The 119,396-nt window shown below is 39.7% G+C and overlaps 1 protein-coding gene across 2 annotated transcripts; it reads left to right on the forward strand.

The window, feature by feature from the left end:
- The first annotated feature begins 11,978 nt into the window (after positions 1 to 11,978).
- Positions 11,979 to 114,543, forward strand: LOC127651443 (ras GTPase-activating protein 3-like). 2 transcript variants are annotated; one of them, XM_052137266.1, is made up of 24 exons: positions 11,979 to 12,124; positions 44,881 to 44,998; positions 45,820 to 45,923; positions 55,320 to 55,414; positions 60,789 to 60,865; positions 64,834 to 64,914; positions 67,867 to 67,939; positions 69,867 to 69,940; positions 72,467 to 72,571; positions 77,406 to 77,562; positions 77,639 to 77,787; positions 78,033 to 78,147; positions 78,254 to 78,328; positions 79,348 to 79,471; positions 83,848 to 83,954; positions 84,080 to 84,157; positions 84,237 to 84,314; positions 85,655 to 85,728; positions 87,771 to 87,889; positions 89,671 to 89,753; positions 93,947 to 94,155; positions 94,522 to 94,625; positions 96,574 to 96,757; positions 110,244 to 114,543. In XM_052137266.1, the coding sequence occupies exons 1-24, from the start codon at positions 12,070 to 12,072 to the stop codon at positions 110,317 to 110,319; spliced, it is 2,514 nt and encodes an 837-aa protein (XP_051993226.1). In that variant the 5' UTR covers positions 11,979 to 12,069; the 3' UTR covers positions 110,320 to 114,543. The 2 variants fall into 2 exon arrangements, with proteins under 2 accessions (XP_051993226.1, XP_051993227.1); XM_052137267.1 differs by having other exon boundaries at positions 87,771 to 87,877.
- Positions 114,544 to 119,396: the final 4,853 nt, after the last annotated feature.

Below are 119,396 nucleotides of genomic sequence, written 5' to 3' on the forward strand. Positions count from 1 at the left end.
TGATAGTTTTGGTCGGAACAACGCCCTCTACGCACTTCCTGATGAAACACGCTACGCTGTCAGCGTAAACCTCGATGTCGCCATCAGAGGCGGACCGAACATCTCCCAGTCCGCGTGATCAAAACAGTCTTGTAGCGCAGAGTCTGATTGGTCCGACCAGCACTGGATCGTTCTGAGGGTGGGTGCTTCCTGTTTCAGTTTCTGCCTGTAAGCGGGCAGAAGCAGAACGGAAGAATGGTCCGATTTGCCAAATGGGGGCGGGGAGGGATTTGTAGCCTTCCGGAAGGGAGAGTAACAATGATCCAAAACCCGTCCCTCGTGGTGTTGAACTTTATGTGTTGGTGGTATTTTGGGGCGTATTGCTTTGAAGTTGGCTTTGTTAAAGTCCCCGGCAACAATGAACGCAGCCTCAGGGTGCGCGGTTTCCTGCTCACTTATACACCCATACAGTTCCCTGAGTGCCCGGTCTGTGTCGGCTTATGGGGGATGTACACAGCTGTGATGATAACCGCTGTGAATTCCCTCGGCAGCCAGAATGGTCGACACAGAAGCATGAGATATTCCAGATCAGGAGAGCAAAAGACTTGATGAAATGTACGCTCCTCTGATCACACCATGATTTGTTGATCATAAAACATACACCACCACCTCTGCTTTTACCAGAGAGGTCTTTCGCTCTGTCCGCCGGGTGCACGGAAAAGCCCGTGATTTCGATGGCCGAAGTCTGGAATCTCCGTGAGACAGCCAGGTTTCTGTAAGGCACATAACGCAGCAGTCCCTCGCCTCTCGTTGGAAAGAGATCCGCGCCTCAGCTCGCGAGAGTTTGTTGTCCAGAGACTGAACATTTGCCAGTAGTATACTGGGTAGCGGGGTCGATTTGCACGACGCCTTACTCTGATGAGAACGCCGCTCGCTTTTCCTCTTTTCCTTCTGGCGCTTCACGGCCGAAAGCAGCACAGACAAAGGCTCCACCGGGCGTGTTTGTAAACAGCGGGTCGGCATTAAGGAATTTGAAGTCCGGTTTTCGATGTGTGATTGTAGAACTAATGTCCAAAAGCGTTTGTCTGTCGTAAACAATAAGGCAGACAACATCCAAGACAAAAAAACAAAGAACTGTAAACAAAACAAACAATAAACCGCAGTGTTGTAACGGAGCTCGCAACGCAGCAGCCATACTCGGCGCCATCTTGAGTCCAAAAATGTCATTAGCATCAGTGTACACCACAAATGGGAAGTCAAAATTAGGATGTCCTAAAATTGGTGGCTTCACCAAATGCTCCTTAAGGGTGTCAAAAGCAGTTTGACATTCAAAAGTCCATTTAAACCTTGCTCCTTTTCGTTTCAGGGCAGTGAGAGGCTCCGCTGTTCGTGAGAAATCAGGTACAAACTTGTGATACCAGCCTGCCATTCCCCAGACAAACTTCACTGAAAGGATTAATCGGACACTGAAAACTATGATGGCTTCCTATGTAGGAATCCAACACAACCATTGGGACCAGCATCTTCATCAATTCCGTTTTGCTCTTAATTCAGCAGTACAAGAGTCTACTGGTGTCACACCTGCTGAGCTTAATCTCAGTAGACCACTCAGAGGTCCCTTAGACCTTTTGTTACAACCACAAACCGTTCTTCCTGACTCACCAGCATATAGTACCCTTGCTCAGCTCAACGACTTGAAAGAATTGTCACAAAAAATTTGGCCAAAGCTCGCCTGAGACAACAAAGGAATTATGATAAGAAGAGACGCAATCTTGAATTAAAAAACAATGATCGGGTTTGGCTACGTTCTCACCCCCTTTCTAGAGCAGAAAAGAAGTTCTCAGCCAAGCTTGCACCAAGGTGGCAAGGTCCTTATAGGATTATACGTCGGATGGGTCCTTTAAATTACCAGGTTGTAATGGAAGAAACAGGAGAGGATTTGCATACTATACATGTATGTCAACTAAAACCATGTTATCCCACAGCAAAAGACCTGGAGGAGATTCAGTGCGTAAAATTTATGGATCTTTTCCAAGAAGATACCGATGAAGAGGAATTCCTTGGATTTTCTGACCTCAACAATAAGCCTGTCACCTAATTGTTTTGCTTTTGACAAGGGAAAGGGAGTGTGACGGACATGATGCACTGAGTCACATGATGCACTGAGTCACATGATGTGTGGAGCACATGGTTTAAGAGAGTGGGAAGATGGCAGTTTAGAAATGCCATGTGGAAAGATGTGGGAAGTTAATCCCTGCATATCTCTTTTTTAAAAAAACCTGTGAGGTGAAAAGGAACCTTTCATTGATTTGCCTTGGGATTTATGGATCTTTTGGAAGTTGATGGATGTTCAGAGAGACTACTTATGGTCCAAACAACCATGGAGGACAGATCATTTCTCTAACTGACTGACTGACTGGACAAAACCAAACAAGTATTGTTTTTTTTTACTATTCTTATGTTGGGTTTGCCAGTGGAGACTTTTGACCATGAGACTGTGTAAATGTTGTTTAAAGTGCTGAGAAAACTCTTTTTGGACTGCACAGTGGACTGGTTGCTCAGTGCTGGTCTGAATGGCCTTAAAGGTCTAAGTGTATGTGCAAGCAACTATGCTGGGTTGAGAACTCAGTCATGAACTGTTCATATGAACTTGTGAAACTGGTGGTTTGCACCCTAAATGAGTTGAAAAGAAAGGAACTGAATTTGAATTAATTTAATTTTTGAATGAACTGATTTGTTTTGTTGAAAGATTTGGTCATGTTAAATGAGCCCCAGAATTGGGAAATGAGTATTTAATTTCTGGGACTTTTTGGGTTTCTGGTTTTGTTGTTTTTTGTGTTGGCATTTGTGAATCATTAATGCTTTCCCCTCACTGAATATTATCTTGCTCAAAAAACTAATAACAATTTATATGAATTGAGCCTATTGCTGTTTGTGTGTTAATTCTTCATCCACATATTAAGGGTTCCTACTTTTTTATGTTTGAATCCTTTGTATGGTTGACTGACTCAACGAAATGTAGTAGGTTTAAACACCTGCTTGGCACCCCAATCAATTAGGTCAATCTGTTACATAAAGTGGCACCCAAACAGGGACTCCAATTTGTATGATATAAATTGTATCACCTATAGTGAATGTGGTTAGTTACAGAATGTTCATGAGCTTTATTTTTATATCAACATCAAGCATAAGCTTTTTGTTTTATGCAAATTATATTATATATTTTGTCTCAGACCCTACTAGCTCTATGCCTTGCCTCCAAATAATTATTAATTCCTTTTTCAAAGTTCTCAGGATACAAAGTCAATTGGTCTAAAGCCGAAGCTTTGGCTCTGACAGCATACTGTCCAGTATCGGCCTTCCGGTGGCCCAAACAGGGTATTAAGTATTTGTGGATTTTATTCCCAGCAAATTTGTCTGATTTAGTGTTAATTGTGACCCTTTAATAAAAAAATAATAAGGATTTCAAGCGATGTGGACAGGTGCGCTTCATTACATTTATCGATGATTGGGAAGGTTAATGTTAATTAATGTTATTAAAATGAACTGTATTCCAAAATTTAACTACCTGCTACAGTCTCTCCCTGTAAATGTCTCCCTCTCTTATTTCAAGCAATACGATAGCATAGTGAAGTCCTTCATTTGGAATGGTAAGTGTCCCAGATAATTTTTCAATAAATAACAATGGCCGATTGACAAAGGTGGGCTGGGCCTACCCAAGATTTTGTTTTATTACTATGTGTTCAGTCTCAGACATTTGGCTCATTGGTCGCTTCCACCTGAGAGAGCCCCTCCCTGGTTTGGTATTGAAGTTCTTGCCCCTTTTAAGCCTCTCTATTAAACAAGTTAAGTTATTTCACCCCGTTATTTCGCATTGGCACTCGGTATGGACAAAAGTGTCCAGGGTGTTGAACTCTGACATTTATTTAAATGTAGCCTTGAGCATAGAGCAGAACCCAAAATTATGAATTAATAAGTCCCCTTTCGGCTGGAAAGAGTGGATTGTGAGGGAGGTTAATGCGCTCGGTGACTTGTATGCGAATTAGGTGTTTAGATCTTTTGAGATCCCCAGATCTCAGTTGTATAGGTATTTACAGCTGCACCACATAATCTGTACTCTTTTTGGGAGTAGCATACCCCCCCCCGCAGATACTCTGGGAGTGGTGTTTACTGCTTTTGGAAAAGGTCAGGAGGCATCAGTGTATTACTCCCTGCTAATTGCTAGTCTGGGGGACAGAGCTTTAATTTCTCTGAAGAGATTATGGGAGAAATATTTCAACATATTGGAGACTTTTGATATTGGAGAAGGGAGTGTGGGCTAGGATTCTTAAAAAGCATTAAGTTTGCATCTAGAGATGCAAGGGTGTGTCTTATGCAATTCAAGATTTTACATATATTTTATTGGACCCCCCTCTAGATTGTATAGGCTTGGTCTTAAAGACGCACCCACTTGCTGGCGATACCTGTCGGAGGATGGAGACATAGCCCATGTTTTTTGGTGGTGTATTGAGATCCAGATATTCTGGTTGAAGTTTCTGAATTTTGTGTGTGACATGGTAAGCAATCAGGTTTCTTTTTGCACCAGACTTTGTGTCTTGGGTGATGGGGGGGAATAATCACATAGAGAATTGGGTTCTGACCTGTGTGATGATCACCAGGCAGATTATTTTGAGGGGTTGGAGGTCAGCTGGTGTGCCCCATTGGAGTGGTGCATGAAGATGGGCAGGGTGGTGGCTGTTGAAGAGGTGTCACTGGAAAGACGGGGTAATTTAGATTTGTTTGTCGGGAAATGGGGCTCTCTGGGAGGGGCATGAAGAGAGTAGTGTAGTTAAGGTTGAGTATGATTATTATATATACATTTTTGTTTGTGTGTTTGTTTGCTTTTTTTTTCTGTGTATCTACTCATGTGTAACCATGGGGATGTTTGTTTGGGGGTGGGGATTGGGAGGGGGAGGGATGGTTGTGGGGTTTAAATGTTGTTATATATATCATACATACATACATACATATATATATGTGTGTGTGTGTGTTTTTGCTTTTATTTTATTATTGTAAGTTTTAATAAATACATTTAATTAAGAGAAAAAACTAAATACAATAAATTTGTATTAAATAAAAATTTCTATAGGTGGCATTTCAAATGCTGATTATCAATTTCACCTATTGTTTCTGGAACTGTGTGTATGATAACACACATATTATTCATACTGAAAAATTAAATTCACTACAGTTTCATGAAAAAAAAAAAGGGTTAAACCGCCAGTTTGACTTTTTCAGCCGTAAAGAGTCAGAGTTGATAAACCAGAAACTAACAATATCCATTCAAACCACAGTGGGAGATTTGAGATTTTAAAGAGATCTCAATTGTAATTTTTCATTCCTATATGAAAAAAGGAAATTTGTAGGCATCCAAATCATGCAAAATATTGTGCAATTTAAGGTTAACCTAACCCAATCACAACAACACTCATTTTACCAAAACACTAACAGTGGAAGAGGAGAATAAAATAAATTTTTATAATGTAATATCTTATAGTCTGTATTAATGCTGGTATATGAATCTGGGATAGCAGCGATTATAGAAACACATTAAAGGAGCACAATGGAGGCTTTATGAATATGGATTTTACTGCTGTGTTTTCTGCATTCATGTAGATGTGTTGTATTGAGGGCATGATACATATTCCTTATTACAGAAAGCTTTATTTCTAATGTTAGTCTCCATGTGGGACATGCTGTCTCAATTTATTCTCTTTTTTTCTCATACTCATAGGGTGTTTTGTAGTGAGGCATTGCCACCCCTGCTCCCATGACATGCTCCCTCTATAATTTTGTGCATTTGTGTGTGTGCATGGTGTACACTGCTATTTTTAGGGGCACATCTCTATTGTTACTTTGAATTCTGAGTCAAATTTAAAGCACTGCTTTGTGGTGTTCGACTGATATGGTTCTTCAATAGTTTAAAATATTACAAATATCCAGAGTGCATGACAGATGGCCAATATGAGACATATTGCAGTTACATAACAGCAAATGTGATGTACACATACAGTATGCGCTAAAATATATATTTTTTATAATAATTACATTTTAATTACAAATTTTATGCAACATTTACTTTAAATTCACAAAAATATTCGAAAACAATCTGTGTGTTTAATATTTTAAAAAGGCTATTGGTAGAGTTTGGACCCAACGCAAGAGAGAGGCGATGCTTTTGTTAATAATATAACCATATGATATGATATGATTATCGACCAATACTGATTTTTCAAATTGTACAAATATGTCTGTTTTAATGCTATATGGGCATGTTACTAGTATTGGTTTATAGGTTTGGTGACACAAAACATTAAGCATTTAAAAGGACTTTAGATACTGCGACAAAGCTTTGAAGTTTTTTTATACTGGACAAAAAAATTAAATCTGTGATGTTTGCCTGCTTTTGCAGGTCAGTCAGTATGTTGAACTTTGGTGTGCAGCAGAAAATGAAACTTGCATGAGCTTGTGTTTCTGCTTGACAGTGTTCAGATGTGAACAGAGCACAAAGTCTAGTTTGAGCGCAGCTTATCGCTACAGGTGAGCATCTCTCCATTAATGACCTCGAAGACAGAACATCTGCCCTCTCCTGACTTTATACACACCATAAATTAAACAAACACAGCTACACACACACCCTGCAACAAGGACAAGACACAACATGAAAAACTAAATGAGTGCGTATTCCTTTATTATGTTGTGAGTGGGGTAACATCTCACAGCAAGAACTGGCAAATCTGTTGCAGTCCATGATGAGGAGATGCACTGTAGTACATAATGCACCAGATACTGACTGTTACTTTAGAATTTTCGTGAGACGAAAGTGTCATAGAATCGATATGAATTAATGTTGTTGCTTCATTAATTGTGCTTTTCATGTCGCATTTGCTTTTAGGACACTATCAGTTAGGTTTAGGTGTTGGGTTAGGGTAAGGTTGTCCATTTTATTAAACTCTCATTTGCTTTTAGATCACTATTGGTTAGATTTAGGTTAACGTTTTAGTTTAGGGAGGTGCGTTTTACCCATTAAAACCTCCATCTAACATTCACCTTAAAAACATTGTCTGATTATGAGACCATTTCACTCGCTTTTTGCGCCCTGTGCTGGACATTTCACTGAGAAACTGCAGCAAAATGTGTAATGAAGCATGTAATTTCATTATGCAAAAATGTTGCCATGGTCATGTAATGTTCATGAGATCAGGCTGGGAAATGTACTCACCCTCACATGTTAGCCTCGACCACCATTCACTTTAAATGCATCCTTTTTTCAAAAGGAAGGTGAATGGTAAAATAGGCTAACAATTTTGCTGAACTTCTCCTTTTGTGTTCAAAGAAGAAAGAAAGTTATACAGGTGAGGGTGAGCCTTTTTTTTTTCTGTACGGACTATAGATTATATCCCCTAACCCTAAACCTAACCCTCACAAAAACGTTCTGCGTTTTTACATTTTCCAAAAAACATCGTTTAGTGTGTTTTTTTTTAAGTGATTTGAATTATGGGGACAGTAAAATGTCCTCATAAACCACATTTATAGAATAATACCCTTGTAATTAATAGATTTAACCTAAAAATTTGGTGGTTAACCACAGGGCGTAGTCACTGCTTTTTTGACTAAAATAAAAACATCATATAGACTGTTACATTGCCCCTGTTACACACTGGCCCTCCGAGTGCCTATAAACTTCCAGTGGACATCCCCTTTCAGATCCTGTACTGCAAATTTGCATGTGGCTACTGCTTGTGACAAAGTATTGTTTGTTTCAACATACTTTGTATATGCGTCATCCTATGATCATAGTCATACTTCAGACATGTATTAAATGAACCATTGCAGGCGTCACCCATGAGTCAGGTATTTTTTGAATGGCCTTACAGTCACTATCGCATGTTGACGTGCAGGACAGAGCAGTGTAATTGGCTTTGGAGCTATTTTAAAAGAGTCAGACACTAACACCTGCAGTCATGGCTAATGTAAGCACTGTGGCAGCAACAGACTGACAATCCTGCCTGTCCTGGTAGGATGAAGTATGTGGGGCGAATTAGGGAATCAGTTCAATGAGCTTAAGTTGAACAGTTAACCCGGTAAAGCCCACATGATAGAGCTACAACAGTTATAGTCCAGATAAGATCAGCTTTAGAGTCATTTAAAACATCACCCTGTGGCTTTAGTTTCCTTAGTACGAGGCTCAGGATATAGTGAAGGACAAAACTGCAGTTTGAAACCTTAAAAGGATGATTTTCCTTTCTTTACAACGCAGAAGAAATATCCCAGATGAAGTTTGGACTACATTTTTATTTCAATGTATTTAAAATACCTCTCAATTTATATCTAATTCACCTTTTAAAATTATATTACTCTTTCAAAACCCATATAGAAATCTGATAAAAGGCAATATATGTAAAACAGATATATGAAATATACGTTCATATATAGTTTTTGCTCATATAAAAAGTTGCATACTGAACACGTATTTCAAAATACAAAAAAAATGGCAGTTTTTTCACATGAACTTAGCAAAATATTAAATGTCCCTTTTTCAGGACACTGTATTTTAAAGATTATTTTGTAAAAATACAAATAATTTTACAGATCTTTGTTGTAAAGGGTTTAAACAATGTTTTCCATGCTTGTTCAATGAACCATAAACAATTAATGAACATGCACCTGTGGAACGGTCAGTAAGACACTAACCATTTACAGGCGGTAGACAAATAAGGTCACAGTAATAAAAAATGTAGGACACTAAAGAGATCTTTCTACTGAATCTGAAAAACACCAAAAGAAAGATGCCCAGTGTCCCTGTTCAGCTGCGTGCCTTAGGCATGCTGCATGGAGGCATGAGGACTGCAGATGTGGCCAGGGCAGTAAATTGCAAAGTCCATTCTGTGAGATGCCTGAGACAGCGCTACAGGGAGACAGGAAGGACAGCTGATCATCCTCGCAGTGGCAGACCATGTGCAACAACACCTGCACAGGATTGGTACATCCGAATATCACACCAGCGTGACAGGTACAGGATGGCAACAACAGCATGAGTTACACCAGGAATTCACAATCCCTCCATCAGTGCTCAGACTGTCCGCAATATGCTGAGAGAGGCTGGACTGAGGGCTTGTCGGCCTGTTGTAAGCCAGATCCATACCAGACATCACCGGCAACAATGTCACCTATGGGCACAAACCCACCTTCGCTGGAACAGACTGGACTGGCAAAAAGTGCTCTTCACTGACGATTCGTGGTTTTGTCTCCCCAGGGGTGATAGTTGGACTCGCATTTATCTTCGAAGGAATGAGCGCTACACCCAGGCCTGTACTCTGTAGCGGGATCGAATTGGAGGTGGAGTGTCTGTAATGGTCTGCGGCGGTGTGTCACAGCATCATCGGACTGAGCTTGTTGTCATTGCAGGCAATCTCAATGCTGTGCGTTACAGGGAAGACATCCTCCTCCCTCTTGTGGCACCCTTCCCGCAGGCTCATCCTGACATGACCCTCCAGCATAAATGTGTGTTCTGCCATGGCCAGCGAAGAGCCCGTATCTCAATACTATTGAGCACGTCTGGGACCTGTTGGATCGTAAGATGATGGCTAGGGCCATTCCCCACAGAAATGTCCGGGAACTTCCAAATGCCTTGGTGGAAGAGTGGGGTAACATCTCACAGCAAGAACTGGCAAATCTGGTGCAGTCCATGAGGAGGAGATGCACTGCAGTACTTAATGCAGCTGGTGGCCACACCAGATCCTGATGATTACTTTAGAATTTTTACATTATTCAATTTCTGTTAGTCACATGTCTTTGAATCTTGTTCAGTTTATGTGTTAGTTGTGGGCAGTGGTGGCTCAGTAGTTGAGGCTCAGGGTTACTGACCAGAACGTCGGGGGTTCAAGCCCCAGCACCACCAAGATGCCACTGTTGGGCCCTTGAGCAAGGCCCTTAACTCCAGGTTGCTCTGGGGGGATTGTCCCTGAAATAAGTGCACTGTAAGTCACTTTGGATAAAAGTGTCTGCCAAATGCATAAATGTAGTTGTTTAATCTTTTTATGTTCATACAAGTATTTACACATGTTAAGTTTGCTGAGTTATATATATATATATATATATATATATATATATACACACACTCACCTAAAGGATTATTAGGAACACCATACTAATACTGTGTTTGACCCCCTTTCGTCTTCAGAACTGCCTTAATTCTACGTGGCATTGATTCAACAAGGTGCTGAAAGCATTCTTTAGAAATGTTGGCCCATATTGATAGGATAGCATCTTGCAGTTGATGGAGATTTGTGGGATGCACATCCAGGGCACGAAGTTCCGCTCCACCACATCCCAAAGATGCTCTATTGGGTTGAGATCTGGTGACTGTGGGGGCCATTTTAGTACAGTGAACTCATTGTCATGTTCAAGAAACCAATTTGAAATTATTCGAGCTTTGTGACATGGTGCATTATCCTGCTGGAAGTAGCCATCAGAGGATGGGTACATGGTGGCCATAAAGGGATGGACATGGTCAGAAACAATGCTCAGGTAGGCCGTGGCATTTAAACGATGCCCAATTGGCACTAAGGGGCCTAAAGTGTGCCAAGAAAACATCCCCACACCATTACACCACCACCACCAGCCTGCACAATGGTAACAAGGCATGATGGATCCATGTTCTCATTCTGTTTATGCCAAATTCTGACTCTACCATCTGAATGTCTCAACAGAAATCGAGACTCATCAGACCAGGCAACATTTTTCCAGTCTTCAACTGTCCAATTTTGGTGAGCTCTTGCAAATTGTAGCCTCTTTTTCCTATTTGTAGTGGAGATGAGTGGTACCCGGTGGGGTCTTCTGCTGTTGTAGCCCATCCGCCTCAAGGTTGTGCGTGTTGTGGCTTCACAAATGCTTTGCTGCATACCTCGGTAGTAATGAGTGGTTATTTCAGGCAAAGTTGCTCTTCTATCAGCTTGAATCAGTCGGCCCATTCTCCTCTGACCTCTAGCATCAACAAGGCATTTTCAGCCCACAGGACTGCCGCATACTGGATGTTTTTCCTTTTCACACCATTCTTTGTAAACCCTAGAAATGGTTGTGCGTGAAAATCCCAGTAACTGAGCAGATTGTGAAATACTCAGACCGGCCCATCTGGCACCAACAACCATGCCACGCTCAAAATTGCTTAAATCACCTTTCTTTCCCATTCTGACATTCAATTTGGAGTTCAGGAGATTGTCTTGACCAGGACCACACCCCTAAATGCATTGACGCAACTGCCATGTGATTGGTTGATTAGATAATTGCATTAATAAGAAATTGAACAGGTGTTCCTAATAATCCTTTAGGTGAGTGTGTGTGTGTATATATATATATATATATATGATACATATACAATCAAAAACTATTTAGCCAATTTTATTTAAAGATTTATGCATTTCAATTTCATAACCAAATTAGAATATTTAGGGTTTTATATTTATTTAAATTTTGTAATGAAACTACATGCATTTTCCCAATACTAGTGGAATATGTAAATTTATGCACAAATAATATAAACTCAAATTTTATGCATATATTCATATATGGACATCAGCGTCAGAAATTGACTTTTACATAAATGGAGTTGATTTTCTTCTTTAATGAGGGCAGTCATCCCAGATAAGATTATAGTTTACTAACTAGATAAGGACAGCAAAAATTTTGCAATGCAAAAAACGCTTGTTTGTTCGACGCACGCAAAAATAATAAGGAAAAAAAATAAATAAAAAAAATAACAGAGTGGACAGTTTTGCAATCTCGTTGGCGTCGCGTCTCTCTAGATGTAGATGTGGGTGTATGGCAACAGACCCCGCCCGTTTTATAAAGCAACATGGCTGCTATCCAATCAGCAGATGAGAAATTCTTCTAGACCCCTCCCTCTTAAGAAACGTTCGCGTTTGAGCTGTGCGTTCGCGGCGCTCTGGTCAGTCCGGTGAGTCACCGTCCACGCAGGAATAGAGCGAGGGAGAGACCGCGTACAGTGGCGGATAGTAAACGAGACAACGGGAAAGACCGTGGACTGCGAGCATGGCGGTCGAAGAGGAAGGTCTTCGGGTTTTCCAGAGTGTCAAAATAAAAATCGGTGAGTTCTGCATCGCGAGGAAAGCGAGTGTTTTTGCAGGAGAACACTTTCCATATTCTGACTGGAACGGCTATTGTGATAATATGCGCGCTCTATAGAGAAATACGAGACTGAATGTGCTATTACGGCGTATTATTCTTATTTAGCTGTTTGTCTAGAGGCACAGTTTATTACAGAAAAAAAAAATTTATCCGATATATTCGTACGATTGGCGCCGCAGCTGTGCTGCATTATTTGGAAGTCATGGCTGAAATAGCTGTAAATCCAGCTGCATGAAAACACTTTATCTTCTGCATTCCTATACAAATTCATAGTCAGACTCAATGTGCTCATATAGGCAGAGATTAGTGATAGTGTTGGACAGATGTGCATTGACTGCACAATCCAGCTGTGGATGTTTAGAAAAAGCAGACAAATGTTTAAGCTCTAGACTCATAAATGACGTTGTTGTTGTTTTTCGGGTGTTCTGCATCTGAAATCATTTAAACAGGCTTTGCAACAAATGAAACACGCTGCTAACATCATTCTGCCCGACTGAAGAAGAGTGCATGTGCTTTTCTTTTTGGACAGACCTTCATAGGTATAGAACAGTTTGTCTATTTTCATTCTGACTGTTGGCATGTGGTTTGTCAGTGGGTGTAATTGCTACTGGATTGCCTGAAGTAAACGTGAAATAACAGTGAGACATAGCGAGAGAACATGCTGTCTGTTTGTCTATTTCTATTTCAGTTTGAGTGTGCTTTATTGACATGACTTAATCTGTATATTTGTTTTGCATAATGCTACTTTGGTGGTTTCTTGATACAGTGATGATATAAGAAGGTAATACCACTGTACTTATATGTACTGAACGATTAATATATTTATATGCTATGGCATTTAAATGGTACTCCAAGATCTTAAAATATGCCAATTCTATGATATTTATGTGTTTACCTTGCGGGACATGTCTATAAAATATAGGTCGACCGATTGTGGATTTTGCCAATACCTTTATCTGAAGTGGTGGAAAAGGCCGATAACTGATTAATTGGCCAATAGTTTTTAAAATCGAAATTTTTTTTTTTGTCTTTCTTTACTATGATAGGCACAGACCAAGAGGCTACAAAAGTCCAAAATTATAAAATCCCAGATACAGCTTATTGTGCAACCAAATTTCCAATAATAACCAGAAAAAAAAATTCTGATTTGAAGCATATTGCAGAAGATAGAACAAGCAAGAAATAGTACACTTAATTATTTTGAAATGGCAGAGACTTGGCTCAGTTACAATGCCCTATATTTGAGTATTTATACATATATACAGTATATTCATATAATCCTCCAGCGCCGGCCACAGAGGAATATGGAATAATAAAAAAAAAAGCAATTGCAACTATCGTCATCATTTTTTGCCAATAATCGATAGTTCCAAAAGACAACAATCGGCACAGATTAATCTGTAAAACAGTTACCATGGATAATTTCTGGAACAAAAACATGGTAATACCATTATCATTTTTGGTATACCTTTGTTTCTATCTGTGTTTGATATTGTTGTCTTCTTTTCTTAATGTGAGGTATACACAGGTATCTGCATACATTTATAAAATCATTCAGTGTGTGGGTGTGTTGTGTGTCAGTTGTCATTCAGGTCTTATTTTTGCTCAGTTTAAAGCAGCATGCAAGCACACACATCTCTGAAGGTCTAATCTCTGTATGCCACAGTAAACGTGCTTCAGCAGTGGGAGCGCGCATTGACATGGCATGTGTTTCTCTTTGAGCGTGAAGCTCTTCATTTCCAAATGTACCAGAGTACAGTTGGGTACATTTTATATTAAATGATGCAAACAGTTTGTATTGAAATCTCTCAAGACTGACATCAGCACATCGGTTTAACTTAATGTGTTAGAATTCACTGACTCTTACAATAATTTACCATGGTATTACAAAGTACCATACAGCCACCTCTGTCATCACAATTAGAAATGCAACAAAACTGTTGTGGTATAGTGCAGACATTGAAATGGTAATTCACAGAATACCACCTGGCACTATTATGTCCTAAAGTCCTGATTTTGAGTTTTGTTGCCTAACATCATCAGATAACGTAACGTCTCTCTGCGGCTATTTTGAATTTTTAGCCCTGATTGCTTCACTATTATTTCACAGAGTTTCAGATGTTTTGGAGAAGTAGTTACTGTATTTCCACGAGTAAACAGCGAGAGGAAACAAATGTGATTTTTGAGTAAACTCTTGTTTGTGGTCTTGTTTAAGGGTGCTTCAGCAAAGAGCTTTGGTGGCTTGTGTTGCCTGTAAAGACTGACTAAAGCACGAGCCAATAGCATTGGTGTGTGGGCTGTGAAGGAAGCATATCATTGGTTTAACCTATTGAACGAATACACCCCATTTACTCATTAAATTAACAAAGTAGCGAGGACCAGCATCTTATTATGACCGATTGAAGGAGAGGAGCCATGTCGCTCGTTTAGTTCGGTAATCTCATTTAACAAGGAGAGAAAGGGGTCTGGATTAATTAAGAGTATATATGTGATTAATGACATTACAATGACATCAGGATGTAAATAAAACCTGTAATTATTTTTAGGCTATATTGTCTTTTTTATAACTTGATGGTCATGCACAGCAGTTCACAAAATAATATTCTTTGTTGCCATTTGTGGGGAAAACACTTATGATATTTAAACACTGCTAAAGTCTCTAAGTAGACACTCTGATTTTAATGCTGTATAATTAGACTTGTTTTGGTCGTGTACGTCTCTGTACTTTATCAATAAATATGTTGATTTGTTGCCACCTATGATGTAAAAGTGTGATTTTAAAAAATGGTTACCAAACGAATAAGTGAACAAATCTGAAGTAATATTTATTTGTATACTTTATATTTATGTAAATTATTATTAAATTATAAACTCAGCAAAAAAAAAAAGTCCCTTTTTCAGGACACTGTATTTTAAAGATAATTTTGTAAAAATCCAAATAACTTTACAAATCTTTATTGTAAATGGTTTAAACAATATTTTCCATGCTTGTTCAATGAACCACAAACAATGACAGAACATGCACCTGTTGAACGGTCGTTAAGACACTAACAGCTTACAGACGGTAGGCAATTAAGGTCACAGTTATAAAAACTTAGGACACTAAAGAGACCTTTCTACTTACTCTAAAAAAGATTCCCTGGGTCCCTGTTCATCTGCATGAACATGCCTTAGGCATGCTGCATGGAGGCATGAGGACTGCAGATGTGGCCAGGGCAATAAATTACAAAATGCATACTGTGAGACACCTAAGACAGCGTTACAGGGAGGTATACAGAATCATTAAAGAATGGAAAGCTTCCCCCAACTATGACACAAGCCCAGATCAGTTTGATTCTTAAAAAGGACAAAGATCCAAGTCAGTGTAAAAGTTACCATCCAATTTCCCTGATTCATCTAGATGTAAAAATCTTGGCTAACTGATTAAGTAAAGTTATGACATCTCTTATACATATAGACCAGGTGGGGTTTATTCGGGGCCGCAGCTCTTCTGATAACATTAGTTGTTTCATCAATGTCATGTGGTCAGTGGCAAATGATCAATCTCCGATCGCTGCCATCTCACTCGATGCCGAAATGGCATTTGATATGGTAGAATGGGATTATCTTTTTAACATTTTGGAAATGTATGGGTTTGGGAGTACATTTATTGGTTGGCAGTGTTGCCCTCTTTTCCCATTAATGGGAAGTCTTGCCTTGGAACTGCAAGCAGCAGTAAGAAAGCCGCGATAAGAAAGAAGGATGATTTTCCAGGGGTGACGGTGGGAGGCGTGGTGCATGAGCTTCTGCTTTACAGATCTTTTTTAATTATTTGTCTCTGACCCTACTAGATCTATGCCTTGCCTCCACAGAATTATTCATTCCTTTTCCAAGTTCTCAGGATACAAAGTTAATTGGTCTAAAGCCGAAGCTTCTTATTTCTTATTTCAAGCAATATTATAGCATAGTGAAGTCCTTCATTTGGAATGGTAAACATCCCAGATTATATTTTAATAAATTACAATGGCCGATTGACAAAGGTGGGCTAGGCCTACCCAAGATTATGTTTTATTACTATGCGTTCAGTCTCAGATATTTGGCTCAATGGTCACTTCCACCTGAGAGAGCCCCTCCCTGGTTTGGTATTGAACAGGAAATTCTTGTCCCTATTACGCCATTGCAAAGCATTTCTATCAAACTAATCGGGCAAGTTACACCCCGTTATTTCACCTTTACACTCGATATGGACAAAAGTGTCCAGAATGTTTAAATTGGACATTTATTTAAACGTTGCCTCAAGGCAGAACCCAAGATTGAGTATTGGTATGTCCCCTTTCTTCTGGTCAGAGTGGATTGTGAGGGGAGTTACTACACTCGGTGACCTATATGAGAGTGCAGTGTTGAGATCGTTTGAATATTTGGTTCAAATTTTGGGATTCATAGATCTCAGTTTTAAAGTTGTAAGTATTTACAACTGCGCCACCTGCTTTGTACTGTTTTTGGGAGTAGCATACACCCACCTAAATGGCAGATACTCTGGGAGAGGTGATTACTGCTTTTGGAAAAGTTCAGGAGGCATCAGTGTATTACTCCCTGTTAATTCAGCATCTGGGGACAGAGCTTTAACTTCTCTCAAGAGATTATGGGAGAAAGATTTCAACTTGTTATTGGAGGAGGGAATGTGTGCTAGGATTCTTAAAAATGTTAAGTCTGCATCAAGAGATGCAAGGGTGTGTCTTATGCAATTAAAAATTGCATTAGATTTTATTGGACCCCCTCTAGACTGTATAGGCTTGGTCTTAAAGACACAGAGGATGGAGACATGGCCCATGTATTTTGGTGGTGTGTTGAGATCCAGAAATGTTGGTTGAATGTTCAGAATTTTGTATCTGAGGTTGTAGGCACTTGCGTTTCGTTATATGTTTTTCTTTTATTTATTATTGTAAGAATTAACACAAAATATTAATAACAAACATTTTTCTGAGTGATTTTCTCTTTTGAAAGAATTCTCTTGAATCACGAGTTAATGGCATACAGAAAACATCAACTTGCGTTATTTCACTCCAATAAAGATTGACCAAGCTAAATGTGACAATTATTGTAATAATGGGGTTTTCTGGTATTTGATAGAACTTTAATCTATAGAAGTTGTGAAATTATTGATTTTCTATAATAAACAAAATTTTCTTGATTTTTTTTATAAATGGAAAATAAATAGAAAAAAAAACCTGTTGATTTGATTTTGATTCTTTGAATGTTTAATATAGAAAATGACAATATTTTGAATGTACAGTATATTAGCTGGCTATCTTGAATGATGTAAAAATCAACATTATGCCACAATTGCTGTTAGTTGAGTTGAACTTGTATTTAACTAGAAACACTGCATGTAATGCAATGAACTAATTTGATAATATTGTAGAATACTACTGTTTGAAGTGTTTATCACGAATGCATACTGTTTCAAATTGGCTACTATTTTTTTAAGAAATTGTTGGCAGAACACCGTTTACTGCATGCAAAATGTTAGTTTTCTAATTCCTAAAAATAACCAAATTTTTCCTGACATGTTAACCAATAACGATGATACAAGAACAGTAGTCATGTCTTTGCATTATTTTTATTTCAACATCTTTGTTGAATACCATCTCTTGTGGTATTATGGGTGTTTGTGGATTGTTATTGAACAATGGTGTCACGATTAGTAGACCAATCTAGGGTCGATGTATCTACCTTTCCTCAAGGAATTGGAGGCTCCCTGCTCATTTGGCTACATATATGGAGTTATGCCACAGACTTCCTGACAAAGCACGTGCCTAGAGGAAATGCTGACGGGCTTTCAGAGGTCAGCTTCTGGTGGAGAGAGCAAAGAGGAAACAGGAAACTTTGGCTGAATGATCTACAAAGCTTGTTTTTTTTTCATATTCCTGGGAAGCAGTGTGCTAATGCAAACCAGACGTACATTGATTTTGTCACAGGCAGAAGCCAAATTTTGTGTTACTATTTCCTTGTTTCATTTAGCTTTAAAATCAACATGAAATCAAAATGAACTATCGACTTTCTCAACACACATTCATAGTTTTTATTGGTCTTTATTGTGAACAGTTTAATGTAAATGTAAGACAGGTTATGTCAGTTGAAGCAAATAGTGATTGTGATTAATTTGAGAACAAAGCCTTAACATTGGGATATGTGGAGATGCTCTGGAAGGCAAACTTCTGGAATGAAACAGCACTTTTCACCATCCAATCCATTCTAGGTGGATAGAATCAAGTCACATCCTTCATTATTTTCTTAATGAATATCCTGTTTCACTGCGTAAATAGATAACAGAAGTAAAATGGCTTGTGAATTCTGTTTTATGTTGACTTTAAGGTTTCTATCTTTAGGCCTGTCAGAGCGTCTGTTGTTTGTGCATTTTGGTGTTGGACTGCAGTCTGTGGTCACATGTCTACCAGCGAGGGTCTGTGAGGTAGAGACATGTAGAGGTGTGGTGCAGTGGTTTGTCAGGACTTGATTTGCACCAATGTCGGATTAAGAAACAGTCGCAGGGGTGGGTTTGAGGGAGGTCAGAGGTCATTATACAAGGGGTTCAGAGTTCTGTGGGTATATTGGGGCTTCTGATAGCACGCTGCTAGAGTATCCAAACTTCAACTGAGGGCGTGACCTCTTATGACACACCACTCTCACACTCTAATGACGAGGAAGTGTTGTCACAGACATTTTTTATCCCCAAGAGGACTAGTCATGACTCAGTTCCCTGTGAAGCGATTGAGCTTGTTTTCCAGGAATACTGTTGAATCTTACAGTGGTTTTGAAGTATTTAGAGAAAATCCAGGTATAGTTAGTAAACCTTTATTTAAATAAATGAGTGAGGCAATTTCCTTCTTTTGTGTTGCTCTTATCTGCCAAACTTGAACCAAACGTTCAGAATGTTTTCTTTTCAAATTAATTGTACATTCCCTACTAGTTATGGCTGGGAGAAAGTGTTTTTCATGGGTCAAAAATGGTCTTCGGTGGTGACTGACATATATGGTCATCCATATGATCAAAGTTGGTTTATTACATAGTTGCATTTAATTAATATATAACATAATTTTTTTTTTGTAATTTATTTTTTTAATTAAATCTTAAAATAACAAAGAAAAGAAAAACATACATACATACATACATACATACATACATACATACATACATATACTACATATATATATACTACACTACTCTCTCCACGTCCCATCCGAGAGCCCTCTAAAATCTCCAAATACCTGCCCCATTTCTGGACAAACAAATCCAAGTCATCCCATCTTCCCAATGACACCTCCCCATAAGCTGCCACCCTCCCTATCTTCGTGCACCACTCCGGATATGGGGGCACACCAGCTGACCTCCAACCCCTCAAAATAACCTGCCAGGCAATAATCACACAGGTCAGAACCCAGTTCTCTATATGACTATCCCCAACATCGATGACCGCCCCCATCGGCCAGAACACAGTCTGGTGCAAAACGAAACCAGAGTGCCTACCACCTCACACACAATATTCTGAACCTTCAACCAGAATTTCTGGATCTCGACACACCACAAAAAATCATGGGCCATGTCTCCATCCTACGATTGGCATCACTGGATGGAGGGTCTGTATAGGCTTTGTCTTAAACACAATCTAGAGAGGTTTCAATAAAATCTATGCACAATTTTTAAATTGCATAAGACGCACCACACTTAATATTTTTAAGAATCCTAGCCCACACTCCCTACTCCAATACCAAGTTTTAATCTTTCTCCCATACTCTCTTGAGAGAAGTTAAAGCCAACAGGAGGCATAAGCACAAGGAATGAACAGATTCATCCACAACTGTCCCGAAGCAGTGCCATTCCACAAATCAAACTCCTACCGATAGGCGGAACCAGCACAAAAAGAAACAAAACAGGTGTCCCTGTTCCTCATATGGTCAGGAGTCAAATTCACTTGGAGGCCACATAAAAAAATACACCATGACTTACTCAGTCCATCAAATTAATAAAAGACATCCTTTGTGTGGGCATGTAGATATTTTGCATCCATCCCCAGCATCCACTCAATCTGGCCTGGAACCCCAGTGCAAAATCCTCCGTCAATGCAAAAGTATCTTGAAGGAGAAGTGTTATTCCACAAAACAAACTCCAGCCGCTAGGCGGAACCAAGACAAACAGAAACAAAAATGATGCCCAGCTTCCTCAGACAATCAAGTGTATGTTCAGCGAGTCAATCCACTCACATAAGAAATATTTACTCAATATTTATGAAGGACAGTGCATGTTTGGGACATGTAAATACTTTGCGGCCATGCTTCATTTCCATTCTCAGTTTGGCCGGAAACATCAGTGCAAAAGCGATCTTCCATTAATGCAAGAGTTTCTTACACTCCTTGAATTGATCGCGTTTCTCTCTTGTCAAAATCCGGAAACAAAAAAATATTGTGATTCTTCCAAGAAAGCTTTCCTTTGCACCTCGCTTCACGAGACCTTTATCGGAGGATCTCAGAAATTTGGCCAGAATTGATAGAGGCCTATCTCCCTCAGCAGATCTGTGAGCCGGGACTCTGTGAGCTTGCTCGATTTCCAGCTTATGGCCTGTTATGTCGAGCAGACTCGGGAAGAGCTCGTCTAGGAATGCCTCGTCTGCCTTCTTCATGCTTAGGAATTCCAACAATCCGTACATTAGTTCTGCGGTTCCTATTTTCGAGATCAAAGATTCAATCTATTTCTCAACATCTGCCACTCTTGTAACCAACTCCATTTTGCAACCAAGTAAATAATTTAAAAACGATCAAAGTGCACAGAGCTCATCGCTCACACGTCTGCTCCTCGCATGGCTTCACGTTATTTTTCACCATCTAAATCTATTTTCATCATTGCTTGAACAGATTACTTAATAAAGCGATACTAAACACATATGCTGAATGTAAACAATTGAAAAGACAAGGCTGTCCGTGGCCTTTGCATGACAACAGTACCGTTAGAGTTGGTAAGTTTGATTCATTTTTGTAGCTCAATTTAAACCATTCAATTCAATGATTTATTTGCATACCACATGGCATTTTTCAAATAGTAGAATTAGTTTATTATCTATTGTTATGGTAGCAGATGGAAATGAAAATTATTAAATACTATTCTTCCTTGTGCTCATTTAGTGAAGAAATGTGTGGAAAACAGTATTTTAACCAGATCTTTACATTGTTTTAATTTGTGCATTAAAAAGTTTGAAATGTAATTGTCAACAATAGCGGTTTAGATGTACTGATCACTTCTTTCATTTTAAATAATCAGCCTTCTAAAGCTATTTGAGGCCAAATAAATACATTCTGATATTAGAGGTCAACTGATAGTGGATTTTGCAGATACTGATGACTAAGGTGGTGGAAAATGCAGATAACTAATTAATCGGACCATAGTTTTTTTTTTTTTTAATCGGTTTATAGAATGACAAAAATGTTCTTAGGCTTTTCTTATAATGAAGGCTCAGAGACTAAGGCTCCAAAGTGAATAACATCCTAAATGCAATTTATTTGGAACCAGAATCCCAATAATAACCAGGAAAATTAAGATTTGGTGTATCACCAGAAAAGGTTAATTGATGAGGAATAAAAAAACAGGGTCAGGGTCTGTTTTTGCTATTAAACAATAATTCCAAAAAACACTATCAGCCTGATTAATATGTAAAAACAATATATCGGTCTACCACTAATAAATATATTTTGAAAATCATCAGAAGGCTGAAGCTTCTGACTTTTGACTCTTCTTGGAATATCAGTGTAGTTTATGGAGTGTGTTGATGGTGGATACTTGCTCATGACGCTGTTTTGAAAATTGTCAGAAGGCTGAAGCTTCTGGCTTTTGACACTTCTTGGAATATCAGTGTTGTTTATGGAGTGTGTTGATGGTGGATACTTGCTCAGTAAGTTCACCTGATATCTTCACATGGTTTGTGTGGTTTCTCTTCCTGTTGCACATTCATTCAGGTGAAGAAAGTGGAGTGCTTACTGTAAATAGGGGTAAATATGGCCCAAGTTCATTAAGCTTTAGAGGTGCCAACATGCATCAGTCTGACAATGAGATTTCAATACATTGATTACTTTAATAATCAGTTAATAATTATGATAAAACCTGAAACCTGTCAGCCATTGGTCAACAAAAAGGTAGTTCCTCCACAAACGTACCCCATTGGTTGAGTAAGAAGTTGAATCAAACAGATCAGTGTTGTGAAAGTGCCACAGTGTTTACACACTTCATGAAGTCAAACTTCCAATGGATTACTTATAGTACAGGTCGACCGATATAGGATTTTGCAGATACCAATAACTAAGTTGGGAAGACAAGCCGGTAACCTTATTTAATGCAGCATTTTGTGATTCACAGAGCTATTGCACGTCTTCAAGTGGCTGATCACTTCTCTTCTAGTGAGGGGTCTTTAATGTGAAACTAGGGCATACTAGTGAATTGCAATGTCTTATAATGTGATATTTTAGTTTGTATTTTGCGCTGTTACGCTCGTTTAAATTCTCAAAGAAACTCGCCACTTACACACACCGATCACTTGATGATTATCTAATAAAAATGACAAAAATACGTGTTACTGTGAGGATAAAAAACTAATTAAAATCAGATGAGTTTCTGATTTGTTTATACGTTTCTCTTGACTGCATTTCCCAAATCTCTCACTACCTTTATATATACAACTTAGCTGGCTAAAGCATAAAAGTGACTGGATATAAACTAATACAAATAGATGGCAATACATTTTATTTAAACATTTGGGTAGGACTTGCATGTTTTTTGTCACTCTCATACTGTATAGTGCACCATTCCGAGCCAATCCAGCACCAGACACAATGGGGGGAAATTTTCGTGTGGATTTTGCCGATAACCGATAGTTCCAGAAATCATTATCGTGCGGATTAATCTGCAAAACCGATATATCGTCGACCACTAACTTATAGTGATCTGATTACTGCGCTATTACCCAAAGAAATTACACATTTTAACTGGTAGCTCTGGGCATCATCAGCACAGAGTCTATATCAATAATGTTGTCATTTTTCCACTGTAACTGTACTTAATCATGTGGTATCTTGCAGAATGAAGGCGTAAAGAGTGAAATGACTTGGTTCAGTACAATCATTTCTGTAGAGTTGATCTAAATAGGGGCATCACCATTATGTTCACACTCTGAAATCTGTGGTCTGATAAAGTAATCTAGTCTTCACTTGTCTCTCCCTGACCTGTCTTTATGTCTCTAAAGGCTTTGCTGAGGTAAGACATCTGTAGATGTCTATCTAGCACCAGCATGTGAAATTTTCTGAATGGAGAGCGAATACGGTTCAAACTCTTTCTCTCTGTATCAGTATCCATTTCATCTGTTCAGACGCTCACCATGTCTCGACTCCAGAATTCATCATCATTGTCTTTGGTTTCACTCTCCTGCAAAGGAAATGCCATTTGAAACTCTAGACCCACTTCCTGTTTTGATCTGCCGGTTTGTTGACAGTAGTTCAGCGTGGCACGCAATCTCACTCGAGTGACTGTAAAGGAGTCTTTTATCTTTGACGCATAACAGTTTGACTGTCAGTGAAGGTGACAGACGTAGATCTAGTGCTGTCAACATCTGAGGATATTGGAAACTTCACATATTATGATCAGACACATTAGACCTGAAAGCCTGTTATAGTGTCCAGGCAGGTTTTTTGGTCATTCAGAGTCAAGAATAAGTAATACATTAGTAGATTGTTAGATTGTGTATTCGCAAAGTTGTGTTTTGTTTGCAAATCCCTTTGGTGGTGGTGTTAGTGACGCTTCAGCTTTAAAGTTGCTGAGCTTGAACATGACAATGTACCAAAACATAAAAGCATATATGGAGTGGCCAGGTGATCAGAATGCAGCCCTTGGACATCTTTTCTCCTGCTATTTACCCTGCCTAGGGCTGTTACAGAGACAGGAGTGATATTTCATGCCACATTTGAGTGATATCTGACAGGTAATAGATAGGGTGGTATCGGTGTATCCCTTTCTCTTCCAATCCGATATCTGAAATCTCATTATCGGCCGATCACAATCACGATCTGATACAAAAGTTTTTTGTTTTTTTTCAGAATTAGCTTAAAATATCTATACTTCAATCTCTGATACTCTTTTATATGTAAAGAAACACAAACCTTTAACTACACATTATTTCAATATAAATGTATAGCCCATTAAGAAAAACTTTTACTAGTCTACTGGATAATGTAGCAAAATTTACAGTAATTCCAGTCTTCAGTAGAAAAGCAGCAGTTTTCTTTGCAAAACCTTTTCATCTTGTATCTGGACTTTATTCAGATCTCTTTTTTTTGGATATCAGATATACAAAAGATATCAATACATTTTTCATTCACAGTTATTTTTCAAAATTACATTTTGTGATTTGTAAACAAATAATAAATTATTATTTTTGACTTAGTATTAAACTACAAAAATAATATATTTCAGTTATGCATCTTTAATTTTAAAACCCTCTGGCTTTTATTTTGACAGTCGGATCACTCCAGGAATTGCTGTAGGTGTCTGTATTTAGGCTAGTGCTTTAATTAGCTTCTTATTCAAATTCTGGTAAAATGCTCCTGCGGAGCCATTCTAAATGTATATTAGAGAATTATTGACATCCGAGATGTTGTTCGTGAGTATAGTCACAAGCTCTGAGGACTGAATATAACCATGAGTGCCTCACCAGCCTGCACGTGCTATGCATGTGTCTCAACAGAGCAGTGCCATTCACGAATGCACTGTGTATGGCTATTATATTTTTACTTATTAAAACACAGCAGGTTTAATGTTAAAGAGCTTGTTCCACTGGCCCAGTTGGGCCAATGCTCCAGATTTTTACTTGCCCTGCCAAAATTTTCACTGGCAACAAAAAGTAAAAACAGCCGTTTTTACCATCATTGCTTTTTTTAAAAAAAAAGTGTCCGAAGCGAACATATATATATTAGGGCTGTCGATTTAACGCGACAATTCAGTGAGATTAATTTTTATTAAAAATAACATGTAACGTGATTCCTGAGAAATGCAAGCTTGTAGTACCACCGGTTTACTCCAGAGGGCAGTAAGTGAAACTTCAGCTATATACAGTGAACAAAACAACCAGACAGCACAAAACAGACATTAGTTACATTCAAAACATTTGATGGAGTGCAAATTCAAACTAAGGGATCTCAAGATGTGTTAGAAGTATTAAACTATATTTAACTTGACACAGTGACCTAAAAATTTATGTTTATGACGCTTTAGCATCTGTCTGAAGCTTGTTGAAATTGACTGGTCCTTAAACAAGCCCTCATAATAAATCTGGAACTGATTGACCAATTCACTTGTGAAATGGATTGCTGTGAACTGTATGCCAATGATTGGCTTATGTTCAATAATATGGTAGTAAACAATACATTGTATTCTAAAGCAGTTTTTTGTATCGTCTTATCAACGATTAACTCTTCTGCCACAAGAATGTAATGCATTTTAATTATCAGAATATATAATTTTTAAAGATAACTATGTATAATTATATATTGAATTATTGTTATATGAGGAGCTTTCTCAGCAAATATTTGTATATGCGATTAATTAATCGGACACACACACACACACACACACACACACACACACACACACACACACACACACACACACACACTTTTTTTATTGATAAAAATATAAAATAAAAAGATAAACAACACTGTTACTCTGTTTATAACATTTGAATTGTAAATATTTATTTATCAGTATAATGACTCCCCTGCTCTTGAGCCAGCACTAAAGAAAACATGTCCACCCCATATCTTACAAAATTTTTCAGCTTCTGCAGGGAAAGATGTGTTTCTCGAAGAAACACTATCATATTTCTTATGCTTAAGAAAATAAATAACCTTACTATTTATGTGGTGCCCCAACCCATTCACATTCCATGTGGAGAGAAACGATACACTTGTAACGGTGGCGGCCCCTGTACTAAATTAAAATTACTTTGAAATGCCAAAATTTGGGTGCCAGACAGGTTTAGGCCTGTCAAAATGAATACGTTGCCCCAGATAGCTCTAAAAGCCACCAATTACATGCAATAAAAAAAAGTGTATCAAAGCAGAAGTGTATTTAAATAAAGAAATCAGTAAACAAAGGCAAGGGATCAAAGACTCAAACAAAATACCAGAAATAATTAAATACATAAATCCCAACAGAACAAATATAACAATAATTCAAGTGTGGGTGTTTGTGTGTGTGTAGGTGAGAGAGTTAAGGCAGTGAGTGTTTGTGAAAGGTGTACGCTGGGTCATGAAGCATTTGTAATGTACCTGAACGACAACTGTGGGCAATACTGCAGGACGCACAGTGAGAGTCCGACAAACAGGAATAAAGTTAGGTCAGAAGAATCAAGGACACACATGGCGCTTCCACTTTAGACCTTAAATGTTTACCGTCACACCTTGACCATGGAGCTCTTCGGCGCTTGAAGATCAAATGAACTCATGCCACTCCACTTTAACTCAAGAAGTGCATACAACGGTTGATGAAAAATCCAAGCCTCACTCTCTAGTGATGAGCACTTGTCAAATTAGTCAATTTGTTGTCTCCTCTCTTCTCCAATCACGTTCCTTATCCACATCAAAGTATAATGCAGCAAACTTTCTTTCTCCTTTCACAGCTTGGCACACCAAAACTTCAGCTCACGCCATTCTCAAATCTCTCTTGTTTCTTTTTTTGACCTCTGGTTTCTTTCTTTTTTTTTTTTTTTTTTCCACAACCATGTTCCTGGTTACCTTTATAGATTGCCTTTATTGATGACACCTGGTACTCTAATGAGCAGCCATTTTAGTTGGTGGTGGTGGTGGATTCTTAAAGGGACAGTGTGTAGTTCTGCTCTGCCACACACTCATATTAACATTTGACATATTGAATAATAAAAAATATATATTTTTGTGTCAAAAGCAAGATTATACAGACCACATTCCCCATTAGTGCAACAATCAAACCCTGAACAAAACAAACAGAAAAAAGGAAAACATGCGCATTAATCCCGCACACGACAGCGCCAACCGGTGTCAATCCCTCTAAACACAAAAGGTCCATGTACGCCTACGGGAGCCCTGTGACATCTTTGCTGTTGGATTGCTTCTGCACAAATTTTGTGAGGCAAAATATAACAGAAAATACTTTGTAAAACAACCCCAGCCAACAGGCAGAATAAACACAAAGAACATGTAGCCTTTTATGTCCCTTAAAAATATTCAACAAAAACAAACTCCAGCCAACAGGAGGCATAAGCACAAAGAACGAACAGATTCATCCACAACTGTCCCGAAGCAGAGTTATTCCACAAAACAAGATACAACCACTAGGTGGAACCAGCAGAAAAAGAAACAAAACAGGCATCCCGGTTCCTCGGATGTTCAAGAGCCAAACTCACTTGGAGGCCGTGCAAAAAAATAAATACAAATAAATACACCATGACTTACTCAGCCTGTCAACTTGATAAAAAACCTCCTTTATGTGAGTGTGTAGATGGCGGTCATCCATAGTGCCCATTCTCAATCTGGCCGTGAACTTCAGTGTAAGAGCGATCTTCCGTGAATGCAAAGGTTTCTTGAAGGAAGTGTCATTCCACAAAACAAACTCCAGCCGCTAGGCGAAGCCAACGCAAAAAGAAACCAAAAATGCCCAGCTTCCTCAGACAATCGAGTCACTGAACAGCGAGTCAGTCCACTAATATAAGAAACATAAAATTACTTACTCCAATGTATTTATGAAGGAGAGTGCCAGTTTGGGACATGTAAATACTTTGCTGCCGTCCTTGGTGTTTATTCTCAGTTTGGCCGGAAACATCAGTGCAAAAGCGATCTTCCGTTATTGTAAGAGTTTCTTTCCTTGAACTGATCGCATTTCTCTCTTGTCGAATTTGCAAAGTCCGGGAACAAGAAAATGTTGTGATTTTTCCAAGAAAGCTTTCCTTTGCTTCTCGCCTGGCGCAACACGAGCTCTTTATCCGATAATCTCAGAAATTTGGCCAGAATTGATCGGGGCCTGTCTCCCTCAGCAGATCTTTGAGCCGGGTCTCTGTGAGCTTGCTCGATTTCCAGTTTATGGTCTGTTATGTCGAGCAGACTCGAGAAGAGCTCATCAAGGAATTTCACCATATCTCTGCCTTCTTCATGCTCAGGAATTCCAACAATTTGTATGTTATTCCTTCAGCTCATATTTTCGAAATATTCCAGTTTTTCCAAAAATGTGTTCCAAGTATGTTTTGGACGCATGTGGATTAGCGGATAATTCCCTTTCTGCTGACTCCAGATAATCGATCCATTTCTCAACATCTGCCACTCTTGTGACCAACTTAGAGAATTTTGTTTTAATCGCCGTAATCAATTGACATATTACAGCGAGATCCTCCAAGTCAGCAACAACCTTTGTCAGCATCACCGGGATATTGGACAGTTGGCGCTGAATTTCTTTGTCCGATGTGCCTTCCAAATCAAGTCCCCGGTCCGCAGTGCTGCCAGAGGCCTCAGCTTGAACATGTAAGTGTCTTTTAATGTCTCCAGAGTCTGAGGATTTTGACTTCTTTGCCATGTTTACCTCAAAGAGCAAATATGTAACTGGGTGTATCGAATCTCACTGAATTATAACATGAAAATAATTAAAAAACTAGCAAATTGCCTAGAACTGTCGCTCACACGTCTGCTACTTGCATGGCATCACGTGTCCTCCCAACCGAAAAGTCATTTTTGATCAAATCTAGACACGCCCCCATTTCCAGCAGCCATCACTCCAACACCTTATCCTTGAGTAATCATGCTAAATTGATGATTTGGTACTAGAAAATCACGTGCCATTATATCACAGTTGAAAGCTATTTGGTTCATTAAATGAAGCTTAACATTGTCTTTGTGTTTGTTTTTGAGTTGCCACAGTATTCAATAGACTGACATGTCTTAAGAACAATATTAGGTCAAAAATGGCAAAAAAGAAACAGCTTTCTCTAGAAACTCATCAGTCAATAATTTTTTTTGAGGAATGAAAACAATGCTTGAAATTGCCAAAAGACTGAAGATTTCATACAAAGGTGTACACTACAGTCTTCAAAGACAAAGGGCAACTGGCTCTAACAAGGACAGAAAGAGATGTGGAAGGTCAGATGTACAACTAAACAAGAGGATAAGTACATCAGAGTCTCTAGTTTGAGAAATAGATGCCTCACATGTCCTCAGCTGACAGCTTCATTGACGTCTACCTGTTCAACACCAGTTTCATGAACAACAGTTAAGAGAAGACTCAGGGAAGAATTGCAAAGAAAAAGCCCCATTTGAAGCAGAAAAACAAAGAAACACAGACATTGGACAACAGATAATTGGAAAACAGTGCTATGGATCTTAACCCCATTGAGCTTTTGTGGGATCAGCTAGACTGTATGGTGTGTGAGAAGTGTCCGACAAGACAGCCACACCTATGGAAAGTGTTACAGGAAGCGTGTGGCGAAATGTCACATGAGTATCTAGACAAACTGACATCTAGAATGCAAAGGATCTGCAAAGCTGTCATTAATGCATGTGGAGGATTTTTTTATGAGAACTCTTCTAAAGTAGTTTAAGAAGTTCTGAAAATGTTTTTTTGTACTATTTATTGTAATAGTAATTTTTCACGTTATTAATGTCTTGACTAAATATTATGATCAAATGAATGCCACTTTGGTGAATAAAAGTACCAATTTCCTTCCGAAACAGCAAAATCTGTACATTTATAACTTTTGGCCACCAGTGTGTATATATATATATATATATATATATATATATATATATATATATATATATATATATATATACAGTGAGGAAAATAAGTATTTGAACACCCTGCTATTTTGCAAGTTCTCCCACTTAGAAATCATGGAGGGTCTGAAATTGTCATCGTAGGTGCATGTCCACTGTGAGAGACATAATCTAAAAAAAAAATCCAGAAATCACAATGTATGATTTCTAACTATTTTTGTATGATACAGCTGCAAATAAGTATTTGAACACCTGAGAAAATCAATGTTAATATTTGGTACAGTAGCCTTTGTTTGCAATTACAGAGGTCAAGCGTTTCCTGTAGTTTTTCACCAGGTTTGCACACACTGCAGGAGGGATTTTGGCCCACTCCTCCACACAGATCTTCTCTAGATCAGTCAGGTTTCTGGGCTGTCGCTGAGAAACACGGAGTTTGAGCTCCCTCCAAAGATTCTCTATTGGGTTTAGGTCTGGAGACTGGCTAGGCCACGCCAGAACCTTGATATGCTTCTTACAGAGCCACTCCTTGGTTATCCTGGCTGTGTGCTTGGGTCATTGTCATGTTGGAAGACCCAGCCTCGACCCATCTTCAATGCTCTAACTGAGGGAAGGAGGTTGTTCCCCAAAATCTCGCAATACATGGCCCGGTCATCCTCTCCTTAATACAGTGCAGTCAGCCTGTCCCATGTGCAGAAAAACACCCCCAAAGCATGATCCTACCACCCCCATGCTTCACAGTAGGGATGGTGTTCTTGGGATGGTACTCATCATTCTTCTTCCTCCAAACACGGTTAGTGGAATTATGACCAAAAAGTTCTATTTTGGTCTCATCTGACCACATGACTTTCTCCCATGACTCCTCTGGATCATCCAAATGGTTATTGGCAAACTTAAGATGGGCCTTGACATGTGCTGGTTTAAGCAGGGGAACCTTCCGTGCCATGCATGATTTCAAACCATGGCGTCTTAGTGTATTACCAACAGTAACCTTGGAAGCGGTGGTCCCAGCTCTTTTCAGGTCATTGACCAGCTCCTCCCATGTAGTTCTGGGCTGATTTCTCACCTTTCTTAGGATCATTGAGACCCCACGAGGTGAGATCTTGCATGGAGCCCCAGTCCGAGGGAGATTGACAGTGATGTTTAGCTTCTTCCATTTTCTAATGATTGCTCCAACAGTGGACCTTTTTTCACCAAGCTGCTTGGCAATTTCCCGTAGCCCTTTCCAGCCTTGTGGAGGTGTACAATTTTGTCTCTAGTGTCTTTGGACAGCTCTTTGGTCTTGGCCATGTTAGTAGTTGGATTCTTACTGATTGTATGTGGTGGACAGGTGTCTTTATGCAGCTAACGACCTCAAACAGGTGCATCTAATTTAGGATAATAAATGGAGTGGAGGTGGACATTTTAAAGGCAGACTAACAGGTCATTGAGGGTCAGAATTCTAGCTGATAGACAGGTGTTCAAATACTTATTTGCAGCTGTATCATACAAATAAATAGTTAAAAAATCATATATTGTGATTTCTGGATTTTTTTTTAGATTATGTCTCTCACAGTGGACATGCACCTCACGATGACAATTTCAGACCCCTCCATGATTTCCAAGTGGGAGAACTTGCAAAATAGCAGGGTGTTCAAATACTTATTTTCCTCACTGTATATATATATATATATATATATATATATATATATATATATATATATATATATATATATATATATATATATATATACATACACAGGTGAAACTTCGAAACATTAGAATATCGTGCAAAAGTTCATTAATTTCAGTAATTCAACTTAAAAGGTGAAACTAATATATTATATAGACTCATTACAAGCAAAGTAAGATATTTCAAGCCTTTATTTGATATAATTTTGATGATTATGGCTTACAGCTTATGAAAACCCCAAATTCAGAATCTCAGAAAATGAGATGTCGGCCCTCTGAATAGTATAATCATGCATATGTACTCAGTACTTGGTTTGGGCCCCTTTTGCATTAATTACTGCCTAAATGCGGTGTGGCATGGATGCTATCAGCCTGTGGCACTGCTGAGGTGTTATGGAAGACCAAGATGCTTCAATAGCGGCCTTCAGCTCTTCTGCATTGTTTGGTCTCATGTCTCTCATCTTTCTCTTGGCAATGCCCCATAGATTCTCTATGGGGTTCAGGTCAGGCGAGTTTGCTGGCCAATCAAGCACAGTAATACCATGGTCATTGAACCAGGTTTTGGTACTTTTGGCAGTGTGGGCTGGTGCCAAGTCCTGCTGGAAAATGAAGTCAGCATCTTCATAAAGCTTGTCTGCTGAAGGAAGCATGAAGTGCTCTAAAATGTCCCGGTAGATGGCTGCGTTGACTCTGGACTTAATAAAGCACAGTGGACCCAACACCAGCCAATGACATGGCTCCCCAAACCAACACAGACTGTGGAAACTTCACACTGGACTTCAAGCATCTTGGATTGTGTGCCTCTCCATTCTTCCTCCAGACTCTGGGACCTTGGTTTCCAAATGAGATGCAAAATTTGCTCTCATCAGAAAAGAGGACTTTGGACCACTGAGCAACAGACCAGTTCTTTTTTTCTTTAGCCCAGGTAAGACGTTTGACATTTTAAGCCCATGTCCAGGACCCGTCTGTGTGTGGTGGCTCTTGATGCAGTAACTCCAGCCTCAGTCCACTCCTTGTGAAGCTCCCCACACATTTGAATGGCCTTTTCCTGACAATCCTCTCCAGGCTACAGTCATCCCTGCTGCTTGTGCACCTTTTTATTCCACACTTTTCCCTTCCACTTAACTTTCTATTAATGTGCTTTGATACAGCACTTTGAGAACATCCAACTTCTTTTGCAATTACCTTTTGAGGCTTTCCCTCCTTGTGGAGGGTGTCAATGATGGTTTTCTGCACAACTGTCAGGTCAGCAGTCTTCCCCATGATTGTGAATTCAACTGAACCAGACTGAGAGACAATTTAAAGGCTCAGGAACCCTTTGCAGGTGTTTTGGATTAATTAGCTGATTAGAGTGTGACACTTTGAGCCTACAATACTGAACCTTTTCACAATATTCTAATTTTCTGAGATTCTGAATTTGGGGTTTTCATAAGCTGTAAGCCATAATCATAAAAATTATATCAAATAAAGGCTTGACATATCTTACTTTGCTTGTAATGAGTCTATATAATATATTAGTTTCACCTTTTAAGTTGAATTACTGAAATTAATGAGCTTTTGCACGATATTCTAATTTTTCGAATTTCACCTGTATAATGTTTTCAAGACATTAATTATTCCCAAGAAAAATGGAATCACATTTATTATTTACAAGATATGATTTATGCATTATGTAATCTAATATAAGCACTTTTCAGATACAGTGCTGTGAAAAAGTATTTACCCCCATCCTGATTTCTTCAGTGTTTCTGTCTATATCTTAATAAATACTTTCACAAATTCTAACATGTTAGATTATGTTAAATCTAACATAAAACAAAGGCAATGTGAGTAAACACAAAATACAGTTTTTAAATGATAATGTTATTTATTGAAGCAAAAAATTATCCAATTTACCCCCTTAGTTACTTAATACCCAAACCTATGAAACTACATTCATAATGAGGTTCATCTGGACTAGACACACCCAGGCCTGGTTACTGCCAGTCTTGTTCAATCAAATCAACACCTAAATATAACTTTTTCAGCAGCATGAACTTGGCTAAAAGGTCTCACCCAGTAGCACACTATGCCAAGGTCGAAAGAAATTCCAGAAATGATGAGGAAAAAGGTGATTGAAATACATCAGTCTGGGAAGGGTTACAATGCTATTTCAAAGTCTCTGGGACTCCAAAAAACCACAGTGAGAGCCATTATCTCCAAATGGAGAAAACTTGTCACAGTAGTGAACCTTCCCAGAAGTGGCCGATCTTCCAAAATTCCTCTAAGGACACAACGATGACTTGTCCAGGAAGTAACAAAAAAGCCAAGGACAACATACAAGGAACTGCAGGCCTCTTTCACATCAATAAAGGTCACTGTTCATGACTCCACTATCAGAAAGACACTGGCCAAGAATGAGATCCATGGAAGAGTGGAAAGTTGAAAACCACTACTAACCCAGAAAATCATTAAGGCTCATCTGAAAACACATCTTGATGAATCAAACACAGAATTCCACAAAAAGAACATAATACTTATGGTCAAGCATGGTGGTGGTAGTGTGATGTGTAGGCATGCTTTGCTGCTTCAGGGTAAGTGCGACTTGCAATAATCGAGGGAAACATGAATTCTGCTCTCTATCAGAAAATCCTAAAGGAGAATATCTAGTCACCAGTCTGTGAGATTTTATATATATAATTTGAAAACTGTATTTCGTGTTTAATTAGGTTGCGTTTGGTTTATGTTATATCTTGTTTGAAGATCCAAAACAATTTAGGATGAAAATTCCCAAAAATAGAAGAAATCAGGAAGGGAGTAAATACATTTTCACAGAACTGTATAAATTAATAAATACATCATATTAACCTCAGCTGTCCTGCCATTTACATGTGTGTTCAGTAGTGGAGATGATGGGTTTTTGATCACCCGTTAAGTCATGCTGTCAACTTTTGGGCCACGTGTAATGTTTTCACAAGCAGGATCAATGATTTAGCCTCTGATTGGCTGAATGTAATAAACATATCAATCCCTGAGAGATTAAACTTGCAGCTAAATTGGTTGTGACATGTAGGCTAATATACAGAAGGTGTTAGGCCTAATATGTGAATTAAGAATGTGGATATTAACATGAACTTAGACAACCCAAACAAGACCAACGGTGGCTGATACTCAAAGCACAAAAAAAAAAATACCTGTACAGTCCAGGAAAGAAACATGTAACAGGTGTGTTATGAGGATGATATGAAGTAGACTGATTTAAATGTCATCTTCGAGCTGAAAAAATCTTCTAATAATACAAGCCATCATGATTTTGTTTAGTTTCATATCAAATGCCATTATCATGCTGAATTAATGTTTACACTTTGAAACATAACCTAATTAAATTTATACTTACATTTTGGAGACTGATCATCTCATGGTTTCCAGCACGTGTATAACCGGAGTTCAACAAAGTTTGTTATGTTTCATTTAGCTCTTCATCTCTAAAGGTGAAATAATGAGAGAAAATGACGTTTTCTTTTTACTGTGGGAACAATGCTTGCGCTCTGTCCTTTTATGAGTATGCGTGCCGTGCACGTTAAACAGCGTCTAAGCAGTACAGACAGAGAGAGAGTATGAGAGAGATGCATGGGGAGAGATGGATAAAGTCCAACTGTTGATTTCTTGTGTTCCAGTATGGAATACTAATTTTCACCAACATGTTAAAAAAAAAAACACTGCGAATACGGAAGGTGCAGGGAATGGGGATAGTTAAAATGTTGTGTACAATCCTGCTCCGAAATTCATGAAGTTTTTTTTGGAATGCCCAATTCCTAAAACGCCCTTAGTCCTCGTGGTGGAGTAGTGACTCGCCTCAATCCAGGTGGTGGAGAATGAATCTCAGATGCCTCCACGCGTGAGACGTCAATTCACGCATCTTATCACATGGCTTGTTGAGCGCGTTACCGCGGAGCATAGTGCGTGTGGAGGCTTTGCGCTATTCTCCGTGGCATCCACAACTCACCACATGCTCCACCAAGAGCGAGAACCACATTATCGCGACCACGAGGAGATTACCCCATGTGACTCTACCCTCCCTAGCAACCGGGTCAACTTGGTTGCTTAGGAGACCTGGCTGGTGTCACTAAGCACGAATTTTTGACACATTGTTAATTGCTGCTGCTAAGAAATGGAAAGAGCGAGGACAGTTTTAGGAGAGTCCTTTTGCGATGTCTGTCACATGTCTTCCAACTGCCTTTAAATAAAATGCACTAATTTAATGGTGCATTTTTGGTTATTTTATGTAAGTTTTGGAGCTTGACAGTAACAAACAAGACAAACACACAGAATCGGATTTGGATTGGGCTCGTCAGACCGATATGATCTGTCTAAAATTATCAGTATCGGAGCCGATACCGATCCAGAGATCGGATCTGTACATCCCTAGTAATAGATCCGTTTTGTGCATGTCTTTTCACAAAAAATCAGGTAAAGCACACGTAAGTACACATTTTTGCAGTGCAGCTTTATCTCACTAAAACAAATTCTCTGTAATTGTTAGAGCTGGATATCAACAATTACCTCACGATAAGATCCACACCACAACAAATATTATGATTCAATACATGGTTCAATAACAGGTGCAATTATTTGATCGATTGTTCATGCCTCACAACCAAACAGTCAAAGTTTGAATATGCTGAGGTCGGAATGAGATTTGAAAGCTGTAAAGCGGAAGATTTTCAGTGAATAATGACTTCTAATATGACTTAAAAAATTTGCAATATAGGGCATAAGTTGTGTTGACTAGTGACTCATTTTATGGTGATTTTTGTTTAATTTTTGGAGCTTTACAGCCTCAGTACCCATTCACTTTCATTGTATGGGAAAGAGCATCATGAACATTCTGCTAAACATCTCCTTTTGTGTTCCACTGAAGAAAGAAAGTCATACGATTTTAAATCAACATGAGGGTGTTTGGATGTTGACCAAATTTTCAACTATTAATCTTTGTTTACAACCAAGCAGGAGTTTTGTCTGTTTTTGACTCAAAGTTGCATAAGAGTGTAAGATCTGAAGCCACACAATCACACGTGAGTCGCTGGTACTGAGATGAGATGGGTGTGTGTAATTGTAAAGCCACAGAGGGCTGTTTCCTCGAGCGCTTCTGTCCTCTTCAACAGAGCAGAACAAAGTTCCTCCTGGTGGAATTAATGTCAGTGTTAGTTTGTCATACTTTAGACACTATTGAAAGGGATCAGAGCACTTAACATTTCAGTTGATCTTCACAGTTGTGTATCTGTCAAACGTGTTGTCATCTTGCCATTGTGTTTAAGGGCCTCAGTGTCCAACTAACACTCATGTTTAGTGCCGTTTCAACTACATCTTGGATACAGTCCGAATCCCTTTCCTACGATTTCCTGTCGTAGCTCTCTCTCACTTTAATGAGGGCCATGCTCGCACACTCTCTGTCCATGGGTCAAACCAGCGCTCAACTCTGTCTGTGCTGTGTGTGAATCTTAAAAAATATCTAAGCTCAGTAGGTCCTTAAATGGCAAGTGAATGGAAATTTCTCTGTGAAAGAATATCAATATTTAATTACCTTTTAACTATAATCCAATGTGAGGGTAAGCTTCACGAGAGGGTGCAGTTCAAGCGGTCTCTGGTGTGACTTGTTTGCATTGCTCATGTTCTCCAGTCGTTTGAGACATCCAGGATAAGCACACAAACATACCATTGTGACTAAAGAAACAGATAATAACAGATCTAAACAAGTCAACCAAGCTAATGTACAGCGTTCCTCCTCGTCACTGGTGAACTGCGCTGCTCTTCCGGCTGTGTCGCACGTGCGTCAGTTCTCGAGTGTTTCAAATACCAATGCAATTACGTCACACATGTATACCGCTCCTGACCAGAAGCATCATTTAGAGTTAAAAAAAAAGTACATAAATATTTATCTTGTTCACACCAATGTGTTCTGGTGAAGACAAAATAAATACACACCTGTGATATCATGAGAGTGAGAAAATAATTAGATAATTTTCATTTTTGGGTGAACTATGCCTTTAAGAGAACATGTCTAAATGCATGCAGAGCTGTGTGTCCATGCATTAAAATGAGTTGTTTACGTTCATTACTTGAGGAAAGTTTACATAACCTTCTCTGTTACTTTAAAATATATGGAATCCAGTATCCAAGTATGCTTACACATACAAGGAATTTGTCTTGGTGACAGAAGTTTCCATTGCACAAACAATACAACAACAAGACAGAGATAATAAAAAAAATAGAATATAAAGTGAATTATGCTCGCTGTCTCGATGAAATTGTGTGTTGATTAGCTTTTATCTTTCTTCCTCTTTCATTCTGTCTCTCTCATCCTCATGGTTAGGGGGAAACAGATGTCGGGGACGAAGGGCCACACTTCCTGTTGTGCTGTTTTCCTGTTGCATGAAGACTTGTGTCTGGCTTCAGTAGTGCACTCCAAGTGTTTAGTGTTTGTGGGTTTTGTCAATGCCAATGAAAACAAGATTAGTAAATTTTCTGATGTAAATGTCAGTAGCGTTTCCTAAGCAAAAGTCACTTCCTCATTAGTCTCAGCCTTAGACGGTATGCCCACAGTCTGTGCTCTAAACATCTGATGCCTATAGCACACGAAATTGGAAATGCTTTCTCAGTCCAGTCAGACCAAATCTGATTGGTGGACTTCTACAGTATTTCCGAGAGCCTAGTTGGCGCTGGTCACAGAATTTGCCCAAGTTTGCCAAGTTAGTGACATCAACTCACTATTAAGACAAATATTCAGTGTTTGGCTTGAGGCTTATAGCAGAAAGAAAAGTGGATATCCATGAGCAGAGCTGCATATTCTGCTTTGTTTACTTAGTTATTTATGTGAAATACTCTGTGATGAGGATTTTTGTACTGTACTTACACTCTCTAAACATTTTCTGCTATTTTCCCTATGTGTTTTCTGGGCAATCGCTCACAGAGACTCGTGCGCCATTATATAAAATATTTATTTTCCCGTGCCAGTCTTTTGTTATGGTACGATATGAAGCAAAAACAGTATCAGAGCCACCAAAAAAAAAAACCTCGGAAGATTCTTCAAAAGTGCAACACCATCCTCTGCCACACCATCACAGAGAGAATGGATTAAAACAGATTTGTCTGCCTACATGCAGTCTGTTGGCGCTGAGAGTGAATCAGATCCCCTGCAATGGTGGAAGGACCACAAGGAAATGTTCCCAAACCTAAAAAATCTGGCGAAAACATATCTGTGTGTGCCCGCCACCCCCATGTAATGATAAACCTGACTGTGATTGTTCACTTTACACAGTGTTCTAACCAGATGTGCCACGACGTGATAAAATGTATCTTTTCCATATTAATAAAATGTATGTCTTAACCAGCCGCGACACACAACGAACGACAGCGACAGGGCTTTCTATTTTTAAAATGGTTACTATTTCTGTGACTTTACGCCAGGCAGTGCAGTCAATAAATTATTCTTATTGTATTATATTAAAGCTGGCATCTCACTAGCCGGTTCACAACAACTTGATTTTGGCCGAGGGTGTCACAAACCTACCGAATGTTGTGCTTGAGGTCTCGCTCTCTTCAGCTGGAGCTTTGTCACACACACACCGGTTCACAATGGCAGTGGGGAGACATACCGGCTGACTTTCTCTCTGCGCTTCCCTGTCACGTGGAGATCGGAGAAATAACAACAGGAGTACCACTTGAACATAAACAATTGTACAGACTGATTAAGGATGTGATTCATAACGTAACTTTGCCCAGTGTATGCATGTGATTGTTTATTTCTCCCTGCTGCGGAGGGCAGAACAGCTCAAAGGTTCGCTGTGCCACCTACCATACTGGAGTTAAATTGCTTGTTGATTAGTGCCACCTATTCATTTTGAATTGTCCTACATTACAGCAATATTCTTCTGAAAATCTTTTTTTGTTTGTGATCTGCAGAAAAAAATGTAAGTCATACACATTGTAAAGGGATTCAATGGAAAGGAGGAGGCGAGAACCGGCTTTTGAATATAAATAATAGTTTAATGATAAACTTAAAAGAAGACACAAACACACACACAAGACGGACACGTCTGTAAACTATCTCTCTCTCCCGGGCGATCCTCTGCAGTCGACCTTTATACCTCAGAGGCTTGATTAGCCTAATACAGGACCGGGTGTGTAGGATCACGACCCGGCCCCGCCCTCCACCCTGCCACACACATCTTGGATCGAATGAAGGTGAGAAAATTATGAGAGAATTAAAATGTTTAAATGAATTATCCCTTTAATGGCACATTCAAGTTACATCAGAATGATCATATATATGGGATGTTTAAATGAACACCACAGTCCATAAATATTGGAACATTGAAGAGGGAGTTGAGTCATATTAGTGACCAGACCAGGAACTTGTGGGTGTGGGCACTTTTTATTTGGGCATATAATCTACCACCTAGCAACCACTCAGAACACCCTGTCAACTGCATAGCAATGTGCTGAAACACAGTTAAAACAACTTAACAACAGCATGGCAACAACCTGAAAACCACCTAGAATACCCTGTCAACTGCAGAGCAATGTGCTAAAAACACAGAAAACAACTTAGCAACAGAATTTACTTAGACAAAGACCATTCACATCTTCATAAAATATAAAAATAAATATTGTTGGACATTTTCACGAGTGCTGGCAATTATTCATACACATCATACCTTGTTTAAATGTAAAATGTAAACGCATGTGATTGATTTTGATATGAACGTGAGACTGATCGCTCATAACCTCATTATTTAACAGCTTTCGTAATGTTTAAGCCTAAACTTTTAATCAAATTAATTTGCCAAATAAAGTAAAATCCAATGAAATGTAGAGTGTGCAAGAGTAGAGAAAGGCAGCAGGGGGAAAAAAAAAGAATTAAATGAAAACATCACCAAGATCTCCCAAACCGCTGCCTTTTAAACCAATAGATACAGATGAACAAATCAAATCAATAAACTTGTATTGGAATCAAACTGTAACTCCAGACGATGCATGAGTAAATTCTCTCTCTCTTGTGCAGCTGTCAGCAGCGTGTTTAGCACTTGTTGAGTTCAGAGTCAGTGCGCTCAGTGAGGTAGTGCTTTGTCGGATGGTTACCAAACTTAAGATGTTACATATGTACAGGGTTGGGAGGGTTAATTTTTAAATGTATTCCACTATAGATTACAGAAAATGCCAAAGAGTTCTTGTTGTTTTATTAATAACATCTGATAGTCTATAGGCCTACTTCCAAATCCATACATTGGGATCTTCATTGGAATTTTTGCTGAACAAAATTTGTTTTGAGTCGTCCGTTGTGCAGAGTCAGTGGTGGGTGCTCACTCCATAAATGCGCACAAATGGACACTCGCTTCTCACATTCCGCAGCAGTTCTGTGTCCTGCTCATTCCCTAAATAATGTGAGCGTTGTGGATGCAAAAAGGGGGAAATCACAACCAAGTTAAATTTAACAAAAGTATTTATTCAAACTAGGCAATTGCACACATAAGCTTTTAAAAGCTGTTAAATGAAAATGAACAATTACATGATGTAGGCCTACATACTGTAGCCTAGTTCTACAGAGCTCAAGCTCAACCAAGACAGGTTGTCTAGATGTTTAGTGCCAAAAACACAAGCCTATCAACTATATTCCCACTGGTACTAAATACCCTTTCCGATGGGGAACTGGTGGTGGGAACACAGATATTTTTTCGGCAGATTTTTTAGGTTTGGGAACATTTCCTCGTGGTCCTTCCACCATTGTAGGGGATCTGATTCACTCTCAGCGCCAACAGACTGCAAGTAGGCAGACAACTCTGTTTTAATCCATTCTCTCTGTGATGGTGTGGCAGAGGATGGTGTTGCACTTTTGAAGAATCTTCCGAGGCTCTGATACTGTTGGTGCTTTATGAGGCCTGGTCAGACAGCATTGTCTCTGTCTCTGTTATGGCTTTGCACTTGATTTCCTCCACATTTTCTTCTGCAGTGTATGTTATTTTGAACCTGGGATCCACTAATGATGCCATGTCCAGCAGGTCGTGGGTGGCAGGGTCAGCAAATTTCTTCCTCAGGTAATCCAGGATGGAGACTTTGATAGACTGGGTCAGTGCAGTGTCATCCTCCTGAATTGCCAAGATGCTGGAGTGGAAGAGATGAAGCACAGGCTTGACATAGGACACTGTGACGTAGTCCGCACCTGATAGAGCATCTGTGAATTCCATGAGGGGTTTAAGAGCCTTGTGCATTTACTCAAGGTCTTCTAGGTCTTGCCAAGTCAGAACGAGATGCCTTGTTTTTTTGTCTGAGGCCAAGACTTGAGAAATGGCTTGCTCCTGCTCCAGCACCCATGCAATCATCTTCTGTTGGGATCCCCACCTGGTAGGAGACTCGCTGACCAGCTGGTGTGCAGGGATATTTAGCTCTTTCTGCACTGTGGCCAGGTCTCTCCTCCTCTTCCAACTGAACGAGAAGCTGCTCTCAACCTTCTTGCAAACAGCAACAGCACGCTCAACACGGGAGTCTTTCATGCTTCTCTCTGACAATAAAAAAACCTTTAAAATGTTATGATAATTGTACAGAGAGCCAATAGAAATAAAGAATGCCATACAAAATAAATGTATGCTCATACATTTGATGCTGGCCAACCTTTCTCTGACTGAAATATATAACTCTGGTAGAGCTTTCTCTGCGAAATATTTGCGACCAGGCAATTCATATTTTGGATCAAGTGTCTTAATGAGTTTTTGGAATCCTGACTTTTCTACTACACTAACTGGGGCCTTGTCTTTGGTGATGTAGTTTGTTACTGCGGCAGTGATTTCTTTCCATTTTGGACTTTTTTTGTCATATGGTATTGATTTGGAAAACGAAGTAGCCAGAGACATTTGCTTCTGGGCTGGTTGCTTTGGCGTTTTATTTGGTGTGGGTGGAGATGTGGACATGCAGAGTTTCAAGCATTCTTCGTTTTGTAGTGGGTGGCATTTCAAATGGTGAAACAAATTTGTGGTACTGCTACCTTTTGTGGCAATGGTTTTGCTGCATATTTTGCAGATCCGTTGTTTGTTCAACATCTTCTTTGTGATATCCAAAACACTGCCAGATGAATCCAGTGCTATTTCTTTTCGTAACCAATTCGTCCACCTCCATTTTCTATTACCGTTCCCAAAATCGGCACTTGTTTCGTCGCTTTGCTTTTTTGGCTCTTTCCCTGTTCTCTCCAGATACAAAAAAACACGTCTCACGACTCTCACCTATATACGTCATACACACTTGTCCAGGAGAGTGGTCTGGAAGAGTGAGCACGTGTGTGTGTGTGTTACGTGTGTATGGGAGTTTTTTTTTTTGTGTGTCTGTGAGAGGGAGAGAAGATGAACGCAAGAAGTCTCATGCCAGCGGCTTAAAAAATTACTTGACAGTTTGTACTCGATGTTTGCAAAATAACAATTTACTACATCATGAGCAGAACAATCCGCGTATAAATCGAGCATATTCGATATATTGCCCACCCCTAATTGATGCATATTAGGAGCGACAACCAATAGGAGTGAAGACTGTGCAAGTGGAGCTAACGTCATCTGTCTCCTTTGAGATAATCATCATAAAGATAAAGAGTCGAGTGCAAGCAAGACAGAGGAGAAGTTAACGTTTCTGTGAGCGATTTCAGTGTTCTATATGATTAGTCTGTAACCAAATACATGGATATAATAAAACATTATGCGTGGAAAAGAAATTGTCGCCAATCTCAGTGAATTTGATTTGTACCTTGATCGTTTGTTCATCTTATTAATGTTATGATGCATTGAGCACTGCTGCAGTTCATATAAAAACACTCTCCCCTGCAGTTACTCCTAATGGCAGGCTAACGCCTTGCATGGCAGCTCTGCCGCCATTGGTGTATGAGTGTGAGTGTGAATGTGTGTTTGAATGGGTGAATGGGACACAGTGTAAGGTCAAAAAAGGCGCTATAAAAGTGCAGACCATTTACTATTTACCATTTTTAGGGACAAGAAAACGGATAAATCCTTGATAAATTAGAATGAAATCGTAGTTTTACTAGCAAAAAATCTATGATCTTGTTTTCAAAAGACATGGCCAGTCGCGCAGTCCACCAATAACGTTAGAGCGACAGTAGTAGAAACGCTCACTAGCGACTTCACAGTACAGAGACTAGCAACATTAAACTATAAATTCGCTGTATGTGTGTATGAGGTTTTATGCATATGTCTGTCTGAAAAGCCTCCTCACCTGCTAGAAACCAAAAGTGCGGAAGGTTTTAGATTTATTAAGTTAATCCGGTCTGAGAGAACACACAATATATTGTAACCAAATGCTACAATGTGGTTAATAATAATATTAACAAAAATTATAAATGCACCCCATTTGAGCTGTGTAAGGGGGGAATTCCCCCTCATTTTCAGAAATGATTTTCAGGCCCTGTATGAACATTATTAGAGCTGTTGTGTATACAGAATGTATTCAGTAATGTCTGTACAAGTTTGTGATAAGGTTGTTTGGCAGTTAGAGTCTGTAGGGTGTGTAACAGGACACCAGTTCATTCTGTGGAAACACACACACCACAAACACACCCTTCACTTCCTCCCTGAGTGTTGCATTCTTCCTCCTGCAGTCCTACAGTGTGTGTGTGTGTGTGTGTGTGTGTGTGTGTGTGTGTGTGTGTGTGTGTGTGTGTGCAGATTGGCAGCATTCCTGTACTCTGTAGTTCTGTTACACGTGTTTAGTGTGTATATTGGGTTGCAGATCCCACACAGATTTTTGTGTTGAACGCACCCTGCCCCTGCAGTGCTACACTGCGGCTTGAGAACATTACACTCTTTTGTTCTGTAGTGAGACTCATAGCGTGTGTGTGGTACACTTTACTGTACCCAGAGAAGCACAATCAGTGCATATCTTTTTGCTTCTGTGTGCGTGTTTAAGCATTTAAAGGATGATTCCTGCTATTTATAGAATCTCTGGCATGTTAGAAAATAATTAACATAGAAAATAACTATAAGGATTATAAATCACACTTACAGTCATGAATTTACAGTGGACTAAAACACAGACATTTGCGGCTCGTATTTAATAAAAGAGCTTTTATTATTATTTAAGTAAAAATGTTTGCAATTTGAGCAGTAACATGTTTAAATACTCCTTTTTGAGGTGAGGATACTTTTCTAGATGGATGAACTTCTAGTGGGCGTTCTGATGTAATTCCTCATTGTCTCTCTGTCTGTCTCTACAGGTGAAGCTAAGAACATCCCTCCGTATCCAGGTCCTAATAAAATGCGAGATTGTTACTGTACAGTGAATTTGGACCAGGAGGAAGTGTTCAGAACCAAAACCATAGAGAAATCTTTATGGTGAGACACACACACACACACACACACACACACACACACACACACACACACACACACATATGTTGTGTTTCCATGTTTTATGGGGACTTTCCATAGACATAATGACTTTTATACTGTACAAACTTTATATTCTATCCCCTAAACCTAACCCTACCCCTAAACCTAACCCTCACAGAAAACTTTCTGCATTTTTACCTTTTCAAAAAACATAATTTAGTATGATTTATAAGCTGTTTTCCTCATGGGGACCGACAAAATGTCCCCACAAGGTCAAACATTTCGGGTTTTACTATCCTTATGGGGACATTTGGTCCCCACAAAGTGATAAATACACGTTCACACACACACACACACACACACACACACACACACACACACACACACACACACACACACACACACACACACACACACACACACACACACTCACTCATGTTGTGTTTCCATGTTTTATGGGGACTTTCCATAGACATAATGGTTTTTATACTGTACAAACTTTATATTCTATCCCCTAAACCTAACCGTACCCCTAAACCTAAAATCACAGAAAACTTTCTGCATTTTTACATTTTCAAAAAACATAATTTAGTGTGATTTATAAGCTGTTTTCCTCATGGGGACCGACAAATGTCCCCACAAGGTCAAAAATTTCGGGTTTGACTATCCTTATGGGGACATTTGGTCCCCACAAAGTGATAAATACACGCACACACACACACACACATTAACTCAACTTCACAATCACATAACTTTTGATTGTGCTGTTTCTCTGCAACATCCGTTGTATTTGATGGTGAAAGTTAATTTCTGTTTCTCTGCAGTCCGTTCTATGGTGAAGATTTTTATTGTGAAATCCCACGCAGTTTCCGCCATCTGTCCTTCTACATCTTTGACAGAGATGTTTTCAGGAGGGACTCCAGCATCGGTGAGTGACTCGCATTCAGATGTCAAAGAAAACTAATTTTTTTTACATTATCTTTATGAGATGTTACGTATTTCTTATATGCTGTAAAATATCTGCGATTTTGGCAAAATGGAAGCTGATTGGCTCTGCCTTTGTGTGTGTGTGTGTGGGGGTAGTTGGGGGTTGTAAAGGGATCAATGGAAAGGAGGAGGTGAGAAGAGGCTTGACAATATAAATAATAGTTTTAATGATAAACTTAAAAGACAAACACACACATATGATGGACATGTCTGTAAACGATCTCTCTCTCCCGCACGATCCTCTGCAGTTGACCTTTATCCCTCACGGAGGCTTGATTAGCCTAATACGGGACCGGGTGTTTATGATCACGACCCGGCCCTGCCCTCCGCCCTGCCACATTCCTCCCTCGCTGGGGGCTCCTCGTGGGGAACAGAAGGGGTCTCCCCCGCCCCTGGCAGCGGTTCTCCCGCCCCAGGCGGCCGGCAGCGAGCCCCTCCCCACTCGCGGTCGGTGGTCTCAAACCCTGCTGCGTTTCAGCAGCCGGTAGGCGACTCCTGCGCCACCTGCAGGGGCCCTGACCGCTCCAGGCGGTCGGCTAGGAGCCCCTTCTCCCCTCGCGGTCGGCGGCCATCGTCCTCTTCCAGGCGGCTAGGCTCCTCGTCCCCTGGCAGACGGCCACGGCTGCTCCGTTGGGGTGGACGGTAGTGGCGAGAACTCTACTACAACGTGTCCCTCCTCCTTTCCATTGATCCCTTTACACTGATGCCAAAATCCGGGAAGGAGGAGGCGAGAACCGGCTTGACAATATAAGTAATAGTTTTAATGATAAACTTAAAAGACAAACACACACATATGACGGACATGTCCGTAAACGATCTCTCTCTCCTGCACGATCCTCTGCAGTCGACCTTTATCCCTCACGGAGGCTTGATTAGCGTAATACGGGACGGGGTATGTAGGATCACGACCTGCCCCCGCCCTGCAACAGGGGTGCTGTTTGCTGTTTCCCGTTTTGTGGTTCTGCATAACGGCGGCTAATTCTTGCTTATCGTAGCACATTTCGCGGCCGGGCCGCTAGGTTCTACAGATGGCCAGTCCGCCCCTTATTGGCTCCAAAGTGCGTTGGCCCACTGGGAAAATGCCCCGGTATACCAGATTAACAGTCCAGCCCTGGATCTTAGTGTATTTAAAGAAATATTCCGGGTTCAGTACAAGTTAAGGTCAATCGACATCATATTTGGCAAAAAGATGTTTACCACAAAAGTGAATTATGACTTACACCTCCTTTTCTTTAAAAAAAAGGACAAACCTGGGTTAAATTGAGGCACTTACAATTGAAGTGAATGGGGCCAATATTTTAACTTTCTTTTTCAAAAGTATAGCCACAAGACATAAACAATATGCATGTAAACATGTATTTACTGTAATAAAATCACTTTATTACCTTTCCTGTGTAAATTTATATCCAATTTTACAACTTTGTTGCCATGACAATGTAATGTCAACAAACCCTTAAATCCTAAAATTACAGTAAAAATTAAAATATAAACAACTTTATACCACTCAAATAATACATGAGGTTTAACAGACAATTTAATGTTAGTGCTTTTATAAAATTTTAAGCTTCACATTTCTGCGTTTAAACCCTCCAAAATTTGGCCCCATTTATTTCCATTGTAAGTGCCTCTCTGTAACCTCGATTTTTTTATTTATTTATTTTTTTTAAGAAAAGGAGGGATGAGTCAAAATACATATATAATGTTGTTCTCGCTCTCAATGGGGCGCATGGTGAGTCCACGATAAGCTTTTGAGGAATTTTCTATATTTACTACGTGTCGCTAAAACACAAGCAGTTCGGCTTTCTCAGGCTGCGTTTCCACTGGGGCGGACGAAATCCGCTCAAAGGCGCTCACAGTGCTAGGAGAGAGCTTGCTCCGCACCGCTGCCAATCCTACTATCCACCTTGCGAGCATGACGATCGGCTTTCATGGGAATGAACTGAAAACGCTCCCAGCTTCGCTCACAACGCACCAGGTAACGTAGGGTCAGACTGGATGAACTTGCTAATGCTAGCTGCCTTGATAACAATTAGGTTACGTCAGACACCGGATTGATTCCATCCACACCGCAAGACTTCATGACAACGGTTGCACTCTCTCATCATCTCTAGTGAAGATTGTGACAGATCAACAGTGATGTGGACAACAGCTCTGATCTTTCTGCGCTGTAATCTTGAATATTGTTCTCTTGCACTAAATATGCATAATTTCTGCCCTGTCCCGCTCCGCACGCCTTGCCTCTTTTCCCTTTATGTGTGTAGACATGAAGCGCTGCACAAGTTAACATGGTTTCAAAGCACCTTTTAGACCATAAAGTTTTTCCCTTCTAAATGTATCTTTATTAATCAGCATGTTACGAGCCTTTAATAATATACAAATCGCATAAACAAATCGATTTCTGTTCTAATTTTGTGAAAATTAATTAGATGTCTGGAATGGATAAGGAAAGACTAAAATTACTAGTTGGAAGTCTCTCACTTTAATGAAAATATACAAATGTTTTTTTTACATTTAAAAAAAAAAAAAGTTTTCTAAATTTTCTCTCGGGACACCCCTGAACCCACTTTCAGCATCATTCCACAGTCACAAGGGCTTCAATGCCCCATACTTGGGTATCTGAATCTAAAGAAATATAAAAAATATTACATTTTGATTAGGGCTGCACGATTTGGGAAAAAAGTCATATTGCGATTATTGAGGGTAATATTGCGATATGCGATTGCAGTATAATAAACAAATGTTCCCCTTCTGTCGCTCTCTCCACGTTGTGTCAGAGAAGCGACACTAGGGGTCTCTCTTGAGCGCCGATATTCACCTCTGAACTATGAAAAAAGGCCAATGAGAGTTGGCAACCAGTATTTGCATGTCCCGCCCCCGGACATACGGGTATTTAAGCGGCGCAAATACGGGAGTTCATTCAGAAAATTTCTTCGGAGCCGATGGTCGTGTTTGCAGACTGGTGTGTTTTACACACCGAGTTCCTGCTATCCTCTGCTGCATGCTGTTGGATTGTACGGCGCACAACAGCGGCTTTCTCCTGTTTGCACGGCTGTGCACTTCCTGCCCCTGAGCGCATTGACAGTTGCAGATAAGAAAGATTTCTCACGAGTTCTTTCATTCATAAAAGAGTGCTTTTATTTAAGAGTAATTTCCTCCTAAAAGAGCAAAAAACACAGCGGCGTTGAACGTCCTTTTAAGGACGCGTCTTTATAAAGATGCCTTTCCGCCCCTGTGTTGTTCCTGGATGCGGTAGAGTACTCTCCGCTTCCGATGGCCACAGGCGTTGTCTTGTGTCTGGGCAGTGATCACACTGAGGCTGCTTTTGTGGATGGTTCATGTTCTCATTGCGAGAACATGACCATGACAACGTTGCGGTCGCGGCTTGCTTACAACTGTAAGCAAGCCACTCCAGCCGCCCCCCGCGTCGCTCCTTCTTCCCACGGGATTGAGGACGATGCGGCTGGCGATGGAGGCGATTCGGGGATGGCAGCGGGTGCAGCTCGCCGGTACACCCCTCGGACCACCAGCGCCCGGCACGCTCGTTGACTCCGTCCCCGCCGAGGTGGCGGCGACTCGCCTCACAGCCAGTCTGCCTACCCTCTTGCGATGGAAGCAGATGAGTTCGCCGCGACATCGGAGGGCGTGGGCTCTGATGCTGAGGGCTCTTCTGGGCTGCCGCCTTCGGGCTTGCACGCCCAGGAGGAGGCCGACACACAGATGTCCGATATGCTTTCCCGGGCAGCCAACAGCGTGGGCCTGGATTGGAACCCTCCATCCTCCCCACAGCCATCACGGCTGGACGATTGGTTCTTGGGCGTGGGGCGCCGCTCACAGCCTCGCCCCACCCCGGTTCCTTTCTTCCCGGAGGTTCATGATGAGCTGACGTCTTCGTGGAGAGCACCCCTCTCCACTCGTCGCACCGCCACCTGCTCATCCGCCCTCGCCACCCTCGACGGCGGAGCGCACCACGGGTACACAGAGATCCCCCAGGTGGATAGAGCTGTTGCACTCCACTTATGTCCCGGAAGCACTACCACCTGGCGGGGCCGCCCTGTACTCCCTTCCCGGTCCTGTAGAGCAACATCCTCGCTCACTGCGAAGGCCTACAGCGCTACTGGACGTGCCACTTCCGCCCTGCATGCCATGGCTCTCCTGCAGGTCCACCAAGCCAAGGCACTTCGCAACATGCACGGGGGTGGCCCTGATCCCGACATGCTGCAGGAACTGCGCTCAGCGACCGACCTCGCCCTGAGAGCGACGAAGGTCACAGCGCAGGCACTCGGGCAGGCGATGGCCACTCTGGTGGTCCAGGAACGTCAGCAATGGCTGGACTTGGTTGAGATGCGTGAAGCTGACAAGACTCGCTTCCTCAACGCCCCTGTCTCCCAGTTCGGCCTCTTCGGCGACACCGTTGAGGACTTTGCCCAGCAGTTCTCCCTGGTGAAGAAGCAGACGGAGGCCATTTCGCACATCATGCCGTGCCGCAAGCTTGCCGCCATGGCCCAGGCCCCACCTGCTCGCCGAGGGCGTCCTCCCGCTGCCAGAAGACCTTCTGCTCCGCCCCAACCTGGGCCCAGCTCTCAGCCCCGGCGCCGAGCAAACCTCAGGAAGCGTACGCCCCTGCCTCACGGACCCCTTCGAGGACCCGGAAGGCTCCCAAGCGTCCCTGAGACAGCGGACCCAGAGGACGAGAAGTTAGCTCCGGAGGTGGTAAGACCGCTCCGTCCCCCGGTGGAGGGCCGGGAGGAGAATTTTTTTTTTTTCATTTGCCGCACCCCCTGACGGGGGCTGCGGTACCCAAATTCTCAATAAAAGAGCTATTTCCTTTACCTCTGGGTCACATGGCCCGCAAATGCCGCTCTCACGGCACTTTGCTTTCAGGCCTCAACAGTCTCGGCGCCCAGGATGCGGTGCTTCCGCCCTCAGCCCCACGACTGTTGCTCGGCCGGCTGGTTCAGACGAGTCCAGAGGACGCCAGCATCAGACCTCCTCCTCAGTCACGAACCCGCCCCCTGCCGGGTGCGTGGAACAAGGTAAGTGCTTTGAGTTTATTCTCAGCACCAGAGCCTCGGGACGCCACAGCGCCTCCCGACGCCGCGTTACCTGTTCCGCACCGCTGCGAAGCCCCGCCGGGTACGTCCAAAATACTCGTCCCCTTGGTGCCCCTAGCACGGAGCTTAGAGGCATGGCTTTCACTGCCCAGCTCGTCACGGTGGCTGTACCGCTACGAGGAGCGGGCATACGCATACTCAATTACCTCGACGATTGGCTCATTTTGGCCTCCTCGTAGGAATTACTATGCGCACACAGAGACCAGGTGCTCGAGCACCTCGGCCGTTTAGGGTTTCAGGTCAACTGGGAAAAGAGCAAGCTCACCCCGGTCCAGAGCATCTCTTTTCTCGGTTTGGAGTTAGACTCAGTCTCAATGACAGCACGTCTCTCCAACGAGCATGCTCAGTCAGTGCTGGAATGCCTCGCTTCTTTCGAACCAGGCACCGTGGTCCCTTTGAAACGTTTCCAACGGCTCCTGGGGCATATGGCATCCTCCGCGGCGGCCGCGCCACTGGGGTTGATGCATATGAGACCACTTCAGCATTGGCTCCAGACTCGAGTCCCGAGACGAGCATGGCACCACGGCACGCACGGCGTGGAAGTTACCCCCGCCTGCCGCCAAACCTTCAAACCCTGGACAGACCTCTGCTTTCTACGGGCAGGAGTACCCTTGCAGCAGGTGTCCCGTCGCGTTCTGGTTACAACCGACACCTCCAAATTGAGTTGGGGCGCCGTGTGCAATGGGCGCGCAGCCGCAGGCCGGTGGAACCGAGGCCCGCTGCGCTGGCACATCAACTGCCTAGAGCTGCTGGCCGTTTTTCTTGCCCTGAAGAAATTTCTTCCGTTGATTCGTGGCAAGCATGTCCTAGTCAGGACTGACAGCACCACGGTGGTGGCCTACATAAACCGCCAAGGCGGAGTACGCTCCCTCCACATGTCACAGCTCGCCCGTCGTCTCCTCCTTTGGAGTCAGCAGCGACTGGAGTCACCGCGCGCCACTCACATCCCCGGCAACCTCAATGTGATAGCGGACGCGCTGTCAAGGCAAAACTTGCCCGGCGGAGAGTGGAGGCTCCACCCCCAATCGGTCCAGCTGATTTGGGACAGGTTCGGCAAGGCCCAGGTAGACCTGTTTGCCTCCCAGGAAACCTCCCACTGTCCGCTCTGGTATGCCCTCACAGAGGCTCCCCTTGGGACAGATGCTCTGGCGCACAGCTGGCCCGCGGGGCTGCGCAAGTATGCTTTCCCCCAGTGAGCCTTCTTGCACAGGTACTATGCAAGGTCAGGGAGGACAAGGAGCAAGTCACAAGTCACTGCGAGGCTGGATCTACCACCGCACTACTGTTCCGCATAAGACCTAAGTATAGGCCATGCGATGTATTTGCCACTCAAAATTTGCCTCCCCTCCCGGGTAGGTGTGGCCTCCGCAGGGTCTTCTCCGCCCTAATAAGGGCTAAGACCCCCTTCCCTCAATGCGTGTAAGGGCCCCGGCCGTAGTTGCTCTATGCGAGAAACATAGAGAGAAAAGAGGCCCAGCCAGGCTGGCCCGTTCCCATGTTGGCGGCCGTCACCTTGTTCCCCCCTCCAGGGTAACGATAAGGAATCCTGATGGCTTAAATGGGGCATTGGGGAAGGGTACGTGCAGCCTGATGCAGTTGGTCGTTCTGCACATAGGAATACCTGCTCGCTCCTGTATCAGCGGATCACGTACACGGCTCAGTTAGGTTAGGTTACGTATGTAACCTCCGTTCCCCGATGGAGGGAATGAGACCTTGTGTCTCCCCTGCCACGTCGCTGAGCCGAGCCCCTGTTGTGGCCGGACCATTTCCGGCTCCTCAGAAAAATCCTGAATGAACTCCTGTATTTGCGCCGCTTAAATACCCGTATGTCCGGGGGCGGGACATGCAAATACTGGTTGCCAACTCTCATTGGCCTTTTTTCATAGTTCAGAGGTGAAAATCGGCACTCAGGAGAGACCCCTAGTGTCGCTTTTCTGACACAACGTCTCGTTCCCTCCATCGGGGAACGGAGGTTACATACGTAACCTAGACGGTATCATGAGTGAACTTGTTTGGTTATCAAGGAAAATGCACAAATAGATTACTGATAATGCTGAAATGTGTATTTTTCAACTCAAACATACAAACTAGCAACAACAACAACTATAAATGCACAGTGTTTTCAAATAAAAATATTTTTCCAAATTTAAATAATATATTTGCATTACTGCAAACTTGTTATTTTCTCAATATTACACCTAAATAAAATAGAACAATAAATAAGAACATACGAATTTTCGTTCATACGAATAAGATATATACTAAGATATATATAAACTGGATATATAAGTGTGGTTCACTCAATCAAACCACTAAAACTGTTGTTGTTGTTGTTGTTGTTGTTGTGTGTATATATATGTATGTATATATATATATATATATATATATATATATATATATATATATATATATATATATATATATATACATACACACACATACACACACACACACACACACACATTTTATTGTTGTTGTAATTTTAATGTTATTTTTCACATAAGATTGATCTTATGATGATCTCATCAATGATGCAAGTTGCATACAGCGGGGGTGAGAGACGAACGTCTCCATGTTAGAGTGCGCATCAGCCGGAAACTTTAAATCTCTTTAAAGTGGAACTTTAAATCTCTCCCGGTTTCGACTCCCGCTCAGATTGGGTCTCTTCCGCGACTGGTTGAAGCAGCTCTGACCACAAAGAGAATGACAGTTTTGGAGTTTGAGCTTATTTACATGCCAAGCTCCCGTACTATATTAACTTTAATTATTGATGAATTAAAGACATATCGCCAAGCTGTGATCTGTGTTTCTGTGTTATTTATTCTGGCCACCAGTTTAGTGTTGGTCTGCTTGGCGTCCATCTTCACCTGATTTCCACGCTGAACACCGGAAACTCACATGACTACACGTGCCACTCCCTAAACTGAGACTGACTGGTCATCTTTTTATTAGCCGTGTAGAAAATGGGCAAACAGCTCTCAGACAGAATGGGCTGTCACGTTCACACATGCACTTATTTATTTAATAAAATCGCAGCATCTGCCGTCTTATATAGCACAGGTTGCCATCGCGATTGAGATTGCGATATGATTAATCGTGCAGCATTCATTTTGCATTCAGCATCCAAAATCTAATCGACATTAACAAGTGTTAATGTCAAGCCCTGATTAAATATTGTATTCAACATTCTCCGATAACAATTTTAACTTCCACTGTATAGCTTATTATAAGTAAATGTAAATGGTTTTAAAGGAGTTTTAGAAATTATTTAGGAAAACAAGCAAAAAAACATATTTTGTTCCAGTGTATAATGGGCTAAGACTACACTCTCTCACCATTATGTTCTCTTCAATCCATCTTTAACTCACAAAAACATAACTTTCTCTTCTTAATAGAGCTGCGTATCGCCGATATTCGGCATGATAAGATACACACAGTGAACGTGACACATATATTATGATTCACTACGTCGCAAGCATCACGTTATAATCTAGCTGCAGAAAACACATGCGAGTGATGATCATCCCTACGCCAGAGTGTGCATCAGCCAGGAGAAGATTCAGTCTCTTCTCCGGTCACTTCATGCAACTCATTGACAGAGAAATGCCAGTTTCAGAGTTTATTTTCATAACCCGCTTCCTTAATATTTTAACTTTAATTAAGAATGCTTTAAAGATATAATTCGGGGGCATTTCATTGATTATCTTGTTTTCATAATCGTTGGAAGCCAAAATTGTAATTGAATTTATTTTAATTCTATTAATCGTGCAGCCCTACAATATGGACCCTTCCTCCCTCCCTCCCTCCAGTCTGGTTGGGACCCCCTGGCCTGGGACAAAAGGTCCACTTGTTCCTCTTTATTGGCAGCCACGGAATCACGGAAGTGAACTCTGTGTTATTTGCATATAGCGCAGGAACTGAAGATTGGTTTATATCTGTTTGGCGACGACACATTGATGTGACCAAGTGTAAATGGAATGTGGGTATTCCATTGAAAATCAGTCCGATCAGTAAAAAAGCATAGTGTAAATATCCCCTAAGATTCAGATGTTCTTTGTTTGCAAGTGTTTCTTTAATCTCCATCTCAGTGTACACTACAGTCATTGAAGCGCCTTTGATGTGACACTTCCTGTAGTGTGTCTGTATTGTGTTTTAGGGTTGAAGTCTCAGTTCAGGTCTGTTTTAGGACCCGTTGAGCTCATCTTTCATCTGTCGTGTTCCTGCAGGTAAAGTGGCCGTGAAGAAAGAAGACCTGCAGAAATACCACGGTAAAGACCACTGGTTCCCACTGCAGCCCGTCAGTGCCGACTCAGAGGTGCAGGTGTGTGTGTTTGTATTTACATCAGTACAAAACCGCTGCCTTTCTGTCTGTGTGTGTGCCGTTTGGGTACAGTAAATCTCAACACAAACAGAGCGTTTATCAGTGTTTCCAACAGAATTCAGCTTTTGCAGTGGGGGAAAATGATAAAAATGGGTAATTATATTATATACATTTTTATATTTTATTATTTATTTTATTTATATGATATATTATTAACATTTCAATGTTTAAATTTATATATCAAAAAATGTATTGCAAAAGTTTAAAAAATATTATATAATTGTAATATAATACTAAATTAATAATCAGGGCCTGAAATTCATTAAAAAAATATTTTTATCATTAAAATATACTAAATTGTATTTTGGTATAATTTGTTGTAATTTGGAATTAAAATTGTAAGACTAAGACTTCTGAAATTTTACATCAATCTCACCTAAATCTCACAGGGGGCTACTCTTCTCAATTCTTACCTGTTGTTTAATTCAGCACTCGGACACTTCACTGTGTGTGCATCACTCCGCTTTTGTTCTTGCCTTTCTAAACTAAAGTGTAAGAGCAGTGCAGATCGGTTTAAAGCTATGGTTTGTCTTTTCTTTTTGACATTACATAAGTTAGCCAGCAGTTGGTGGTAAAAGATCATTTTTGTGTGTAATATGAGCCTGTTATGTGATGTGAAATGAATCGGTGTCAGCTGTTTACATATAACAGATTGGTGTCAGCTGTTTACATATAACAGCTCTTCGTGATCGCTTACTACACTTACTACACCACACTACTAAAGCTATGAAATAGCTTTAAACAGCTTTAAACAAACAACTTGAGCATTAAGGCTCATCACAGCTGAGAGACACAACAGACTGATCTCTCTCTCTCTCTCTCTCTCTCTCTCTCTCTCTCTCTCTCACTCACTCACTCACTCACTCACTCACACACACATGCACACGCACACACACACACACACACATCCATTCTTGTTTATCCAATAACTTGTACGTTACAGCACAAGCCTTGATACTATTTCTGAAGTGACATTTTTGAATTACTAACGGAGGCTTGAATGCATTTGGTTTGAACCAGCAATGGCAGATTCTGATCCATCGTGTAAGAAAGAAGTTCCATGCACAAATATTTTTTTATGACCGTACTCATAATGCGTGCGGTCTCGTGCCTGCGTCTGAATCACAGCAGTGCTGATGTAGGGCCATATCACACTCTTGCTCGTGTGATATTGTTTAAGTATACAGTCTGCATTATGTCCCTTCTCTTCGGTCAATTGTTTCTCAGCAAGACGTGATGCAATCATGTGCTGACTTACATTTATGTTGTTGTTCCTGGCAGATACCTTTAACAAATACTTCAACAGGTAGCTAAAGGGCAGATCACCCAAAAATGAAATCTCTGTCATTATTCACCCTCAAGTCTGTATGAATTTGCCTCTTCTGTGGAACACAGGAGATGTTAGGCAGTATGTCTCAGTCGCCATTCACTGTCACTGCATCTAACTTTCCATACAATTAAACTAACATTCTTCCTAACATCTCCTTTTAAGTTCCACGGAAGAGAGAATGTTCTAAGGTTTGCAACAACACAAGGGTGAGTAAGTGATGACAAAATGTTCATTTTTGAGTGAACTATCATTTAAAGAATACAAGTCAGTACTCAACAGGTACATTAAAAATGTGTTTAATGTTGAAAAAATAAAATCCTGAGAGATCCTTGCTTATATATCCTGATATATATACAGGGTCTGTTCCAAAACGTAGAGAGCTGTCTCACTGTCTCCTGTCGACACAGGTAGCTGTGTTCTATGGCAGCATCCTTACTGAAATGATGCCTCAAAAGAGTGATTTGGAACGCTCTGCATAGGCGGAAGCTCCACACATAATTCAAATAGTGCTCCTCACACGCAGCTGATTTCAATACAGGTGATGCAAGAGAAACTAAATGATCCTCTAATGAGCATAAATACATGCACATTTTGGGTAAATTAGCCTGTTTTGCTTCATATTAAACTGTTATTTATCTATACTTCTCAGTATTGAATGGATTATAAGTATTTTTATAATCAAAATTTCTCTCGCTTCGTCCGCCATCTTGGATTTATTTTTCCGCCAAGTTCATCACAGTGCATTCTGGGATCGCCTTCCCATCGGGAGTGTGCCTATGATGTCTGAAAATGCTGCCTCCAGAGGACACTCACAGGGTTTTGGCACAGACCCAACGTATGTTATTTTTGCATACATGTGGTGTTAGTTGGTTCTAAATTTTATTGTAAATTTAGAATACATTTTAGTGCAAACTTATTGGTGAAGGATTATTCTGCATGAAAATGTTGGTATGCAGATTTTACACACAAATATGTGCTTACGCACAGTTAGCGGATGAAACATGAGACCCATTGCAAGTAGCAGAAATGCTTTATTCACATCGCATTTGTCACCCATGTTTAATTTATTCCTCAGCTGAAAATGTCTGATAATAGTTACTGAGAAAAAAACTGTGTGCAGCTGGTCATGTGATGTCAGCATGGCTAAATTAGCTTTTATTAGGCTTCTAATATGACATGAGCCTTTATCTTACGTGAATGGACATCATTTCTCAAGATTTCTCAAAAGTACTATTCATTTCAAACCTTTTTTTACAGTGTTGTTTTTTTATTCTCTAAGTGTTTACAATATATGAGAGAATGTTCACTTTAAACATACAGCATTTTAGCCAGTATATAGTACATAGTGGAACTTTCTGGATTCATTGCAGTTTAATCATTTACTGTATTTGCTAGACTCTCTGGAAATCAGGTGAGACAGTCGTCTGCAGAAACATCTGTGTGCACATGGAGCTTATGTATTCTCTCTACATCAGATACACACATAAAACCAGACACATTCATTCACACAGTGAGAAAGGAAGGATGTGTGTGTGTGTGTGTGTGTGTGTGTGTGTGTGTGTATAATGAAGAGCACAGAGTATCTCTCATAGAGCGCTCATTGTTGTTGTGTGTGTGAGCGGTTCATGTTTTTCACAAAGGTCATTTGCATATTGATGATGTCAGGAGTCAAACAGAGAAACATTGTTTCAACTCAGAGGATCATTTGATTGCTCAGAGGTTTGTCTTTCATAGCTCACAAGAGTAAATGGAGATCTTGGTTGTGTTTCATTTGAGCAACTTTGTCGCGGATGTTTCTCCCAAAATTTCTTGCAATAAATTCAGACACTTCATAACATGCAGGATGTGAATTGTAAATATCTACAATTCAGTTTATACTAGTGAAAATGCTAATCCTTAATTTGGTTTGTGCTAATTCTTGAAATAAAAAATAGAATTTAATCTAGTAAAAACAAAATTATAATTGACCCTTCTGTAAGGCCCGCCTAAAAAGTGCTTCTGACCCATCCTGTTTTAGCAACTGTTGCCCTGCTGCCATTACTCTGACATGTGTTTGCTATTTTCCTATGACAGCTTATGGAAGTAATGTTTGTTTGAGTACTTTTAAGCAGGATTTTATCAAAATAATAAAAAAACACATTGTTGCTGGGTCATTTGTAATAGCCATAGAGCATAAACATGAGATCACACACCGCTTGCTTTGTTTATCAGTCATTCTTTTTCTTTTTTCTTTTTTTAAAGTAAAGAGAAAGAGAAAGGTTTCTGCACACTGCCTAACAACTCCTAACAGAGGAAAGTAGAAAGTTCTGACAGTCAAGTAGCACAACACACACAGAATGATCTGAAGACAAAAGATCTGACGATGCACCTGTGTCGCATCTATTTATAGCCCTTCTACAGGTGCATCCAATGATGTCACCAGCAGAGGCTATAAACTCTTGTCAATTTCATTGCACACATATTCACAGCTGTCACACCTAAAGTTGTTCCCAAAGCGCTAAATCAGCGCAGCATCAAAGTGTAGCTTTTTGATAGGGAACGACTCTCACATAACACGCCGAAGCAGCATGTGAGCAGAACTGAATCAGTGCGTCGCGACAATGTTGCTGCAAACAACGCAGGTGCTTTTTCACAAGCAGCACTTCTGCTGCAGAAACAGCTGTACTCTACACAGAAAACAAAGTTATAAAATGGTTATCAGGAGTGAGCTACTGTTAAGTGTTACAAATGTAATCGTCATGAAATCGTATTGACATGATGCTGATGTAATCTAATGCAGTATTGTAGAATTATTTCATGTAGTTACAGCCAACACGATGAGCTCTGCTAGTTTTTAAACATCATTATTTAGTGGAAGGGGGAGGACGTGGAGCCTGAACTAGAGAAGACGGTTTGATCACTCGGTTTGCCGCAGTCACACTTAGTAATATAGCCAGAAATAAGTAATTATGCACAACCGTTGAATAGCTATATCTCTTTGTTCAAACAACATCCAAAACTTTTGGGTGTTGAGTACTTTCCTCACAAAAAGATGCTTCCAATATGTTAACCAGCATCCAGGTACAGCACCCCACGTTTTTCCTTTGTTAATTAATCCTTATACTGTAAAAAGTTTAGCATAATATAGCACTTCAATACAAGTGTCTTTCAGTACAAAACTGAGGTAAGTTTTGAATTGACAGACCACACGTGCTGTCACGTTCATTTGTTTGCCTCAGCTGTTAGCGCTGGGCTGTGTTTGTGTCTTGCTGTTAACATTTAAACCTGCTCTCTAGGTAATAATATATAGGGCATCTTTATTTTGTTTATGGCTATGACTTATAGTATACTGTAGTTTTAAATTATAAATCCCTGTGTCTGCTTAAACCAAATAATTTAAATAATTACATTTATTTTTTTGTGTCATTTAATTTGTATTTATTATTTTATTTTGTTTTCCTACGAGCTGTAATTAATACAGAAACACACTAGATTATAAATACATGCTTATTCTGTGCAAAATCAGTTTTATTGTGTCAACTCATCTTCACGATGTCCATCAACATTGCACTGGTACTTTAATTCAGCATGAACAGCGCAGCAAAAATAGACTTGACACTGAAACTCCCACTGCAATGCCACTCGCGCCTCTCCAACGTGCTGTAACGTTTCCTATGTGAATGCTCTAACCAGTTAACATGTGCGGCAAAGAAAATATGCGCTGCTTATGCTCTGATTCCGAGTCCAGTGTTAAAGATGTGTAAGACTTCTGCAAAAGTCTCTATTTGTGCTTGAAGAGATATCTCCCTGCGACTGTTTGCTGTGTGTTACTGTCAAGTGTGTCTCATCTATGAATCATCGATGTTTCAAACCAGCGCGGATCTCTCTGGACTCGCTCTCTTCTCTCTCACTTCACTCATTTTGCTTTCTCTCTCTCTCTCTCTCTCTCTCTCTCTCTCTCTCTCTTTGGGTGTAACCATGGTAACACTGTTCTCTTTTCCACAGGGGAAGGTTCACCTGGAGCTACGTCTCAGTGAGGTTATCACTGACAGCGGAGCAATCTGCCACAAGCTGGCAACACGGTGAGGCAACCAATCACAAGTTTCACACAACCATCTCTCAGCCAATAGCAGCTCTCAAGCGGCAGGCCTCGTTTCAGTTCAGCAGATCTACATATTAAAAAATTACCTCAATATTGAGCACTCTTGTGTTTTCAGAGAGTTTAAGATGTTTTTTTTGTCGTTGTAGGAAATCAGTTTTAGGACCACTCTAAACACTGTTCATAGCGCAATACCACCATCATAAACGTATGGAGAATTCTGGAGCTCTGGAAAGGATGATTGGTGATAAATTATCTGAGACAGGATAAAATAAGAATTTATTGATCGCTGAGTGGAAATTGAGCAGAAGACATGGGTTGTGTGTGCATGTGGCATTTGATGAAATTACAGGAACATCATCCTTTCCATGAACTTTGTGAAACTTTCATTGATGATATTTCAGAACATAATGACTGTAGCTTTTTTTGACATTGACATTGAAAATCACTGGTGTGGTGCTTTGATTTGCAGCTGACACTTAATTTAAAGAGACACACGTGATTTAACACTCAGACTTAAGAGTAAATACACACACTGCCATCTGAGATCACATGCATGTCTTTACATGTGCTGTCACATCATCAATGAGTCTATGTCTGGACAGATTCCCTCACTAGAGCACTCTGGGTAATGAGCCTATATCAGCGCTCTCATTCACATGATATTTATGCAGCTTCCATTTTAAGACACAGTGAGGATGCCACACACACGCAGACACTGATTACATCAGCACATCTCATTCAACATTGATCCATTCAGTAAATGAGTTTCACTGCAGTACCGCTGCTGTGATTCTGTGATGTTTGACAATACAAGACTTTACAATGGATTATAGCAAGAAATGAGTGCATTCCACATTAATTATATTATTATTATTATTATTGATGTGCAGCATATCATAGTCAATTAGTATTAGTGTTTGTTTGTTTTAAACGTTTTAAAGAAATGTTTCGAAATGAATACAAGCTAAGTTCAGTTGACTCAATCAACTATAACAACTACGTCCCTCAATTATAAATAAACACAGTTAGAGGAATGCACTTAGAATGAGAGTGAATGGGGCCAGTGCATAAACATTAAAGGGATATGCCGGGTTCAATACAAGTTAAGCTCAACAGCATTTGTGACATAATATTGATTACCACATAAAATAATTTAGACTTTTCCCTCCTTTTCTTTAAAAAAGCAAAATCGAGGTTACAATGAGGTACTTACAATGAAAGTGAATTTGGCCAACTTTTGAGGGTTTAAAGGCAGAAATGTGAAGCTTATAATTTTATAAAAGCACTTACAATAATTCTTCTGTTAAAACTTGTGTATTATTTGAGCTGTAAAGTTGTTTAAATTGGCATTTTTACAGTCATTTGATGACATGTATCTTCATGGCAGCGAAGTTGTTAAATTGGCATAAACTTTGCACAGAAAAGGTTAGTAAGTGATTTTATCACACTAAAATCATGTTTACACACATATTGTTTACATCTTGTGGTACTTTTAGTATTTCAATGTTTACAGATTGGCCCTATTCACTTTCATTGGGAGTGCCTCACTGTAACCCAGATTTTAAAAAATATATATTTTTTAAAGAAAAGTAGGGGCGAGTCAAAAATTATTTTTGAGGTAACAGGGCTCCAGACTAACATTTGCGAGCGGCACCAAGTTCTACAGTTGGTGGCACCAGCACCTTATTTGGTAGCACTGGTGGGGGTGGGGTTCTGTAGCCTATAAAATGTTAAGTTTAAAGACAGAAAATAATAATAAAAGGGATATTATTATTATTATTATTATTATTATATTTCAAAAATAAGTCTAATTACCAATAATATTGAATATTTTGCTGAACTGAAATGCTCATTCGACAGTAAGGCATTGATTTTGAGTTGGGATGCAGATGTAAATTTACTGGTATTAAGAACAAGAAGGTTATCTATAACATCGATAAAAGTAAAAAGTTAACACCAAATTTATGTAGGGCTAAATTATTCTGACAGTGCAACTAAACTGGGACTCCTTTCATCAGGTTTTTGTTGATTCTTGGAAATTTGAAGGCAAACAAAACCAATGATATTTTTCTACAATCATAGAGCAATTGAACAGAACACATTTTTACTAACTTTTTCCATAATTCACAAAGGTCCAGGCTTTAAAGCCCTTGATTATATTTTGCATTTGCCATATGAAACTACTCACTGAAGGTTTTCATAGAGGTTCCCACCTGAGAATTCTGTGACGAATTCAAATGTTTTCCCCGAATTACTCAAAGCTTCAATGTTTCTCGCAGGCAGCACTGTAATGATCAGCGGTGTGTCGAGAGCTCGAGACCGGTTAGGCAAGTAAACGCAGCTTTTCCGTGCTTTGATTTGAGGAATATTGAAAGCAAATTATATCAGAGCTTATGTTTTTCCCAATTCAAACATCCAAAAAAATGTGTGCCATTTTCAAAAGTACAAACTGTTGTCAGTTTTTTCTATTTTACATTTATTGTCAAATGTTTGATGTCCGTAACATTTTAGATCGGAGATTTCAGTGTTTACGTACTGTTTTTTAAAAAGACAAATCAGACAAAACAAAAAATAGATTAATAAAAAGAGTCATCATATTGGCTATCATGCACAATAAAATGTTTTGAATAAAAAATAAATTAAATATTAATGATAAATTCAAATCAATACATTAAATGTTCATCTTTCTATAAAATGTGCTGAACTGTGATGTCAATAATTTTTAAAGACCAGGGAGAGGAAGCATTTGCTATCTCTGAAAGGAGGGTGTGTAATTTAAGATTCTTTAAAATTTACAACTGTGGAATGAATGGTCATGTATGGTTATCTTTGCCACTTTTATTGATATAGATATTTAAGGAAGGACAGAAAATGATGTTGAGGAGAGGGGCAATTCGGATCATACTTGAACTTGTGTTGCCTGTATGAGCACCACAACTCTGACCATTTACAGTATGAGTTAAATTAGTGTCTGAGAGCTGCTTTTGACACATGGAATAGGTTGTATCACTCTAAACACAAACATCAGTGTCTCAGTCAGTTAGCCCCATGCTGAGTGTCATGGCTGGTGTATTTATGGGTGACCGTGGTGACCAGGACAGCACAGGGTTATATAAACAGGCTGAACTCACAGGAAATGCCCTGAAGGATCGACGGGTATTAGAGATGCTGTAAATCCTGTTCATTCATTATCAGCATTAAACCCACATCCACATTCAGAGTACTGATTTATCTACAGATGATAATAAAAACTGTCCTGTATGTTTTATTTACATACAGACTGATGTGATGCGAATCTGGTTTGCTGACTCTGAATCACTATGTGTGTGAATAAGTTCTGAATGCTGGGATTTGAGTTAATGTGTGTTCGGAGTGAACATCTGAACCAGTCTCTCAGGACAGTGTTTGTGTCATTCAGCTGGCGATTTTAATAATCCTGTCAGAACTCAGCATTAGCTCAACTTTGATTGGCAAACTAATAATGTGTGTATAGCTCCACATGTAGATCACATTTTTATTCATTTAAATTAAAGCCAAGGGAAATTTTGACTATAAATATACTATTTCATTCAATACTGAAACGTATCAATTTTAAATATTTCAATTTGATTAAAAATATACTATTTGACCCAATATTCGTGTGTTAGTGGAGTCTCTTGTGTGCCTCGCTTGACGGTGAGGATGTTGCCTTAAAAGGTAGCTGCCTATTAAGGCAGTAGACAGCAAGACAGCTCACTAGGTTTTGAACTGAGCCAAATTCACAAATTGTAATTTTTAGGATGAAAGTAAGCCCCAAAGATTGTAGATTTTAACTGAAGAACAATAAAAACAGCTAAACTCTTCAAAACACTTTCAATAACATTGTGAATGGTTTAGTACTGTAAATGCAGACTTGATCTTTTATGTTGTGTTTCTGTGTTAAACTTATATTGTTTTTTCCATTCACAGTGTTTTGGAGTGTCAGGATCTGCCGATAGTGAACGGTCAGTGTGACCCATACGCTGCTGTGTCATTACTGGGTCCCTCCAGGTAAGATCAGACCTCACATACCTGAAAACATCTCTGCTCATCCAATTTTGGATGAAGACTTATCACTTTGTTTGTCCTCTAAAAACAAATGTGTGCTTCTTACAGTTCACATATTGTCTAAATACTTCTCCACTGAATCATAATACATGTGGAAGTCAGTATTTTTCTAACCTAACATACACATCAACATTACAATGGGAACTATTTATTGAACCATTTGTTTATGGCAGCATCCAATACTCACTGCCACTGTTGATTTTATTGGTATAATGCTTTTTACAGTGCATATTGTTGTAAAGCCTCTTTACAGAAAATCTGGATCAATGGATTGATCAAATAACCAACGATGCGATGTCATATGTTCAACGCGTAAACATCGATTTATATTTTTAAGATGCGCCTTTATTTTGACATTCTCATGCCAGCCACGTCCGTATGCTTTTTCATCAGAAGGTGCGGCAACCTTATGATATTCATCTTACTTTATAAGTGCTGAATATGCTTCTTTTGTGGGGCACGGATGTGCGCAGGGTGATCGAAGCCTGAAGTTGCGCTCTGCTCTATTTCTGCGTGGCCTTCAACCACACATCCCTCAAAATGCAAGCTCCAGTGGCAGGATAGTGCAGATCCGATAACGTGCGCAACTAAATCAGCTTCCCTCGAGACCGTGGCACATGCAACATATTTGAATTCTAAATGAGAATTTTCTATTTTAAAGAGCTTTAAAAGAGGGAAAGAGAAAACACCTGCTCTGCACCTTTGCTACTGATGCCATTATCAAAAAATCACACCAAAGATTGTTTGTGTTGAGGAAACTTAATTCTTTTGATGTACAGAGACCCATTCTTAGGTCTTTTTATGATTAATTTGTTGAAAGTATCCTGTCGTTTTCTTTCTTATGTTGTTTTTCTTCATTGTCTATGAAGAACAAAAATCGTCTGCAGGGTATTGTAAACTTGTGCTCAAATATTATGTGTATTTCTTTACGTAGTTTAACATTTTACTATGAACAGCAAGTTTTGAGGATGGCACAGAAAATAATGGGAGATAGCACATACCCTTTGAACCATCATTTCGAGTGGTTGCCCCTTGGGCGGCGTTTAAGGACAGTCAGGTGTCTCACAAACCGTTACAAATTTACTTTTGTGCCTAAGGCAATTAGTTTATGTAACAAACATAACTGACTATTTTGTTATTAAATTATTTATTTGTAGTTATTATACATTTAAAAACTATTTTATTTATTTTTATTTTGTTTTAAATATATTTTGTTTTGGATTTTTTATTTTATTTATTTATTTATTTATTTATTTTTTTGTTTTTTGTTGAATGTGTATTCAGTTTTGTCTGTATATGTGAAGCACCAGGACAGTCTGAATGAATTGCCACATGGGGATTAATAAAGCTCTAAACTAAAAACTAATACAAGACTTTTCACATCTTCACATCAACACACTTACTAACATTTATCACAGTAAACTGTAAAAGAGTTTTTCAATACAACTGTGGAGGTTGTAGCCAAGAAAAAAAACACAGACAGCACATGCACTGCGGTTGGAAACAAGTCGTGGTTATGTAAGTATTTTGGATTGAAAGACTTGCTTTACTGTTGTAAAGATGACAAATAGTCATTGTAGTGTTTACCTCATTCCTCAAGGCAATGAGCTGTCATCAAACGATTGATGATCACTTGTGTGTGTGTGTGAGTGACTTTATATTTTATATTATTTATTCATCTGTATATTTGTTTTAACAACCGAAGTACCTCATTGTATTGTGGATTTTCCAGTGTGGATACTGGATTTGCACTTTTTAGAGCTAAAAAAATATATTTAAAAGATATTATGGTTGCATTTGTGAGATAATAAATGTTATTAATTGTGTAAAACATGCACATAATATCAATGCACATAATATCAATCACAGGCCCCTGAATCAAATTGAAATCGCATCATGGCAGACTATGAGGTATTGGCAAACAAATCTGATCGCTGGCTAAGAGAATCAATATGAGATTTTGCGATTTACACCCCTAATCATAATATAACATATAACACATCTTAACATAACATTACATATAACAACATAACATGACATCACACAACATAACATTATGTCTTACATAATGAATCATAACATAACAACATGTCATAGCATATCATAACATAGCATATAACACAATGAATCATAACATAACATAACATGTAACATTATGTACCATAATAACATAATGTAATACAACATTATTACATAACATACAACTTAACATATCATAACATTAACTGTCATCACATAACATATAAAAAAAACATATAAATACATACTGTAACATATTATAACATAACAGCATAACGAAACATTACATTTCATTATACAAAACAGCATTGCATATCATCACATAACTTAACATAAAGCATCATTTTCCATAACAACAAAACATGTACTGTGTCATTACATATCATAACATTACATCATTACACAACATAGCCTAACATAATGAATCATAACATTACAGCATGTCATAAAGTATATAACATAGTATATACATAGTATACTTAACAGATCTTGATATAACGTGTCATGACATAACATAGCGTATAACAGTGTATCATAACACAACAACAAAATATATTAAAACATATAACATAACATTAAATATAGCAACATAAAGTACCATAATATAATATATAACATAACAACATAATATTTAAAAACATAACGTAACATTACATGTACTGTAACATAACAACATAGCATATCATCAAATAACATAACATACTGTATCATAACACAACAATAATACATACAACATCACATATTATAACAGCATCATTACATAACATACAACATAATGTGTCATAACATAAAATATCATAACATGATATAATATAGCAAAACAACATAACTTAATTCTGTCCATCTCTCTAATAATTTCTCTCTCACCTCTCACAGGTCTGAGGCCAAGAAGACAAAAGTCAAACGTAAAAACAACAACCCTCAGTTTGATGAGATCTTCTTCTTTGAGGTGAGAAGTTCATCAAGAGCTCATTCTCCTGTCCGATGATAAAGATACGGCTGTTAATATAACCAACTTCTGACATGACATGTGTTGACAGTCATCATTCAAATGACTCTTAGACATTTATTAAAATCATTAAAAAAGCTAAATCTTTGAAGGTTTTCTAGAAATACAAAAAAGGTACTTTTACAATCTGTAAAAATCTCGTACAGATGGAGATATAGCAGTGCCATCTCACAATTTATCAGTGCAAAATTTAAGTCGAAGATTTGTCATGAAATTCTTTTATTTAGAAGTGCACTGCATAGGCCGCTTTCAGGGACTAATATGAAAATAAAAGCCATCATATCTGATGTTCAAGGTGTTTAGAGTTTTATAATACTCATAGCTTGTGGTTTCTCACTTTAAGACTTTACACATCCGCCAATTGTCACACAACACACACCACACACACACAAAAACAGCATTCACTTCAAAATGATGCTCAACTTTACTGTAAATGAAGCAGAACTACCAGAAGTCACGTGGTTTACCAATAATAACATTGTTTAACAATTACAATATAGTTTTTTTTTCCTTCCCTTTTTCTCCCCAATTTGGAATGCCCAATTCCCAATGCGCTCTAAGTCCTTATGGTGGCGTAGTGACTCAATCCCTGTGGTGAAGGACAATTCTCAGTTGCCTCCACGTCTGAGACGTCAACCCGCCTATCTTATCACGTGACTTGTTCAGCACGTTACCGCGGAGACATAGTGCATTTGGAGGCTTCACGCCATCCACCGCATCATCCACGCACAACTTACGACACGCCCCACCGAGATCTAACCACATTATAGCGACCCAGATGAGGTTACCTATGTGATTCTACTTTCCCTAGCATCCGGGCCAATTTGTTTGCTTAGGAGACCTTGCTGGAGCACGCCATGGATTCGAACTTGCGAACTCCAGGGGTGGTAGTCAGTGTCTTTACTCGCTGAGCTACCCAGGCCCCCCAACAATTACAATATTGTTGATAATTTGAGCGTTAGTACTTTGTTTGGGGTCGTCGAATGTCAGCAGTACTTTGTGGTGTACCGCCGCAGTAAATGTGAGAGAAACACACCCTAATACTCGCTACTGCTCAGTGAACTGTTGATTTCCCAGAATGTCCTGTTGTGGTTGTGTTGATGTTTCACAGTTGTGTGTGTGTGTGTGTGTGTGTGTGTGCGTGTGTGTGTGTGTGTGTTTGTGTGTGTGTGTTGAGGGGGGCTGTTTTGCTGCTCATGTTTATGTGTAAACAAGATGATAACAGTAAATGTTTTTAGACATGACAGCTGCTTTATCATTTTCCTCTCCTACTCCTGTGACACAGAGACACACACACTCACAGGCAAACTTAGTTTACTTAGCTATGTAAATAGATACATACCTTAGAGTTCTATTTTTTTATGTGTAGACTAACCCAAGTATATATACTATTTTATATATATATATATATATATATATATATATATATATATATATATATATATATATATATATATATATATATACTTTATATGTATAATAACACAACAACAATTCGGAAGAGTTGAGACAGTATGGAAAATTCTAATAAAAACAAAAAGAAGTAAATTGTTATCCCTTTGTGCTATATTGAAAGTACTACAACAATGCATTATTTAATGTTTTACCTTGAAAATTATTATTATTATTATTATTTGAAAATATTCATTAATTTCAATCAAATGATTGCAAAATGCTTTTTTGGGACTTTTTTGTGTAAATTCACAATTTTTTTATAATAACACTTATTAAGTATTAGGGCACCGAAGACACATATTTGTTAAGCAAGTAGAATTTTTTCTCATTCATCCATTATGCAGGTCTTCAGCTGTGTAATTGTATTAATCTTATCGTTCTGATTCAAATCTGTTTCTGCGCATTCACACAGGTGACCAAACCACTCAGTTACACCAAACGACAGTTTGACGTGGAAGAAGACGATGTTGATAAACTTGCTCTCAAGTGAGTGTGTACCTGGTACATTTTAACCATCATATCCTTACACACATATAAATTGAAACCGTTGTAAAGCAATAGTTCACCCTAAAATGATCAATTCTGTCATCATTTATTCACTTTCATCTTGTTTCAAACCCGTTTGACTTTTTCTCCAATCATTATAAAAACATCAAAATAAAAAAAAAAAAACATTATACGGGTAAAGCTTAGAGTCTGCGTACAGGACTCGTGACACAAATTCCGTCATCAGCAGAATGCTCGAGCATTGAACTCCTGCAGCAAGATTTTTCAAACCGCTCAACTGTGAACACGCAGAATGCGCATGCGCCTAGTAATATTTGCACTAATTAGTGGGTCCACAAGGTGGCAACACACACAGTTGAGCCATTCCTTTCACAAAGAAGATGTAATCGCTGTAAAACATCAGGAAATGAAGGTGGAAACAATAACAGTGGATGTGCATGTCAAGAGCGTGTATGTGAGGAGGTCAGGAGATACCTGCATTTGTATAACTCAAGCCTAAAGGAAAATAAAGACATTTTATGGGTCTAAACTCTTGAAGAGAAATAGTCCAGTATCTCATAGCAGTCGTAGCTTGCATGTGCCGACTGCTGGGGGTGGAAAATGCATTGATGCATCATGGTGTATCGATCTATTAAAGAAATTTTGATTTATCGATTACGGAATTTAAGAATCCGTTAACATTATAAATTAATACCCAATGTCTCATATTACACAAACCTTCTTGCAGCAGACATGGAGCAGAGCTCGCAAGATTACAGGGAAAGAAAACTTTGAAATAAAGGAAGTTTATGCAGCCTAGTTCACCCTGTAAACCTATATAAGATAAAATGAATGGATGGATGGAAGGAAGGAGATAGATAGATAGATAGATAGATAGATAGATAGATAGATAGATAGATAGATAGATAGATAGATAGAGAGATAGATCTTTAGCTCTCTGTATCATTCATTATTCAAAACTGATAGCATCCATTGATCAATGTAAGTTCATTGTTGTTGCCTTCTTCCCTGACTGCGATATAATATTGCTTTTGTATCTCCATAAAATGTGTAATTTCCCCATAAAACAGTTTAACCACGAATAGAAATGGGTTAAATCAGTGGTTCCCAACCCTGTTCCTGGAGGCCTCCCAACACTATACGTTTTGTATATCTCCCTTTTCCAACACAGCCAGTTCAGGTCTTGGAGTCTCCACTAACAAGCTGATGAGTTGAATCAGGTGTGTTTGATTAGGGAGATATTAATATATAAAATGTGTAGTGTTTGGGGACCTTCGGTTAGAAACCACACATTTGTTGGGCACACATTTGCTGCGAAGGAAAACACAAACTCATTAATTCATTCTCTTTAGTGAATGCTACAGAATAGGAAGCGATTTCAGACTGTTCTGAAGGGATCTAATGAGTTGATTACAGTCACCTGTGATTGGTCAATGACAAGCAGCAGCATCGAATAGATAAATCTTTTAGATTTTTTGCAGTGTGTGCCACAAACAGTCCTACAATTTTCCTGAATGTGCTTGACAAGCGGAGGCATCTCCGTTTGTCTTCTTGGCGCCTCTTTCCCTATCCCAAAATGAATAGGGAACTGACGGTTACCACATACCGTGTTACCACCTTTACATGTTTTCACAAAATAGGCTTTATCTAATACAAGTGAATTTGCATGAACCCAGACTGTGTGTTGCTGGAAATAGCCGTTAGATGTGAAGAGCGCTTATTTTTCACCTTCCCGACTCACGGACTTAATAAGGGTTGATGGGAAAACAAACTGCTGTGAAAATATTCACAAATCAGACTGGTCAAGATGAGAGTGGTTTCAGTTTTCTAGGTGTTAAACTTTTGGAGGTATTTGGATTAGAAAATTAAGAGTAATACAATTTTAACTACCAATTGCGGAGTGGAGGATTATTTAATCCGAATTCACAAATCATGAAGAATAAAATGCAACATTATTTACATGTCTACCACAACGCATAGCTGATTTATAGCTGAATTATGAAGTCTCAAAATATATTTCTGCAGTCTTTACATCTACTAATAGACAGTTTTTTGTTCTATGACCCTGCTGAGCCTTCTCCATTAAAACCTGGATCTTCTCTGCCGGCACATGATATTTCGTCTGTTAGTATTTGTTTCAGATTTCACGATGCATTGCGATCGTGAATCATCACACCCCTACCCAACCGCCTGTGTATGCACGCACAGTCAAATGAAGTATTCTTAGAAAGGCTAGCTTTCAACTGTATGCACCCGCTAAGCATGAGCGTCAAAACCGAAGTATACTTTGGGCTTTATGCTGTCAATTGATGTTTGCATGACCCTTTTGGCTGAGGTTAATTAATGATAATGTGACAGTATACGCATGAATTCATCAGGAAACTGCAATGTAGTTTAATCAGTTGTAAACTGAAGGGTTTGAGTTTTAACTGTACACACACACTCTCTCTCTCTCTCTCTATCTCTCTCTCTATCTCTATCTCTCTCTCTCTCTCTCTGTCTCAGGGTGGATCTGTGGAACGCCAGCAATCTGAAGTTTGGAGACGAGTTTCTGGGAGAGGTACGAGTGCCGCTGAAGGTGCTGGGACAGTCGGGCGTTCATGATGCATGGTATGACCCTCATCACATGTTTTGATTTCCAGGCCTGGAAAAGTCATGGAAATAAGTAAAATCTTAAGTTATGGACATGTCAGAGCCGTAGCCTAGCAGGCTGCGCTCATGACATGTGGTGCTGATGCATCGCGGGTGACCTGAGTTTGAGTCCTGGCTCATAAGGTCCTTTCCCTATCCCATTCCCACTCTTCTCCCTCTCATTTCCTGTCACATCTTTATTTTCCCTATCCCATTTAAAAAGCCAAAAGGCCATAAAAAGAAATAAAAATACAATAAACAAAAAAGTTTCTAGTTTTGCTCTGCTCTAAAATATTTCACTGGCTATATATTCCTCTTAGTGAGTGTTTGTATGTTCCTGCACACCAGTGTGAAATATCTGTCTGTCCATCGAGCAGTGTTCTTATCAGTGAAATCACTGACGAAAATGTTAGTTGACACATTTTTTTCAATTTATTTTGTCAACAATTACTAAGATGAGACAAAAAAGACTGATCGTAACGATAATTAAACGATTTTTAGTTAAAACATATGCCACCTTCAAGTGGATATAGGAAGCTCCAACCTCCGAGTTGGGCATTCATTACAATGACATGTCACTCATTCAAGTGGGAAACAAAATACTGAAGAAGCCAAGCTCAAACCAATTTACAATGAACAACAGCAAAAGCGAATTTTCTGTTGGACCAGTTGATAAACATAAATTAATACACTTGCATCACTTATTCACGGTATTAATGATTTATAAATGAATGGTATCTATCAAATAATTAATTAATTTGCTTAAAACAAGCCGCGAATGTTGAGCCATTAGTTGACTGTCATGCATAACAAATTAATATTATTAAAATAAAGTACAGAACTTAATTCAGAAATATTTTTGCAAAATCATTCGCTTCCATCATCTTTCCTGTTGATATGCCCCTTCAAACGTCCCATCTCGGCAGCTTGCGTATCATCTAGAAGTCCGAGTTTTCCACTTTTAAGTGCGACTTTGCTTGATCGTTCATGTGCTTGGAACTTGTAATTACGAAATTTCTGACTCCATTTTTACTATTGACGAAAACATGACTAGAATAAGACTGTGAAGTATAAACAGTGCACAGACAGAACAAGAACTATCTGTTTTAAAAAGAAGAAACATCTAGAAAAAAATTGCTAATCTAATCCAATAATCTAGGATGTTGGAGATTTTCCCGTTTGAGGTGCATAAACTGAAAGAGCTGAACGGTAGGAAAATAAACCACTTTACAATGGGTCAATCTATTTTTACGTGAGCTTAATCACGCTAATCACAATTTATACTGTATGTAATATTACAACCTACATCTGCACAGATAGTGAAGCCAATGAACAGGTAAACTTGCTAGTCAGAATGCGTAGCTTGCGTTGTGAATACTCTTTGTGTTAAAACATGATAAAAAAAAATGCAATATCCTAAACTGACTAGAACACGAAAAAAATGATATCAGTCACTAAAGCAAGAATTCAGAATACAATAACTTCAGTATATTCATTTTATTCTATTATTTCAGGTGCTTAGGTTTTCACAGTTTCACATTGTATTTTGTTGTATATTTTATATGTTTGATATATGTTTTAAGAGAGTGTTCACCCAAAAATAAAAATGTTCTCATCATTTACTCACCCTCAGGCCATCCCATATGTGTATGACTGTTTTTCTTCTGCTGAACACAAAGATTTAAGTGAATGGTAGCCAGAACTTTGAAGCTCCAAAAATCACATAAAGGCTGCATAAATGTAATCCATAAAAATCCAGTGGTTTATATCTTCTGAAGCGATATGATAGGTGTGGGTGATTATATCGCCTATTATATCGCTTCTGAAGACATGGATTAAACCACTGAATTCATATGGATTACTTTTATGCAGCCGTTATGCAATTTTTGGAGCTTCTAAGTTCTGATCACCATTCAATTGCATTGTATGGACCTACAGAGTCAAAAAATCATAGAGTGAATAATGAGAGAATTTTCATTTATTGGTAAACGATCCCTATACACATTTTTAAATGTTTGAATATTTAATTAAACTTTGGTTTGTTTCAAAATATTTTAAATATGTTATTTTTATTGACTAAAATGTTAACACTTTATAATAAGGTTCCATTCGTGGGGCCTGGGTAGATCAGCGAGTATTGACGCTCACTACCACCCCTGGAGTCACAAGTTGGAATCCAGGGTGTGCTAAGTGACTGCAGCCAAGTCTCTTATGCAACCAAATTGGCCCAGTTGCTAGGGAGGGTAGAGTCACATGGGGTAACCACCTCATGGTCATGATTAATGGTTCTCGATTGGGTGCGTGGTAAATTGTGCGTGGATCGCGGAGAGTAGCATGAGCCCCCACATGCTGGGATTCTCTGCAGTGTCATGCACAACGAGCCACGGTATAAGATGATTGATGGTCTCAGAAGCAGAGGCGACTGGGACTTGCCCTCCGCCACCCAGATTGAGGTGTGTAACCGCACCACCACAAGGACCTACTAAATAGTAGAAATTGGGCATTCTAATTTTGGGAACATTTTACATTTTATGGCATTTATTAATGTTTGCTAATGTAAGTTAATAAAAATACAATTGTTCATTGTTAGTTCATAAGGCATCAAATCATATTTACAAATACAACTTTTGATTTAAAAAAAAATTATTAGTATATGTTGACATTAACATTAACTAAGATTAATAAATGCTGTATAAGTATTTTGTAACAATTCTGGCAACAGGTAGACGAAGATGAAGTGCGATGGTCCAAGTTCAGTTCATTAACAAGGTGTATTCCAAAACATGAATCCAAACTTGAACAAAAAACATAAACATGATCTAGACTTGACTAAACTTAACTTGACATGGCTTGACTATGAAACAAAACATAAACATAACTTGACTAGATCATGGAACCAACATTACATGAACAATACTCAACAATGGGCAATGGCAAACATGAAGGTTGAATACTAGGACTTGGGAGAACACATGACAATGATACCAATGAACACTTAGGACTCTAAACAAGATAACAAGACTGCTAACAAACTAATGAAACAATGAACCAATGGGGACAAGACACAAGAACATGGAAACACATGACAAGGAAGCAGGAACAAACATGGCATGGAACTAATTTAAAGTAATAAACATGAACAAAAACACATACAATCCTGACCTATCCCCCCTCTAGGGGTGGCTCCCGACGCCCCAAAACAAAAACACAAAGTTGAGTGGTGGGGGTCTGTGGCGACTTGACATGGATACTTGGCAGGACATGAAAACATGGTGAAACAAGGTGTGGGGTGTGGTCTGGTGAAAAAATGGCGTGGAGCATGAGACCAGGGCGGAGCCCATGGGGGGGTGGAGTTATGAGGCTCGAGGGGCGGGTCCATGGAAGGCGGAGCCGTGAGAGGCTCGAGGGGCGAATCTATGGAGAACTGGATACCCGGAGAGTAGCCGAAGACTCGAAAGGTCAGGGTGGAGCCGGAGGCAGGGAGGACCAAGGTGGAGCTGGGGGATCGGAAGACTGAGGCAGAGCCGGTGGGGCTGAGGACCAAGGCAGAGCTGTAGGAATGGAGGTCCCCAGTGGAGCTGAAGGATCAGAGAGACAAGGCGTAGCCAGAGGATCATAGAGCCAAGGGGGAGCCAGATGACTGACAGACCAAGGAGGAGCTGGGGGACGAGGGACCCCGGTAAAGCCAACAGGCTGAAGGACCACAGTGGAGCTGAGGGAACGTGGAGCCGAGGTGATGTCGAGGGATCGACAGGCCAAGGCAAAGTCCAGGGCTCGGAGGGTCTAGGCGCAGTCAGATGTTCAAAAGTTCACCAAGTCTGGGATATCTCAGAGGGCGATGATCGAGCCAGTGGCTTGGGGGGAACTGGTTAAAGTTCTCCACATATTCCTCAATGGAAACATTTTCTTGGAGTAGGCGAAGACTGCTGGGTTCATCTTGGTCAGTCGAATATTCTGTAACAAGGCTGGCAACAGGTAGACGAAGAGATGATGATGAAGTGCGATGATCCCAAGTGCAGTTTATTAACAAGGTGTATTACAAAACATAAATCCAAACGTGAACACAAAACATAAACATGAACTAGACTTGACTAAACTTAACTTGACATGACTTGGCTTGACTATGAAACAAAACATAAACTTGACTTGACTTGGCTTGACTTCGAAACAGAACATGGGAAACACTCACATCACATGACAAGGAAACAGGAACAAATATGGCATGGAACTAATTTAAAGTAAAAGACATGAACAAAAACACGATCACAAAAATACAATCACGACATGTTTATTGTTAGTTCATGTTAACTAATGTTGCTAACTAATGTTAATAAATCGAATTCAGTCTATATATCGAGCCTTTTTCAGTTTTCCCGTTTTTTCACCAAATTCATAATAGTGATATTTTGTTCGAGCCATATCTATTTCAGCACAGTAAGTTGCTTAGTAACTTTATTTTTAAGTATCAACACATACTATATGCCATTTTGGAGAATTAAAACAGGCTAAAATGAATAAATATGACAACAAAATGTCGGCTAAATTTAAAGGACAATTTCAATGACTAAAACAAATAACTGTGTAAAAATTACAGACATTTGTACACTAATGAGTATATTCGCTTACATATAAGAATTCAGAAGTTTGGTACCTCACATACAAATGTAAATCTGCCCAGGCATCTTCTATGCAATGTTTTGTAGTAAGCCATATCAGGTCACCCCATAAGTCATAAGAAATTAATCAAAAAGAGCCCTGAGAAATGAATCATGTTTTGAGAGTATCAGCTCCTCAGTCCTTCTTTGTGTTTCAGGTACTTCCTGCAGCCTAGAGATAATGGGAATAAATCGGTGAAAGCTGATGAGCTGGGCTCGTTAAGACTCAACATCGTTTACACTGAAGATCATGTGTTCTCTACGGAGCATTATAACCCACTCAGAGACCTTCTGCTGCACTCTGCACATGTAAAGGTGTGTGCGTGGTTAGATGTCTATAATGGATAGAGTCCTGTTGATTTGTGTAACCAAACATGTGTTTGTGTTGCAGCCTGTGTCAGCATCGGCGGCGCACATCTTGGGTGAGGCGTGTCGAGAGAAACATGAAGCGGCCGTTCCTCTAGTGCGACTCTTCCTGCACTATGGCAAAATCGTCCCTTTTCTCAGTGCTATTGCGCACGCTGAGATCAACCGCACACAGTGAGCATACGCACACATTACTGTTTTTTAAAGCTAATTAAAATAACTACCGACTAACCATAGTAGAAAGGGAGTTTTTGTCAGATTTAGCTTTAGGGCTAATAGCTTACTTGTGGTCTGTCCAGAGTGACTGGCTGGTTAAACATCCAGCATGGATGCAAGTGTTCATGAGCAGTCAGTCGGTCATCATGACAAAATAAACCTAGAGACATTCCTCTGTGTCACGTGCTGTTTGTTTCCTACAGGGATCCGAACACTATCTTTCGTGGAAACTCACTCACGTCTAAATGCATCGATGAGACCATGAAACTAGCAGGGATGCATTACCTGCAGGTCACGCTCAAACCCATCATTGATGAAGTGAGTTTGTAGTGCTCCATTTCTTTCTCACCTCTTTAGTTTCTCAACTTCGGACTCTCTTTTTTAGTGTGTTTCTGCTAATACGGCCGCTATTTTGTCTTTGTAGATTTGTACTGATCACAAACCATGTGAGATTGACCCTGTCAAACTGAAAGAGTCTGAAAATCTAGACACAAACAGGGTGAGTCACACAGTGCTGTTGCAATAATGCTGTTGCTTAAAAGAATATTGTTGGTTCAATAAAAGTTTATCTCAGTCGACAGCATTTGTAGCATAGTGTTGATTACCACAAAAATGTATTTCGACTCATCCCTCCTTTTCTTTTAAAAAAAGATCTGTTGACACAGAACTGCCTATTGAAGCGTTTCCCCCCTTGTTTTACTTCTGACTTAAAATGTGAGAATATTAATTTTTATTTTAAGTTTAAAATTTAATGTTTTTTTAACAGCCAGGAATGTTCTTTGCAATAATATAACATGGTGCTGTATGGTTATATGTATTCAATGCGCCCTCTTATGGAGCAAGGAAATAACGCTATAAAAATTCAGCTGACTTTAAAATTCAAATTTAATTCAAATTTAGAAAATGTTTAAGTGCGTGCTGAGTGACTCCAGCCAGGTCTCCTTAGTAACCAAATTGGCCCATTTGCTAGGGAGGGTAGAGTAACATGGGGTAACCTCCTCCTGGTCGCTATAATGTGTAGATCTCGCTCTCGGTGGGGCACGTGGTGTGTTGTGCGTGAATAGCGTGGGCCTCTAAATGCTCTACATCTCCGCTGTAACATGCTCAACAAGCCACGTTATAAGATGCACAGATTGACGGTCTCAGACATGGAGGCAACTGAGATTCGGATTGAGGCAAGTCACTATGCCACCACGAGGACTTAGATCACATTGGGAATTGTGCTTTCCAGATTGGGGAGAAAATAAATAAATGAAAAGAAATTACGTTATTTAATGATGTATTTCAAATCAGCAATGAAATGTGCCTCTATCTTAAAATACTTTTGGCTCTTTTAACTGAAAGGCAGGATTTGCATTCCTACAGCCACCATATTGAGTGTTGCTATTTCTCCCATTCATTTTCCTGTGAGTGATACTGAAAAATTCTTTTTTCCATTTTTGTCTTTAGTAACATGTTTTGGAGTGTTTCAGTGTTGATCTGATATCATCTAACCACACTGCATGTGTTTCTCTTCAGGAAAACTTGCGGCAATACGTTGATCGTATCTTTAATGTCATCACCAGCTCAGGTGTCATTTGCCCCACAGTCATGTGTGACATCTTCTTCTCGCTACGAGAATCTGCGGTATCCCGTTTTAAAGGTAAACACACACTCACCACCATACACACACGTGACCTTCAGATTACTCCTGCATAGTTAATGAAACCTGTTTCTCTATAAGAGCATTCAGATTTTCATTTGAGCCAACAGTGAACTGAGCGATAAAGAAGCCAGTTGTCTTTGCATTCACATTTTATCTGAATTTAAAAGTGAATAAATGTTTTTTTTAAATCCACTTCAGCTGTGATAAGATTTCAGCGCACTTTCCTTTCACACTGCTTGTTTTGAAATCTCAGTCCTCTTGAATAAAAAATATAAAATAATTGCAATACCCTTTCTTTAAATAAAATGTGCAACGCTACTTCACATCAAGAAATGCAAGAATTCTCACATGTATGTTCATGTATGTTCATGCCAATCTCATAAACATAACGTGACCCTGGCAATATATTTGCAAATCGAAATAATTTGCTATTTTACATTTTTGGCTGCAGTTTTAATGTAAAATGTCCAGCGGGGGGTACCAAAAGCAAGTGAAAAGTTGTCGTAATCAGACAAAGTTTTTTTACCTCCCTAACCAAAAACTTGAACCTAAATGTAAGCAATGGTGTATTAAAATAAATGAAAGGTGAAAAAAAAGACAACCTTACCTTAAATCAACATTTACACCTAACCAATATTGCCCTAAAAGCAAATAGGACATGAAAAGAAAATTGTCTTCAGCAACCACGTCATTTTGTGTCACTTATATGACACTTTCGTCTCACGCGTCAGCTTGCATGCTTGGCTGGTCTCGAAACTCGGCCTTCTGAGTTAAAAGTCGAACATTTTATCAGGTGAGCTACAACGTAAGCAAATCACATTTGAGTAAGTGTGTAAATGTAGGTGGATCTGTAATACTTGTTAAAATATATCATTTTCAAATGATATGTTATAGTAAAACTGTTTGATATCATAACGTAGCGGGGGTGAGTAATAGTAATAAAAAAAGTGTTAATAAAATCATAATCAGCCATTGTAGTTGTGATATATGTGAAAGTGAATAATACACACAGTTGTTGTAGTTGTTTGTACTCATACAAAATCTATGTTTAACTCTTTCCCCGCCAGCGTTTTTAAAAAAAAGTTGCCAGCCACCGCCAGGGTTTTTGATGATTTTCGCTAAACTTTAATGGCCCGCAGAATATTTTCTTCCATGAATATATGAAGATACTATATAGCAAAATAAAGATCTGGGCCTCTGCTTTTAGGCAAAAAAAACGATTTTATTTTATCTTCATTTGTTCTTTTTTTATTGCGACTTGAACAGAGGTAGGTTTTGTCAAAAAACAACATTTCAGACAAAAAGCTGAGAAAAAGGCATGTTTATGTCTGATATTTTGAGCTTCTCATACTCCACTTCTTCATGTTTGAGACGATCGCAGTCTGTTTCTTTGATCAAAGAGTTGCGTACTCTTTCAAAACATGCGCAGGGGTCTTCCTTACCGTATAACACCTAAAACATGGAAACCCGGAAAATTCCGTGTTTGGCGGGGAAGCGTTTTTTCATAAAACACGGAAAATTCCATGTTTGGCGGGGAAAGAGTTAAACACTGTCCCTTAACACTTACTTTATAAAAATAATAATTTTAAACCATGACTTGCATAAGTAATATTTACATTATATTCATGATGTTAGTCAGAGGGGAACTGGCCCCCACAGTGAGCCTGGTTTCTTCCAAGGTTATTTTTCTCCCATTAACCAGCATCTTATGAAGTTTTGTGTTCCTTGCCACAGTTTACATTTACATTTATGCATTTGGCAGACGCTTTTATCCAAAGCGACTTACAGTGCTCTTATTTAATAGGACAATCCCCCTGGAGCAACCTGGAGTTAAGTGCCTTGCTCAAGGACACAATGGTGGTGGCTGTGGGGATCGAACCAGCGACCTTCTGATTACCAGTTATGTGCTTTAGCCCACTACACCACCACCACTCCAGTTGTCTTCGGCTTGCTCACTGGGGTTATTAATACAATAATTTAATTACTTATTTTTAAATACGATTAACAATCTAATTACACAATGATATTTAATTACAGTTTTATCTTCTGTTAACCCTCTGGGGTCTGAGGGTGTTTTGAGCCTTGGAGAAGTTTTGACATGCCTTGACATTTGTGCTTTTTTCAGTTGCTTAAAAACACATTAATGGCTAAAGTCTGATAACACTGTATTCAGCACAAACTGGGCTACAATAATATGTGAGCAACATGTGTGTACATGTTTGTATTTTTGAGAAAATAACATTTATGCGTGGTTAAGTCATTGAAATAAGGCCATATAACACATACTAAACATTTGTCCACAAGCCTTTTGAGAACTGGATCTTGTAGCATAGAGTTTCCCGTTTGTCGCTCACTTCAACGTCGTGTCGAAGAAGTGACACTAGGGGTCTCTCTTGAGAGCCTTTTGCATCTCTGATCTATGAGAATAGGCCAATGAGAAATTTGCAGACAGAATTTGCATGTCCCGCCCCCGGACATACGGGTATAAAGGGAGGGAAATGCATCTGTTTCATTCAGAAATTTTCTTCGGAGCCGACCGGTTGTGTATGTAGCGAGCTGCCAGTCACACACTGTTCCTCCCATCTCTGAGTGCGATTGCTGTTGGATCTATGGCGCATATTGGCAGCATTCTCCTTTTCTGCACGCCAGTGCAGCTTTGCCCCTGGGCGCTTCGACAGCACAGTTAAAAGAGTTATTTCTCTAAAAGAGTTATTTTCTCTAAAAGAGCAAATACACAAGAGGCGTTGAACGTCCTTTTCAGGACGCGTCTTTATAAAGATGCCCTTCTGCCCCTGTGTAGTTCCTGGATGCGGTAGAGTGCTCTCCGCTCCTAACGGCCACAGGCGCTGTCTCGTGTGTCTGGGCAGTGATCACACCGAGGCAGCGTTTGTGGATGCTCATGTTCTCACTGCGAGAACATGTCCATGGCAACGTTACGGTTTCCTTCCTCAGAAGGAATGCCACTCCAGCCGCCCCCTGCATCGCTCCTTTTTTCCATGGGATTGAGGATGACCCAGCTGGCGATGGAGGCGATTTGGGGATGGTAGATGACGCCATTTCACCGGGTACGTCCCCGCGAACCACCCGCCCCCCAGCACGCTCGTTGACTTCCGTCCGGTCTCGAGTCAACAGCGGCTCACTTCATAGCTCACTTATTAGGACATATTTCAAATTTCAATACTCTGAATCCTGGCTGGCAAGTCTGGAAACAGTCCCACTAGTAAAATATGTACATGTTTATATAACGTAGCATGTCAACTAATGAAAACTAAATTACTTACTCGTCCGAAATTGTATCCTCGGCTGGATCAAATCTCTCTTCAAAATACAAACGTTCATCGGAGTCCCGCTCTTCTTCTGAGGAAAATTGTAACTCTTCGTCACTATCCAGGAGTTTTCTCACTTGTGCATCGTGCTGTCTTTCAAACACGCAGAAAAGTGAATGACTTTGTTTTTAAGGCACAGTTTGGGGCATTTACCATTTGCATTGATTGTCTCAGCACAATACCATATGAATGGCGTGCTCTGCTGGTGGGTGGGATCACATTACAGATATGAATAGCCAAGTAAAAACTGTACATAGCTTTGTTTCAAACAGATTGCATTGCAGGAGAATATTTGTTTTAAATTTGAATTGTTTTATTTAAAATTAGAAATCTTAAGCTTTCTTTAGACATATGTTTCATGTTTGTGTGATAAGTATTCGCAGAGTTTCAGTTCATTTTTGTGACGTGTTTCAGATATATGCTCGCAAACACAGAGACTGCTTACAGCTCACCCTTTTTATTTTCTTTATTTTACAAAAGCACAAGGTTTTGTTGTTATTGTGAGTGTACACAAATAAAAGTAGACCCTATATAGTCTCTATTGATGTCTTACACTTATCTGTATGCCCAAAAATGACGGAGAATTTGATGTTGTTTCCGCTGTAATGACAAAAAAATTAATCGACCCCAGAGGGTTAATGCCTGATCTTCTGTAAAGCACACGTTTTGAAACGATCTGTGTTGTGAAAGGCGCTATACAAATAAAATTGACTTGACTTGACTAGTGCTTCCAGTGTTAATTTCACCAGGAAACTGCTGCGAAATGTAAAACATTGCACATAAAAGTCAGTTTGCAAAAATGTTGTTATAGTAGTTTATTATATCAAACTAGGTTGATTATCAACATAACGTATTTTACACTGTTTTAAAACTTGCTTTATGGTGTCTTGAAGTTCATTCCGCCACCTACAGGTCACTGATGAATACTGCAGAAAGAATGAAATGCTTGATTCCTCATGAATGATTAATGATTGATAACACATTTCATTATGAGGAATGAAGTAATACCATATGATGATGATGTTTGTGCTGTGTGTGTTGTTGCAGATGATCCAGACGTGCGGTACACAGCTGTCAGTAGTTTCATCTTCCTGCGTTTCTTTGCACCTGCTATCTTGTCACCAAATCTGTTCCACCTTAGACCGCATCACCCGGTGTGTGTAAATCCTCCTCACACACTAAAATGCTCGGTTCTATCTTTGTCATGTTCATCTAAAGCTTTGTTCTGATTAGTCAGAAATGTTTTGAACGGTTCTATACTCTTATTGTCTTCATAAAGGATCCATGCACATCACGAACCCTCACGCTCATTTCCAAAACCATCCAGACTCTGGGAAGCCTCGCCAAATCCAAATCTGTAAGTCTGTATTTCACAGGTTTCTCTCTGCTATTAAAACCACAATGATACTAATCACGTTTCTCTTTCTCTCTGAAAGGCCAATTTCAAAGAATCATACATGGCTGCATTCTACGATTACTTCAATGAACAAAAATATGCAGATGCTGTGAAAAATGTGAGTTTTTTTTTTTTTTTGATTTCCATTAATCTTTATAAATAGTTCAGTCGTGACAACTCTTGGGAAGATTAAACATGGTACTGTGGGTATGACATATTGAAAGGATATTGGTCTTGGCAGACTAGATCTGCTGCTGCTGCTGCTGCAGAGCAAGTATGGAGAATTTGAGAAAATACACTATGCTGCTAGAAAATATGCTAGAATAAATACTGCTAGAAAATATGAGTAAAGCATGTGGACAAGCTGCTGCTGCTGCACATATAGACAAAATGTAAGACTTAATCAATCGAGCATTTAGGACATGCTGCTGCACAAAAATATACTACAAACAATCCCCATGTAGCAGTGGGTTTCAGAAAAAAGAACTATCATTGCCTGCTGCAGTGAAACCAGCTTATCTGCAAAACTGAGCAATTTAAATGTTAGACAATGAGAGAGACTCAAGTTGATTGGCTACCCGATCAAAGGACCAATCAGCTTACACCATGTGAGCCGATTGGCGTGACATCTCGCATGTGAGCGAGTTGATTGCTAACAGATTACAAGATCAAAGAACCTTTTCAGCTTGCACCACTTAGAGTTGCATGGCTGAACTTTGTTCATTTTATTGGTAGCACTTTACAATAAGGTTATGTTCAAATGAACAATGATTTTTCAAAGCATTTGTTAATCTTTGCTAATGTTAATCTATCAAAATACTAATACATTGTTTGTTCATGTTGGTTCATACAACATGACCTAATGTCAACATATACAACTTTAAATATGTAAAAATGCATTAGTATATGTAGAAATGAACATTAACCAAGATTAATAAATGCTGTATAAGTATTTTTCACTATTGGTTCACTAAAAACTTAATAGTTAACTAATGTTAATGAATACAAACTTATTGTTAAGTGTTACCATTTTATATATATACAGGTGAAACTCGAAAAATTAGAATATCGTGCAGAGATTCTGAATTTGGGGTTTTCATAAGCTGTAAGCCATAACAATAAAAATTATATCAAATAAAGGCTTGAAATATCTTACTTTGCTTGTAATGAGTCTATATAATATATTAGTTTCACCTTTTAAGTTGAATTACTGAAATTAATGAACTTCTGCACGATATTCTAATTTTTCAAGTTTCACCTGTATATCTGTTGTTTTTATCATTTATTAATCCAAATATATGTCTGTGTGTATCTGTAGATGTATTTTTCATTAATTATTCTACAATGGCCCTAAAAAGTATTTGTTTAAGTCACACTTAAAAATGTCATGTGATTGCATTATACTACAAAATATCAACGCAAATATTATTTATTGGTCTGATGTTCTGTGTATTTCAGTTTCTGGATCTGATTTCATCTTCGGGTCGTTGGGACGAGAGGAGAATCGAGACTTCCATCATGCTGAAGGAGGGGTGAGAGACTCACTTCCTTGATGCATGCCGCTCGATGTCATGGCATGTTTATTAGTGTGTTTGCGTTCAGACTCTTCAGCATGTGTGTGTGTTTTTGTATTTCTCTGCTGGACGCAGGAGCGTTAAACTTGTTATTAAGAGATTTGATGCAAAAAGGTCTGGCAGGTAAGACACACTTGTGTTTGGTGCCATTGTGACATTTGACCCTCAATATGACCTCCTTGCCCTCTTTATACACTCCCAGTATTTGTGATCAATTAATATGAAAATGCGATACAAGAATATTAATACACACAGACAGAATGAAGCGTTTGTCTTTGTTCTTCCATGTCGTTTGTCTGTGACCTTGTAGTGCTCCTACTTCCCTTCCCTGTTAGTGAGCAGAGAAACTGTCACAACCTGTAACACACTGCTGTCAAACACCCTCTCTAGCGGTCGACCGATGTGGGTTTTTTAATGGCAAATGCTTAAAATTTTAGAGCAGTGTTACTGATTGCCGATATAATGCTGGTGTATACAAATACAGAGGAATTTTTTATTGCTCAGATGAGACTCTTTCATCACTCAGAAGACTAATCTTATTTAAATGATCAACTTTGTCTCAAATGTTTCACATTTTCCTTAAAGGAATACTTGTAAATGAAAATTATTTTATCAGTTGCTCACCCTCATGACATCCCAGATGTGTATGATTTTCTTTCTTCTGCAGAACACAAACAAAGATTTTTATAAGAATATCTCAGCTCTGTAGGTCCATACAATGCAAGTGAATGGTGACCAGAACTTTATAAGTCCAAAAAGCATATAAAGTCAGCATTAAAGTAATCCATCAGACTCCAGTAGATAAAGCAACATGAAATATTGATCTTTTAATATGACATTTTTTGTTTCTCACCCACACTTATCATATCACTTCTGAAGATATGGATTCAACCACTGGAGTCTAATGGATTACTATTATGCTGCATTTATGTGCTTTTTGGTGCTTCAAAGTTCTGGCCACCATTCACTTGCATTGTATGGACCTAGAGTAAATGATGCGAGATCTAACTATTCCTTTTAAGAGAGAAAAAACACAAATGAGCCAGATGGTGACATACGGTGTAGAGCTTTAAAATTTATGTGGATAGTTTAGCTCAGATCATTTGATCTTGGAAGAATTTGAGTCTCAGACTCCTCTGGAAATATACAATATGTCATCAAAAGTTTGAAGATTTTCAAAAGGATCCAAAACATTATCTAATCCTGGACATAGAAGGATGTTTCTGGTGAAATAATTCGGTTTAGCCCTTCTGTTTTGAAGAGAACTCCAAGCAACCATTTTGTTCAGCTCAAGAAAGACACGGTAGAGTCCACTTGATGTACAGTATAGGACACCTCCTGTTTGATCATAAACATGAACATTGACAGGTTTTTCTTTTACAGTAGATATACAGTAAACCCTTCATTTTGAGGAAGAAATATAAATATATAATTAGAGTACTTTCAAATTGTATCTGTTTAAAACAAATACAGAATCATGGTTTTTATGCTAAATCATTTTTAATTGAGAATATAAGCATCTGCTTAGCAGAGGAAACATTAGCTAAAACTCCCATAGACTTCTATTGAAAAGGTCCTTACATATATCTTGGGATCTTGCAAATGATCTCTTTTAACTAGAAGTATGGACGGTAAGTAAACAGCTAGTAACCATGCCCTAGCAGCCACCCAAAACAACCTGCCATTGCATATATACAAAAAGTACCATCATTTTTTTATTTTCTTATTAATGTCTTCAAGGATGTCGAGAATCCAAGGCATTTTTATCAAACAGAAGATTAAGTTTAGTTTTTTAATGTTTCTTAAATGGGTCAGAATGACCCGAACATCGCATGAAGGTTGAATACTTTTTAACAATGTTGATGAAGTTACGACATCAAAACGAGTTGATTAATAATATTAGCTGGGACAAAATGCAGTTAGTGTACGATTTAGACTAGAGGGAGTTTAAGTTAGTCTTTAACAGGAGCAGCTCTGAGGTTTTGCTCTTTTTTTCTCAGGTTCATGATCAAACGAGCTCAAGGACGAAAGCGTTTTGGTCTGAAGAACTTTAAGAAGAGATGGTTTCGTCTCACTAACCATGAGTTTACCTACCATAAAACCAAAGGTAACGCAAAAGGTTTGTCCCATACTCTCACTACAGGTGTGCCAGATGTCTGTTTTTGTATCATCAGTTCTGTCTGTATGTTTATATGTGAACTAATGAAGTGTTCTGTATCAGTGTGTTTTCAGTGTGACTACATCACATGATATCTTACACACATTTCACCGTAGAGCTATTTTTGCTGGAAATTCAAAACCAAAAATGTTTTATATATATCACACATCTAATCCTTTACAAAAGAATCACCTCATTTGATTATTTTCTCTTTTGTTTGGAACTTGATGCACTCAAGTGTTCATACACTAATGTACACACACATGTGAGCACACATCAGTTGAATGCTAAAGATTAAGTTGTACTGTACAAAAAAACGCTCAGTGGCGTCACGTAGAAAAATACTGTCAATGGGCACTGCTTTCAAATTGAGCTGAAACGTGCTGTTTTAGGGGTTGAAACACCCCATTTCCAAAAGATCCTTGGAGATATGGGATTCTTTAGATTTTCATCGGGATCAGTGCAAACTCAGTATTTTACATAAATAATGATATTTCACAGATCACCGTCATTGTTATCGTGTCTGCTGTTGGGAGATTTGCACATTTCATGAAGGAATCGTGCAAATATTCAAATAAAAATAACATACTACTTCTAAAATGTGTCTTTGCATTGCATACCAATATATCGGTTTTACGATTAATCGGTACCAATTGTTGCTTTTTGGAACTATCTTTAATCAGAAAAAATATATGCTTAGATGCAGATTTTCCTCTATTTTATTTTTCCTCTATTTTATTATTATTATTATTTTTGTTCTTATCAATAAATCACATCTGGTGAAATATATACATAAGAACCTCTTTATCTGGTGAATCTATAGGCTATAGCTTCATTTGGTAAATACTCACATGTAGAGCATTGTAACAGAGCCAAATCTCTGTCATTTCAAAATAAGAGTCCCCAGTTTATTTCAAGCTTTTTTAAAGTAAAAAGTCCTACGTTGTGCACCAAATCTGAATTTCTCTGGTTATTATTGGGATTTTGGTTTGGAAAATAAACTGCTTTTGGGATTGTATTCATTTTGCAGCCTCAATGTCTTTGCCCTTCATAGTAAGGAAAGAATAAGTTACTTTTTATTATTATATAGATTGATTTAAAAAATATTATCGGCCGATTCCACCACCTTAGTTATCGGTATCTGCAAAATCAACTATCGGTTGTCCTCTACTTTGCATTTATTTTGAATGCTTTAAGCAATCTAAATCAACTGTGTGTGTATTGAATATTGAATATGCCAAATGTTGTGTATGTGTTTAAGCAGAAAAGACCCATATTGCATGTCTGATGGTAGTTTTTTTTCCTCAGGGATTAAAAGTGTGAGGATGTGTATTCATCAACCTGTTACATACCAGACTAAATCATACAGGCCTTTTAAAACAAGTTTTGTTGATAATTTGAAAAGAATCTACGTATATTTATTTACTATAAACAATTTAGATAACTTTATCACTTTTATTAACATGAACAAACATTACTAGATTATACAACACATAACATTATTAAAATCATAGTGCTGCGCATACAAAACCTTTGCAAACAAAATTTCCAAATGTTTTTGAGAACACTACAGACACGTTAATAATTACCGTGTCTGCACTTGACAAAGTTTCTCTTTACTCATATATTTGTCCATCTTGTAGTGAATGTCCTGAAAGTGTGTTTGGTGTCCTCCAGTATTTATGACGTTGTTGACATGTTTATTAACTTCTATGTGGCTGTTGTTTATTGCGTGTGTCCAGGAGAGGGCGCATTGTGCAGCATCCCTATAGAGAACATCCTGGCTGTAGAGAGACTAGAAGAAGAGTCTTTCAAAATGAAGAATGTAAGGGAAACGCACACAACTTTTTGCTATGTTTGGAATAGCGTACAACTATAGTACCTTCACTTTTATATCCTTCATATGGCAGAAATAGTATGAGTAGTATAGTAGTATGCTATTCCGAAGTTAGCCAATTAGTTTGAATAAAAGCACACCACTTCCACACTATTTCACAAGTATGTATAATGTTTACTGAGCACAAATGCACATTATCTTTATGGAATGCATGGAATACAGTGTCAAAAAATGCAATGTGTTCAATATGATGTTCCTGTGTAAAATGAATATGAAGGAATATCAGCCGTGATTTTTAACATCACTTTCTTGACTTATTATTTGATCAAAATACATTTTACACAAAACTGGACTAAAAGGCATACTGACCATTTTTATTTCTGAGAATAAACATTAACACAATGAGGTCATGTGACAAAAAAGTAGTATACAACTGTTTTGAAATGTTTATGAAATGTTAACTGTTAGACATGCAATTAAACTGAATACTTAGTAGGCATTATAGTAGTAATAATAGTAGGCAGCATATGAATATTGTCCATTATGTGAGTGTTACCATTTCAAAAAGTTTAAAGTCAATAAGCACTGTGTTGTCATGTCAGAAATAGTAAATATACAGTATATACACTCACCTAAAGGATTATTAGGAACACCTGTTCAATTTCTCATTAATGCAATTATCTAATCAACCAATCACATGGCAGTTGCTTCAATGCATTTAGGGGTGTGGTCCTGGTCAAGACAATCTCCTGAACTCCAAACTGAATGTCAGAATGGGAAAGAAAGGTGATTTAAGCAATTTTGAGCGTGGCATGGTTGTTGGTGCCAGACAGGCCGGCCTGAGTATTTCACAATCTGCTCAGTTACTGGGATTTTCACGCACAACCATTTCTAGGGTTTACAAAGAATGGTGTGAAAAGGGAAAAACATCCAGTATGCGGCAGTCCTGTGGGCGAAAATGCCTTGTTGATGCTAGAGGTCAGAGGAGAATGGGCCGACTGATTCAAGCTGATAGAAGAGCAACTTTGCCTGAAATAACCACTCGTTACAACCGAGGTATGCAGCAAAGCATTTGTGAAGCCACAACACGCACAACCTTGAGGCGGATGGGCTACAACTGCAGAAGACCCCACCGGGTACCACTCATCTCCACTACAAATAGGCTACAATTTGCAAGAGCTCACCAAAATTGGACAGATGAAGACTGGAAAAATGATGCCTGGTCTGATGAGTCTCGATATCTGTTGAGACATTCAGATGGTAGAGTCAGAATTTGTCGTAAACAGAATGAGAACATGGATCCATCATGCCTTGTTACCACTGTGCAGGCTGGTGGTGGTGGTGTAATGGTGTGGGGGATGTTTTCTTGGCACACTTTAGGCCCCTTAGTGCCAATTGGGCATCGTTTAAATGCCACGGCCTACCTGAGCATTGTTTCTGACCATGTCCATCCCTTTATGGCCACCATGTACCCATCCTCTGATGGCTACTTCCAGCAGGATAATGCACCACGTCACAAAGCTTGAATCATTTCAAATTGGTTTCTTGAACATGACAATGAGTTCACTGTACTAAAATGGCCCCCACAGTCACCAGATCTCAACCCAATAGAGCATCTTTGGGATGTGGTGGAACGGGAGCTTCGTGCCCTGGATGTGCATCCCACAAATCTCCATCAACTGCAAGATGCTATCCTATCAATATGGGCCAACATTTCTAAAGAATGCTTTCAGCACCTTGTTGAATCAATGCCACGTAGAATTAAGGCAGTTCTGAAGGCGAAAGGGGGTCAAACACAGTATTAGTATGGTGTTCCTAATAATCCTTTAGGTGAGTGTATATATCAAAATAGTACATAGAAGTGATAACCGAAAGCTGGATTTAGTGTGTTTATAGTTGCAGTTTTAGTTGCACCAGTTTAGATGTATTTTAATGCTTTTATTTTGAATTTAGAAACAGTACAGGGGATGTACAGCACAGAGTCAGCCTAATACAACATAAATGAATAAGAATACAGCACATAAATAAAGTTACAATATAAAACAATAATAATAATAATATATATATATATATTTTTTTTCTTCTTTTTTTTTAACACACAAAATAGCACACACAAACACCTTCAGATAACACACTCTTGAACAGTTATCTTTCCAATGAGTCAGTAATTATTTTCAAATAAACTTTAAAGCTCTGAAGATGTTATTAAAGAATTCCTGTTTCAGTGGCATGCCCAAAATTAAAAGCTTATAACTCTTCAAACAAAAAAACAAGTGTTTGGTATACATTTTATGATAACTTTTTGAATGTTTTAGTGATATATATTACGATACATTCTGAGACACTCAGCCTAAGAAACTGCTGAAAAATCACAAAAATACTTTTTTTCTTATTTTTCTGATTTGACGTTATGTACCTCAGTGTTTAAATAAGGTCCGAAAAACAGCTTTTGTTTTGTTCCCAATCATGTTACCTGTAACTGAGTAAAACATTGCGTTGATTCATTAAAACAATAAAATTTTATAGCATTACAAAAACATCTCCAATTGTTGAAAAGCCTCTCCCAAAAAAAAATAACAATTGTACATAAATTCTAATTACACATGCATACACAACAATGACTAAAGCTTTGCTTTCTCTTTTCAAAGCATGCAGACATGATTTTATGAGATGCAGCTATGATATAATGAGATCTGAGTAATCGTTGAGTCTATTTCATGTACTTGGCGCCATCTCCTAGTGGCCATATATAATAACAGTCACCAACCACGTCTACTCTCTGCCCAAATATGGATGATTTTTGCTTCGATCTGAACCCAATCTGATTGGTTAATGGTTCCATGATGTTACAGCATTTCCAATGATATCATCTGATCCAAGAAAACTAAAATGCTTTTAGCCAGATTGCAAGATGCCAGATGCTGTGTACATTGTGCCTTGTGTTAATGATCTAATGATCTTTGCATCCGATTACCTTGTGTTTAGGCTTGTTTGAAAGATAATCGGCTCCTCTAAGTAATGATGTTGTTGTGTGTTGTGTGTTCCATTTATTTTTCATGAAGTTATAAGTGAAAATGTGACACATAAGCAACACCTGTTCACATGTCAAATGTATGTCAAAGATATATACTTTGCTATTACTCACAATATTTTTTCTGTGAGTAAAACAAATAGGATGGAATTCTATTTTTTCTATTGAAAACAAATTGAATTCTTATCTTTGAGAGCTTTCCAACAACATAAGACACATGGTTATGTGATCAGTTTGTTGTTTTTACCAATTACAATAGTATGTACAGTGCAACATTATTAATAAATTATCAAAACGGAACACTTTTGATTTTTCTGCAGATTTCGAAGCATTTGTTCAGTTTTGGTAATAATGCCTACATACAATGTAAAGTAGAGCTTCTAAGCTGTAAAACAAAACCATTTAGTGCTGGTCAAGACTATAGTTAGTTACTAATATTTTGATAATTATTTTTTCTCTCTGTCCCATCTGAGCTTTAAGGGTTAAAGAGTTGTTTTGATTGCTTCCTTGTTGGAAGAACAACACAGAGTGTCATCAATCATTTGAAATAAATAAAAGCTTGCATTTGTGTATATGAAATTGTCCAAAAAAAAAAAAACATTTTTTCTTCCCAATTTGAATGCCCAATTCTCGTGGTGGTGTAGTGACTCACCTCAATCCAGGTGGCAGAAGACGAATCTCAGATGCCTCCACGTCTGAGACCGTCAATCCGCACATCTTATCACGTGGTTTGTTGAGCGTGTTACCGTGGAGACATAGCGTGTATGGAGGCTTCACGCTATTCTCCGCGGCATCCATGCACAACTCACCACAAGCCCCACTGAGAGTGAACCACATTATAGCAACCATGAGTAGGTTACCGCATGTGAATCTACCCTCCCTAGCAACTGGGTCAATTTGATTGCTTAGGAAACCTGGCTGGAGTCACTCAGCACACCCTGGATTCAAACTCATGACTCCAGGGGTGGTTGTCAGCATCTTTACTCTTCCCCCCCCACAAAGGTTTTTTTAACATATCAGATCCAATCCAGTATCCCAATTTAAAAACAATGCAGTCATAATCTTAAAAATAAATGTTTGTTATTATTTGTGAAAACAAGCATTGATTCACCAGTTTAGTATTATGAATATACTTTATTTGTTCTTCCAGATGTTCCAGGTCATTCAGCCAGAAAGGGCGCTCTACATCCAGGCCAATAACTGTGTGGATGCGCGTGACTGGATCGATATTCTGACTAAAGTGAGTCAGTGTAACCGTAAGCGTCTGAGCACGTATCACCCGTCTGCGTACCTCAATGGCCACTGGCTCTGCTGCAAACTGTCTGCAGACAATGCGCCCGGCTGCACGCCCTGCACGGGGTGAGTCACAAGAGTCAACACACCTTGTTTACAGCGTTCATTTTTATTAAGTAACAACACTGATGTTCCAGCTTATAAGTTTCTTATACTACCTAAAATGAATCACTTTCATTTCAGGGGTAAATACTGTAAATGGCCTGAATGTATCAGAAAATGTGGCCTAAAACATGCTGGAAAAATATGATGTCCAATATTTGACTTTTTACAGTCCACATGAAATCAAAATGGACTCAATTATTTATCTCACTTATTAATTTCCAATTACTTTCAAGTATTTTTACCATTAATTTCTTCCAAAAGGATTGCATAAAATGTTGAGTTTGGTTGTCAGTGTTGACATTGTGTTTGTCTCTCTCTCTCACGTAGTGGTCTTCCTGCAAACATTCAGCTGGACGTGGACGGAGACAGAGAGACTGAGCGAATCTACTCGCTCTACAGCACTTACATGTCTAAATTAGTGAAGATGCAGGGTGAGTGAGAGAGAGTGCACCAGCAGCATTATATTAATGTCATTCAGGCTCTGTTTACACCTGGTATTAAGAGCCATCTCAGGTGAAATGAAGTGGACAGGCTGGAGACATCGCTTCATATTTCGACGGGAGGGTCTCTGAGATGCATCACTCAATACATAAGTGTGTTACTACACTGTCACTGTCAAATTATACTTAATATATAAAGGTGCACTCTTAAACCAAAAAGGTGTACTTTTTAGAGCTGGGTGATATGAAACTTTTTTTTATATCAATAGTCACCTTAAAAAATATTGCGGTATACAATTGTATCGTCAACCCCCCTGCCGAGGGTCGGTGAATTATTTTCTTTATTGATTTTGATTTAGAAATTACATTTATTTATTGAAACACGTAAAAAATAAGCACAAGACATTTCTAAATTCAAATTGCACTTTGAACTAAAAGAAAAATACAATTAAAATAATGAATTGATAAAAAAATCTTATTTAACCACCTCCTCGTCTCCAACAGCACCATTTGCCGTCACGCAAACCACTTGTCATTGACAAACTCACAGCTTAGTTCCACAAGACATGCTCGCGCTGCACACGTACAGTACATGCGTATTTCCCACAAGACATGCACGTGCTGCACGCCTCAGAACTAACAGCGAATCAGAAACGAGCATTGACAGCTTTTCTTTTGTCTGTTCTTAAAAATATAATAGAGTGTGTCATTCTAAGACCTCTTACAGGTTGCCTACCTGTTGCAGGTAGATGAGCGAAATTACTTGCACATGAAATACATTTGGACGAGGAGCTTCCGAAATGGATTCAGCCTCGTCACATTTGGTAGGTGCTAGTCTCACACCCTGGCCACTGTTTAAAATATTTGCCGACTTCCCAGATCCCTGCTTTTGCCAGTTCTCGATATTGTCAATAATCGTCTGTAGCAATTGGCATCAGAATCTTTATAAGATATCGTCGATATCCGATAAGATCTTCCTATCACCCAGCCCTAGAACCTTTTTGAATATGCAACTTACACTAACATTTAGTGTTGTGGATGCAGCATCATTCAAACTAGGACTCCATGCGGTAAGTTGTTGGATAATTCGACATGCGATGCAATAATTCTGTGATGCCATCATTGGAGCGTGTAGAACATCAGATCCACCACTGCCCAAATACACTGAAGTTTATTGTGAAAGAAATGACTGTCTATTCCAGAGATCACAAACATGAAGGGCTCCAACAACAACAACAAAAGACAATAGAGCCATTGGCTCCTTTCTTAGTTTCTAAATGGCTGTTTTTATTTGCCAAATTCCAGAACTGCTTGAGCAAGATAGACAGCAGAAGAAAACAAAGAAAGCTGATGTTCATAAAGAAGTACACAGGAAATAAATAGATTGTAGAGCGGAGGAGGGTGGGGCTGGTCTGGAATGACACATGCCTGGTCCCCAATCAGCCTGATGGGGATGACCCGCCAGCAGACGGATGCAAGGCACCAGTGTAACACAGTTAAAGGGAAATGAGGATGCGAGAACCGGCTTGACAATATAAATAACATCTAATGATCAATTTAACCAAAAACACACAAATATAACCACACACACAGGGCAGCTGCCTGTAATTCTCTCTCTCTTGAACTGTTGTCTCCGGCCACCTTTATCCCTTGCGCGCCCCATCAGGCTGATTTGGGTCCGGGTGTGCATCGTTCCAGCCCGGCCCCGCCCTCCTCCGCTCTACATAGATGTTAACACAGACAGATGGACTGCTGAAGATTTTCTGCCTCCACAATGACAAAAACACAACAGTTAAAGAACTAGATAAACATAGAAGGTCAACGAGAAGCACAAGACGGTTAACTAAACATGTTATAGCTTGATTCTAATGTGATTCTTTCTAAACTGTCAGACCCGGTGATACTGCAGTCTTGTAATGTCTCTCTCTGTGTGTTTCAGAGGCGTGTGGCAGTAGATCTGTGTATGATGGCCCTGAGCAGGAGGAATACTCCACATTTGTCATCGATGATCCTCAGGAGACATATAAAACTCTGAGACTCATCATCTCAGCCGTACAGACGCTGGAACAGCAGCACACGCAGTACAAACGAGACAAATTCCGGAAAACCAAGTATGGCAGCCAGTGAGTACGATTTAACCAGTAATCTACTAATCATGAACTAATCATCTCTTAGGATGGAGATAAGTAGCTAGTGTTTTTTTTTTTTTTATTTAGTTCCTGTCATCATTTACTCACTCTCATGTCGCTCCCAAAACACAAATTGTGTATTTCCACACAAGTTGAAAGTCTTACTTTCTACTGCTTTTTTATTGTGTGGGATTTCAAACGATTTGAGGCCAAGGACCCTCAGATATAATCATCCCTTTGCAAAGAATCCCCTTCTTAAAATATAAAAGTTGCACTTTTTTTTTTTTTTTTTTTACTTTTTCATGTATTGTTTGTTTGTATGTTCTTTTGTATTACTGCAGCTCCTGAGTCCAAGAAAGATTTCCCTAAAGGTCAATAATGTATAACCTAAACTAAACAAATGGCTTTTATATTGTCATTGGACTAAAGCAAAGAAATTGTTCAAATATTATCTGGAAAATATTTACTTTGTATGAAGTTGACTGTATATGTATATTCTGCCCACTATTAGAGTTATGTTAGATTTATAAACCTCAAGAGAAACCAAATATATTTGTAAAGTACATTTCACAATAAATATTCAGGGTTCCTGCAGGTCCTTAAAAAGTCTTTAAAATGTCTTAAATTCAGTTTTCAAAATTGAAGGCCATTAAAAGTGTCAGATGTCTTAAATGGTGTATAAAAAGTCTTAATTATCATTTTAAGAGGTCTTAAATTTGGGGACAGATAGACAGAAAACATAATATAATGGCCTAATGTGATTATTAATCTGCAAATGTAATTTAATGTAAGTAAATAAATACATACAGTATTGCTTTTATTTGTTCAGATCTTAAAAAGTCTTAAATGTTATTTTAAAAACTAAGAATATGGTTACAATGACAAAACGAGAACCCATAGAAAGTTACAACACTAAAACAAACTATTTGTAACCCGCACACACACACACAAGATGAGACAGTCACAATGTAAGTCAAAAACTGCTTTTATTGTTAACAATAAAAGCAGGCAAAAGTACAAACGGGCAAATCCAGTGAAGAGTTGTCGAGGGAAGCGTAGGGTCAAAAGCCGGGGAATCAAAGAGAGTAAAGGGGGCAAATCCGGGAGAGTAGTCGAGGGGAGCGAGGGTCAAAGCCGGGGTAAACAGGATCGAGAGGCGGGTAAACTAACAAAGGGAGTAGACAGGGGTACTAGGGGAACGAGGAGCTGGCAAGCTAAGGGGGTAATCAAGAGGAGTTCAAGAGGAGATCAAAACTAGACGAGACTAGCGGGGGCAAAGACACGGGAAACTAAATACAATAACCAACACCCGTGAAACGGATGTGCTGTGGTATTTATAGGGGAAGGTGCAGGTGTAAACAATGAAAGGTGATGAGACGAGTGCAGGTGAAACGAATAAAGGGGTGATAGAGACGAGTGCAGGTGGTCATAATGTTCTGGCCATTGGGAGCGGGCATGTGAGCCCGAGGAGGGAGACCTGCTACGAGCATGAGAGCTCAGTAGGAGCAAAACGAGCGTGGAAGCTCGAGGGAGCAAAACGAGCGTGCAAGCTCGAGGTGGAACGCGTGGAAGCTCGAGCGAGCAGTGGAAGCTCGAGGGGCGGAGCGAGGAGCGGGGTTCGTGACAGTACTCCCCTCTAAAACAGACGGCTCCTGACGGCCGCTCGGTTGCGAGGAAGTGGTGCTGGATGAACCCAACAAACAAAAAACCCTGAACAGACAACCCACAAAACACACAAACAAAATTGAGGGCAGTCCAAGGGGCACAGAGGGAAATGAGACAGTCCATGGGGTCAATGGGCAGTATCAAGGCAAGGTCTGGGGGAACATAGCGGACAGGCGGGTGGTTGGGAGATCTAGGGGGCAGCCGTAGGGCAGAGACAGGGTCAGGGGGTCTGGAAGGCGACTGGAGGACAGGGACTGGGTCCGGGGGTCTGGAAGGTGACCACCGGACAGGGACGGAACTAGGGGACCTGGGAGGAGGCCACGGAACAGGAAGGGGGTCAGGAAGTCCGGACTGAGCCGTGAAAGGCGGTGCCATCAGAGGCTGCACTGTAGGCGGCTCTGGAGGTGGGGTTCTGGAAGGCTCTGGAGGTGGAGCCGAAGGAGGCTTTAGGGGCGAAGGCCTGGAAGGCTCTGGAGGTGGAGCCGAAGGAGGCTTTAGGAGCGAAGGCCTGGAAGGCTCTGGAGGTGCAGCCAAGGGAGGCTTTAGGGGGGTAGGTCTGGAAGGCTCTGGAGGTGGAGGCCTGGAAGGCTCTGGAGGTGGAGCCGAAGGAGGCTTTAGGGGCGAAGGCCTGGAAGGCTCAGGAGGTGGAGCCAATGATGGTGGCGCCATGGGAGGCTCTAGCGAGGTAGGCCTGGAAGGCTCTGGAGGTGGAGCCAAGGGAGGTGGCGCCGTGGGAGGTCCCCGAGGCGACGACCTGGCAGGCTCTGTAGTCTCGGGGGGTAGAGCCGTAGGAGGCCCGAGAGGCGGAGCCGTAGGAGGCTCGAGAGGCGGAGCCATAGAAAGCTCGAGAGACTTGGGGGGCGGAGCCCTGAGAGGCTCGAGAGGAGGAGGAGCCCTGAGAGACTCGAGAGACGAAGCCGTGAGAGGCTTGAGGGGTGGGGCCATGAAAGACTCGAGGGGCGGAGGAGCCCTGAGAGGCTCGAGGGGAGGAGGAGCCCTGAAAGACTCAAGAGGGGAAGCCCTGAGAGGCTTGAGAGGGGGAGGAGCCCTGAGAGACTCGAGAGGCGAAGCCGTGAGAGGCTTGAGGGGTGGAGCCATGAAAGACTCGAGGGACGGAGCCCTGAGAGGCTCGAGGGGAGGAGGAGCCCTGAAAGACTCGAGAGGGGAAGCCCTGAGAGGCTTGAGAGGGGGAGGAGCCCTGAGAGACTCGAGAGGGGGAGCCCTGAGAGGCTTGAGAGGAGGAGGAGCCCTGAAAGACTCGAGAGGGGAAGCCGTGAGAGGCTTTAGGGGTGGAGCCCTGAAAGACTCGAGAGGAGAAGCCCTGAGAGACTTGAGGGGAGGAGGAGCCCTGAGAGACTCGAGAGGGGAAGCCCTGAGAGGCTTGAGAGGGGGAGGAGCCCTGAGAGACTCGAGAGGCGAAGCCGTGAGAGGCTTGAGGGGTGGAGCCATGAAAGACTCGAGAGGAGAAGCCCTGATAGGCTTGGGAGGGGGAGCCCTGAAAGACTCGAGAGGAGAAGCCCTGATAGGCTCGAGAGGAGGAGCCCTGGGAGGATTGGGAGGAGGAGCCCTGGGAGGCTTGGGAGGAGGAGCCTTGGAAGGCTCGAGAAGAGGAGCCCTGGGAGGCTTGGGAGGAGGAGCCTTGAAAGACTCGGGAGGAGAAGCCTTAGGAGGCTCGAGAGGAAGAGCCCTGGGAGGCTTGAGAGGAGCCCTGGGAGGCTTGGGAGGAGGAGCCTTGGGAGACTCGAGAGGCGGAGGCCGCGAGGGCTCTGAGGGGCGAGCAGAGGCTGGCAGAGCCGTGGAAGACTCTGAGAGCGGAGCAGAGGCTGGCAGAGCCGTGGAAGACTCTGAGAGCGGAGCAGAACCCGGCAGAGCCGTGGAAGACTCTGGGGCGGAGCAGAACCCGGCAGAGCCGTGGAAGACTCTGGGGCGGAGCAGAACCCGGCAGAGCCGTGGAAGACTCTGGGGGCGGAGCAGAACCCGGCAGAGCCGTGGAAGACTCTGGGGGCGGAGCAGAACCCGGCAGAGCCGTGGAAGACTCTGGGGGCGGAGCAGAACCCGGCAGAGCCGTGGAAGACTCTGAGGGCGGAGCAGAACCCGGCAGAGCCGTGGAAGACTCTGAGGGCGGAGCAGAGGTCGGTAGAGCTGTGGAAGACTCTGAGGGAACCTCTGTGGTCTTGAGCACAAGACGAGACTGGGGAGAAGGGGCCCTCTTCCTTCTCTTGCGTCCTCGGCCAACAGGGGACGTGGCCATGGGGACGGTCGAGGCTACGGGCGCTGACTCTCTGGCCGTGGCAGGCATGGGCGTTGACTCGCTGGCCGTGCCAGGCTTGGGCGCTGACTCGCTGGCCGTGCCAGGCTTCGAGACTGGGGCCGTGACAGGCTTCGGGAATGGGGCCGTGACAGGCTTCGGGACTGGGGCCGTGACAGGCCTCGGGACTGGGGCCGTGTCAGGCTTCGGGACTGGGGCCGTGTAAGGCTTCGGGACTGGGGCCGTGTAAGGCTTCAGGACTGGGGCCGTGACAGGCTTCGGGACTAGGGCCGTGACAGGCTTCGGGACAAGGGCCGTGTAAGGCTTCGGGGCTAGGGCCATGTAAGGCTTCGGGGCTAGGGCCGTGTCAGGCTTCGGGGCTAGGGCCGTGGTAGGCTTCGAGACGGGGGCCGTGGTAGGCTTCAAGACGGGGGCCGTGGTATGGAACGCTGGTTCAGTTTCTGCCTCCCCCACAGTAAACGAGGAACCAGCGTACAGTAGGGCGAGGTCAATAAACTGAGCCAGGTTGAGAGAGCAGCGACCACATTGAAAAATGTCTTTCAGAGCCACCTCATCAAAATTCACCTGGTACGCCAGGGCACAAAAATCCATAACAAAAACCTCCAAGGGTTGACTCCCCTGACGCAACACCAAGAGTCGGACCGCTGGCTCCTTAATGTCGAGGGCGGGGTTATGAGTTACACAACCGCTGCCTCGCATAAAAACCCCTTGGTCAGCGTCCGAAGAGCCAAAAAACCTCTCCGGGGGTGGAGAGTTCACGGCGCTCAAAAATGCATGGGAAGCATAAACGGGCTCAGGGGCAGACACAGGTGAAGCAGGGTGACAAAAATCAAAAATCGCACGTACCTGCTGTCCCTGGGCTGTGAGCGCGCGATCATGACTCCCACCGGTAGATCCTGTGGCAGAGTGCGCTGAAAACATCCGCTCTAGTGAGCTGGGCGAATTCTCCGCGTGATGCATTGACTGTCTTCGGTGAGGTTGGTTATTCTGTAACCCACACACACACACACACACAAGATGAGACAGTCACAATGTAAGTCAAAAACTGCTTTTATTGTTAACAATAAAAGCAGGCAAAAGTACAAACGGGCAAATCCAGTGAAGAGTTGTCGAGGGAAGCGTAGGGTCAAAAGCCGGGGAATCAAAGAGAGTAAAGGGGGCAAATCCGGGAGAGTAGTCGAGGGGAGTTTAAGGTATGGCGGAGGATCAGTGCCTTAACAGATTCCCGAACAAACAAGAACTTACTGTTAAAAACCCCCCTAATTACTGAAATAGCTCAACCAGCCTCCACAAGCACAATAAATGTATTGACAAAGAGACAATGAACTATTGACAGAGAACCGCATGTGACATCCGCGATGCTCACCACGTGCTTATCGTGTGGACAGGAAGGGGAAACTTTGAACGTAAAAATGTGTGTGTGTGTGTGTTTTTCAGTTAAACACAGAACTGCATATTGCTAATGAAATACGTGTAATCCCTGTATGTTGTGTATTTCTGAGGTATATCAAACTCGTTAGAACTGTTTCGTTGTGTGTTTTAAAATCTGAGGCCTCATATTTAATAGCCTCAGTGTATATTCCCTTATTAAGTGTACTAAATATACCTTTCTTGGTATCAAATTAAACCTTACGATTTGTCCGAGCTGAATTCGAATATAAGATCTCTGTAGAATGATATTACGCGATGTTTTACTATCTTTTGAGTCATTCAGCCCAAAATCTCTTACTGTCATAAACATGCAAATGAGCTTTGACAAAGGAACTCTCTCATGCCCAGAGTAATGGAGGCCTTTACTGACCTCCAAAGGAATGTTCAGAGAAGTGCTGACTCTCCCTTCATTCTCTTACTGAGAAAGAGAAATGAACCCTGTTAATCCTATATATATATTCTATATATCTATGTGATAAATATTGACATGTATCTAATGTGCCATCTCACATTTTCCCTTAAATGTGCTTGATCTATGTTTTCTTGCAAACTAATGGGTTAATGTTTCAGACTTTGCATACTATGGTTAACCAAAATCATATGTGTGGCATATTTGGTCTCTATAACTTGGTATTTTGAAGATTGAAATGACTGTGTACATGATATGTCGATAACAACAACATATTAGTATTAAAAGTATATTTCCTATTTTCTTTCTTGCACATGCAATGGGCAATTTTACAACAAAGAGCAATAAACCAAATTCCCGCCTAGAACTCAAACCCTTCTTATTGGTCGAGCCAATGAGAGGTGGGACCTGTTTCCCGAGGGTATAAAATTGCTGCGCCCACTTCCTCTCATCCTCTAATCTCTTACCAACTCTTATCTCTTCGCTCTGTTATGCTCCTCTGGCTTCCTGCCTTTCTGGTTCTCTGAGCCTTGTGCTCTCTCACTCTCTCGCTGAATGATGCCAAACTAAAGGCCCCAAGGACTCCCAAGCATGTGCCAGGCTACGTACGGCCTTGTCTTTCCATTCACCAAAGATATCAAGACAACATCATCAAAGATCAACTGGAGCCTCAACAAATTGCATCAGGACAGTTTAATTCAAATGGGACATGCAAGTATCAAACTTAGTCTCATTATTTGATACATTAAGTATCCTTAACCCCTTTCTAAAAAGGGCGTGTCAGAACTAATATGATGGTTTGCTCAGGCTGTTGATCTGCTGAACTTCAAACAATGCTATAACTTCTTGCCTTCCTGTATTCTGTTTCAGCCCTCTTTCCCTTGGTAAACTGTATGAATGTATGTATATGTATGTTAGAGTAGTTTAAATGTTTAGTCTAGTTAATAAAGTCTTGTTCATGTCACATGTAAAGTTGTCTGTGTCTCAAGCTCATATCTAAAGTCACTAATCATAGATTTTGACTACTTGCTCTTAATACTTAGTAAGAAAGACATTTCCCATGCCCCAGAAATGTACCTTTCTATTAATTAATTAATGAATAACCAATATTGAGTGTTCACGGATGAACCGAGTATTTGGTTGTAATGTTAATGTAGCTACATCAAGTTAACCCGATTAACTGATCCAAATATTCATAATCGATTATAACAAGTTATGATTGATTATTAATATTTCATAGAGCTGATTCGCTACCTAATGGTGGAAGAATATAGAGCTGATTCGCTACATAATGGTGGAGAATGACGGGCATGATTAAACAAAGGTTATGAGCTTGAACCACTGTCAACCTAAAAGTGTGCATTGAATAATTCCGGTCAGAATAGGACATGACATGCTAAACGGCATTTGCTTCACTAGTTGCTGGCTTGTTTGGATGCGGATAAGGTGATGGCTTGAATTGACATCTCTACTGTAATTGAAAGAGTCTTAACACATTTAAGCATATTTTCAAAAGGTATCAGTGTACGAGTAATATGATTTTAGCGAAGAAACCCTAATTTCAGTATTAAAGTGTAAGTCTGTTTTGATGAAGGAATCTCAGCTCAGCTGCATGTAAACTGTACCAGAATTGATTGCTTAACCTGTGTCTGATGAAGAAATCTCAGTACAGTGTTATATAAATGTAGATTTGGGTGATGCTCCCCTTTTCACAGTATAAAGGCCTTACAAATTATAGTTAGATTGATGTCCTTCATCGAAACTTTATCTGTGCATCTAAAGGGCTTAGCTTCCTGGTGATCAAAACTGTGTTTCACTCACTGAAACTCTGAAGTGCATTGGTTCCCATGACAACGACTTGTCACAGGAAGTGCTCACTCCAGATAGCGCATGTGTTTCCTTCCGACGCCATTTTGTAAACAAACCAGCCTAGGTGGCTAAGCTAACCCAACTTAGCAGCCCCTTAGCTTAGGCTAAGCTAACTAATAGCTTCAACAGTTAGCTGCTAACACAATTTACATGAAGCCTTTATCTACAGCTTGTGTGCATGCAGAGTGAAGTGATCTAAACCATTTTCCTTTAACCCCATTTCTGGTTTCTGAATTCTCACTTTCTCTTTCCTTAACTTTAATTCTTCTCATCTATCTTCACCTGCACCTTTCAGGTGCATCCCTTACTGAACGCTGTTCAGCTAAATTTGCAGTTACTTTGTTAATTAAATCTAAAAACTTAATTACATGTAAACTGTTTTAGATAGAGAATAATTTTTATAGTTATTGGGAACTTTCAATGGCACGTTGACTAAACTTTATAGAGGGACAAACACATTGTGTGGTCTTGAACACGCAACAGCTGTGACCAACTATAGAATGATGTCCAAAGCAAATCTAATTGTTGATCATAAGTGCTATTGATTATTCCCAATACAAGGTTATTCTGCTATTTTAATCACTTCTTCAAGTCTTTTTATTATTTTTACTAATAATAGAAGTCAGCTATTTATTTTCCCATTTAACCCTCTTGGTCTAGTGTGGTTTTATTTCCCCATAAAACTGCAAAAGTAACTAGACATACTTTTCTTCTCGATTTTGTGTTTATTTGCAACAAGTTGCTTAAATTTTATGAGCCAGCTACACTAGTAATCTAGACGATTTCTATGGCATAATTTTGAGCACCACTAATAGACACAATCTAATAGGAAAGCTCTTTTCTTCCTCTTTCTTTCTCCTCTTCATGTGTTCAAAGATCAAGCCTGTTGTATGCTATCAGTAAGTGCTGATAAATAATTTGACCCAAAGAAACATCTTAAGTCATTTATTAAATCTAGGCTTACGCTCTTTTAGCAAAGCCACTCAGATCCACACAAATCTGAGCACCCTGCTATTTGCAGCTAAGATAGTAATAATCAGGAACACATTTCAATTGTTAACCACACCTAGCAAAACCTAGCTGTACATTATACACCTTGCTGTCTCACTTTGCCTTTAGCTCCAAATTCTGTTTGATCTTGCATTAGTCTCTTGCCCTTACTCTCACCAGAAGTGTGCCAAAATGTTGCAGATGCTTAGCCTAACTGCCCAGATGGCAGGCCAAAAGGACTGGCTAGGTGTTTTGAGGAACACCCTTTTATCCATGGCTGCTGACGACCTTCAGCAACACAACAAAAAGCAACTGGAAAACGAGGGAAAAGAACTAATGACAGACGACTCAAACCAGAGGTATGAGCACAAATATCTGACTGAGGTTATCGCCCTGGCCCACAACCTCACAGGTCTGAAACAGGAGGTAAACAACCTCCAACGCCAGATCACTGAGTCCCAAACGGAGCTGACACATGCTAAAAACCGCATAGACCAGCTAGAGATGGAGGCTCAGGACAGACACAAGGACCCTGGCAGAAGGGAGTCACAGGAGGTAATCCACAGACTTCAAACGGCTCTGACAGCTGCTAAACAACAAGAGCAGTTGGAAAAGACAGCCAGAGAGCACCTGGAAAAGGTACTCTTTCACAAAGATTCAATGTTAAAACAGCAAATTCTGAACTCTTGGACAAAGATGCCAGAATCATGGCCTGTGAAGGTCAACTGAATGTGTCCAGAGCTGAAGTTAAAGTGCTGACTCAGCAGCTGGAAAACACCAAAGATGAACTTGACATGGTCCAACGAGAACTGAGACACTCTTACCTGCTGCAAAAGGAACCACAGCAGGAGAGACATCTCACTCCCCACTTGCAATCAGCAGAGAAACCTCGCCCAGCCAAGCACAGATTTACAAAGGGGGAGACAAACCCCACTGCTTAACACGCCATCGGACAGTTTCCTGAAAGCTCCTGCAGCCGCTGAAGGAAAAGGATTGATTCAGACCGAATCTTGAAACGACACGCGTAGCGACACTCAAAGACCTCAACCGAATGGCCAGACATATCCCTGCATTTACACCAGAGCTTGCAGGAGACCACGACGCCCACGCTTACCTGCGAGACATTGACTTTCACCTGCAGTCTTTGATGAGTGTGAACCATCAAGATAGACTCCATCTGATCTGGATCACGCCCAGCCCAGAGTTGCGACGCTTTCTGGCTCGACAGCCAGAAAACATCCAGTCTAACTACCAGCAGCTGAAACAAGCCATCATAAGGGAATTCTCAGAGTCTAAAACGGACTGATCGCTGCCCTAGACACCAAACAGGGTCGGCATGAATCTCCCTATGTTTACTACCACAGACTCAGACGAGCTTACTCGAGCTCAGAACATACCTGGGATGGAGGAGGACACCAGCTTCAAGAGCCTTTTCCTCCGAAACCTCCATCCTATGGTAAGTCACCATTTAGGCATTATGGCCTGCCCCCACACAATGCCTATCCAACAACTGCGTGACCTGACACAGAAGGCCTTTAACAAACACAAGGCCTCACCCAGCAAACACCACAGGACGTCCCACAGCAGTCTACAACAACATCCTCCTGTACACCTTTCAAACAGGTGCCAAACAGAGGCTGCACAAAGACAGCTAGAAACGCCTGTTACTGAGTTACAAGAGCTGCTAGCACTAGCAAAAGAGCTCCTGGAACAGAACTCCCCTGAGGAGTACTGGGAAGAACAAACCTCTGACTCTTGCCCAACACCACTCAGGCAAGCTCAAGTCAGCGCTGCTGCCAGAGCAGAGTAACACTGCAGACTTCAGACACCTGGTGACCGGGTGCCGAACCGAGGGCGAACGGCCACCTGCTGCCCTTTTGCTACCAGTACTAGGTGACACACTGTCAAGGCACCTGCTGCCTCTGCACCTGCTGCAGAGACCTGGATGTGGCTACTGTCTACATCACCCACCGTGGAACAACCACCTGCTACAAAACCCTCATGATTCACCTGCCATCCGCCATTGTGATGATTGTCGTCCGATGATGTCTCCAACAGGGACACCACCTGGCTAAAAAAGGGGACTGTAAGGTATGGCGGAGGATCAGTGCCTTAACAGATTCCCTAACAAACAAGAACTTACTGTTAAAAACCCCTAATTACTGAAATAGTGCCAACCAGCCTCCACAAGCACAATAAATGTATTGACAAAGAGACAATGAACTATTGACAGAGAACCGCATGTGACATCCGCGATGCTCACCACGTGCTTATCGTGTGGACAGGAAGGGGAAACTTTGAACGTAAAAATGTGTGTGTGTGTGTGTTTTTCAGTTAAACACAGAACTGCATATTGCTAATGAAATACGTGTAATCCCTGTATGTTGTGTATTTCTGAGGTATATCAAACTCGTTAGAACTGTTTCGTTGTGTGTTTTAAAATCTGAGGCCTCATATTTAATAGCCTCAGTGTATATTCCCTTATTAAGTGTACTAAATATACCTTTCTTGGTATCAAATTAAACCTTACGATTTGTCCGAGCTGAATTCGAATATAAGATCTCTGTAGAATGATATTACGCGATGTTTTACTATCTTTTGAGTCATTCAGCCCAAAATCTCTTACTGTCATAAACATGCAAATGAGCTTTGACAAAGGAACTCTCTCATGCCCAGAGTAATGGAGGCCTTTACGACCTCCAAAGGAATGTTCAGAGAAGTGCTGACCCTCCCTTCATTCTCTTACTGAGAAAGAGAAATGAACCCTGTTAATCCTATATATATATTCTATATATATATGTGATAAATATTGACATGTATCTAATGTGCCATCTCACATTTTCCCTTAAATGTGCTTGATCTATGTTTTCTTGCAAACTAATGGGTTAATGTTTCAGACTTTGCATACTATGGTTAACCAAAATCATATGTTTGGCATATTTGGTCTCTATAACTTTGTATTTTGAAGATTGAAATGACTGTGTACATGATATGTCGATAACAACAACATATTAGTATTAAAAGTATATTTCCTATTTTCTTTCTTGCACATGCAATGGGCAGTTTTACAACAAAGAGCAATAAACCAAATTCCCGCCTAGAACTCAAACCCTTCTTATTGGTCGAGCCAATGAGAGGTGGGACCTGTTTCCCGAGGGTATAAAATTGCTGCGCCCACTTCCTCTCATCCTCTAATCTCTTACCAACTCTTATCTCTTCGCTCTGTTATGCTCCTCTGGCTTCCTGCCTTTCTGGTTCTCTGAGCCTTGTGCTCTCTCACTCTCTCGCTGAATGATGCCAAACTAAAGGCCCCAAGGACTCCCAAGCGTGTGCCAGGCTACGTACGGCCTTGTCTTTCCATTCACCAAAGATATCAAGACAACATCATCAAAGATCAACTGGAGCCTCAACAAATTGCATCAGGACAGTTTAATTCAAATGGGACATGCAAGTATCAAACTTAGTCTCATTATTTGATACATTAAGTATCCTTAACCCCTTTCTAAAAAGGGCGTGTCAGAACTAATATGATGGTTTGCTCAGGCTGTTGATCTGCTGAACTTCAAACAATGCTATAACTTCTTGCCTTCCTGTATTCTGTTTCAGCCCTCTTTCCCTTGGTAAACTGTATGAATGTATGTATATGTATGTTAGAGTAGTTTAAATGTTTAGTCTAGTTAATAAAGTCTTGTTCATGTCACATGTAAAGTTGTCTGTGTCTCAAGCTCATATCTAAAGTCACTAATCATAGATTTTGACTACTTGCTCTTAATACTTAGTAAGAAAGACATTTCCCATGCCCCGAAATGTACCTTTCTATTAATTAATTAATGAATAACCAATATTGAGTGTTCACGGGATGAACCGAGTATTTGGTTGTAATGTTAATGTAGCTACATCAAGTTAACCCGATTAACTGATCCAAATATTCATAATCGATTATAACAAGTTATGATTGATTATTAATATTTCATAGAGCTGATTCGCTACCTAATGGTGGAAGAATATAGAGCTGATTCGCTACAGGAGCGAGGGTCAAAGCCGGGGTAAACAGGATCGAGAGGCGGGTAAACTAACAAAGGGAGTAGACAGGGGTACTAGGGGAACGAGGAGCTGGCAAGCTAAGGGGGTAATCAAGAGGAGTTCAAGAGGAGATCAAAACTAGACGAGACTAGCGGGGGCAAAGACACGGGAAACTAAATACAATAACCAACACCCGTGAAACGGATGTGCTGTGGTATTTATAGGGGAAGGTGCAGGTGTAAACAATGAAAGGTGATGAGACGAGTGCAGGTGAAACGAATAAAGGGGTGATAGAGACGAGTGCAGGTGGTCATAATGTTCTGGCCATTGGGAGCGGGCATGTGAGCCCGAGGAGGGAGACCTGCTACGAGCATGAGAGCTCGTAGGAGCAAAACGAGCGTGGAAGCTCGAGGGAGCAAAACGAGCGTGCGAGCTCGAGGGAGCAAAACGAGCGTGCGAGTTCGAGGGGGCGGAACGAGCGTGGAAGCTCGAGGGGGCGGAGCGAGGGAGCGGGGTTCGTGACACTATTCCTGAAAGTATAAACAGTAAGTTGCAATGAAGGAGAGATGAACATTTAGAAATAAAACTATTGCTGTCAGTATAGAATATAATTATTATGATTAACTTCATGATTTCAGAATGAATCAGTAATACCTTTCAAATTCGGCAAATGTCAACTTTTTTTTTTTGTTTTAATTTCCGCAAACCCCAGATTGAAAACCCCTTTTCTGTTGCATTTTCCAAGCAGGAAGTTGTAAATTCTAGCTCTTTTTTTAGAACGGAACGTAGTATAATTAATCTTGTGTTTTGTGCGTTGTTTGCAGGGAGCATCCAATCGGTGATCAAAGTTTCCAGTGCTACGTTCGCCAACAGTCAGAAAGCTCCACCTACTCCATATGACCACGCCCACTACAGAGCTCCGCCCTGTCTCCAGTCACACCTCCAGTTGCACCTCAAACAAATGATACTTTTTCATTTGTGACAGGAAGGAAAAACCAAAATAAAAGCTAATATCTCTTGTGTTTTTTTTATCTAATAACAAGTCAGCAGCTCTCCACTGAGCGCTGTGTCAGCAGCCACGCACTTTATACCAGACTAGAGCCCGTGGATGATGTAGCTCAGCCTCACGGTAGATTTTTTTTTTTAAACTAGAAGACAAGAGATTCTCTAGAGATGGACCCGAGATGTTTTAAAAAAAAAAACTGATTATTCCATTTCACTTCCAATCTTCAGGACCAAATTTCAACAGGGTTTTTGTCAGTGGAATGCATCTCATTGATGCACGCTTGAAAATGAGATCTTCAGTCATTGACGCGAGGACCTGAAACTGAATCGAATGATGACTGTAACCATGTTTATAAAAAATAATACGAAATATTTGTATCTGTTTGTTTTAGCCCTTTGTTCAGACGAGTTTCAGTATTGTTTCACCCCTTTGTGAACAACCCCCCCAGTGGGTTACATGTCAGCCAATCATTACTCCGACTGAAGAAAATGCTGCATTGTGGGAAATGTAGTTGTGTGGGGATTGCAGCATGCCAAACTGATCCAAGTCATTTCAAGCATGTGGCATGAGTTTTATTAATCATTGTTTGTGGGTCCAATTGTTTTGAGCATAACTGCTTTCTATTTACAAATCTTGTTTGGTTGTGGTAATTTATCCATTTTAAAAAACATTTTGTGATAAAAACAAATTGTCTGGTGACGTCTCTACCGGAAATTTGTGTCTTTTGTACGTTGTGTTGTGTATTACATCTTTTAGGAAGCCGTTTTACTCTGGGCTTTGAATTCACAAATATTTTCCTTTTTGATGCAGGTTACATTATGTGTGTGTGTGTGTGTGTGTGTGTGTGTGTGTGTGTGTGTGTGTGTGTGTGTGTGTGTGTTTGAATGAGTTTCATTGATAAAATATCAAAAACAATATGGAGATTTTTTATGTGAAAGTTACTTTTTAAATTTTTTTGTTAAATGTTCAAGTCATATTTCACTCCAAAATCAAAACTACAAAAAATATAATTATGTTTTGCATGAAGAAAATGAAAATTTTTGTTGCTTTGTGGAATTTCTTCGTGATGATCAGACACATTTCCCCAAAAAATTCTCATTGCTGTAATGTGAAAAAAATGTATATATAATTTAAATTGTATTTATAAATCATTGTAGCATTTGTTGGACTGCTTTAATGCTGATTTAAGAATAAAAGTTACAGAAATTTTCTGTAACACATACTGTATTACATGTATTTTATTACAGTAATGAAAATCTTCAAGAATACAGAGAATTTTAAAAAGTAAAACAGCTGAATGCATTGCAGTAATGAGAATTTTGGTGGTAGAATGCGTTTAATTTATGTGAAAATGGCAAAAAATCGTAATGATCTTAAAAGTAGGCTATATGCAAAAAATCAGGGCTGACAATGAATTAAACATTTTCTTTTAATTACATGGCATGCCGAATAATTAATAAAATGAATCGCATCTAATCAATATTTGCTGAAAAAGGCCCCCTTATATAGAAAATGTAATCTAAATAATACAAAGTAATTCGTCGAAAGCATCGTCGTGTGCTTGTCCTCCGGACATGTAAATTGGTCATTCAATTGTCCGAGTAAAAAAGTTACTTGTCTATAAAGAAAAAAGGAAATTTAAGTTACATGCTCATTTAACGTCAAAGTTTATGTTGTATATTTTTCCAAAATTATGAACAATGCCCAACCTAAGTATACCTATGTAATCAATTCAATTCTCTGCAAGAGAAATGTAAACTGCACTGGGTAAGGCAGGTGGCAATTGTCATATGGTAATTATTTTATGTTACTTATGGTAGTCAAATAAAGGAAAGTCTCCATCGCCACCATTATCAGCAGGGATGCTCATAGTTATAGGAGCTACAAAATACAAATTAAGACAAGTCAGTGGTTTTTTAAACAGCTTTAAAAAAGAAAATAACAGCAGTAGGCTATCAAGTATTCAAGTATGCAACATAAAACTACTACTGGTCTTTACTGTATGATTATAAATCATTCATACTTTTTAAAGTTATCCAGTCAAGATCAGTGAGTGTTTTCTTGATTTCTTGTTATGTGTGTTTGATTATTATAATGAAACACTGCACTGCACTTGCAACAGCAGGTCTGATAGCTTGCATTTATACATACAAGTCTGATATTTGAATACAAATCCGCTTTATTGTTCACATTAGATATCACTCTTTGTTATTAAATGAATCCCTCACCAAGATGGGCATTTTGGTGGAAGTTTGAAATGTATTTGATCGTTCAGATGCACATTAGCGCAATTTTCGGAACACGTGCGCATGTTCAGCACACACACATATGCCGCCTGTCAATCAAAGTGGGCGCATCTGTTAATAGATCACTAGCGAATTATACAATTACGTGCTCTGGATTTCTTTCAACCACAGAAGTGACACAGGCATAGGCCATCACAAATGTAGCCGGCTATTTGTTTGTTATTGACATTTTAATCAGTCTGCTTGTCTGGTCGGGCAAGTAAAATTCTCTTTTACTTGCCCCTTCAAATTGATTTCTCCCAGACAAGTGTTAATGTTGAGCCCTGCTGATCAGTGTTATATGTATATGTATATGTGTATATATATATATATATATATATATATATATATATATATATATATATATATACACACACACATACAGTATATGATTTTGCAGTTAAATATGAGCAGGACATGTGTGATTCGTCCTTTCAGGATTTAATGTCCAAAATAATTTCTTGAGTGTTCCTTTTCTGTTCACAGTTGTTAATGTGTTTATTTGTTTATGAAGTATTGATGTTCCTACAACTGTAACTCATTAAGTGATGCATGGTTTAATGGTAATATATATAATTTTTTTAATACAGTTTTCCCCACAAAATGGATAGCTATTTATTTTTATATCACAAAGTAATGCTTTTGTGAAAGAATTTAAAACTCAAACTGATTCCAGACGCACAGTAAGAAGTATGCAATAATGTCACTTACTAGTAACTTTCCTGTTTATGTTCGATTAGTTCAGTAATTGATGAAGGAACTTTGATCACACGGAAACCTTAAGAAGGGAGAACAGTGTATTTTGTATAATGAGTATTAATGCAAATTTTTGATGTGTGTACAGATAAACTGAATGAATGATCCAAATATGGATGAAAAAGTTTGTTTTTGTTTGTTTGCTTTTTTTTTTGTCCAAATTAAGGCAATAGCAAAGTAATATGTGTTTGAGTTTTTATTCTGAAATGTTGTTTATTTTTTAAAAAAAAAAAGAATCACCAGGACATTTTACATAAAAGATTTGATGAGAAGAAAGATGGCTATGAAAAACACAAAAACCTGTTTAAAATAATTAGGTTTTTTTTTTACAAATTTGCCTGTTAGTAAAAAAGTTATAAAATTGTCTTGATATATTGTTGTTAATAACTGTTCAGGACTTATTGATCAAATAATGCATTTTTGGCCATGAATAAAACACATATTTGCACTTTTAAAACTAATTTCAAAAATATCTTTTAATTGCAAAAAAGCATGCAGTTTGTTGTGTCTATGCCAACGAGTAAAATAAATAGATCCTGCACTCAAATGGGAAAAGTGGAGATCAAAAGTATGGTTCACCTCAAAATTTTAAATATCTCATATATTTACCCTCCATCCTAGATGTATGACTTTCTTCTGCTTGTCTTCCTGGTTTAATCCATGTCTTCAGAAGCGATATGATAGTTGTAGGAGAAAAACAGATCAATATTTGAATCATTTTTTACTGTAAATTCTGCTCCCTGACCAGTGGCCATTTTCACACAGCAGCAGAAAACAGTTGTCAGACCAGTTTTGAGTGCTTAATACGGTTATGTTCACACAAAGGTTATTTACGGGTGTGAGAACCACATACTATAACCGAACTGACACCTGCAAATTTTCAGGTCTCACAACCGCATTCTCGGCAAACATGTGCTCTGTGAACAGAACCGTATTGGACAACTAGTTATTAGTTACATCATATAAAGTGAGAGACGCGCTGCACTGTAACAATATGAAACCAAATTATTGGCATAGCAGATTTTGTACACTGTGTAATATAGGGTATTAATTTATGGTTTGTGCTTCTAAGATCATCTAATATGATTCATGTTTTATAAAGATTCATGTTTTATAAAATCTGTACTACTGATCTTTTGTAGAGTCTGTGTCTGTTTGGATCTGCCAAGTAACATTAAGAGTAAAGGTTTGGACGACACATTTCAGGCAAGAAACTTGGTTAAAATTAAAAAAGCACACTTTTACCGTCAGTCAGGTTAGCTATAAAGCTAATGATCACGACACTGCAAATGGGCAATTTTCAGCTGTCGACATTTAACAAGACACTACACATGTTTATAACTGAGAGAAATGTATATGAACCTTAAGTCACAGTATTCCTCTTGATGATGTCCATTTCTTTAAATATGTGTGGCCTTGGAGCTTATATGTATGTGCTTGATTCCATGCTCATGAGAGTACTGTGACTCTGGTCCTGACCTGATAGTAAAACAAAGCGTGTTTGCTTGAAGATAAAACATGCTACGATTGGTCCAAGTAATGTGACCGTTATCTGATTGGCTTGAGTAGACGATGGGTGGAGTCCACCTATTTCTAGATTTGTTTCAAAATTGACAACTGCCTCTAGCGATCCGCAAATGCACAGGAGGCAATCCACAAATGAATGCTGGACAGAGTTGTATTTGTGTGTTAAAAAATATATTTGTAAATATATATATTTTTTTATTTTCAAATTGAAAAATCAATATTAATTACCACATTTGCCATTTCACTTTCTCAGAGTCCCGTATGGAGCCTGCCAAAATTCAAATGGAATCACAATTCTTTTTGCACTTGTATTTCGGATGCATTACACAGACACCTGTCAATCAGTTTTGGGGGTATGGGAGTTTATACTGTGGGGCGTGTTTGTAATTGGAAGTGACGTCAGTCACAATCGACCACATTTTAGAGCACCTGCCGCCTTTCTGTCGACGGCCAAGATTGAGGTGTGTGTTTGTTTACATCATTTAAACTTTCCACTAAGGATGGGAAGATTCTCTGAAAACAATACAAGTGACAAGTGAGGTTACATAAGACATTGAAGCTTTAAGGCATGTATCGAGTATGCAGCGCAATTTCCAATGACACCCCGTATCGAAGCGTGGATTGGATTAAGTGATGAGCTGTTTCCTTACAGAAGTGGTGTATTCAGCATTATGACATCCTTTTGTCTTCTCGACAATGTACCACACATAGAATGTCTATGGGACCGCCGTGTTACGCTATTCTATGCTAACCTTGTAGGCTGACGTTTTAGAAGGGCTCTGGCCTCATTTTCTGTGCATTCACGTGAGCGGGGGCCGGGGGTCATGAAACAGCCCTCTTTCAGCTCATGTCCATCCCACAACCATTTAGTTAAACGCAACTCAACTGGGCGTGGTTGCTGTAAGAACAAGGGCCCCTCCTTCACAAAGAGGGGTGCAGTCTGTCATCTCAGTTTCCCATGCTGGCGTTTACTAAATAGCAGGATAAAGTATGACACATTTTAAGATTTGTCTATCTGGTAAATTCCAAGAAGATGATCCAAGGATGGATGGATCGACAGGGTTTGTGTGTCTGGGACAATCAATGTAAACTGCATCTCAAATGAGCACCAGTCAGAGACAGTCCACCTCACAGCATCTCAAAACACTCATGTTAATAAATGTGTGCCGCACGAACATTTAAAAGGTTTTGGCAATGATTGAAAGACTACCCTGTCTCTCTGTCAGCAGCGCGCAGTGGGGTAATCGTGTCGGTACTATAAACTCAGTCAACTGACGACAAGGCTCATGAGAGTTTGAAGCACTGGTCATGTGGTTTAATGAATAATCATGAGACAGAGCTTTTCTGATAAGGCCACACATTCTCATTAATAATTTATGAAACACTGATGACGCGATGATCAGGGGTGGAAAGTGTTCTGAAAAATCATACTCAATTAGAAGTAGTTACTTCCCAAAAAAAATTGTGTGAGTAGAACAAAAGTAGCTGTCCTAAAAACTACTCAAGTAAGCGTAAAAGATTAGCTAATTTAAAAGTACTCGTAAGCAGGGGCGTGTCTAGAGCATTTTCAGTGGGGGGGCCATGCTGGGGCACTGCCTCCAAACGGGGTGGCCGCCAGTGACCAAAAAATCTACAGTATATTACGTAAATCCTATTGATTTTATTGTTTTTAACTTGAATAAAGTTACTTGTAAACAAATGTAGTAATACATAAACAAAAGATTAATTTTGTTTTTTGTCATCCCTGTATATATCCATTAAGTTAAATTTGAGAGCCAGTGTTTATTATTTTTAGTGTTTTCATAAAACTAACAAGTTTATAAAATAAAAGCAATTTTAATAATGAGCAATTTTAAAAACCCAGAAGCAGAAACGATGTCAACTATTTTCTTTTAATTAGTTTGGCCATTACAATATACAGTAGTTTTATTCACAATCTCTTTCAAATAATAATAATTAAAAACAAAATCCCCCCACTGTAATAATTCAAATGGTTTGGCCAAAACATCATAGTGTTTCATTCAACATTTCTTTCAGATTCATTTACAAAAGCTGAGTAACACGGAGTTAAAGTTTTAGCACTGTAACAGTTCAAATGAAAACACCACAGTTTAAAAATAAAATATGGAACCATTACATTGTGCTCTGCTAATATATTAAAGAACAGTCTTTAGTTTAGAAACAATAAAAACAGTAGCAGAAAGAGAGGAAAACAGTCGAAAAAGAAAGAAGGCAGACCTCAACTAAAACAGCTGGATTCTTCTGTTTCGGTGGTGACTGGCAAGCTCAGCATTATTATTTATAATGGTTGCAGAGTTATTATCTATATTGATTAAAAATAATGGTATTGAAGGTCTTTCAGTGTTGGATAGACATATACTTATAAGCCAGTTTGCTGACGATACAACATTGTTTCTAAAGAATGAATATCAAATTCCATGAGCTTTACATTCTATTAACCAGTTTTCTAAAGCTGGCACATTTAACCTAAACAAATGTGTAATGTTACACTGCATGAGTTTCCTTTGCAGTCATTATCTAATATACAAATTAAAAGGGAAGTTAAATATTTGGGGATTATTATTTCTAAAGATAAAGATGTTATGGAGAATAAAAATGTGTTGAATAACATAGATAAATGTAAGTCCATATTGAATAGATGGCTGCAGAGGGATCTTACAATTTTTGGAAGGGTTCTTTTATCTAAAATGGATAGTTTGTCCAGACTCATCTATCCAGCCTTCTCCTTGCCCATATCAACACGAATGATTAAATTAATAAATAAGGTGCATTTTTAATTTATTCTGAGAAATAAGTGTCAGTACATTAGAAAGGAGGACATGATTAAAAAAATATGAAGACGGTGGGGTGAATGCTATCGATTTTGACATTATGAATGGTGTTTTGAAATTGAAATGGTTAAAATGCTTCATTCAAAATAGCCACTCCTTTTGGTTTATTGTCCCCAATGCTATCTTTAACAAACTGGGGGGAATACACTTTCTGTTATGTTGTGACTTTGAGTGCACCTCGTTACCAGATAAACTTTCAGCCTTCCATCAGCAAGTGCTGCTCTATTGGAAACTATTGTTCAAACATAACTTCACTCCTCACAACACTCAGTTTGGAATAGTAGATATATAAAGTTTGGCAGAAGATCTGTATATCTTGAAGAATGGATATCTAAAGGGATTTGGGCTATTGCCCATTTCTTGGATGATAATGGAAATGTGTTACTGTATAGAGAGTTTTGTGAGAAATTCCAAGTACAGTGTACCGTTAATATTTTTACTAGAATAATTAGAGCTATACCAATTCCTTTAAGATGAATGGTTAAAGAAGACATGTTGTACTCCAAAATCTCCCCAGTACTGAGACAGCTCTCCTTAGAAGGTTAGGATTTTTGTGATAAAAAATGTACAAATAGAGTCATTAGAATTTTTTTTTACAGGCTTATTAGCCAAACCCAATTAGACGGGAATACGTGCTTAAAGATTTTGATAAGGTTGAAATAAAAAAAAATTGGAAAAATTATTTGTCTTTTCCTCTTCCTCCTAAAGCTAAGGAGGTGAACTTCAACATTTTAAATGAGATTTATCCTGCTAAAGAATTTTTAAGATTGAAATGTAATTTTGATGTGAATAATTGTGTTTTTATTGAAAATCTAGAGCATGTCTTCTTTGATTGTGATCTGGTGCAACCCTTTTGGAGTGAGGTGCAGAATTGGTTAAGGTCTAGGAGGGTTGAACTCCCACCTCTCACGTGGAAGTTAATTAGGTTTGGTGTTTGTCTGGAAAACAAAGATTGTGATTTTGTTATAATTTCTTGTTATGTTTTGGAAAGTTTTTCATGCATAAATGCAGATGGTTTAAATCTAAACCCAACTTGAATCACTGGATGAATGAGGTTAAACTCTTGTGCAAATCTTTAAAATTTGTTAAAAATCAGAAAGCCCTTAAACTGATTTCTCTTTTGGATACGTTTAAATTAATTTAAAAAGTCCCTTTTTATTTATTTTTTCATTTTATTTATTTTTGTTTTTTTTCTATTTAATATTGGTTTGTTCATAGTGTGTTTTCTGTTCTTTGTACTAGCTATGCTCAACCTATGGCTGAACAATTGAGGTTATATTCAGAGATTTGTTGATGTACCTTGTTTGTTTGTGTTGTTGAAGGATAACAGTAGTTATTTGAGAAAATTGTTATGTATATTTTGATAAGTCACTTGTGATTTGTATCCTTTTTTTTGGCAATAAAGATGACTTTATTAAGCTTTAAAAAAAAAAAAAAAAACTTTGAATCACGAACTTCAGTAGAGTCTATAAACTGATTGGCTGTAAAATGAACCAATCACAAGACATCTTATAGGGGGGGCACCTGGGGTGGCCAATCGAATTTCGGGGG

Source organism: Xyrauchen texanus, chromosome 11 (assembly GCF_025860055.1).
Source record: "Xyrauchen texanus isolate HMW12.3.18 chromosome 11, RBS_HiC_50CHRs, whole genome shotgun sequence".
NCBI lineage: Eukaryota > Metazoa > Chordata > Actinopteri > Cypriniformes > Catostomidae > Xyrauchen > Xyrauchen texanus.

Coding starts and splice junctions, on each gene's coding strand:
- LOC127651443 (XM_052137266.1), top strand. CDS start 12,070: ATGGCGGTCGAAGAGGAAGGTCTTCGGGTTTTCCAGAGTGTCAAAATA. Junction 45,924..55,319: donor CAGGAGGGACTCCAGCATCG/GTGAGTGACTCG, acceptor GTGTTCCTGCAG/GTAAAGTGGCCGTGAAGAAA. Junction 89,754..93,946: donor AGTCTTTCAAAATGAAGAAT/GTAAGGGAAACG, acceptor TTGTTCTTCCAG/ATGTTCCAGGTCATTCAGCC.